The sequence below is a fragment of the Miscanthus floridulus genome, chromosome 7 (genome assembly GCF_019320115.1).
Source record: "Miscanthus floridulus cultivar M001 chromosome 7, ASM1932011v1, whole genome shotgun sequence".
Taxonomy (NCBI): domain Eukaryota; kingdom Viridiplantae; phylum Streptophyta; class Magnoliopsida; order Poales; family Poaceae; genus Miscanthus; species Miscanthus floridulus.
The window spans coordinates 102539499-102683677 of record NC_089586.1 but is presented as its reverse complement, the minus strand read 5'-3'; the positions used below and the strand labels follow the sequence as shown (position 1 = coordinate 102683677).

The 144179-nt window shown below is 46.6% G+C and overlaps 3 protein-coding genes, 1 long non-coding RNA gene and 2 pseudogenes across 4 annotated transcripts; 4 read left to right on the top strand and 2 right to left on the bottom strand.

Moving 5' to 3' along the window:
- Positions 1–19294: 19294 nt before the first annotated feature.
- On the top strand, positions 19295–24597 carry LOC136464037 (peroxisome biogenesis protein 19-1-like). The gene is made up of 4 exons (XM_066463005.1): positions 19295–19615; positions 19710–19992; positions 22939–23255; positions 24315–24597. The coding sequence occupies exons 1-4, from the start codon at positions 19485–19487 to the stop codon at positions 24358–24360; spliced, it is 777 nt and encodes a 258-aa protein (XP_066319102.1). The 5' UTR covers positions 19295–19484; the 3' UTR covers positions 24361–24597.
- Positions 24598–92999: 68402 nt separating this feature from the next.
- LOC136464036 (acyl-acyl carrier protein thioesterase TE3, chloroplastic-like) lies at positions 93000–94315 on the top strand (annotated as a pseudogene).
- A 391-nt stretch (positions 94316–94706) lies between these two features.
- On the bottom strand, positions 94707–115801 carry LOC136465973 (uncharacterized; annotated as a pseudogene).
- Positions 115802–118278: 2477 nt separating this feature from the next.
- LOC136465972 (uncharacterized) lies at positions 118279–119993 on the top strand. The gene is made up of 2 exons (XM_066464501.1): positions 118279–118344; positions 118932–119993. The coding sequence occupies exons 1-2, from the start codon at positions 118279–118281 to the stop codon at positions 119991–119993; spliced, it is 1128 nt and encodes a 375-aa protein (XP_066320598.1).
- A 3612-nt stretch (positions 119994–123605) lies between these two features.
- On the bottom strand, positions 123606–124541 carry LOC136465971 (uncharacterized). Its single transcript, XM_066464500.1, has 2 exons — positions 124428–124541; positions 123606–124382 (listed from the first exon to the last, which is right to left on the bottom strand). The coding sequence occupies exons 1-2, from the start codon at positions 124539–124541 to the stop codon at positions 123606–123608; spliced, it is 891 nt and encodes a 296-aa protein (XP_066320597.1).
- A 6430-nt stretch (positions 124542–130971) lies between these two features.
- Positions 130972–132647, top strand: LOC136464035 (uncharacterized). Its single transcript, XR_010761132.1, has 4 exons — positions 130972–131076; positions 131254–131316; positions 131393–131495; positions 132400–132647. It is a non-coding gene; the product is annotated as an uncharacterized lncRNA (long non-coding RNA).
- Positions 132648–144179: the final 11532 nt, after the last annotated feature.

The following is a 144179-nucleotide window of genomic DNA, read 5'->3' as shown; positions in this document are numbered from 1 at the left end:
ATGTTGCGCTAGTGCTTCCTTTGTCCGGCGTCGTCCGTTGTGCCGCGTCACCGAGCTTCGTCGGCTTGCGGGTTCGGCCGTGCGGATGGCCACTTGGGCACGCCTCGTTGTTCTTGTCGTTATGTGCATAAGTACGTTGCGTTGACGACCACGGCTGTGCCAAGCAATGCCATGCCAGGACCCCCGTCTTCGCTGTCGCCTTGGCCGGCGGGACCCTCCCTTCCTTCAATTCACCGTGACCACAACACTATAATCAAATTCGTCGCATCCTCGGCTCCGCTAGGTAGCTGGCCGCGCAACCGTCCCCACCTCGCTGCGCATATCACCGCATAGAGCCTCAATTTGAAATCACCGCTCCACCGGGTCCATAAGACCGAGGTGGCCTGCGCCGTCGGCAAGCCACGTAACCAAGGCATACCGTTTCAATTCATTGCACTACTAGCCTCTCCTCCAACTGTTTATCACCACGGTCGAGGCTCTACCGCCGTAGAGCATTCCCTGACGTGGCCGTGCCATTGTCGTGCGTCGCCGCACCTCCTGGGCACACGTGGCCAATTTGGTTTGGGCCATCTCCGGACGAACCACCACATCGTAGGGATCCTCGGTGAGTCACTGGAGCTCACTAGCTACCTATTTTGCCCTGGCCTTGCTGACGTTAACCAGAACGGCACCGTCGCAACTGCAGGACCTCCGCCACCGTGGTCGGACCGCGCTACTGCAGCTTGGATCACGTTTTCTTCGCCCGACACTTCATGTTCGCTCCTAGGTATGGGTCAGCTCGGTTGTTGGGGTGGGGAAGGTCTGCTATGGCCGACGTAGGCTGCCGGTGCCAGCGTTGTTGTGCCGGAGCACGCGTGGGGGTGTCAGGGATGTCACTGATGTAAAGATAGATATTCCGAGGGCGTAGCTGTAAAACTATAGACTACAGGAATAGTGCCTTAGAGCTCACAGGGAATACAGAGAAGTCTGGGGGCATTCCTGCATTTTTGCCGACGCACGCGGATCCTTCCCTCCGCGGGCCGTCGTTCGGCTGGGCCATGCCCGCACATGGGCCACGCTGCACTGACGCGCGCATCGCGCCGTTGTGGGCCGAGCCGCGCCTATTGGGCCGCGGGTTAGAAATTGTTTTCTTCAATTTCTAGTAAAGTAGAAATGCTTATTCAATTTAGTTTTCAAGCTGAACTTTGATAATTTATAGTAAATTGTGTAGCGGTCCAAAAATAGTGAGGCTAATTTTATTAGGTTCGCAAAAATACCATCCACTTGTTAGTACAGTTAGACTGTAGTTACTTGTGGCAAGTATTGGGTCATAAATTAAAAAACTAGAGAGCTAATATTATGTAGATTAATAATTGTAGGAATATTTGTGGACAATTAGTGATGGCTATAGACATAAAAATTTTACAGTAGGTTCCCTAGGTCATTATGTACTTGCTGTAAATTTTGCAGCCTTAGAATGAGTTGTTAGATAGAGTAGCTATTACCCTTGCTTTATCGTATATAACGTAAAATTAGCATTCGGGGGGGGGGGGGTAAGAACACCTGTAGTTGCTATAGTAGTAACGAATGTCATATTTCAAACTTAGCGGTAACAATAGATAGCTTAGCACCGTGGTGGTATCACTAGCTTAGTAGTTCAATCGACGTACTTTTATTTTAAGAGTTGCTATTGTCATATCATTAAGCATGGCATTATCATTTCATGTAGATCGCGAGCTGGTAGAATTCATGTCCGTCGACGAATAGGAGTACGACGAGGTGATTGAGGAGTACGAGGAGGAGATCCTCGTGTAGGAGGGAGCCTCGGAGCCTGCTGGTGCTGACCTTGCTGACCTGTCGCCTGCCCAAAGCAAGCCCTGATGCATAACCCCTATTTTAAATGATCACTGAATATATATCTATGATGTTCATTTAAGTTATAGGCATTTTATGGAAACTACATGCATAAATATATCTACCCATGAGTCCTACTAGTATAGGTCGAGTAGCTGCTATGCTCAGGATATCGGTAGCGTGAGTAACCTATCGTTACTTGCAAATAGGTAATAAAATATGATCACTCATGATTCAATGGTAAAGGTAACTGGTGACCGGGCAGAGATATGGTTTGGGAATTGGTGGGTGTAAGGGGTTGTGTCCTGCGGCCAACAGGGCATAGCTTGGTTACACTTTTTCCCTGTCTGTGTTGATTAAGGACCGGTCGTTGCATATGACTCTAGGCAAGTCACAGATTTATTGTCCCGAGCGCATACTTGGGTATGGACGCAGGGAAGACTTGTTGCTCTCTTGTCGCGGATCCAGCTCTTTTCGGACCGACTGATCGGAGGCGGAGATGGTGGAGGTCCTTGCACCGCCCTGAGTCGGGGACTCAGGAGTGGGGGCTAGGAGTCTAAGTTTGGATGGGGACCTGGACACCCGGGACAGGAGAGTGATGGGTTAGTCCTGCTTGTGCCTAGGGTATAAGCGGGGCATGTGTTTTCAAGGCACCTAGCTGGGCACATTAATTCGTGAACCGCTGAGAAATCTGGTACAGCTTGTCTGCGGTTTAGCACCGTAGTAAGAACTAAAAGTTGAAAGGAGAAGAAATGGAACTGATTGCTCAACCCTTGCTTGAAAGTAGAACAGGTGCTTATATAGATTGGCTAGATGACAACTTAATACGGCTAATAATAATACATAAATAAGGACTCACTATTAGTATTGCTTTCTGCCAAAAAGAAACCAGCAAACCATAAAGCTTATCATATTCCTTGGAGTCGGGAAATTCTTCCCCCAAGTCAGATAAGTCTTGCGAGTACATTGTGTACTCAGGGTTTATTTACCCCTATTACAGGTGATGCATGAGAAGTACCTTGTGTGGAGGATTCTTCTGGTGGGCTCAGACGGATCCTCGTCCCTATCGTTATATGTATATTTTTAAATTTCGCTGTTTATCATTCCGCACTCTGATATTTAGTATTGTAATAATATACTTTTTAAGAAACTCTGATGTATGAAATTGACAAGTATTATAACTCGTTCTCATTGTTGGATCCTTGGGAAAAATGTGGATCTTTCGGGGTGCTTAGTGTCTGGTGGAAGATGAACGCCTCTGTAAGTGTGCTATTTTGGGCGGTTCTGCCACAGTTGGTACCAGAGCCAATAATGGTCACGAGTTTCATCACTCTTTTTCAAAACTAAAAATTTGACTAACAAAAGCTTTGCGAAAAGTAGGATGCAATTAAGTTAAGTTAAATAAGTATAAGCCCTAGCAATATGGTCTATCTAGGATAGCGGAACTGGCTTTATCTAATCAATTTTCTGTAGGTACACTAACTTGCGTTGCGTAAGAAAGCGCTTAGTATACGGGAAGTGAGGGTGCGATGTGCTAAAGAGTTTTACGAATGCCGCTATATTCCGGCTTGAGTGAACGCATAGGCCGAAGCATGCATCATGATAATAGCATCTTACTTCAACTAAAATCCCCCTTCACGTATAATTGAATTAGTAAATTGATAGGACTAACTCACGGAATGCTTTAATAAATGTGCTGTCATTTCTCTAATCCCTTGATTCTAATCGGGAGGATGTTTTAACGGATGGTTTATATCTCTTACAGATGAATCTAAGGTCTGGACGTGGGAGCACCAGTGCTGGGGCGGCTCACGGTCTTGGCAAGGGCCACGACGAGAGTGGCCGGGCCCATGAGCCCAATGGGGAGAGCCATGGGGCTCCACTTTTGGCTCCTCCTCCGCCACCGCCGCCTCCGATGACCCACGCTGAGATGATGGCGAAGTTGTTGGCTGCTCGCTGAGAGTCAGCTCGTGCCATGGACATAATGGCACAAGCTGTCGCGGGTCTTGCCCGCAGAGGCCTCGGGGGCAACGGTGGGAACGGGGGTGGTGCCCGCCGTCCTGAGGGACCGTCCTCTTACCAGGACTTCCTCAAGACTCACCCACCCACCTTTACCCCATCTGATGAGCCCCTGGATGTGGAGCACTGGCTTCGCATTATGGAGCAGAAGTTTCTGCTGCTCGATGTGGCCGACGAGCAGAGGGTGCGCTTTGCAGCGTAGCAACTTTTGGGTTCTGCAAGCGCATGGTGGGACACCTTCCATGCCATGGAGCAGCCTGATCATTCAGCAACCTAGCAGGAGTTCACCACCGCTTTTCGAGAGTTCTTTATCCCTGTCGGTGTCATCAACCGGAAGGTGACTGAGTTCCTAGAGCTACGCTAGGGGAGCATGACAGTGATGGGTTATGTGAATAAGTTCAATCACTTGGCTCAGTATGCTGGCATCCATGTGGACTCTGATGACAAGACGAAGGACTGCTTCTTTTGCGGTCTCACTCCCATCCTTCAAGAGAAGCTGTACACGGCGAACTATCAGACTTTTGGGGCATTGATGAACACCGCCATTGCCATGGAGGGTTTTTAGCGGGAGTCTCAGGCCGACTGGAAGAGGAAGTGGGTGGCAGCTGGATCCTCTAGCCACCCTCACACACAGAAGATACAGGTTGTCTAGCGGGGGCCCTATCAATCATCAGGCGGGCCTTTGTAACACCCCGGTGTTATGTCAGCATTTAGGCACTGCAAATCATGCATATCATGCATCATCAAGCATCCTAATCATACATGCCTAATCATGTAAATAATAACTGAAACACTACTTCGAAACATACGAAACATGCTCGTGAAACGTAAATGTTGCATACACTTGTTTGGAGTTGTTTTTGCCCTAATTATGCTTGCTAGGTTAGTAAAACATGTTGGCTATCATTGTAAATCATCTAGAATTATTTAGTACATTTTTTGGAGCAAAGTTTGTATTCAAATTATTGCTAGATTTTGCTTTAAAAATAATTCTACAAAATTTGGGGTTTGAGTTAAAATTGACTTTAATTTTATAATTCAAAATCTATCAAGAATTGGACTTTGGTCATAAAAGCAAAGTTGTAGAGAATTAAATTCTAAGCAACTTTCATTTTTGGGACATTTTCAAAAGATGTCATTTTCTTGCTCAAAAATGATAATTGAAAACTGGTATTTGAAAATTTCTTGAAAATATAATTTGAAAAATGCTTTCTCCTTTCACGGGCCGCCGCCTCGTTTCTCGGCCCACGACCGAAGCTGGCCTGGCCTGCAGCAGCGCCCGCCTCCCGCGCGCCACCGCGTTCGGCCCAGCCCAGCGCCGTGTCCGGCCTGCCCAGTGCCGCGCTGCGCCCGTTCCCGCTCGCCGTTCCGACCAGCGCCAGAGCACGCCCGCCGCGTGGTGGCCATGCGCCGGCGACGCCCACCGCGCGTCGCAGCCAGCTTGACTCTGCTCCCACGCGCCCGCCTTCTTCTGCCGACCGCGCTGCGCTCCTCTCCACTTACTCCCGCCCGCTCTCTCGCTCTCCCGTGCTCGCCCCTCCTCTCGCCGCGGCAGAGCACAGCGCCGCTGAGCACCGCACCCCCTCCGCCACCGCCTCGCACGAGCTCCACCGCACCTCCACCGCCTACTTCTAGTCCACAGCTTCGCCTCGTCAAGCTCCATCATTTGCGCCTGTGTTCGACTGCAGTCGTCGAGGTGAGAGGCGGTTGTGGTCGGTTTTCGTCTCCGCACCGCCGTGGCCGAGCTCGCCGGAGCTCGTGCCCACGCGGACAGCCTGGCTCTGCCTTCCTATCTTCCTCCTTCCACACGCACCATGCCCGCCTTGCCCTTGCGCATCTTGTGCGCCCCCCCCCCCCCCGTGTCTTGCTGTGGCCGGGAGGTGCCTGCACGCGAGCATGCCGCGCCGTCGTGTCGTCCGGAGCGCCGGCGGGGCGTGAACCCTTCGTCTCGGCCGAGCTGGGCCAAGTGGCCATGGGCCAGTTGGTTCCCACGGGCCGGCCCAGTAGGAGTAGGATGATTTCGTTTTCAATTTTCTTTTATTATTTGGAAAGAGAAATGATTTGGAAAATGTTTGTATACTCAAATTTGCTCCAAATCTGTTGAAATAAATTTTGCTAGGTTCCTTGTCACCAGATATACATGAGAAAATTATTGCATGTCATTTTTAAGATACTTTTCTGTAGAGCTTGATTTAATCCTTGATATTGCTGATAACTTGAAAAATGTGTAGAAAAATCTATAGGCTTCAGAAAAATATGATTTCTAAGTTTGTTAATCTTCTTATGTAATGTACTTCCTAGGAAAAATATGTGTCATGCATGTGCTGTAGAAAAATTATGAGGTGTAGTTCAAGTACCTTTAATGGCTGATTTTTGTTATTTTTGCTAGAGAGCAAAATTTGTATAAAACATGCATGTGATAATTTTTGTATAGTGATGATTTGCTGTGTAGAACATAGGAAAAATATTTCCTCTGTTGTTTGACACTTTTCACAGTACAAAGTATTTTCATGTTCATAATCATGCCATAGCTTGTTATTTTTGTGTAGGCTAATCCACTCATTCAAATACCATAAAAATCTGATAGTAGACTACTTAGGGTAGTACTGTGCTATGGTAATTTTCTAAGATTTTTCTAAGCAATAAAAATAGATGTTACTATTCAAACCTATTATTAATTAGGGTTTAATCAAGTGTTGCTTTATGTGTGATTAAGAAATTAGTGAAGCTTTGGTGTATCTTTGAAGCATTTAATGAGATGTGTTGACTTAGCATATTAGTAGTAGAAGAGAATGCAGTAGATGACATGTGCTTGTAGTATATGTTCTTGGATGATGTTGACTACCTTGCATTCAAGCATATCCACTGTATTCATCTCATCTAATGCACCGATGGCATAAGCACTTACGCACATTGCATCATACAGGATCGCAAACCGAGAACCCAGTCATCATACTTGAGGAGCCCGAGGAGCAGCTCGAAGTGCAGCCGCAGGAAGTGCTCGAAGCCGACGAGGAGGACGTTGAGGAACTCCCGGAGTGCCTCGATCACCGCCCGAGCTCCTTCGAGAGAGGCAAGCCCCGAAGCATTTTCTCCCGGTTTGCAATTATTAATTAAATGCTTTACTTTAATTAATGCATTACGTTCAGGAGTTGTTTGCAACCGTTGCTGCATTATACCTTGTCTACCTTTGTTATACTATATCCTTGTTACCCTGGTATCCGTAGTCGAGTCAATGCTTAGCTAGCTTAGACCGGTAGAAGTCGGGTGATTTCCTATCACCTGTGAGCTATAGGTGGTTACCTGGATCTGCTTGGATGACTATGAAGTCATGGTATAACTAAGTGTTAAATGAAGTTGAGACCGGACGGAGACTTACAGAGTTTTGAACTATAGTGCTTTCCGTCTGTGTTGATTAAGGACCGATCGTTGTTGGGCCTCGAGTCATGTTGAACGCATGCCTTACATTTAGCTGGCCGGATAAAGTACCTTCCGACCACGAAGCTAGGAGATTATTCGGGCCGAGTAGATTGCCCGCAGCGCACTGTGCCGGAGCAGGTGTGGTAGGACACGGGGGCGAGATGATAAGACCAAAGTGCAGTCGGTTGGCCCCCGGGTACATGTGGTTCCTGGCAAACTCGAGATTCCTGCATAGTTGACTCGGTGATCAATACCTCACTTTAGCGGGTGAGTGAGGTTTGTGTAAGGAATAAATCACCAGCTGGTTAGGAATCGATTCGAATCGCCATCGCTCTTGGATAGTGAGCACTTGACTTGAGTTACTTCATCGTAGTAATGTTGATGGAACACTTGGACAATTATAATGAATATGACAATATGGAAGTTGTTAATGATCATTGGTTATCATTATTGGCCTAATCACATGTTTGCTCTAGTATAGGTGTAAATCTAGTCGACAGGTTAATAACAATTAACTTGACAATAATGCTTTTGGAAAGGTTATTGAATTGCTAAAAATGCTTCTTTTCGCAAATGAGTCAGCTACCCTACTATAAAGCCCTTCATAATCCTTGGTGTCATTTATTTTTGGTTATGTCGGATAAGTCTAGCTGAGTATCTTCTCGTACTCAGGGTTTTATTCCCACTTGTTGCAGATGGGCAGATGTATTACGGCTACTGTATCAACTGCCTTTATCCTGCGATGGGTGATGCTTAGGACCATGGGCATGGTCATTCCATATGTCTCGTCTGATGCTTTTGCTAGAGGTGATCATTAGCTGGCACTGTATTTGAACTCCGTGTGAGTGTGTGTGTGGTTTTGAACAAATGGCTTCCGCTACTTTTATTCGAACTCGTTTTGTAATAACTATGTTTAAACTCTGATGTATCTGTGATGCGAACTTTTATGTAATATGTGATGGTGACCGCTAAACTTATTACGATCTGGGCTAGGATGTAAGTTGGTTTGAAATCCTTCGTGATTTCACGGACTATCGGGTTATACGGGCTTAAGTTTGCTAAATCATCTGCTCTGGCGGATGATTTTCTTACTTAATCTCGTATAATTGGTCGGTTCTGTTACAGCCTTCGTTCCGGCAGCCCCCATAGACTTCGCAAACTTCCTCCACACAATACCATGCACCCCCGTAGCAGGTGCAGCCCTAGCAGTCTCAGGGACAGCAGGTCCCACCTCGTCAAGGGTTTGGGAACAAGCCAGGTGCTTGCTTCAAGTGTGGCAAAGATAACCACTATGCCCGAGCTTGTTCCTAGAACCAGCCAGCTCAGTCCGCTCAACCATCAGCGAACTCTAGGCTAGTCAAGAGGACCATAATCAAGAAGAAAGTGCCCAGCAGATCTAGCCAGGTGCATTTCACAGATGCTGAGCAGATTTTGTAGCAGGAACCGGTGATGGCTGGTATGTTTACCATCGACTCCCATCCAGCTTTGGTGTTGTTCGATTCTGGTGCATCACATTCCTTTATGAGCATGGGGTTTGTAGAGTGGCACAACTTACCACTTATGGCTATACCGTATGCCTATAAGATCCGTACTGTGGGTTCATAATTGTTCATCAATACCCGCACGGATACAGTAAGTTTGGTATTAGCCACCCACACTTACCGCTTACAGTTCATGGTCATGCCTGGGCAAGGCATTGATGTTATTCTTGGAATGAACTGGTTGTGGGTGTATGGGGTAGTATTGGATATGAAGAGGAGAAGTGTGGAGTTATGGCTTCCTTATTCTGAGGATAGGATGTCTTTTATTGTACCCTCAGATCCAGTCTTGCCTGTTGTTGCCCATGCTGAAGCCTCTCCTGATCTTACCTTCATTCTGGTAGTATGTGAGTTCCCGGATGCTTTTCTCGAAGATCTTCCTAGGTTGCCACCAGACCGAGAGGTAGAATTCTCCACTAAGCTTGAGCCTGGTACTGCCCCTATCTCCAGACGCCCGTACCGTATGGCTCCAAGGGAACTAGCTGAAATGAAGAAGCAGCTGGAAGAGTTGATGGACAAGGGTTTCATCCGTCCTAGTTCTTCACCATGGGGTTGCCTGGCTATTTTCATGAAGAAGAAGATGGTACTTTGCGGATGTGTGTGGATTACCGCCCTCTTAATGCAATAACAGTTAAGAACAAGTATCCTTTTCCTCGCATAGACACTTTGTTCGATCAGCTAGCTGGCGCCAAGGTGTTCTTGAAGATTGACCTCCGATCAGGCTATCATCAGATCAAGATCATGCCACATGATATACCAAAGAGAGCTTTATCTACTAGGTATGGGCTGTATGAGTACCTAGTGTGTCTTTTGGTCTTACCAATGCTCCTGTCTTCTTCATGTACCTGATGAATTTAGTTTTCATGCCAGAGCTAGATAAGTTTATGGTAGTTTTCATTGATGACATCTTGATCTATTCCAAGAATGATGAAGAGCATGCCCGACACTTTCGGATAGTACTAACTCGACTAACGGAGCACAAGTTGTATGCTAAATTCAGTAAGTGCGAATTTTGGTTAGATCGAGTGCAGTTTTTAGGGCATGTGTTGACACCTGAAGGCATTTCTGTAGATCCCAGCAAGGTGCAAGATGTATTGGATTGGAAGTCTCCCAAGTCTGTGCATCAGATTCATCAATTCCTTGGTCTGGCTGGATACTATCAGCGTTTCATTCCTGATTTCTCCAAGATAGCCCAGCCAATGACCAAGCTGCTCCAAAAAGAAGCTAAGTTTGACTAGGGCCCAGCCTGTGAAGAAGCTTTCCAAACTCTGAAGACATTCCTGACACTGCTCCTATGTTGGCCCAACCAAATATTGATAGGCCCTTTGATGTATACTGTGATGCCTTGAAGACGGGGTTGGGGTGTGTGCTTATGCAAGATGGGCGTGTGATAGCTTATGCTTCGTGCCAACTAAAAAAGCATGAGGTGAATTATCCCACCCATGACTTAGAGCTAGCTGCTGTGGTCCACGCTCTGAAGATTTGGAGGCACTATCTGTTGGGCAACAAAGTGCATATCTTTACCGATCACAAGAGCCTCAAGTATATTTTCACCTAGTCTGAGCTAAACATGAGGCAACGGAGATGGTTAGAATTGATAAAGGATTATAACCTAGAAGTCCATTATCACCTAGGAAAGGCCAATGTAGTGGCCGATGTGTTGAGCCAAAAGTCACATCAGGTTGAGGAAACAACATTGTCTCTCGACCATGCTAAAGTGTTGGCTCACATTGCATTGACCTTAGAATTGCTGGAGCAGATTATTCGGGAGCAAAAGGAAGACCCCGAAGAGATTCCTCACATCAGGAAGTTGATGACTGAAGAGCGTGGCCCTCACTTTAGTGTTGATGAACATGGAGTGGTGAGATATAAGGATAGACTGGTGGTTCCATCCAATGAAGAGCTGAAAAGAAAGATTTTGAATGAAGCTCACCATTCAAAACTGTCTATTCATCCTGACAGTAACAAGATGTATCATGATCTGCGCCACTTGTACTGGTGGTCTAACATGAAGCAGGACATCACCCGGTGTGTCGCGGAGTGCGACATTGTGGTAGGGTTAAAGCAAATCATATGCGTACCCTATGATATTTGCAGCCCTTGCCCATTCCTGTTTGGAAATGGGACGATATTTCCATGGATTTCATTGTGGGTTTACCCCGCACCTCCACGGGCTTTGATTCTATTTGGGTCATTGTGGACCGTCTCACCAAGTCTGCTCATTTTCCCCCGGTGGACACTAGATATACAACCAAGAAGTATGATGAGATATATTTCGATCGGATTGTGACCCTTCATGGAGTTCCCCTGACTATCGTCTATGATAAAGGGTCAATCTTTGTCTCTCATTTCTAGGAGCAACTGCAGCACTGTTTGGGGACTCATCTTCTTAGAAGCTCAGCATACCACCCACAAACTGATGGTCAAACTGAAAGGGTGAACTAGGTGCTCGAGGATATGTTGAGGGCCTATGCCATCTCTTTTCCTGAGTAGTGGGATAAGTGCTTGAAGTTAGTTGAATTTTCTTACAATAACAGCTACCAAGAGAGCATCCGCATGGCACCATTTGAGGCTCTATACAGGCAGAAGTGTAGCACGCCACTAAACTGGGTTGAAGTGGGGGACCATGGGTACTTTGGGCCTGATTTCATAAAAGAGGCTCGAGATAAAGTAAACATTATTCGAAGCCACTTGAAGGCAGCTCAAAGCCAACAAAAGTCTTACGTAGACAAGCGAAGGAGGCCTTTGGAGTTTGCAGCTGGGGACTATGTGTACCTCAAGGTGTCTCCTATGAGAGGGGTGCATCATTTTGGTGTCCATGGCAAGCTAGCCCCTCGGTATGTGGGCCTGTACCAAGTGTGGCAACAGTGTAACCCCGTTGCTTATCGTCTCCAGCTTCCTGATATTTTATCTGTGGTACATAATGTGTTTCATGTATCACAATTGAAGAAATGTCTGCGTGCTCCTGAAGAAGTTGTGGAAATTGAAGAGCTTCCCCTCTAGCTAGATTTGACTTATGTGGAGCACCCTATAAAAATCCTGGATGAGAAAGAAAAAGTGACCAGGAACAGAGTGGTAAAATTCTACAAGGTGCAGTGACAAAACCATTCAAAGGATGAAGCCACCTGGGAACAAGAGAGTTACCTATTGTAGCATTACCCCCACCATCTCGCTGGCTCTGATAGTTAGTTGCTGCGCCAAAATGTATTCCCTACCTCTTTCTCACACTAGGCACATGAAATCTCGGGTCAAGATTTTGTTTTAGGGGGATAGATTTGTAACACCCTCGGTGTTACATTATACTGTTTTTTGCTAAAACACTGCATGAGCATCATACTTGTCTGTGGATGTGTGTAATATAGTAACATACATAACTTGGAAACATTCGTCGGAAACACGAAACAAATGTTATATTTTATGTCGCGTTACATCATTAGTATTCTAAGCGGATTTTTATCAGATAAAAATGCACTAGAACATTTATGCGAACTTTAATAAAGTTTGTAGTACATGCTTCGTAGTCGACGATGGAATGTGTGTGGTCAAGGATGAGGTTTGCTAGCTAGTATATCAAGTAGGTAGGAATTTGGAGGTGACGTGAAACCGTTCGAAGTTTAAGTCGTTTCGCAAAGTTTGAAAATGGGTCGACGAAGCCATATTTGGCAAGCTTTGTAGAGAGACCGGCTTAAGGAGTGGTGTGACATTGTGCCCTAGGTCGATAGCTCTATGTACCCACTAGAGTATTGAAGAAGTAGTTTGGCGTTTGGACCTTCGGGTAGAGTTTTGCGACCGCTTTAAAAACTGTGCACGTCACCTATTTCGGACAAAGCCCGTGCTGACCGCGGTCACCACTGCTGCTCGGCTTGGTGTCGCTGCTGGCTTGCCCCAGCGCGCGTCGAAGCACCAACCGCGTCCTCACCGCCATCCTGTGCTAGCACGTCGCGCGCTTGATTCAGGCGCTGCTGCCTTGGTTGCCTGCTGCCACGCGCTGGTGCGTGGTTCACATCGCCATGGCTGACACGCTGCGTCCAAGCTCTGGTGGCTCTACCTCGCCATCATGTTGTGTGGTACTTCGGCCGTGCTACATGCCACCCATTGCCACGCCCGGCACTGGTCTCGTTGACTCGCTGCGGCTATGCGTGCATGGGACGACCGCCTGCTCCACCATTGCTTCGGCGTCATGTTGCGCTAGTGCTTCCTTTGTCCGACGTCGTCCGCTATGCCGCATCATCAAGCTTCATCGGCTTACGGGTTCGGTCGTGTGGACGGCCGCCTGGGCACGCCTCGCTGTTCCCGTTGTTATGTGCACAAGTACGTTGCGTTGATGACCACGGCTGTGCCAAGCCATGCCATGCTAGGACCCCCTGTCTTCGCTGTCGCCTTGGCTAGCGGGACCCCCCCTTCCTTCAATTCGCTGTGACCACAACACTATAATCAAATTCGTTGCATCCTTGGCTCCACTGAGTAGCTGGCCACGCAACCGTCCCCACCTCGCTGTGCATACCGCCGCACAGAGGCTTAATTTGAAATCACCGCTCCACCAGGTCCATAAGACCGGGGTGGCCTGTGCCGTCGGCAAGCCATGTACCCAAGGCATACCGTTTCAATTCATTGCACTACTAGCCTCTCCTCCAGCTGTTTATCACCCTGCTCACCATGGTCGAGGCTCTACCGCCATAGAGCATTCCCTGATGTGGCCGTGCCATTACCGTGCGTCGCTGCACCTCCCGGGTGCACGTGGCCAGTTTGGTTCGGGCCATCTCCAGACGAACCACCGCATCATAGGGATCCTTAGCGAATCGCTGGAGCTCACTAGCTACCTATTTTGCCCTAGCCTTGCTGATGTTAACCAGAACGGCACCGCCACAACTGCAGGACCTCCACCACCGTGGTCGGACCGGCACTTCACGTTCGCTACTAGGTAAGGGTTGGCTCGGTTGTTGGGGCGGGGAAGGCCTGTTGTGGCCGGTGTAGCCGTCGGTGCCAGCGCCGCCGCGCCAAAGCGGGCGCGCGGGTGTCGGGGATGTCGTTGATGTAAAGATAAATATTCCGAGGGCGTAGCTGTAAAACCGTAGACTACAGGAATAGTGCCTTAGAGCTCGCAGGGAAAACAGAGAAGTCCGAGGGCGTTCCTACATTTTTGCTGTCGCACGCAGATCCTTCCCTCCAGGGGCCATCGTCTGGCTGGGCCGCGCTGCGCTGACGCGCGCGTCGCGCCGTTGTGGGCCGAGCCGCGCGTGTTGGGCCGCGGGTTAGAAATTGTTTTCTTCAATTTCCAGTAAAGTAGAAATGCTTATTCAATTTAGTTTTCAAGCTGAACTTTGATAATTTATAGTAAATTGTGTAGTGGTCCAAAAATAGTGAGACTAATTTTGTTAGGTTCACAAAAATACTATCCACTTGTTAGTACAGTTAGACTGTAGTTAGCTATGGCAAGTATTGGGTCATAAATTCAAAAACTAGGGAGCTAATATTGTGTAGATTAATAATTGTAGGAATATTTGTGGACAATTGGTGATGGCTATAGACATAAAATTTTTACAGTAGGTTCCCTAGGTCATTATGTACTTGCTGTAAATTTTGCAGCCTTAGAATGAGTTGTTAGATAGAGTAGCTATTACCCTTGCTTTATCGTATATAGCGTAAAATTAGCATTAGGGGTAAGAACACCTGTAGTTGCTATAGTAGTAACGAATGCCATATTTCAAACTTAACGGTAACAATAGATAGCTTAGCACCGTGGTCGGTATCACTAGCTTAGTAGTTCAATCGACGTACTTTTATTTTAATAGTTACTATTGTTATATCATTAAGCATGGCATCATCATTTCATGTAGATCGCGAGTTGGTAGAATTCGTGTCTGTCGACGAACAGGAGTATGATGAGGTGATTGAGGAGTACGAGGAGGAGATCCTCATGCAGGAGGGAGCCCCGGAGCCTGCTGGTGCTGACCTTGCTGACATGTCGCCTGCCCAAGGCAAGCCCCGGTGCATAACCCCTATTTTAAATGATCACTGAATATATATCTATGATGTGCATTTAAGTTACAGCCATTTTATGGAAACTACATGCATAAATATATCTACCCATGAGTCCTACTAGTACATGTCGAGTAGCTGCTATGCTCAGGATATCGGTAGCGTGAGTAACCTATTGTTACTCGCAAATAGGTAATAAAATATGATCACTCATGATTCAATGGTCAAGGTAACTAGTGACCCGACAGGGATATGGTTTGGGAATTGGTGGGTGTAAGGGGTTGTGTCCTACGGCCAATAGGGCATAGCTCGGTTACACGTTTTCCCTGTCTGTGTCGATTAATGACCGGTCGTTGCATATGACTCTAGGCAAGTCACAGATTTATTATCCCGAGCGCATACTTGGGTATGGGCGTAGGGAAGACTTGTTGCTCTCTTATCGTGGATCCAGCTCTTTCTAGACCGACTGATTGGAGGCGGAGATGGTGGAGGTCCTTGCACCACACTGAGTCCGGGACTTAGGAGTGGGGGCTGGGAGTCTAAGTTTGGACGGGGACCTGGACACCCGGGACAGGAGAGTGATGGGTTAGTCCTGCTTGTGCCTAGGGTATAAGCGGGGCATGTGTTTTCGAGGCACCTAGCTGGGCACATTGATTCGTGAACCGCTGAGAAATCTGGTACAGCTTGTCTGCGGTTTAGCACCGTAGTAAGAACTAAAAGTTGAAAGGAGAAGAAATGGAACTGATTGCTCAACCCTTGCTTGAAAGTAGAACAGGTGCTTATATAGATTGGCTAGATGACAACTTAATACGGCTAATAATAATACATAAATAAGGACTCACTATTAGTATTGCTTTCTGCCAAAAAGAAACCAGCAAACCATAAAGCTTATCATATTCCTTGGAGTCGGGAAATTCTTCCCCCAAGTCAGATAAGTCTTGCGAGTACATTGTGTACTTAGGGTTTATTTACCCCTATTATAGGTGATGCATGAGAAGTACCTTGTGTGGAGGATTCTTCTGGTGGGCTCAGACAGATCCTCGTCCCTATCGTTAGATGTATATTTTTAAATTCCGCTATTTATCATTCTGCACTCTGATATTTGGTATTGTAATAATGTACTTTTTAAGAACCCCTGATGTATGAAATGGACAAGTATTGTAACTCGTTCTCATTATTGGATCCTTGGGAAAAATGTGGATCTTTTAGGTTCTCCCTTGCGGTGTGCCCGACGGATACCGCCCGTTGTAGCTTGCTTTCGGGGTGCTTAGTGTCTGCTGGAAGATGAGCGCCTCTGTAAGTGTGCTATTTCGGGCGGTTCTGCCACAGTTCCGATGTCTCACATTGTCACTATAACTTAGTTACCGTTAGGGCAGTATAAGTCATACCGGACGTGTCCGGTATGGCAACGGCTATAAAACGGTTAGTTTTTCCAAGGGGGCTATAAATACCCCCAAGCCTCCACCTTTGGAGGCTGCTGATTCTGCTGATCCTCTAGCACATTTTTGAGTTTTGCCAACTCTCTCAACCCTCTCTTAGTGAGTGTTTGATCAAATTTGCCAAATCAAATTGTGGGCTGAGTGCAATTCAAAAAGAGAGCAATCCAACCATTTGAGCACATGTGCATATTGTCAATCTCGTGATTCGCATTTGTTACTATTGGACTCTTCGGTCCTAGATGGTTAGTCGTCGCTGAAGAGCACCCGAGAGATTGTGGTGTGCCTCGGAAAGTTTGTAACGGTCGATTCCGCCGCCTCAGAATCAACTAGTGGAAGGAGGAAAAGGAGTTAGAAAAGACTTCGGCTAGAGTGACCTTCGTGGTACCCTCTAGGGTTGACCTTCGCTGGGTTGCCCGCAGCCCCCTCAACGGAGAGTAGGACTCGAACGAGTCCGAACTTCGGTAAAACAAATATCGTGTCTCAATTCGCATTTCATTTGATATTTGTGTTGCTCCAGCTCTTGTGCAGGTTCTCTGTGTATATTGTCATCTCTAGTAGGTGCCTGCAGTTTGGTTTGAAGATAGAAATTGAAGGGAACAAGTTCAGGGCTGATCTGCAGAAATCGTGTATACCGAACACGTTCGGTATTCATACCGGACACGTCCGGTATTAGAGCTCTGTGCTGAATACTATTTGATCTCTATCATATCTTTGTGTTGTAGGGTTGTAGCTTCTAGATATATTCTTTATACCTTGTTTACTCTGTGGCTAACTTGTGAGGGGTGGTATTACTCTTAATTTAGAGTTTCCATTTTGGAAACTCCCTTTTCTAATTGTTTCCGCATTTAAAGGTGTTAATTTTTAGAAACGCCTATTCACCCCCCTCTAGGCGGCATCCTAGATCCTTTCACCACTTGCCTCTCCGCAGAGTGAGTGGGTGGCACCGACACGCTGTCATCGGGGACGGAGGCGGCTTGAGGAGGGCTGGCTGGCGGGGTGGAGCCTATAGCCCGAGAGCCTTCTGGGGTACCGGGGCTGTCAGCCCGCCACGCTCAGACAAAGCGACGCGCACCGGCGGCACCGCCGCCATTCCGGCATGCTCTGGAGTCCTTGGTCGCTTGCAATCTCTGGCGAGGTGCCGATATCCTCTGCAGTTGAGACACCGTAGTGGCACCCGGCAGGTGGCTATCTTGTGAGTGTAGGAGAGGCAGTTCAGGCACCTGTCACGCATGAACTCCGGGATTGGACGACGGCGGTGTGGTGGCCTGTGTGCTTGCGCGACCGCGATTACCTCACGCTGCACCTCCCTCCAACCGTCGGCGTCAGGGGCAGAGATGCGATGCCGGCCGCGCCGTGTCGAGGGGTGGCCGAGCCTAAGGTGTGCGGGGATGCGCTCAACCGCACCTTGGCCGTCGGTGACGCGCCTGCCCAGCCTGAGATGTACTAGGACGCGCCCCTCGCCGAGATGCTGGTGACCGCCACCGGGGTTGCGAGCCCTTCTTCTTCGCGGGCGGCGCTTGGGCTTTGGCGGGCGGGTGGCCCCCTCGTCCTGCAAGGCCTCCGCCGGCTGCTCATCGACGACTCGGGTGGTGGGCTAGGTATTGGGCCCCGCTCTGACTGAGAGGACCACCCTTGCCGGAGAGCCCCGGCGAACGGCGTCGAGATAGGAGGACGGAGGCGGTCGGGACGTGGTGGAGTCGCAGTCGGAGTCGGAATAGCCAGAAAGCTCCGCCCACCGCATGGTCTTGGAGTGTCCGGGAGTTCCGCCGGGGAAGAAGGGCTGGGCGTCTAGAGAGAGGGCGGGGCCCTTACCCGCGGCGGCCCGCTGGGGAGTTTGGGTGGCCGACGGTGCCGAGTTGGCGGCCGGCGGGCTGGGTGGGGGAGCGGCGTGGGGTTGGGGAGCGCTTGCGCTTTTGTCCTCGCTTTGCGTAAAACGATTAACCGAAGGTTACTACATGTTCTTGGGCTGGCTATTTAAGCTGGTTCGGCGAACTCAGGACTAGAATTCGGTCCGGCCCAACTTGGCTCAATGGGCAGAGATACATCTTCTCAGGAAATTTGTTCGGTTGTGCTTGTGCATCTCACTCGCATGTTTGAGGCGTTCAAACTCAGAATCTTCTGTTGCCTCTCTCCAGGTACTTCGACAGCGAAACTGTGGCTACGGAATCCTAGTTTCGCAGGTGTCCAAGGACACTACTGAAGCCTTCTACTCGCTGAGAGACCTTCTGAAGTAAATCTCTCGTGATCTTTTTCGGGACTTCTTTCTACCCTGTCGGATTCGTTCAATCTGGCCTTATATGGCTCTAATCTGCACCAGTGTTCGGCTGAGCAACAAGCCGGCTTACTCGGTTTTTTTTTTCTTCAGCCGGAACAGTATTTTTCTCTCACAACGTTCCGGTATAAACAGTGAAAATTTCATACCAGCCGAACTGCTTGTCACACAAGTGATGGGGTTCCTCAATTCCTTGGTGAGGTGGAAGAAGCACTCACCGTGACGAAACTGAAGAAAACACGATGATCGATCCAGAAGTCGTAAAGCAACTGTAGTTCGTGCGGCGGCAATTTTGTAGAGTTGGACGCACCGGGTGGCTCATTCTTTCATGTGTTCTGTTCATGAGAAATGATCAGTGGTTCTCTCATCCTCTTGCAACTGTAATTTGTAAGCAAGAGGCCCCTCTTCCTGTTCAGCCTGTTGAATAAAACCAGGACGCTTTTACCTTGCCCTGAATTTGCATCTTTCGGTGGTGTTGATTCGTTACCAAGGCGTGTCAAAACTTACAAGTAATGCTTCTGTGCCAACTGCCAAGTTAAACTGAAACGACAAGAAGGGAACACAGGGACAGGTCAGTGGTTTTGCACTGCGACGAGTCAGATTCAGAGTTCAGACGCCGCTCAGAAGTCAGAACATTTGTTTCCCGAATTTGATCCAGGCGTACCCAGCCGCCGTTGGATCGGTCGCTATTTGCGACAAGGATCACGATCCGACGGCTGCGGCCTGCGAGCGGTGTCATCCTTTGCTTGCCGACCAGAAAAGGGAATCCGGGTCCGGCTGCCGCCCGTCGGGCCGTGTGCTTTCTACTCTCTTTCTCCCCCCGCGTGTTTATTCACGCCCAAACCCCAAATCGCACGCGTCATCCCAATCCCAATCCCAATCCCAACCCAATTACGACACGCCTGGCCAGCCGCCGCCGCCGCGCCGCCCGAAATCCGGAGGGGAAGCTCCTCGACGCCGTCGCGGCCAGCGGCAGCTCGGACGATGGCCTCCTCCAACTCCAACTCCGCCGCCCCGGCTGCCGCCGACGGGGCCGACGACCTGGACCAGCTCCTCGACAGCGCGCTCGACGACTTCACCAGCCTCGATCTCTCCGCCTCCGCCGCCCCCAAAAGGTAGTACTCCCTCTGGCGTATCCTCGTCGGAGCCAAAAGCTGCTCCCCGCTAGGACTTTGAGCGAATCACTGGCTCTCGTGTCTCACTCTACAGCGCCGGCGAGGCGTCGGGGTCAGGATCGGGAGGCAAGGGGCCGGTGAAGGGGCTGGGGCTGGGGCTGGGGCTCCCGGACCCCAAGGCGCCGAAGCGGCGCGCGGGGAAGCAGCCGCCGCCGCCGAGGGGCGCGTGCGCGAAAGAGGCGCTCGAGGAGCTGACGCGCGAGACGCGGGAGGCTGTGCGCGGCCTCGAGACGGCCACTGGGGGTGTCCCGTCACTGGACGATGACGCCATGATGGAGGAGTTTGTCAAGCAGTTCGAGGAGTTCGCAGGAGCACAGGTACCCTTTCTCTTGCCTGTCTGTTCAAAGAAAATTACAGGCAAGAGTATCCTATTGCTTCTGTTCACTATAGTATCCACAGTTTTTCTTTTTCTTGGAAACAATAGCTATATTTTATTACTTGAAGCTTGTTGGATACTCCCTCTGCCCCAAACTATAGGCCAAACTTATCCTAGTTTTAACTAAGTTTTTTAGAAAAAATAGACCAACATTTAGAAATTGCAACATCAAATTAGTTTCATTAAATTTCCCATGAAATCTGTCTTGATAGTTCATTTATTTGACTGTAGATGTTAATATGTTTCTTTCTCAAAACGTGGTCAAAGTTTGACTTAGGGCAAATGTAGACTGAACTATAATTTGCAATTGGGAGTATGACTGAACCATTGGAAAAAAGGTGTTGTCAGACTGCTTTTGATGTCTGCGCGGTGGGGGTGGGGTGGGGTGGTGGGCATTAGTACTGGTGTGCATTGATGCATTAAGGTTTCTTTTAAGACTCTTTACTTGAGAAACTGCAGCTGACATTAAGGTTTCTCAAGTAAAGAGTCTTAAGGTCAGCTTGTGAGCTTAATGCATTAAGGTCAGCTTGTGAGCAGCTGCAGTAGTGATCTATTGACTAATTTACTATTTACGAATAGGATGTGTTTGAGCATACTTACTAAACTCATAGATTTAGGAAGTTAACAAAAGAAATAGCAACCTTAAATTTTGTCCTTCTCCAACAATCTTCTATAGTAGTTCCTTAAACGATTTTGCATTGGGAACCCCGAACTATTTCTAACCAACTTAAACTTTTTTAATAGTTTCTTTGTCTCTTACCACTTTCTCATCTGGAACCCTTTATTTTCTTAATTTACTCACGCGTCCAATTTACTCCGATCTCCCGAGAAAAACGCCGGACGGGGAGCGGTCCTCTTGACTGCAGAAACTTACGAGTTGGAGAGGATATTTGGCAACTTTTTATTTTTAAGGAGCTCTTTTACCAAACTGTTGGAGGGCACTTTTTTCCCTTTTTGCTAAAAAATCAAAATAGGAAGTTGTTTTACAGAACTCCTGGAGATGCTCTTACAATCACTCAAACAGCCATTTGATAAATTGATATGTCCAATGGGAAAAAGGATCTGTAGCTGCACATTGGCAATTTGGTCTTGGATAATTATTGATGTAAGAACACTTAATATGTAGTTTATCCTGACCCTGTATTCAACCGTGCAATGAAATTGTTACATTTATCATCATGAATGTCACTGATACATTTAAGATAGCACAAATAAGATTATGTGGCTTCCTGTATGCAATAGGTTTTCTGCTTAATGTGCTCAAGTTTTGGGATATAAGAAAGCCTTTGTGGTACAACAAGTTCCTAGCTTATTATGAAATTAGCATAAGAGCATCTCCAGGAGACACTCTAAATTGCACCCTCTATCTCCATCTGGCTATCCATTTCAAAAGATTCCCTCTCCATATTATTCCATACTCCTTGCAGACACTCCAAATCTTACCCTGCATATCCTATTATCCTACACTTAATTGATATTCAAATTAGTTGTAACAGGTCGATTGTACAGGTATAATTTATAAATATATTAATTTTCACAACGGCTCAAACTTCCATTATTTGAATTGCATTGTAATTAACACATTGAACAACATATATATTTGAAATCTTGCACTAGAATTAAACAATATCCTTGACACACAAGTATGGTGATTGCATCACTTAGCTACTGACAAGTTGGCCCAAAGCTGCAGGTCCCATCGTCAGTGCGAATAACTAAAAGCACAGCCGTTCACTCATTCTTATCCTCTCTCTGTCATCCCCTTCCTTCTCGTCTTTTAGGTCTGTTCCTTGTTCTCAGCTACTTCTCTTCGCTCTCTCTCTTGGCACGCCATGGTTTTGATATGGTGAAGGGAAGAAAGAAAATAGTTTGGCATCCATGGACGACCGTATGAAACCCCCCCCCCCCCCCCCCCCCCCCCCCCCCCCCAAACACACACACACACATGGCTGAGTGGTGCAAGAGCCAGGGGCTGAGCAGCGCAGTGGCACGTGGGGATAGAGGCCCAGCAACGGCAGGCAATCAGCAGCGTGTGAACGGGGAGGGAGTGCGGGATGTTGGGCAGTGAGGTGGTAGTGTGCTACTGGCCAACCAAATATGCCGTGGCAAGCTCACTGAATGGTGTGTGAACAACGAAGACAAGTTGTTTGTCGTGAGTCAAGATCAAGACTGCTGGAGCATCATTTTTTGGGTTTGGGTCCAAAAATATCAATCGCGAGTGCTTTGGCATAGCTGCTGGAGATGCTCTAAGTGAATCAGAAGGAACTCCAAGGCTGCTACTTATTGTACTATGGGAAGCGCATTCAATGTGACTGAACATTAGATATTTCACTTCCTTTTATATCTCATCTGAAGGAGGTATCATACTACTGTTTGGTGTTAGAGCATATTTAATTTACAAAGTAAATTTCACAACATATATATTTTATGGTCATGGATTCTGAAAACTACATGCTCTTGATTAGTTGGCAATTGCAACTCATCATAGATTTTAAGGACATAATATATCATTAACTATCACCCCGATAATTGCACTTCAATAGCTCATTAGCCCTTTGATAAGCGCCACTTATTGGTCCACTCTGTTCACCAGGATGCAATTTTGTGAAATCCTTTGACCATAAATATGTGGGTTTAAGTGCCACTAGCAACTTCGTTTTTGTGAAACCTTATCACTATTGAACCTGGCATAATGAAAAAAGGGCGTACCCAGCGCAGAGAGCTCCCGCTCTGTGCGGGGTCTGGGGTGAACCTGGCATAATGACACTAGCTAAAACTAAAAGGCTGGGGTTTTCTTCAATGATTGATTTGGGACGTGTGATCCACTCTACTTTTCACTTTGGACCTGTATATTTATGAGCTAACTCTTTTCTTTTGTCATCCACAGGATATGGACTCCATTGTTGAAACAATGATGCAGCAACTTCTGTCCAAGGAGATTCTTCATGAGCCCATGAAGGACATTGTGGAAAAATATCCAAAATGGCTGGAGGATAATAAAGATAAGATAAGCAAAGAAGAATATGGGCGTTATAATAATCAGCTTGAACTCATGGTGAAGCTTATTGAGGTCTATGAAAATGATCCTGAGAACATGACTAAGATTTTTGACATCATGCAAAACATGCAAGAATGTGGTCAGCCCCCCAGTGATCTTGTCCAAGATATTGTACCTGATCTGGATCTAAGCAAGTTGGGACAACTGTGAGTTTTTCATGTCTTTCCTGTAAACCATTCTGCCATTAATTTTACATACATGTCCATGCCAAAAGAAGTCTAATTGATAGGCTTGTGGGGTTACTCTATCTGTTTCAGACAGCCTAGGATGTGTTTTCTTGATAAATCTTGTTCTTTTGTCCAACAATGTTCTAAATACATATTGGCTTAGTCCTGCTAGAATATTATTCCTAGACTTTTCTCTAAGAGTCTAGATATGCTTCTAAGGATTATGGTTTTGTTATTATGTGAATAGGTAGAGATTGTGAAAAAAATCAAATAGTTTGAAATATAAGGACGACCTGTGGTTAAAAAAATTTCCTTATGAACTGTTCCACGTCACCCTGATAATCCATGATGATATAATTTGAATGCATTTTAACCTTTAGTCTCCTGCCTTTCAAATGTGAATTATCTTTTTGCTAGTGAATTTTTATTTGTACAACTTTTGGCACTGCCCTCTAGTGACAATAATTGGGTCACAGCCTCACAGGAGCAAACCCTGTAGAACCTACAAAGGTGGGTTATGCAAAGAAAATGGCATGTACATCATATTCTTGCAGTTGAACATGATTTCGCTTTAATGTGTTCGAAAGAAAAATAAATGTCTTCTCCACTTCCCTGTTTGAAAATGAAAGTAGCTGTCTTGTAGATCGAAGTTTTCACTTTTCCATCAGTAGGTGGGATGATTTTTTTTGTCTGATTCTTTTAAAGAATATGAACTGCCATTTTTTTGCTATTTGGTGATTGTACTTATGGCAAATTAGTCAGTCATTGATGTTGACTAGCAATATGAACAGTTATGTAGCACATGGCAAGATGAATATTGGTGGTTCGGATGGTTATAGTTGAGTATCAATTTTAGCTTAGCTCGAATTCCATCTGTGGCAATGTATTATAATATAACTAGAGTTCGCGCCATTGCACTATATTCACAAAGTAATGTTTTGCCTTATGTTATCTTAATATATTCATCACAGCATATGATATGGTACACGTCGGAATGACATCCCATGTCTAACTATTTATGATTCCGTTATATTACAGGTCTCCTGAGATGCTTGAATCAGCACCAAATTGTTGCGTAATGTGAAGACCAAAAGCATTCGATTTGGGATTCAAATTCCATGAAGTTTTCTTTACCTGTACGAAACCCCCCTTCTGGCTTTAGTAGATTCAAGATAATTTCCATCTGGATAATCTGTAAAGCCTTGCAAATATATAATGAGTTCAATGTTCTTTCTGGTTCTTGAAAGGAAGCTATATTCTTTCCGTTGATGTACTGCAACACTCTCGTCGTTCCTATACAATGAGTACATACCTTTCAAAGCCCCTCCGATTTTGTGACTCATTTCTGTTACGACTATCATCTGTTAACACTCAATTGTTCGGAAAAAAAATTGCAATCTACCCGTTCCATTCTAATCCTAACCAACCCGTAAAAAGAAATTGTCGACACATAATTTCGTCCCGTGCCGAGGACACACGCAACAAGTTGGAAGGGTCCGCTCGATGGAGCAGATTCGTCTAGCTTTAGCGCAGGGGTGATCGATCATGCGCAATCCTCTCGAGGCGTGCCAGTCAATTTGACCCTGCAATTGACAAGGAGAGAAAGTTCATCAGTAGTTAAGGGCGGAACTTGCCGGTGTTGCCAGACAGTCCCGAATGTACGGCTGTGAGAGCCGATATGAAAGGAGCCGATTTCAGTATATTCTTGAGAATAAGTCAGTTAGAGCTCATGGGATCGTGTGAAGAGAATCGGTTATTATTCAGGATAAACATCATTTAAACGAATATTAATCAATGGCAATAAGATATCAATGATGATCGGTCCATACTGAGTCAATGATTACGAGTGACCGAACTCCTTTTCATGTAAAGAAACAATTCAACACCACTTAATCATTTAATAAAAATAAATCTAATGAACATGTTAGATCTCACCTATCGCCATGACCAGTGGGGCATGAGGCAGAATCATGCAGGCCGTATAAACAACAATAGACTCGACGACCCTAACTCATTACTAATATCAGTGGGACATGAGGCAGAATCATGTAGGCCGTAATACAATAACAAGATCATGGGGCTAACACATCTTTCAACTTATCTCTACTTCAATGGTCTCGTGATGTGAACTGTTCGTGAAAGCATTTGATATCGGCTAAACAGCCGATTCAGGCATAGCGCACAGTTAAGGTCATATCTTCTCAGGAACGGGTCTATCAACCAACGATTCCCGCTCCACGGTGCCAACAGTGGGGTGAGAGGCAGAATCCCACAGGCCGTGATGACGGGCCATGAAACGGTTCTCGCTAACCGATAGATCTACTCAAGATCGAACATGCCTTAACCGCACGCTATGCACGATTAAGATTGATGCAAAACAGCCGATAAAAACATAACTCATCTCTTAAGATGTAGATTAGATCAATTTTAGATTAGCAAACGATAATTTAAACAAGATATAAGGCCGATCTAGATCAATCTCAATCGGACAGAGTGATATTGCTGTAAGTAGATAAGCAATGAAAGCAATAAGTAATATCGGTAACCTAATGAATCTACCAAAGACTGCCATTCTAAGATAGAGCCGATAACTTGACCTTGATCCAATTTAAGCAGTGGGGTGAGAGGCAGAATCACACAGGCCATACTTGAATTAGACAAGAGTCGATAACTAGCTTATACCAGAGCCACAGTGGGGGTCGACCGGATCGATGCAGCCATACGAACAGAGGTATAAACCATGACGGTACTTACAACAAGCAGTGGAGGTCGACCGGATCGATGCAGCCGTACTTGCCGAAGAACTCACCAAGATCTACTCTACTCCTACTCCTAAGGGTGGCCGAAGCCGAAAAAAGTAATTGACTTGTATTTGATTGATTGGTTGTTCTTTTACAATAGCCGGAGTTTGGTATTTATACCCGGGGCCTAAAACGAACCCTACTCGAGTACGACTTAATACAATCTTTGGCATAATGAAAACATTCCTAATTTAAGATAACTTAGACTCTAATTTTTCCCTTTTTTGTAGAGTCCAGCATGTCTCATCTCAGCGCCGATCATATCCTCCGTCGTTATCTGCTGGCACTATCTAAAGAAAGCTGATTCTAGCGTTGCATCCGAATCAGCTGATTTCGATCTGCACGCAACTGATCCCCTGCTGTTATGATCCTGGGAGCTCCCGAGCTTCTGAGATCCTTCTACCAAATTTCGGTGTAAACACATGCCCCTCAATTTTAGGACAAAAGAAATTTTGTTCTAAAATTACCATGTCCGTGCTCCCGATAGGCCAGTAGTCACGGGTAAGGAATCTTGATCTGGGGTCTGCTATTCGTCGCCGTCCATATCAACCCATGAGCCCATGTTTCAAAACTTTTTCAGAGCATTATTGCTTCACGGACGTTTTGGATTCATCTTCCAAGCCGGCTATAAAAATGGTTATCCAATCCTAGTGAGAGCAAACTCAACAATTCAGCCATGCTTCGCTTTCATCTGCCTCCTCAGGTGTTCCCGACCCCGCTGGATTCTCCGTGGTCTATCCTTTTGTCATGATAATCTTGAGCGGTTAGAAGAATTCTTGTGCATGGGGTGATTGTGTCACTTACTCTAGCGCTTCGTTGAGCAAGAAGACCAGCCATCGCGGTCAGAAGAATTCTTGTGATATCACCTGTCTTCTCTCCATGCTCACAAAACCTTTTCAGTGTTTTGTGAAGGCTAGAATATGTGGACACCTTCTCCTTGTTTGTTCCATCAAATGCCTATCGGGAAAGCCACAAGCTTCTTTCCAGTGGTCTCCCAGTTACCGAGGAATTAGCTGGGTATCTGTTAGGCAGGCAGCTTTTTCCTTTCTCTTGCACAATCTTATCAATGGGCCAACGTGACTTGGTTCATGATGACCCTCGGCCTTATGGGGATCCGGACTCTCTTCAATCCAAAGAAGCCTTGGTGGGTAGATTTCTAGTCGATGTAGATTTTTTGTATCTCACGATGCTTCGTAATTTGGGGAAACGATAAGTTCGAATTTGTTACCCTTCCATTATCCGTCCCCTAAATTCCTAGAGTGACGTTCCGCTTCTGTTTCTGATTCAACCTCACACCCCTGGTGAAATCTATCTTCTCACCTTCCTGGGCTATATAAATGGGCCTCGGCAGTTGATCTAAGGATAACTCACTTTGCCTCAAACCCTCTGCACCCTTAGCATAGTTCCTGCTTTTCCGTAGGTCGGAGATCATGGAGAACAGCAAGAGGTTTTCTGAGAAGGTCTTCATCGGGTCTGCATCATCGCGTCAGCGCCTTCGTCGTTAGGAGGGTATATCCCGTGATGCCTCTGCTGCCTCAGGGAACTGGGGCGACTCCGTTCGGCCTTCTAGGCCTTCCTCATCGATGGCTTGCCGCCAGCCCCCTTGCCATCAGATGAGGCGGATTGATAATGACGATCTGCTTGCCTCCATTGATCAACATGGCCAGAGTCTCACTGAGTGTTTATCCCTCGCAGAGTCGGCCCTGACCATGGTTCGATGCCGATCACCTCCTGCGGTTGATTCGGTGGAGGATAGGTTGGCCAAGGCCGAGGCTAGAATTGTGGGTGAGATACTTGTCGTAACCTTTGCTTCTTTCCAATTTTGTCTCCGAGACTCTGATCACCTCCCCTTTGAATCTTTTAGATCTATCTACCCAACTGGAGAGCCCTCGATCAGCTGCGGATCATGCGGCGGGATTTATCAATGCTAGGGGCGTCGTTCCGGTGGTTCGTTTGCATGACATCCTGAATCGTGTCAGGGAGGTTGCCCTCCATGGCGTTCGTCATGGCACTGCCACGGTGTTGGCTGCCGCCCAAACCCGTTCGGGCCAAAATCTTCAGCTTCTTCCCCATGGTTTTCTAGACGCAACATACCCTGGGGAGCAGGAGCGCTTGGTTGAGGATTTCATGAGTGCCGCCAATTCTGTAGCTTTTAATACCTTGGCCGATGACATAGTAGGCAAGATTTTCCTTGGCTCGTAGTTTGTAATAGGCGACATTTAGCAGATAATTTTCCTATCTTGGCACCATGCGAATTAGTCTTGTTTATGCTTGCTTTTCCCCCATGGATGATACGCATTGTACCAGCTTTTACTCTTCTGAGTCTATTTTTGCACCAGCAGCGATACCTTTCTGGTATCGGTCATTAGAGCTGTCAGTCGAGCGGATTGGTCGTTGAGTATTAATCCAAACGTTAGGGTAATATTCCTTCAAATATTCCCTATTGATCTACTGAATCATTCTCCTCCTCCCAGCATCTCCAAAATGTACCAGGCGCGCAATGCCTGAGCCGATAAGGTTTCCCCTGATTAGGCGACCATACTGGCTGTCTCACTTTTTGGTCGTCATAAGTGTGTCTTTGAGAGCATTTCTAGATCGGCTGAAGAAGTCAATAGCCTGCAGGAGCTGATGTCATTTGACTAGAAATACCGAGAGCGACCCCATGGTGCCCCAGGCTCGAGATCTGCATGTCATCGCGGATCTTGTGTAGAACCGATCATATTCTCCATTGTTTACTCATGCTTCCCTCTTCGGCTAAAGAGCCAATTTAATATAGCCGATTCAGGCCCTTGGTTTAACCAAGTCTGAAAACACAGCTTTTACTAAGAGACCCCTTCAATTTTCTACCTTTCAGTTGCTCAGTGCTGTATTTTCATTAGCATTAGTGAAGTGGCGCTTCACCTTCCATTAATTGCTGTTGCCTTTTACACGTCCTGAGGCACCCGTCCCTTCGCTTCAGGTCTTCAAATACCGGTTGGTGGTTTCGGCCTTGAATACATCTTTACTCGCAACTATTTCTCCGCTCTTCTCCGCCTGTCGAAACCCTGTAGCGGTTCTCTTTCTCCCTTTTATAGATCCAATCACTTTTTCATGGCCGGCGAAGACCGCCGAGGCAAACGTGCGGCGGAGGAAATCCTAGAAGAGAATATGCCGATGAATCAGCGCCTCTAGCGCATGAGGTGAGATTGACATTTCTCATTCATGATGATGAACAGGTCTGATCTGCCTACAGGTTTGTTGTGAATGACAGTCTCCGTCCTCTTCCTAGGGCCGGTAGGCCCTCTAACGCCGCATCATCTGTGCCGGCCTCGTCGTTGGATTCTTCCGATTCCTATAACGGCGACGACGCCCGGTGCCATCTTCACGAGTGGAGGATGGCTCAAAACCGTTACTCCGAGGCGACTTGGGAGAATGGCCAACTGGAGGTTCGCCTCGGGGTTTCCTAGGTCGCTCTTCACGCAGCTGAGGAGGAGGTCGGCGCCGTCCGAGCGCGGCTGGCCGAATCCGACGCCATGGTGGCGGTTAAGATGAATCCCATGAAGGCTTTTTACTCTGACTTCCATTATCTTTGTCGACGAAATATGGTCGGCAGTCCACCGAGGGGGGTGTCTGTGGTGGTAGATTATCGATAAACGATGCGTGTAATCAGGAACCAGATGGTGACACAAGGCGTAGAGACAGCGATTTAGACATGTTCGGGCTGTCTGATCGATGTAATACCCTACGTTCTATGTCTTTGGTGTATTGTATTGAGATGTATATGGATTGTCCCCCCTGAGGGGGACCCCTGCCTCTCCTTATACAGTCTGGAGGAGAAGGGTTATAAGTAAAGTATCCTATTTGGTACTATTACAATATCTGGTACAACTTATAATCTAGCCATGTACATCTTGATCTTACGGGCCGGGCCACCTCGGATGGTGCGGCCCATGTACCATCTTGTGGTACCTGGGGGTATATCCCCCACAGCTAGTCCCCGAGCGCCATGTATTCTGATGCGACACGCCATTTTAACCTTCTCCGAACAATGAGGATTGAGTTCTTGACATCTTTGACCACCGTTGTCGCCGGAGAAATAGGTTGTCCAAAGAATGTATGGTGCTCTTAAGAAGAAAGAAAAAGATTTCCGTCCTGGGAAGTGTGCCCACTTATATTTCTGAAAAGAAATGTAAGTGCATCTTAAAGCATAGCGTCTTTGATCATCAGAGGCGTAGTGGTCGAAAAACAAGCACATTCACCGCAAGGTGAAGTGTGCCCACTTAGTCCCCGAGCATGGTAGTAGGTGACGTAGGCACATGGTGCCAGGGTCTAAAAAGAATTCACAGTTAAGTTGAGAATCCAATCATCGTACAGGCGACACAAGATACACCGGCAGGTGCATCGTACCGATGTAGTCCCCGAGCTTGCTGGAAGGCGAGGTACGAGCCTTGTAGCAAGGTCTAAACGAGAAAGAATATCCCAACTATATGCGAGTTGCCAATTGCATGTAGTCGAGACGCAAAGTCCTCGAGCCGTGGTCGGAGAGTGATCGAGGCAGTCCCCGAGCATAGGTCGAGGAGCGAGCGACGGAGTCCCCGAGCCATGGTCGGAGAGTGATCGAGGCAGTCCCCGAGCGTAGGTCGAGGAGCGAGCGACGAAGTCCCCGAGCCGTGGTCGGAGAGTGATCGAGGCAGTCCCCGAGCGTAGGTCGAGGAGCGTGCGATGAAGTCCCCGAGCCATGGTCGGAGAGTGATCGAGGCAGTCCCTGAGCGTAGGTCGAGAAGCGAGCGATGAAGTCCTCGAGCATAGCTCGAAATTTCCGCAATATAAATATGTAGAATGGTAGCTTACCATGATGTATAAAATAAGAAATTATGGAGAAAAATCAGCGGTGAAGAAATAGCGTATGACGCTCAGCAGTCATTTGCAAATGAGCATGATGTGATAAAGCAGTTGGTGCTTTGTAAACATCAGTGTTAATGTGAAGTTTGTGTTTATACTTAATATAAACTGCCCAACCAGTTAGTATGTAGCTGAGTCTCCAGCCCTAGCTAGCCCGTTAACCATAACGCGGGACATGAAGCCCGTGCACGTGTAGGAATAACAAAGCGTCGCTAAGGAGCCGCTGCCAACCACCCATAACGCAGAGGGCAGATGCTCATGCACGTGTAGGGAGGAGCCAGAGACAGGGCCGTCTCTGGAGACATCGAGCGTCAACATGACTGGTCGAGGATTTGCATTAAGTATAGTTGTATGTTATATTTAAGATGGTATACATGGACAAATGTTATTTGAAGAATAATCATGATAAGGACGTTGTGGAGAAACATCGTAATGAAAATTATATTAAATATAAATATTAAAAGTGTACTTATCTTTGGATAGAAATCTGGTCGGTGGCGATGAAGTTGTCCGGTCCTCGAGCTTTTCGGCCTATTGTGACGGTGGTCACGGTTGTCATAGTGCCGTTCTTCGTGGCGATCATCATTGCAACGTGGTCTGGTGGTTGGAGCTCGGTGGAGCCGCTCGAGACGTGGTCTGGTGGTCTAGTGGTCGGAGCTCGGCAGAGCCGCTCGGGACGTGGTCTGGTGGTCGGAGCTCGACGGAGCCGCTCAGGACGTGGTCTGGTGGTCGGGTGGTCGGAGCTCGGCAGAGCCACTCGAGACATGGTCGACGTGGTCTGTGGTAGATGTGGTCGGGGATTGGCGGTGTCGGTCCACGTATGAAGACGTGCAGTCGATCTGCTTCATTAACACACAGCCTTCCTTCCCCATACATGGATGCATGTGTACAGGCAAGTCTTGGTAGCTTGCATGGCAGTGTAGATGCAAGTACATAAAGCCTGCACGTGATGTATGTATATGCAAGTTGATCTGTTGTATCTTGGTTTGGCTTGCATGTCTTCTCGTATGTACGTGAGGCATGTACAGATTGATTGACTTGGCTTGCATGATGATCTAGCTTGCTGGCTTGTTGTCGTTCGGCTGACGCAAAGGCACATATTCATGTACGTACTCATCCATACCGAATCTGTCAGGTCTCACGGACTCGGCAATAGGCTCTTCGGCAATGGGGAAGTAACGGACTCCATGGAAAACAGAACGGCAGCGACAAAAAGAGGCTCTAGGCTGTGCGACATGTAGCAGATGCGGTGCATGGACCCACTTAGATCTGGCGCCTTCTTGTACTGGTCCGATGCCTTCACCAAGTTAATGGAAACCTACCGGCCCCACCTTAATCGGAGTAGACGTCGGGTTCGATTGTTGCACGACCACGTGAGTCTTCGATCTAGGTTGTTGGTCTTGGCGCGACTTGAGTTCGGTAGCAAATCTCCATGTTGACGTCGTAGGCAAGATGAAAGTCGATCTCACCAGGAAGTAAGTCTTGAGATCCCATTTGGTTCACCATGGATCAGCACGCACACCCCCTACCTGGTGCGCCACTGTCGACGAAATATGGTCGGCAATCCACCGAGGGGGGTGTCCGTGATGGTAGATTATCGGTAGACGGTGTGTGTAATCAGGAACCAGATGGTGACACAAGGCGTAGAGACAGCGATTTAGATAGGTTCGGGCCGTCTGATCGATATAATACCCTACGTCCTATGTCTTTGGTATATTGTATTGAGATGTATATGGATTGTCCCCCCGGAGGGGGACCCCTGCCTCTCCTTATATAGTCTGGAGGAGGAGGGTTACAAGTAAAGTATCCTATTTGGTACTATTACAATATCTGGTACAACTTGTAATCTAGCCGTGTACATCTTGATCTTACGGGCCAGGCCACCTCGGATGGTGCGGCCCATGTACCATCTTGTGGTACCCGAGGGTATATCCCCCACAATCTTCATCTTGACCGTCTTCTTGTTCTCGTGATTGTCAGCCCTGATAGCACAGTTGGAATCTTTCCAACTGGTGGCGAACGCGGCCATAAATGCTGTCAATGCCCGGGGTTCCTCCATCGACATTCGTCTCCAAGACGTCCCGGTCCACGTTCAGAAGATCGCCCTCCATGGCGTTTGTCATGGTGTGGCGGTGGCGCTGACCACGGCACAAGTCTGAACTGGGTACGAGCTTCACGCCATGGAAACAGGCTTCCTAATGGGCGATGGCCCTAAGGAGCACAAGGACCTACTTGAAGAATTCACCATGGCAGCGGAGGCCGTAGTAGACATCACATTCACTCAGGATGTGGTGAACAAGGTCTTCGATTAGTTTGTATTTAGGATAAATCAATGAATGGAGAGTCCTGTTCTTTTATGATTGTGTTTCAATGCAATGCCTTTGTGTACGACTGTGAATGTTTCTTGCTCTTTTGTTTTTTGCTCTATAGGCAATACATATCGTATTGGCTATTACTGTCTTTGAAGATGTTTACTTTTTGCACTAGAGGCGATACCCTCCTGGTATCGGCTATTTGAGCCGAGAATGAATCGGCTATCGAATGTTGCCTGGGTGTCAGGATAACGTACCATAGAAACTTTCACATCAAAAGTCGAACGAGCAATCAACCCAGGTCGAACATCCTGTTAAGTGAAACATAACTTCTTCAAATCCATTAACTCTGAATTCGCCACCTTATCTAGCATTCATACATCGGCCTAAACCTTATAACTAATACTTGTTTTTCTTTATTTCAATGGTCGATATGAAGCCGTAACCCTTTTTTACTAAAATAAACTCTTAGAGCCGATCGCTTGCATCGGTTGTTGGCTTTCATTGCTGATCTTAATGAAGCCTCCTTCCCATGACTTGCTAGAAAAACACTCAAAATCTCCTAGTTCCCAAAAGACTGGATCGGCTATTGCGATGCTTACGGACTCATCAGCACGAACCAGTTCGACATCATCTCTATGCTATTGAATCAAACACTGATGCATGGTCGACGGTATGCAGCAATTCGCATGAATCCAATCACGATCGAGGAGTAAACTGTATGATCCTTTCCCATCAATGACAAAGAACGCGGTGAGCAGAGTTTTACTCCCGATTGTCAGTTCGACGTTTATTGCCCCCGGGTCTTAGATGTATTTCCTCTGAAGTCTCTAAGCATCATGTCGGTCTTAAGCAAATCTCCTGGTCCCTTGCCAAGCTTACGGAAAGTGGTGTATGGCATAAGATTGATAGAAGCACCTCCGTCCACCAACATCTTGTTCATCGGCTTCCCATCACCAAAACCTTTCATATATAAAGCCTTTAAGTGTCGATGCTTGACTGGCTTATCAAATATTGCTTGCTGCACAACTGTTAACTTGGCAACCATCTCTTCATACTCTGACTCATCGAAGTCTGAATAAACTTCCTGATCTGTCGGAGCTCTAAATTCTGATGGTAACAGAAAAGCCATTTGGATATAAGCTGATGGTTGCCTCTTATCAGCTATCTGCTTGGTACGCCATACTTGAGTTTTACCGGGTGCCTGAGCCTGTTCCATCTCTTTGTTCCTTAGGCGTTGCACCCTCCTTTTTTGGCTTCTCGTCAAATCTCCTAGGCACCACTGGCCTTCCTGCCATGTGTATCTTCTTTCAGTGCCTTCCTCTTCATGATCAGCCCAGTCATGTCCAATGACTCTTTTTCCCAACCGATCATGAACACTTTCATTTTTAAGCGCCAATCCATGTTGTTATGATGATATGCATCTTGAGCATGGATAGACCGGCGGTTGGTTCGAGATTACCTATACTCCCGATATTGATTGCTATACTCTGGACAGTCATGTCTGGTAGGCAACTTTAAACCTTCATTCCAGCAATGCCTAAAGAATGGACAATTCCAATGTAATTCAGCTTGTTCCCTTTCATACATCTCTTCTTCTAATTGATGCTGGTATGCTTGATCTTTTAACCAATGTTGATAATCCTTTTTCTTCTGCCACTGCCATTTATTCAATAGAATCCGAGATGTGACCCGTGGCTTTGACATCTCTGCTTTCAACGTCTTCCTCTGCTCGTATCGGCTCTTTTGTTCGGCACGACGTCTTCTAATCTCTCTGTACTCATCAGCCGATATTTGCATTTCAGGATCGACTGTCCTAGCTTCTCTCAATTTGGTCGATGTTAGGACCTTAGTTTTTCCTTTGAACAGCCTAGCATCAACCATGTTCTGATCTCCTAGGAAAGGATTATCATCGACTTTCATCTTCCGAGGTGTATCGAATTTGAGCCTCCCTTGCTGAATAGCTCTTTGTATATGTTGCCTGAAGATTCTGCATTCATTAGTGGAATGAGAAGCAGCGTTATGAAATTTGTAGAACTTCTTGTTCTTCAACTGATCAAGGGGCGACATGACATGACCATCGGGCAACTTAATCTGCCCCTTCTCAAGCAAGAAATTGAAGAGCTTGTCCAATTTGGTAACATCGAAGTCATAACTCTCCTCAACTCCTCTTCCCCAAGGATTTGGCACCATCACTGTCTTCTTGCCCCAATTCCATTCAGCTGCAACAACCTCTTCTTCATCATCTTCATAGCCATCATCGACTGAATATGGATCGTAAGCTTCAATGACTGAGGTACTCTTCTAGAATCAGGTATCTCTGCGTATGCTCTGGAATTGGCTATTAAGTGCTGCCACTCGTTGAGCTAATTGACCCAAGTTGTCAAATTCCTGTCCCAGCAATTTCTCTTTCCACATCGGCACCATTCCATGGACGGCTAAAGCAGCTAGTTGATCATCGGCCAAGCTCAACGAGAAACACAGATTCTTAGTCTCTTGGAATCTCTGAAGAAATTCAGTGCCCGATTCATTAGCCCTCTGTCTCATGGTTGCCAAATTGGTTATTTTCTTCTCTCTAGTCCTAGTGTAAAAATATGTATGAAACTTCTTCTCCAGATCAGCCTAATTGGCAATGGAGTTGACTGGTAGTGACGAGAACCAAGTGAAGGCTGGCCCTGACAGGGACAAGGAGAAGAAACGAACTCGATGTGCATCCTCAACTGACGCTTTGCCCAATTGTATAAGATACCGACTAACATGTTCTATTGTGCTTGTACCATCTTGACTAGTGAACTTGGTGAATTCTGAGAGCCTGTAATTTGTAGGAAGGGTGACCAAATCATACCATTCTGGATATGGATGTTTATACGAAAAAGTTATTCCTTTTGGCTTCAGACCGAACTGATTCTTCATCATTTTAGTCACCTTGAACAACAACTCGTTAGCTTGTAGATTTGGATTTCTCGGTACTTGCTGACCCATCTGTAGATTGAAATCCTACGTGCCTTGATATCCTAGATTTGGTATCATGTGGAGGGTGTTATAATCCGTGCCATAATGATAGCCTTGTAGAATCTCAATCTGTTGGGTCCTTTGCTGGCTTGTTGTTTGAAGTCTCTGATTATAGACATAAGGATCTATATCTCTACGGATCCTCTAAACGGATGGTGCTATCTTCTGAGCCGACGACGGTATGTGGCCTGATATGCCAAAATTGATCATCTGGTTTTGACTTTGCCCCGTCGACTGCTGCACATGCTGTAATGACGGTCCAGGATTGTACTATATCTGATTTGTAGCAGTACCCGGAGTTTGTTTAGATGAACCTTGAAGTGTCTGAACGCCACCATTACCAGTTGGTGCTGCTTCTTGATGACTGGTACCGACTTGATTAGTCCCTTGGGTCAACGGATCTAGAATATTATAACAAGTCAATCCAATCTGACCAACTGGAATTCTATGAATCGCCTCTTTCATGGCGTTGTGAAATGCGTCAACGAAAGCTTCATTGCGGCTTGATATGGCATCACGAACAGACTTGTCTATGGCTTCCGTAAAGAAACGCCTGTCTTCAGCTTTGACCGTATCTGTCTGCCCATGTAGTAGAACTCTTGGTAGTGGAAATTTCTGAATAATTGTGCTGTCACGTGTTTTGGTGTAGGACAACAAACATTTCTTCTGAAATTCTTCCATAGCTTTATCGATGGTATCATTATCTTCATCAGGCAGGTCTTCATAATGTACCATAAGGATGCTGTCATTGTTCTGAACCGCCATGACGACTGTGGTGTCCCACCGAGCGTGCCAGAAACGTGTGTCGATACAGAATTTCGTCCCGTGCCGAGGACACACGCAGCAAGCTGTAAAGGTCCGCTCGATGGAGCAGATCCGCCTAGCTTCAGCGCAGGGGTGGTCGATCCTGCGCAATCCTCCCGAGGCGTGCCAGTCAATTTGACCCTGCAATTGACAAGGAGAGAAAGTTCATCAGTAGTTAAGGGCGAAACTTGCCGGTGTTGCCAGACAGTCCCGAATGTATGGCTGTGAGAGCCGATATGAAAGGAAATCGGCTAAATAGCCGATTCCAGTATATTCTCGAGAATAAGTCAGTTAGAGCTCATGGGGTTGCGTGAAGAGAATTGGTTATCATTCAGGATAAACATCATTTAAACGAATATTAATCAATGGCAATAAGATATCAATGATGATCGGTCCATACTGAGCCAATGATTATAAGTGACCGGACTCCTTTTCATATAAAGAAATAATTCAACACCACTTAATCATTTAATAAAGATAAATCTAATGAACATGTTAGATCTCACCTATCGCCATGACTAGTGGGGCATGAGGCAGAATCATGCAGGCCGTAGAAACAATAATAGACTCGACGACCCTAACTCATTACTAATATCAGTGGGGCACGAGGCAGAATCATGCAGGCCGTAATACAATAACAAGATCATGGGGCTAACACATCTTTCAACTTATCTCTACTTTAATGGTCTCGTGATGTGAACTATTCGTGAAAGCATTCGATATCGGCTAAACAACCGATTCAGGCATAGCGCACAGTTAAGGTCCCGTAAACCATTCTGCCATTAATTTTACATACATGTCCATGCCAAAAGAAGTCTAATTGATAGGCTTGTGGGGTTACTCTATCTGTTTCAGACAGCCTAGGATGTGTTTTCTTGATAAATCTTGTTCTTTTGTCCAACAATGTTCTAAATACATATTGGCTTAGTCCTGCTAGAATATTATTCCTAGACTTTTCTCTAAGAGTCTAGATATGCTTCTAAGGATTATGGTTTTGTTATTATGTGAATAGGTAGAGATTGTGAAAAAAATCAAATAGTTTGAAATATAAGGACGACCTGTGGTTAAAAAAAAATTCCTTATGAACTGTTCCACGTCACCCTGATAATCCATGATGATATAATTTGAATGCATTTTAACCTTTAGTCTCCTGCCTTTCAAATGTGAATTATCTTTTCGCTAGTGAATTTTTATTTGTACAACTTTTTGGCACTGCCCTCTAGTGACAATAATTGGGTCACAGCCTCACAGGAGCAAACCCTGTAGAACCTACAAAGGTGGGTTATGCAAAGAAAATGGCATGTACATCATATTCTTGCAGTTGAACATGATTTCGCTTTAATGTGTTCGAAAGAAAAATAAACGTCTTCTCCACTTCCCTGTTTGAAAATGAAAGTAGCTGTCTTGTAGATCGAAGTTTTCACTTTTCCATCAGTAGGTGGGATGATTTTTTTTGTCTGATTCTTTTAAAGAATATGAACTGCCATTTTTTTGCTATTTTGTGATTGTACTTATGGCAAATTAGTCAGTCATTGATGTTGACTAGCAATATGAACAGTTATGTAGCACATGGCAAGATGAATATTGGTGGTTCGGATGGTTATAGTTGAGTATCAATTTTAGCTTAGCTCGAATTCCATCTGTGGCAATGTATTATAATATAACTAGAGTTCGCGCCATTGCACTATATTCACAAAGTAGATGTTTTGCCTTATGTTATCTTAATATATTCATCACAGCATATGATATGGTACACGTCGGAATGACATCCCATGTCTAACTATTTATGGTTCCGTTATATTACAGGTCTCCTGAGATGCTTGAATCAGCACCAAATTGTTGCGTAATGTGAAGACCAAAAGCATTCGATTTGGGATTCAAATTCCATGAAGTTTTCTTTACCTATACGAAACCCCCCTTCTGGCTTTAGTAGATTCAAGATAATTTCCATCTGGATAATCTGTAAAGCCTTGCAAATATATAATGAGTTCAATGTTCTTTCTGGTTCTTGAAAGGAAGCTATATTCTTTCCGTTGATGTACTGCAACACTCTCGTCGCTCCTATACAATGAGTACATACCTTTCAAAGCCCCTCCGATTTTGTGACTCATTTCTGTTACGACTATCATCTGTTAACACTCAATTGTTCGGAAAAAAAATTGCTACCAATCCGGGGTGTGCATGGATTTTGCAATCTACCCGTTCTATTCTAATCCTAACCAACCCGTAAAAAGAAATTATCGACACATAATTTCATCCCATGCCGAGGACACACGCAACAAGTCGGAAGGGTCCACTCGATGGAGTACATTCGTCTAGCTTCAGCGCAGGGGTGATCGATCATGCGCAATCCTCTCGAGGCATGCCAGTCAATTTGACCCTGCAATTGACAAGGAGAGAAAGTTCATCAGTAGTTAAGGGCGGAACTTGCCGGTGTTGCCAGACAGTCCCGAATGTACGGCTGTGAGAGCCGATACGAAAGGAGCCGATTTTAGTATATTCTCGAGAATAAATCAGTTAGAGCTCATGGGATCGTGTGAAGAGAATCGGTTATTATTCAGGATAAACATTATTTAAACGAATATTAATCAATGGCAATAAGATATCAATGATGATCGGTCCACACTGAGCCAATGATTACGAGTGACCGAACTCCTTTTCATGTAAAGAAACAATTCAACACCACTTAATCATTTAATAAAAATAAATCTAATGAACATGTTAGATCTCACCTATCGCCATGACCAGTGGGGCATGAGGCAGAATCATGCAGGCCGTATAAACAACAATAGACTCGACGACTCTAACTCATTACTAATATCAGTGGGGCATGAGGTAGAATCATGCAGGCCGTAATATAATAACAAGATCATGGGGCTAACACATCTTTCAACTTATCTCTACTTCAATGGTCTCGTGATGTGAACTGTTCGTGAAAGCATTCGATATCGGCTAAACAGCCGATTTAGGCATAGCGCACAATTAAGGTCATATCTTCTAGGAACGGGTCTATCAACCAACGATCCCCGCTCCACAGTGCCAACAGTGGGGTGAGAGGTAGAATCCCACATGCCGTGATGACGGGCCATGAAACGGTTCTCGCTAACCGATAGATCTACTCAAGATCGAACATGCATTAACCGCACGCTATGCACGATTAAGATTGATGCAAAACAGCCGATAAAAACATAACTCATCGCTTAAGATGTAGATTAGATCAGTTTTAGATTAGCAAACGATAAGTTAAACAAGATATAAGGCCGATCCAAATCAATCTCAATCGGGCAGAGTGATATTGCTGTAATTAGATAAGCAATAAAAGCAATAAGCAATATCGGTAACTTATTGAATCTACCAAAGACTGTCATTCTAAGATAGAGCCGATAACTTGACCTTGATCCAATTCAAGCAGTGGGGTGAGAGGCAGAATCACAAAGGCCATACTTGAATTAGGCAAGAGTCGATAACTAGCTTATACCAGAGCCATAGTGGGGGTCGACCGGATCGATGCAGCCATACGAACAGAGGTATAAACCATGACGGTACTTACAACAAGCAGTGGAGGTCGACCGGATCGATGCAGCCGTACTTGCCGAAGAACTCGCCGAGATCTACTCTACTCCTACTCCTAAGAGGTGGCGGGAGCCGAAAAAAGTAATTGACTTGTATTTGATTGATTGGTTGTTCTTTTACAATAGGCGGGGTTTGGTATTTATACCCGGAGCCTGAAACGAACCCTACTCGAGTACGACTTAATACAATCTTTGGTATAATGAAAACATTCCTAATTTAAGATAACTTGGACTCTAATCTTTCCCTTTTTTGTAGAGTCCAGCATGTCTCGTCTCAGCGCCGATCATATCCTCCGTCGTTATCTGATGGCGCTATCTGAAGAAAGCCGATTCTAGCGTTGCATCCGAATCAGCTGGTTTCGATCTGCGCGCAACTGATCCCCTGCTGTCATGATCCTGAGAGCTCCCGAGCTTCTGAGATCCTTCTACCAAATTCCGGTGTAAACAGAAATGAATGTTTGTTTAGCTTTTTCTAATATTAGTATGTTCATTACAATATGAATAAAAGGAAACGAAGGATCAAAGTTGTATTATGCAAAACTGTTACTACTATGTGATCTTGACCTCAAAGTTTTTAAAAAAAATATCTGACTTAGTACAAATCTAAATGTATATTTATGATCCATTGAAGCAGTTGGCTTGGCGTGGGATGCATTCCTCCTTTTTAAATTATAATCGATTTCAGCTCAAATTTCTCCAACTTTAACTGAAATTGTTGAAATATTTATCAATATATATCTACAATATCAAATTAGTTTCATAAAATTCACTTTGAAATGTTTCTTGACAGTACATTTATTGAACTTGTGGATGTTATATTTTCCTAAGAACTTAGTCAAAATAAAAAATTAACTTGGGACGACAAAAGTAAACTTAACTGTAACTTATCTTAGGAAAAAACTAAACTGAACTGTAACATAGCCAAAGGAAGGATGTACGCGAGATGTCTGCGTGTGCCCAAATTAACAGAGCGCACATGATCCACGTGCCAGCAAAGGCCACCTCTCGGTTGTTTGCCTTAGCCTAATCTAAACTGGCATTATTTTAGTGTCAGAAGGTAGCAAGAGGTTACGCGCGCTCTCCGCTCTCCCTAATAAAGAGGCGGCACCACAGGGTACAAACTACAAAGCCATTTCTGCAAACATGGAGCACGGCATGCGGCTCTAAAGGTTCGCAACGACGATGCGCATTGCACGCAGGTGGAGAGATGCATGCGTCGTCAGCTCACACATTTTGTCCTTTTATATATTAACCCGATCTGTTTTGATCACCAACTAATATTTAGCTAGCTAATTGATAGAGCTAAATTTTAGATAGCTAGCTAAACTTTAGCTAAGGGTGTTAGGATCCTCTAGCTAATTGAAGATCTTGGACCATGCTACCCCTCGTTAATGTCATTGATTTTATTGCTCATCTGGCCTTCCCACTCCCCAATTTCACCGCTAGCCAGCTTCGCGCCGCCGCCAGCCCGCTTGAGCCGGCGAGTCCACGGCCGCGCGGTCGTCGCGGCGCCGCCGCAGCCCAGCGCCCCACCGTCCTGCCACCTGCGGAGTACATACCTGCCCACTCGCTAATGGGCGCGGCGCTACCCCGCGCGCTCGTCGCTCGGCCGCCACGGCGCCGCCGCTGGGCGTGACAGGCCACCGGCGACCGCGTGCGCTCGGACGCTCGGCCGCGACCCGCTGGTGCCTAGTGCTCGAGTGCTCCGCTCTGCACGAGCGTAATTTGATCCAAGGGTAACTACAGGGTCGGACCTCATTTGTGAAAGCTCAAGTGATTTGGGTAATTTTCGCAATAGTTTCCCACATTTGCCAGTCTTCAGTCGCCTGAAATCTCAGGCGATTAGTTCACACACTGCCGGCTGCATTTTTGCTGCTAAGCTGACGTAAGCAACGAGATGAGCATAACCCATGGCCAGCAACGTCGCCTGATGGTTTGCAAAAAGACAGGCGCCCTATAATAGCAACCCCATAGTTTCCATTAATCAATCACGGATACATATAGGGAGTACATGCGCCCGTTACAAGAAAATGATATGCATGTTTAACAAGGCCCTGATTACAGGAAATGATATGCATCCACCTCCCCACCACCACACACACAGTCTCAATGTCGTCCTCGCCACGAACATTGACACTGGAACAAATTAGGGAAGTGGAGAACTCAAACAGCTCTAGCAGCAATCTTGACCCGAACAAAGTGAAGATCAATCTTAATATGTTTGATGCGCAGACGTTGAACTGGGTTCATCGACACAACCGACACATGGTGTATAGGACAGTGAAGCTCAAGAAAAAGTTGGTGCAACCAGGTCATCTCGCCAACAACATTAGCAACCACCCTGTATTCCGCCTTGGCACTAGAACGAGAGACCGTCGACTGGCGCTTGGAAGACCAAGAAATCAAATTACCACCCAAGAAAACAATATATACTCGGACGTGGAGCGTCGTGTGCCAGGGCAGCCTATGCAGTCAGCATCAGAATAAGCAGACAAGGAGGACACAGTGGAGGAGTGTAGCTGCAAGCCAAAGTCCAGAGTACCGTGGACATAACAGGATCCGCTTCCCCAAAATGAGATGAGGCTCGCGGGGGGGTCATGCATATAGACACATACTTGTTGAACGTCATATGCAATATATGTTGGGTCGGGGGAAAGTGAGATAATACAGAGCGCGGCAAGGGTGAGATAATCAGCTGCATCAGGCACGAGGACTCCATCACTGGAACCTTGGTAGAACAGGTTGCAATCGGATATACCAGCTCGCTACAAAATATCTAGCATATACTTTCATTGAGAGAGAAACAGCTACACCAAGGAAGTAGTGAAGAGGGCTGAGGTCCTTCACCGAGAACTCCTTAGTCAGGGCTGCAATGATGCGTTGGAGAAGAGCATAGGACAAGACAGTGAGGACAATGTCATCAATATATAGAATAGTATGCCAAGTCGGAGCCACGACGGTAAATGAAGAGCAATATGTCAAACCGAGCACCAATTGTAACACCCTGAATTTTTGCCATGTTTTGAAAATCACTAAAAATTTGAACTTTTAGAAATTTGCCATAACTAAAATCACTAAAAAATTGTCTAACAATTTGATCCAATGCCCAAACCTTTTAGGAATATGTATTAGAGTGTCAATGTTTTTGTTTATGAACATGGCGTTAGCATGTTTTTCATCAAGAGGAAACAGAACGTTACAACTGTACCCGTGCAGGTCACACAATTCAGATATCGAGCGGCAGCCCGGACGTTGACACTGCACGGGATAGCTAGTGTCAATGTTGTTTTCACATGTTAAAGATAGAACTAGATGATATATTTATATGGCTACAAGATGATAACAAAGTATTTGCCCTTAGAAAAGCATTAGTTCAATGATATGCTATCAGCATTGATTTTTGTCTAATTTTTTTTTGTTATGTCTCAAGTTGAATGCCCATTGTTCTATCCTAGGCCCGCCCATTACCTAACGAGCACGGATACTTGCATCTGCATTCGTCTTCTACAGCCTCTCATCTGCCGTGTACTCCTATACCCGTGTGTACGAAAGCCTGAAAGCCATTGTCCGTCTCGGATTCACACGCAGATTATCTGTGTCACAGATCATCTGCGCTGCCTGTTTGTGGATCTGTCGGTTGCTCCCCTGTATCCATCAGCATCAGCAGTTTTCCTTTGCAGGTGGCAGCATGGAGCCAGCGACTCTAAAGACAAGACGTGACTCCCACGATGAAATGCGTGTGCCGAATGTGACCGAATTGGCAGGCGGCCGCGTTCCATCGGTCCGGACAGACTCACTATTGGGGCTCGATCGAAGCATGATGGTCAAGGTCAAGTCCCATTTTCTCTGGCTCTTGAGCTCAGAATGGCCTGCTCGATAATCTCCACCGGTCCTTTCCCCTAACGTCGGTCTCGGTGAAAGTTTATTTCGTTTGTATATAATAAATTATCATATAAATATTTTTTTTTATGATGTGACAACATTTTTAAGAAGAGAGAAGTGAGTTTTATGGGATGAAACTCTCTTCACACGATTACTACTATATATGAGTCATGAAATTAAATATCTCTCAAACCATAGAATCAAACTTTTCATTGTTAGTTTGTGTTTCATTTTTATTCTATATGAAATGACAATCTTGGAAACAACACTATAAAATAGATTAAAAAAACAACACTATGAAACTCTTCACTGAGACTGGGTTTCCCAGTTTCCAAGACTGCCACGTCAGCTTTACAGACTTAGATTGAGAAATAAAATTGTCTCTCAGTGGGAGATTTCATTTTACTATTTCCAAGACCAGCTGCAGCTGTTAATTGTGGTCCTATATGCCATGTAAACTATGTAGCCATTTGAAAATATATCTAAACTAAATATAGTCACTTTGGAAACTACAATATATCTTATGCCGAAAATAATCATATAAAATAAAATATATTAATTAGTCCAATATTCATGAATGCGCACGCATATATTAAAATGATTACATATAACTTAAAGGGATTACATTTGTATATCACGGACTCAAGCTATACTTCAAGGACGTCTGAACTTGTTCCAAATATGCTCCACCAAATCATTCTTTAGCCGATAATGCGCCGGACGATCTTGAATGTCACTGTCTTTTTCTAAAACTCTTTCAAACGTAACGTATTGGTCGGGAGAGAATTCTGGTTCTTCAATAATCGATGTACCTGGAGCCTTATTCAAATCAAGAACGATCATCTTTCTTTTCATCTTCAACTATCATGCTGTGAAGTACGATGCAAGCTAGCACAACATTCTGGAGTTGATTCCGGTCATATAGACGAGCTGGTTGTTTTTAGGCAAGAAGTAGAAGCATCCATAGGGTCCATTTTCCATACAATTGGCATCCCTAGAAATAAGTCTACTTGCTATTTTACCTAATCTTAGAGTGATCACTTTAGAAAAGATCTTAAAACTGAGTTGATAAAACTCTTTGAAAGAAACTTTTTGGTTGGAGTTAGATCACCAAGTTTCTTCGCTAAGAATTCTTGAGCCAATTTAGGGCTTGTTTGGCTGCACACAAATTCACCTCAATCCACGTGCTTTGGGAGGGATTGAGGTGTAATTTAGTTTAAACAAAGCCTTAACGGGGTTCTTTCAGGATTAGAGCCAGTTTTTTCAACTGGGTGGGGTGCTCTTGCGCTGGTTGGGTGTGGAAGTTAGCACCAAAGAGTCATCAGTAATGTTTGTACTTTGTTTTAAGTTACCATGTTTTTGTTTGGCGGGGTTGTAACAGGTGTTCAGGAGGTTTAGGTGCTGGATTAACAAGTGTCTGCTGCATCATAGGTTGAAATTCACAGAAAAGGCTCCCGTCTAATATCACTGCTACACAAACTTTAACCGCAGCGGTCGTTTTAGATTAACCGAGGCGGGCATCACTACTGCCTCGGTCCAAAGGTCATGGTAAATCGATCTTTTCCGAGGAGGTTCAAATGCCCGCCTCGGTAAATCAAATAAAAAAAGAAAAAAGCCCGAAGCCCGAATCAGGCCTAGGCCTGGACCTAGGCCGTCGCCGACGCCGCAGGGGAAGCTCGATCCACCACCAGGGAGCTCGATCCGCGCGAGGGAGGTCGATCCGCGCGGGGGAGCTAGATCCGCGCCGGTGGAGCTCGATCTGTAGCCGGGGAGGTCGATCCGCGCGGAGGGAGGCCGATTCGCGCCTGGGGGAGGTCGATCTGCGCTAGGAGAGCTAGACCCGCCGCCACCGGATAGCTCGGAGCTCTATCCGCCACCGCCGGGTGGCGCCGAGAGGGAGGAGCTCGAGCCACCGCCGCCAAGTAGCACCGAGAGGAGGAGCTAGCCGCTGTCGCCGGGCGCGCAGCGCCGCTGCATCTTGCCGCTGTTGTCGCTGGGAGAGAGAGAGAGAGAGAGAGAGAGAGAGAGAGAGAGAGAGAGAGAGAGAGAGAGAGAGAGAGAGAGAGAGAGAGAGAGAGAGAGTGCCCGCTGCGTTGCCGAGGGAGAGAGAAGAGGGGGAGAGAGAGTGAACAAAGGGAGAGAGAGAGAGAGAGAGAGAAATAACACCCACTGTTCTACGTCGAGAGAGAGAGAGAGAGAGAGAGCGCTACGTTGCGCGGACGAGAGGGAGGGGTGAGAACGAGTGAAACCCTAAGTCACCGTATATATACTTAGAGCATGATATCGGGCTGGTTTGGGCTTTCCTCATTGCTAGTGGGCTCGCCCACGATTAAGAGGCGGTTGTATCCTAACCGCCTTAGTAAATTGACCCGCTTCTAGGTTTTCTCCTCCGCCGACAGTCTCTTCCTCCGCTTCAGAACTGGGAACGACGAAGGGGTCTGGCTTATCAGAGTAACTTCAAATGTCACTCTCTGCTCCTCCTAGTATAACTAGAGGTGGTATTGGATTTGAATAATCCAAAATCTAATTGGACTCTAGTTGCTTTGAATGCATTTGGATGGGATATATTTGGATTTGGATGTCCATAATTATTTGATCCAAAAAATACACAATTCATTGGACATTAACTCCAAAAGGCCAGTGTTTTATATGGGCTTGACTACTTAACAGGTAAACCAATCCTTAATTTTTAGTTTTAAGTTTATGGTGTGGGACCCATGTATGTATCTAGTCACACCAATCTGCACAACGAGCAATTGTTAACCTCTTAGTAGTGATCTCTCTCAGGCTCTAGGGAATGAAATGTGAAATGAATTGGAATGAACTAAGTCATCTACAATAAATTTCAGTTAGTTTAGCAAAAATTTTAAGGCACGGACACGAGGTTTTTTATTTTAGGCTTTGACTTTGATGTGGGGCTAAAATTTAGCTAAATTTTAGTTAACTTAGCTAAAAATTTCAACCAGTGTGTTGCTTGGTTGCTTCGGGAGCACATGCCGTTCTCAATGGTCTCGTTGGCTCTCGTTGGTGAAATTCTGGTACAATTCAAGCACTCATTAAACTTTGGGCCATTCCTCGTTCGAGGTGCTTTATGGATTTCCTCCTCGTCATCGTCCCTACTTCAGTGTCCAACAACACTTGTGCCTGAACTACAGGAATGGGTGGAGAACACGCCTTGAAGCACGCCCTTGTGGCCTTGTCCAACAACACTTGCTTCGTGCTCAGCAGCTCATGAAGCGTCATGCCGATACGCGATAAGGACCAGATCGATCGCTCCCACTAGTAGAGAAACGATTTTTGATCAACTTCAAAATTTGGCTTTAGTCCCGGTTGGTAGCTTCAACCGGGACTAAAGGTCCCTGCCCAACGGCTACTGTGGCAGGCTTTTGCTGCAGGGGACCTTTAGTCTCTGTTGGAGCTACCAACCGGGACTAAAGGTTAACTTTTACTCCCGGTTGGTCCCTCCAACCGAAAGTAAAAGTCTACTCCCGACTGGAGGCTCCGTCCGGGACTAGAAAAGGGACCTTTAGTCTCGGTTGCTGTCTCCAACCGGGACTAAAGATCTCCTCCTATATACCCCTTCTTCCTCCCCGAGCCCGAGCCACTTCGTGCTCAGTGTTCTTGCTTCATCGCCGGCCTCTCTTCTTCCTCATCGCCGGTAATCACAAGATTTCTTTGATTCCTCCATCGATTCTTCGGTTCTAAAGATTACCAACTTTATACTCTCATATTTCATCAGTAGCATCTCATTTTGTGGACTAGATATATGTGGTTTTTTATGGTGGATTTTTTTTATTTGTAAGCCATTTAAGCTCAAAATCACTTTAAAGTTTGCATATTTGGATGAAGGAAGGTTAAAGTAGTTATTCAAAACTAGTATTCAACTTTCATTTCTAGCATGCATAGCACACTTCATGGTTTAGATATATAGAGAATTTTAGAGTTTATTAATTTTATTTGTTTATAAAATGAGAAATTTATATTATATTAAAAATGAGTATAGAGAGTAGATGGCAACTGCTTCTGGGTCTTCGGCCTCTCATCGGGTTCCAAAGCGACTGAGGCCGGACCTCCCTCTCATTGCATGCGGCAAGTATGAGGAGAAGATTATGATGGAGTACCGGATAAGGAATGAGTGTCTAAATAAGGACCGTATCTTCTACAAGTGTCCGGATCGCAATGTGAGTTATTTTGTCGCATTTGATGATTATGGTTAATTTATACTTATTTTTATGATGATTGTGATTACAGTTCTAATTTTTTGTTTTAATTTTAGTGGGATGGCACTGGATGTTCAGGCTGGTACTGGGAGGAAGAGTATGTTGAACACGTGCAAAACTCTCTTGCACAGGCGGCTATGGCGGCTAATGAGGCAGTGATCCCGCGGAAGAAGCCCATAGATGTTGAACAAACGCATGATCTGTCTGTTTTAGTTGGGATTGATCGTGAAATCCTTATGCTGCTGAAGTATATTTTAGCTTTAGTTTTTTTAGTGGTAGTTGGGATTGTCTACATTATAGCAAGACTTTCATAAATTAATTCCTTGTGTAGTGGTATGCATGTCGTATAATTAACTGATTATGTTCTAGGTTTTAATATGGTATGTATGTCATGTAATGCAGATGAGCCGGCATTGGATGTACAATGCTGATCGCCGCTCCTAAGAGTTCATTAAGGGCGTGCATTCTTTCTTACGTGTGGCCGAGGCAAATAAACACGATGGTTTTATGTGCTGCCCATGTGCCATATGTAAGAATTCGAAGGAATATGCTAGCTCAAGGAGTATTCATTCACACTTGTTGAAGTCGGGTTTTATGCCAAACTATATTTGTTGGACGAAGCACGTAGAAACCGGGGTTGTAATGGAAGAAGGTGAAGAAGAACAATAGGATGATGATGACATTATTACTGAATATGGTGCCTTCAATGATCTGCAATGGAGGAAGCTGAAGAAGAGGTAGGGGCAGAAGATGAGCCCGCTGATGATCTTGGTCAGGCCATTCGTGATGCACAAAGAGAATGTGAAAGTGAAAAGGAGAAGATCAAGTTCGAGTGCATGCTAGAGGATCACAAGAAATTGCTATACCCAACTTGTGATACGGGGTAGAAAAAGTTGGGTACCACACTAGAATTGCTGCAATGGAAGGCAAAGAATGGTGTATCTGACAAGGGATTTGTGGTGTTACTAAAAATCCAAAAGAAGATGCTTTCGAAGGATAACGAATTGCCCACCACTACGTACGAAGCAAAACAGATAGTCTGCCCTTTGGGATTAGAAATCCAAAACATACATGCATGTCCTAATGACTGCATCCTCTACCGTGGCGAGTACGAGAAGTTAGATGCATGCCCGGTATGTCATGCATCGTGGTATAAAATCAGGCGAGATGACCCTGGTGATGTTGAGGGCGAACGTCCCACGAAGAAAATCCCTACCAAGATTATATGGTATGCTCCTATAATACCACGCTTAAAATGTCTGTTTAGAAATAAAGACCATGCAAAGTTATTGCGATGGCACAAAGAAGACCATAAGGTAGACAATATATTGAGACACCCTGCTGATGGGTCCCAGTGGAGAGCAATCGATAGAGAATTCCTGGAGTTTGCAAATGATGTAAGAAACTTAAAGTTTGCTTTAAGTACGGATGGTATGGATCCTTTTAGAGAGCAGAGTAGTAGTCATAGCACTTGGCCTGTTACTCTATGTATCTACAACCTTCCTCCCTAGTTATGCATGAAGCATAAGTTTATTATGATGCCAGTGCTCATCCAAGGTCTAAGGCAACCTGGCAACGACATCGATGTGTACCTGAGGCCACTAGTTGAAGAACTTCTACTTTTGTAGAATAGACCAGGTGTACATGTGTGGGATGAGCACAAATAGGAGCACTTTGACCTACGAGCATTATTGTTCGTAACAATCAATGATTGGCATGCTCTAAGTAATCTTTTAGGACAATCAAACAAGAGATATAATGTATGCACGCACTGTTTCAATGACATTAAAGGTATATTCTTAAAAAAATATTGAAAGGTCGTGTACCTTGGCCATCGTTGATTTCTTTCTATGAATCACCCCCCTAAGAAAGAAAGGCAAGCATTTTAAAGGTAAGGCAGACCACCAGACCAAGCCGGGCAACCGAACTAGTGAGGATGTACTCAATATGGTCAAGGATGTGAAAGAAGTATTTGAAAAGGCACATGGCAGCGAACCTGTTCCGAACGACGCCGACAGTCACGCACCCATGTGGAAGAAGTCTATATTTTGGGAGCTACCCTATTGGCAAGTCCTAGAGGTCCGTAGCACGATCGACGTGATGCACCTGACAAAGAATCTTTGTGTGAACCTGCTAAGCTTCATGGGTGTGTATGGGAAGCCTAAGCACACACTTGAAGCACGACAGGACCTGTGGTGTTTGAAAGAACGAGACAACCTACATCCAGAGAAGACAGATAATGGACGCCATTACTTAAGTCCTACCAGCTACACTCTTAGCAAAGAAGAGAAGGAAAGCATGTTTGAATGTCTAGCAAGCATCAAGGTACCATCTGAATTCTTCTTGAATATAAAGGGTATAATAAATGTGCCAGAGAAAAATTCACTAAACTTAAAGTCCCACGACTGCCACGTGCTCATGACGTAATTGGTTCTAGTTGCATTAAGAGGAATTCTACCTCCAAATATACGTCTAGCCACCGTGAAGCTATGTACATTCCTCAATACAATTTCTCAGAAGGCAATCGATCCAATGGATCTAGCTAAACTACAGAATGATGTGGTTCAATGTCTTGTCAGCTTTGAGTTGGTGTTCCCTCCTTCCTTCTTTAATATCATGACACACCTCCTAGTTCACCTGGTCAAGGAGATTAGCATTCTCGGTCATGTGTTCCTACACAACATGTTCCCATTTGAGAGGTTCATGGGAGTCCTAAAGAAATATGTTCACAACTGTGCTCGGCCAGAAGGAAGCATCGCCAAGGGCTATAGAACAGAGGAGGTCATTGAGTTTTGTGTTAACTTTATTCCCGACCTTGACCCGATTGGTGTTCCTGAATCGCGACACGAGGGGAGATTAAGTGGAAAGGGGACACTAGGGAAGAAACCATATATTGGTACGCAGGACAATTATTTTAATAAAGCACACTACATAGTTCTACAAAAACTCCTCCTTGGTGGATCCGTATATCGAGACACATAAAGAGTTGCTCCGATCCGAGTTTTCAGGGAAGTCTGAAGCTTGAATTACGCATCAGCACATGGAAACTTTCAGCGACTGGTTGTGAAAAGAATGTCGGGGTGATAAGAGTATTGATGAGCAACTGTATTTGTTGGCTAGGCAGCCATCGTGGCATATCCTCATATACAATGGGTACGCGATAAATGGGAATACATTTTACATAGTAGCCCAAGATAAAAGGAGCACCAACCAAAACAGTGATGTCCGCATAGATGCCACCGACCCTAATAGAAATAAGCAAACATATTATGGCCACATAGAGGAGATATGTGAACTAAACTATGCATCTACTTTTAAGGTACCTTTGTTCAAGTGCCAATGGGTAAAGGCGACTGGAGGCAGGGTAGCAGTCGACAACCAGTACGAAATGACAACCGTGGACCTCAATAATATTGGGTACAAAGACGAACTGTTCGTCCTTGCCAAGGATGTGAATCAGGTGTTCTATGTCAAGGACATGTCTACAAAACCAAAGAGAGGGAAAAACAACAACGATCCAATCAATGAGCCAAAACGCCACATAGTTCTTTCAGGGAAAAGAAACATCATCAAAATTGAAGACAAGTCAGACATATCAGAAGATTATAAAAAGGATGACCGAATTCCACCCTTCACAGTGAACAAAGACCCAAACATCCAGCTAAATGATGAGGACACTCCATGGTTACGGCGCGATCATAACCAAGGGATATACGTTAAGAAGAAGTTCACTACTGTGCCCGCTTAATATATATAGTGATGTTTAATAGTATGCATTAGAGGTATTATGTAATAATTGTGAATTCAGAGATGTTTATTAGGTGTTTCCTTTTTTTCTATGCTCAGATTAAATTTATGTTTGATGGTGGGATTTCCATGTCGCTTTTGGACAATGAGTGATGAAAAAATGAAAAGATTTACGTTAAAATGATGTGAAAACAAATTTCCAATCGAAAACAAAAGTTTAATGATTTAAATTAAACACTATATTTTTGCATTAACAAAATAGTAATTATTAATGACATTATGTTTCAATATTTATAAGAAAAAACAAAAAAACTTTAGGTCACACAATTTTCCTATGTGCAATAAAGCAAAAGTAAATCAATATTCTTTTAAAACAATTTTATGCCTTGTATTTAATTTACTGTGCAATTAACAAGACTTTAACATTTTATAGAAAGAAATATATAAAAAAACAAATGGAGCTTGAAACGGGCGGGAAGTGAAACTGCAGCCCAACTTTAGTCCCGGGTAGATCTACCACCCGGGACTAAAGGTGGGTTGTATTTTTTGCGGCCTGCCAAAATACACCTTTAGTCCCGGCAGGTATTACCGGCCGGGATTAAAGGTCTTTTCATCTCAGGCATTTATAGGAGTCGGGACTAAAGGTCCCTCCCCTATATAAGACGATCGTTTCTTCTTTCTCCTCACTCTTCGTCTTCGTCGCCCATCGTCACTGTCGCTGCCGCCGCCCTCGTCACCGTCGCCCGTGGCCACATCTTTGACGCCATGCAGCTCCCGCCACCGTAGAACCCCATGCGCCTCCTCCACGACGGCCAGTCGGCCGCCCCAATGCTGGCCGCCTCAACACCGGCCGCCCCGCATGCCACCAATGCCGCCGTAGAACAATGTGCGCCTCCTCCGCGACGCTCGGCCACCGCCCCAACGCTGGCCGTCGCGCGCACCACCAACGTCGCTGACCCCAATGTACTGTGTATTGATATATATAAATTTGTTATATATATATTAGAGAGTTATAAATTTGTATTGTTGTATATATAAATTTGTTATATGTATATATTAGAGAGTTATAAATTTGTATTTTTATATATATTAACTCTAATATACATCTATATTAGAGAGTTATAAATTTATATTGTTATATAGCTAAATTTGTTATACATATATATTAGAGTTATAAATTTATATTGTTATATATATAAATTTGTTATACATACATATTAGAGAGTTATAAATTTGTATTGTTATATATATATATTTGTTATACATATTAGAGAGTTTTAAATTTATATTGTTATATATATAAATTTGTTATATATATCACTTGCCAATAAATATTTCTAGAAAATAAGAAATCAAAGTTATGCTTTGGAGACTTGAATTTTGAGTGTAGTTATTTAATTAATTTTAAGCACATGACTCGATCCATTTTATACATATATGGTTTTTATTTTTTATAGATATATCTAGTGGTGTAAAAGCTAGATGGCTGCCCTGAGAGACAACATGGATGAAGAAATGATGGATATTATCAACACCGGCACTCAATTTGTCGATGGTGACCAGCAAGATACAGATGACAGGAGTCAATACTTGTCTCTTAAAAATAAGCAAGAAAATATTGTGCAAGAAAATACTGACGAGGTATATATATTTATGCCTGGTTTCCCTAATGACAGAGATACCTACAGAAGCCGACAGAGAAGGAAGGATGAGGAAGCAGCGTGGATCAACAAGTTAGAGGAATATGTTCGTGAGTCACGGGAGGTGTTGCTTCAAGCACAGGAGTGCAAAAAAGACATACAAGCTAGAATGCAGGAGGAAATCATAAAGCAAGTGCAAATAGTAATGAGTGCCCAAAGGCAGGCATCAGATCTAGGAATCAACATTAATATTAGCCCCACTGATCAGTTAAAAAGCAGCTACGCTTCCACGGAGTTGGCAAATCAAGATGACGCAATGCTATGTTTCCCCGTGGATGACATCACTGCACCGTTTACATCATGTGAGCTACATATTCCAAAAGAGAATGCCACAATCATAGTGGCTCTCGGTGTTTTTTCTCCTCCAGATCCTACTAAGAAACCAAGAATCCATGGGGCAATAATACCACCTCGATATGTTAGTGTCTTAGTGGATAGAGTTAACAAAGATTTTAGTGATCTGGCTCTTGACATTCCAGAAAGTGATGGGGAGAAGACTCTAGGAGAAGCAGAGAAGACATTCATACTATGGCGTAAGCGCTACATCATTATTCCCGGGGTCTCTAGTCCACCGCCGCTTCCTCAACTGCCAGACAATAGGTGCGGACAAAAGTGAACGAAACAATTTTTTCACTAATTTTCTATTGACATGCATGATTAATAATAACAATTTCTTATACCTAATTATTCTTTTTTATACTCACACAGTAGGGTCTCCACCAACCTAAGTCCAATTATTCAATCTCCAGATCATCATAGTGCTCCGGGCAATGATTATGCAACGCCGCCATTGCCGCCACCTCTAAGGAGGTCTCCAACGCCTCCAAGAAGGTCTCCAGCGGCTGCCCCGCCTCCCTTGATGACCAAAAAGCAGCCAGCTCCTAAGAGGTCCGCCCCGTAAATGAAGCCGTTGGCCCACCAGCCGACAAAGGAGAAAGCCTCCTCTAATCCAGTTATTCCCCAAAAATTATCTTACGAGAAAAGTGAAAAAATTAAATGCTGCAGTACAAAAAAGATGTGAACAGTTCTTTCGAAAAAGTAACAAAGCAACGAGAAGTGAGGGAGAACCCGGAGAAACCGTACTTCTACCTACCTCCAGATCTTCTAAGAAAGAAGGTGGACCAGAAAAAGCGGGAATCTCAAAAGACCCTGCCAAAATCGGACTACGACCGCTCTCTCACCAAGTCATTTGAGGCGGCGCAGAAAAAGACTAGAACAGAGAAAGGTGTTGCACAACTCGGACAACAATCGCAACAATCAGTCCCCCCTCTTGTCATTCGTAATGAATATGGTTCAAACTTAGACTTACTAGACGTTGATTTTGAGGACCTGGTTCGGTTTTATGAGGATACTGGTTTGGACCTTGCCCAAGTGCTCGCTGAAGGATCATCTGCTCCGAAAGTGGATCCTTGGAAGAAATTTGAACATGGAAAGAGTCTATACAACCCTGAGGCCTTAGGTGAACTGGGTACGCAAATGTACCTGCTAAATAAGTGGTATATGGCGGCGTGTGAACGGGGAGAGACGACATTTGTTTCTGTCAGAGTTAGAAACCAACATTACTTCCGTGGCGATGACGTTATATATGTCGAGTTTTTAGAATTACACCAACTATACCACCTGAACTCGCTCGACAAAAGTCTCATTAGCAGGATCTCGATGTGACCAACTGAAAGCAATTCAAGAGATCATAGCAGGATTTTTTAATGACCAGGTCTTAAACCCCACCGGCGAGTTCTACAATGACATGAACGAAACATGGAAGCCAAACCAGATGGAGTTAATTTGTTATCCCAAAGATATGATAGAATATACAATGCAAGCTTTATTTGTAATATATATATATATACATATTATATGTACATAAAATAATATGCAATATATGTATATGCATATAATATATACGTTAGTTTCATACTTTAGTTTTTACAAAATGTTCGAACATTATAAGCGTGTAGAATACATATATTATTAGTAGCGTAGAATGCATATTCAAAAACCTATTCGAAAACCAAAACGAATCATCAATTGAAAATAGAAACAAAAAAAAAGAAAAAAAAGAAAAAACTTTAGTCCCGGTTGATAATACCAACCGGGACTAAAGGGCTAGCCCACCTAACCAGACCAGGAGACCTCTTTAGCCCCGGTTGGTATTACCAACCAGGACTAAAGGTGGCGAGAAACCAGAACTAAATAAGAGACCCTTAGTCTCGGATTCGTACTTCCGATTGAAAAACCGAGACTGAAGGAGTTTTCCAACCGACACCGAAAGACTCTCCGCTCTCCCTAATAAAAGGCGGTACCACAGGGTACAAACAACAAAGCCATCTCTGCAAACATGGAGCACAGCATGCGGCTCTAAAGGTTCGCATCGACGATGCGCATTGCACGCAGGTGGAGAGATGCATGCGTCGTCAGCTCACACATTTTGTCCTTTTATATATTAACCCGATCTGTTTTGATCCATCAACTAATATTTAGCTAGCTAATTGATAAAGCTAACTTTTAGATAGCCAGCTAAACTTTAGCTAAGGGTGTTAGGATCCTCTGGCTAATTGAAGATTTTGGACCATGCTGCCCCTTGTTAATGTCATTGATTTTATTGCTCATCTGGCCTTCCCACTCCCCAATTTCACCGCTAGCCAGTTTCGCGCCGCCGCCAGCCCGCTTGAGCCGACGAGTCCAAATCATACCATTCTGGATATGAACGTTTGTACGAAAAAGTTATTCCTTTTGGCTTCAGATCGAACTGATTCTTCATCATTTCGGTCACCTTGAACAACAACTCGTTAGCTTATAGATTTGGATTTCTCGGTACTTGCTGACCTATCTGTGGATTGAAATCCTACATGCCTTGATATCTTAGATTTGGTATCATGTGGAGGGTGTTCTAATCCATGCCATAATGATAGCCTTGTAGAATCTTAATCTGTTGGGTCCTTTGCTGGCTTGTTGTTTGAAGTCTCTGATTATAGATATAAGGATCTATATCTCTATGGATCCTCTAAATGGATGGTGCTATCTTCTGAGCCGACGATGGTATGTGGCCTGATGTGCCAAAATTGATCATCTGGTTTTGACTTTGCCCCGTCGACTGCTGCACATGCTGTACTGACGGTCCAGGATTGTACTATATCTGATTTGTAGCAGTACCCGGAGTTTGTTCAGATGAACCTTGAAGTGTCTGAACGCCACCATTACCAGTTGGTGCTGCTTCTTGATGACTGGTACCGACTTGATTAGTCCCTTGGGTCAACGGATCTGAAATATTATAACAAGTCAATCCAACCTGACCAACTGGAATTCCATGAATTGCCTCTTTCATGGCGTTGTGAAATGCGTCAACGAAAGCTTCATTGCGGCTTGATATGGCATCATGGACAGACTTGTCTATGGCTTCCGTAAAGAAACGCCTATCTTCAGCTTTGACCGTATCTGTCTGCCCATATAGTAGAACTCTTGGTAGTGGAAATTTCTGAATAATTGTGCTGTCACGTGTTTTGGTGTAGGACAACAAACACTTCTTCTGAAATTCTTCCATAGCTTTATTGATGGTATCATTATCTTCATCAGGCAGGTCTTCATAATGTACCATAAGGATGCTGTCATTGTTCTAAACCGCCATGACGACTGTGGTGTCCCACCGAGCGTGCCAGAAACGTGTGTCAATACAGAATTTCGTCTCGTGCCGAGGACACACGCAGCAAGCTGTAAGGGTCCGCTCGATGGAGCAGATCCGCCTAGCTTCAGCGCAGGGGTGGTCGATCCTACGCAATCCTCCCGAGGCGTGCCAGTCAATTTGACCCTGCAATTGACAAGGAGAGAAAGTTCATCAGTAGTTAAGGGCGAAACTTGCCGGTGTTGCCAGACAGTCCCGAATGTACGGCTGTGAGAGCCGATATGAAAGGAAATCGGCTAAATAGCCGATTCCAGTATATTCTCGAGAATAAGTCAGTTAGAGCTCATGGGGTTGCGTGAAGAGAATTGGTTATTATTTAGGATAAACATCATTTAAACGAATATTAATCAATGTCAATAAGATATCAATGATGATCGGTCCATACTGAGCCAATGATTACAAGTGACCGGACTCCTTTTCATGTAAAGAAACAATTCAACACCACTTAATCATTTAATAAAGATAAATCTAATGAACATGTTAGATCTCACCTATCGCCATGACCAGTGGGGCATGAGGCAGAATCATGCAGGCCGTAGAAACAACAATAGACTCGACGACCCTAACTCATTACTAATATCAGTGGGGCACGAGGCAGAATCATGCAGGCCGTAATACAATAACAAGATCATGGACACATCTTTTAACTTATCTCTACTTTAATGGTCTCGTGATGTGAACTATTCGTGAAAGCATTCGATATCGGCTAAACAGCCGATTCAGGCATAACGCACAGTTAAGGTCCTGTAAACCATTCTGCCATTAATTTTACATACATGTCCATGCCAAAAGAAGTCTAATTGATAGGCTTGTGGGGTTACTCTATCTGTTTCAGACAGCCTAGGATGTGTTTTCTTGATAAATCTTGTTCTTTTGTCCAACAATGTTCTAAATACATATTGGCTTAGTCCTGCTAGAATATTATTCCTAGACTTTTCTCTAAGAGTCTAGATATGCTTCTAAGGATTATGGTTTTGTTATTATGTGAATAGGTAGAGATTGTGAAAAAAATCAAATAGTTTGAAATATAAGGACGACCTGTGGTTAAAAAAAAATTCCTTATGAACTGTTCCACGTCACCCTGATAATCCATGATGATATAATTTGAATGCATTTTAACCTTTAGTCTCCTGCCTTTCAAATGTGAATTATCTTTTCGCTAGTGAATTTTTATTTGTACAACTTTTGGCACTGCCCTCTAGTGACAATAATTGGGTCACAGCCTCACAGGAGCAAACCCTGTAGAACCTACAAAGGTGGGTTATGCAAAGAAAATGGCATGTACATCATATTCTTGCAGTTGAACATGATTTCGCTTTAATGTGTTCGAAAGAAAAATAAACGTCTTCTCCACTTCCCTGTTTGAAAATGAAAGTAGCTGTCTTGTAGATCGAAGTTTTCACTTTTCCATCAGTAGGTGGGATGATTTTTTTTTTGTCTGATTCTTTTAAAGAATATGAACTGCCATTTTTTTGCTATTTGGTGATTGTACTTATGGCAAATTAGTCAGTCATTGATGTTGACTAGCAATATGAACAGTTATGTAGCACATGGCAAGATGAATATTGGTGGTTCGGATGGTTATAGTTGAGTATCAATTTTAGCTTAGCTCGAATTCCATCTGTGGCAATGTATTATAATATAACTAGAGTTCGCGCCATTGCACTATATTCACAAAGTAGATGTTTTGCCTTATGTTATCTTAATATATTCATCACAGCATATGATATGGTACACGTCGGAATGACATCCCATGTCTAACTATTTATGGTTCCGTTATATTACAGGTCTCCTGAGATGCTTGAATCAGCACCAAATTGTTGCGTAATGTGAAGACCAAAAGCATTCGATTTGGGATTCAAATTCCATGAAGTTTTCTTTACCTATACGAAACCCCCCTTCTGGCTTTAGTAGATTCAAGATAATTTCCATCTGGATAATCTGTAAAGCCTTGCAAATATATAATGAGTTCAATGTTCTTTCTGGTTCTTGAAAGGAAGCTATATTCTTTCCGTTGATGTACTGCAACACTCTCGTCGTTCCTATACAATGAGTGTTAGATATTATGGGCTTGGCCCATTTATTTAATATCTCTATTAAACTCTATGGTCCGTACATGTACATTAATGGTTTTATACCATATGGGAATTTAATCGAGAGACGACTCTACTTAAATACTTGATCATTGATCGATCTATTTGAGAAGTAAAAGTGGGTCACCTGGATGCCACACGCGCGCGCGCGCGCCGCCCGGCCCGGCCCGAGCCCGTGCCCGTGCGCGTGGGCGTGGCGAGGCGAATTGATTGGAGGAGTTTCTGGTAACTCCCGTGACTCCTGGCTCTCCGTCTCCGTCTCTTCCACCGCAGAAGGGAGGTGTGACCCCTCGGTGCCGTCGGCTTCTCGAGGCCTTTATTTTTGAAACTGACGAATTGATTGGAATTGATTGGAGGAGTTTCTGGTAACTCCCGTGACTCCTGGCTCTCCGTCTCCGTCTCTTCCACCGCAGAAGGGAGGTGTGACCCCTCGGTGCCGTCGGCTTCTCGTCTTCTGGCCTCTGTCTATAAATCAAATCCTCTCTTCTCGGTTAAGCTCTCTTGGCGAAATACACCACTTTCCAGCAGCGCAAGTTCTTCCCGTTCCACCTCCGGCGAGCACCAGAGATGGAAGAGTAGGCCTCCGGAACGCGTCTCCGTCGTGGGCTTCACCTGCTCGGGTGAAGACGGGCGATTACGTTTTTGGGGAGTGTCGGTGGTGGCACGACTACTCGCTGGTGAACCTGTAGCGGTGCCCTCTTCACGGCGTCCTTTTCTGCACTGCATCGAGCGGGACGACTACAACAGCAAAGCACCACCATGGCTTTTCCTGGTGCGAGCGGCTCCGCCGCAGGGTATAATGTCCTTCATCCTCTTCTGAGTTTCATTATCAATATCATGATGTTTCTAGGCAATACTGCTTTCATATTCAACATGCTCTGTTTGGTTGATTTGGATGATTATGCTAGTACTGGTTTTCTGGTTCCTTTTAATTTTGTGATCATCATGATCTTAATATTTGAGAACACATCTTTTATATTTGTGATCATGTCTGTGATGCTTCAGCTATATAAAACGATCATGTCTGTGATGCGTCAGCTATGTAAAACAATGTTTCACATATGTTTCGGCTCTGTAATTTGTCTTATCATCATGTTAACATTTGTCATGAACTGTTTCTGTCTTTTCATTCATGACTTCACTCTCCTTTTTATTGCGTTATTTTTATGGATTAAAATAAATATGAAAATGCCTTATGTTTCAACAATCCAAAAACGTAATTTCAGGCCATTTTCATCTGTTGGCTTTGCGGGCATGCTAAAGCCTACGCCGTTTGAGGGCACTCACTACAAGAGGTGGCGTGAGAAAGCCCTTCTGTGGTTGTCGGCCATGCGCTGTGGTCATGTGCTCAATGAGCAGCCTGCTACTGTGAGATCCGATGAGGATGAGCAGGCTTGGGGACATGCTGAGACCATGTGCAAGGCTGCACTGTTGAGCATCATCAATGATTCTCTGGTTGATGCCTACATACCACTCCCGACTGGCAGAGCTGTGTGGGAAGCCCTTGAGGCCCGGTACGGTCTTTCCGACGCCGGTTCTGAGCTGTACATCATGGAGCAGTTCCATGACTACAAGATGGTTGATAACCGTCCTGTAGTCGAACAGGCTCATGAGATACAGGGACTGGTGAAGGAATTGGAGCTGTACGGCTGTCCTCTCCCTGACAGGTTCGTGGCAGGTTGCATTATTGCTAAGCTGCCACCTTCCTGGACTGATTTTGCTACTACATTGAAACACAAGAGGCAGCAGTTTAGCATTGCTGAACTTGTTGGCACTCTTGATGTTGAGGACAAGGCAAGAGCAAAGGATGTTAAGGGAAAGAGCAAGGGCGGGAATGGTGAGGCGACTACTAGTGCACATGTGGTGCAAAAGTTTCGTCCTAAGCCACAAAAGAAGAAGCTCCAGCAGGAGCTTAAGCAGAAATCCACTACCTTCTTCAAGAAAGGTAATAATAAGAAGATGGGATTAGACAAGGCAAAGATGAACTGCTTCACTTGTGGGAACACTGGGCACTTTTCTAGAGAGTGTCCTGAGGCTAAGTGGAAGCCCCCATCAAAGGCGAAGACAGTCAACACCATTGAGACTGATGCAGACGCTGCTGGGTATGGTAATTTATCTGCATTTACAGTTTGTTCCTCACCTGATTGGTGGGTTGATACAGGTGCAAATATACATGTGTGTGCTGATAAGTCCTTGTTTTCTTTTTACCAGGTCGGGAGGAGTGGAGCCTTGCTGATGGGGAATGGCGCGCGTGCTGGTGTTCATGGTGTTGGTACGGTGGATCTGAAGCTTACTTCGGGGAAGACCGTGCAACTCAAGAACGTGCATCATGTCCCCTCAATAAGGAAAAATCTTATTAGTGGCTCTCTGCTATGTCGAGACGGTTTTAAACTTGTGTTTGAGTCGAATAAATGTGTTATGTCAAAGTATGGAACCTTTGTTGGAAAAGGCTATGAGAGCGGAGGCTTGTTCCGCTTGTCTTTGGTTGATACTTTACCTCTTGCAGTGAATAATGTCGTTAATAACGTTAATGTTGAGATGAATGTTTGGCATTCTCGATTATGTCATGTTAATCTTGGTTGCATGTCCCGCTTAGCTGGTTTGAATTTAATTCCTAAATTTGACGTTGCCAAAAGCTCCAAATGTCATACATGCGTTGAGGCAAAACAACCTCGCAAGCCTCACAAGGCAGCTGTGGCGAGAGAGTTGGCACCACTTGATCTCATCCATTCCGATATTTGTGAAATGAACGGAATTTTGACAAAAGGTGGTAAGAGATACTTCATAACGTTCATAGATGATTGCACTCGATATTGCTATGTGTACCTAATTAAAACAAAAGATGAGGCATTACATTATTTTAAAACCTTTAAAGCCGAGGCTGAGAATCAACTTGAAAAGCATATCAAACGGTTGCGGTCCGATCGCGGGGGAGAATATTTCTCTAATGAATTTTCTGAGTTTTGCGCGGTGCACGGTATAATTCATGAGAGGACACCTCCATACTCACCACAATCCAATGGGATTGCTGAAAGAAAGAACCGCACTCTAACTGACTTGGTGAATGCCATGTTGGAGACAGCTGGTTTATCTAAGGAATGGTGGGGTGAGGCAATTTTAACTGCGAATCATGTCCTAAATAGAGTGCCCACAAAGAACAAAGAAATCACTCCATTTGAGGATTGGGAGAAAAAGAGATTAAATATTTCTTATCTTCGCGTTTGGGGTTGTTTGGCCAAAGTGAACGTGCCAATAAACAAAAAGCGAAAGCTTGGACCAAAAACTGTAGATTGTGTTTTCTTAGGCTATGCCATTCATAGTGTGGGCTATCGGTTTTTAATAATAAATTCTAGTGCTCCTGATATGGCTGTTGGAACGGTCATGGAGTCTAGAGATGCCACGTTCTTTGAGAATGAATTTCCAATGAAAATAGGTGCATCTAGCATGTCTAGTCATGATCCTGTTCCTGAATTTCATGAATCGAATATACACGCTGATGATAACACCCATGAGCTTGAGCAAAATCATGAGGAGGATGATAATACTGTCACTCGAAGGAGTAAGAGGCAAAGAGTTGCAAAATCCTTTGGAGAAGACTTTATTATATATCTCGTGGATGACACTCCCACAACAGTTTCTGAGGCATACTCCTCTCCTGATTCTGACATGTGGAAGGAGGCAGTGCAAAGTGAGATGGACTCCATTATGTCCAATGGGACGTGGGAAGTGGTTGACCGTCCATTTGGTTGCAAACCTGTGGGCTGCAAATGGGTGTTTAAAAAGAAGCTGAGGCCTGATGGTACAATTGAGAAGTACAAAGCTAGGCTTGTTGCTAAGGGTTATACACAGAAGGAAGGTGAAGATTACTTTGATACTTACTCACCTGTTGCTCGATTGACGACCATTCGTGTGTTGCTATCCCTGGCTGCCTCACATGGTCTTTTCATTCATCAGATGGATGTCAAGACAGCCTTCCTAAATGGAGAGCTTGAGGAAGAGATCTACATGGATCAGCCTGATGGGTTTATTGCAAATGGTCAAGAGGGTAAAGTTTGTAAGTTATTGAAGTCCCTGTACGGCCTAAAGCAAGCCCCCAAGCAGTGGCATGAGAAGTTTGATAAAACTTTAACATCAGCCGGCTTTGTTGTGAATGAAGCTGATAAATGTGTATATTATCGGTTTGGTGGTGGTGATGGTGTGATACTATGCTTATATGTGGATGATATATTAATATTTGGCAACAATCTAAATGTGATTAAAGAAGTAAAAGATTTTTTGTCGAGTAACTTTGAGATGAAAGACTTGGGAGAGGCTGATGTTATTCTCAACATTAAGCTTTCAAGGGAGGAAGGAAATGGTGGGGTAACTCTTATGCAGTCTCACTATGTGGAAAAGGTCTTGAACCGATTTGGGTACAATGAGTGTACGCCTGCTCCTACTCCGTACGATCCAAGTATTCATTTGAGGAAGAATCACAGAATTGCAAGAGACCAATTGAGATATTCACAGATAATTGGTTCTCTTATGTACCTAGCTAGCGCAACCAGGCCTGATATCTCGTTCGCTGTAAGCAAACTGAGCCGGTTTGTGTCAAATCCGGGAGATACTCACTGGAATGCTCTTGAGAGAGTGCTGCGCTATTTGAAAGGGACAATGAGTTACAGCATTCACTTTTCCGGGTATCCGAGGGTACTAGAGGGTTATTGTGATGCTAATTGGATTTCTGATGCGGATCAGCTATATGCCACGAGTGGATACGTGTTTCTACTTGGAGGTGGTGCTGTTTCTTGGAAGTCTTGCAAGCAGACTATCTTAACGAAGTCTACAATGGAAGCAGAACTGACCGCATTGGATACCGCTAGTGCTGAGGCAGAGTGGCTCCGTGATCTCCTGATGGATTTGCCGATTGTTGAGAAACCAATCCCAGCAATTTCCATGAACTGTGATAATCAAACTGTGATCACTAAGGTAAACAGTTCTAAGGATAACATGAAGTCCACAAAGCATGTGAAGAGACGTTTGAAGACTGTCAGAAAACTGAGAAACTCCGGAGTAATTGCATTGGACTATGTCCATACATCAAATAATCTGGCAGATCAATTCACTAAGGGTCTATCACGCAATGTGATAGAAGGTGCGTCGAGGGAACTGGGTTTGAGACCCACATAGAGCCATCAACAGTGGTAACCTATCCTATGTGATCGGAGATCCCGTGAATTAGGATGGCGAAACAAGCTGTTGATTGACTGAGGGAGAGACCCCTTAGATTATAGCTCAGTTCGTTGGAGATGCACCGTCTCTCTAATACTGTTAGGCAGGATGATTAAGTTCTTAATGTGATCCGAGCGGCTTGGTATAGCGGGGATGTTGTCCTACAGAACATCCTATAAGGAACACACCTATATGAGCTCGATTGCTAGTCACAATCTATGAGATGTGGGTAATCTCTAGATGCTCATGAAAAGGCCTCGAAGTGTGACTTATATGCTTCAAAACAGAGGGAAGGCACTTGGCAGCCTAGTATCAGTTAAGAGGTTATGTGAAACTCATCTCGCACAAAACTGTCAATTCAAGGTTCTGTCCATTGTTCAGTTGTGGATGAGTGTAGCTAGCTTTCTAGATGGATGTTCAACTTAACAGTCTCCATCGAAACACTGGTATATAAAAGGAATGTGGTTCTGAGAATTTCAAACTGCGTACCCTAGAGTTTGGTGGGGATTGTTAGATATTATGGGCTTGGCCCATTTATTTAATATCTCTATTAAACTCTATGGTCCGTACATGTACATTAATGGTTTTATACCATATGGGAATTTAATCGAGAGACGACTCTACTTAAATACTTGATCATTGATCGATCTATTTGAGAAGTAAAAGTGGGTCACCTGGATGCCACACGCGCGCGCCGCCGCCGCCGCCGCCGCCCGGCCCGGCCCGAGCCCGTGCCCGTGCGCGTGGGCGTGGGCGTGGGCGTGGCGTGGCGTGGCGTGGCGAGGCGAGGCGAGGCAGGCAGGCAGGCGGGCGGCGGCGAGCGAGCGGACGGGCGGGCGAGGCCTTTATTTTTGAAACTGACGAATTGATTGGAATTGATTGGAGGAGTTTCTGGTAACTCCCGTGACTCCTGGCTCTCCGTCTCCGTCTCTTCCACCGCAGAAGGGAGGTGTGACCCCTCGGTGCCGTCGGCTTCTCGTCTTCTGGCCTCTGTCTATAAATCAAATCCTCTCTTCTCGGTTAAGCTCTCTTGGCGAAATACACCACTTTCCAGCAGCGCAAGTTCTTCCCGTTCCACCTCCGGCGAGCACCAGAGATGGAAGAGTAGGCCTCCGGAACGCGTCTCCGTCGTGGGCTTCACCTGCTCGGGTGAAGACGGGCGATTACGTTTTTGGGGAGTGTCGGTGGTGGCACGACTACTCGCTGGTGAACCTGTAGCGGTGCCCTCTTCACGGCGTCCTTTTCTGCACTGCATCGAGCGGGACGACTACAACAGCAAAGCACCACCATGGCTTTTCCTGGTGCGAGCGGCTCCGCCGCAGGGTATAATGTCCTTCATCCTCTTCTGAGTTTCATTATCAATATCATGATGTTTCTAGGCAATACTGCTTTCATATTCAACATGCTCTGTTTGGTTGATTTGGATGATTATGCTAGTACTGGTTTTCTGGTTCCTTTTAATTTTGTGATCATCATGATCTTAATATTTGAGAACACATCTTTTATATTTGTGATCATGTCTGTGATGCTTCAGCTATATAAAACGATCATGTCTGTGATGCGTCAGCTATGTAAAACAATGTTTCACATATGTTTCGGCTCTGTAATTTGTCTTATCATCATGTTAACATTTGTCATGAACTGTTTCTGTCTTTTCATTCATGACTTCACTCTCCTTTTTATTGCGTTATTTTTATGGATTAAAATAAATATGAAAATGCCTTATGTTTCAACAATGAGTACATACCTTTCAAAGCCCCTCCGATTTTGTGACTCATTTCTGTTACGACTATCATCTGTTAACACTCAATTGTTCGGAAAAAAAATTGCTACCAATCCGGGGTGTGCATGGATTTTGCAATCTACCCGTTCCATTCTAATCCTAACCAACCCGTAAAAAGAAATTGTCGACACATAATTTCGTCCCGTGCCGAGGACACACGCAACAAGCCGGAAGGGTTCCGCTCGATGGAGCAGATTCGTCTAGCTTCAGCGCAGGGGTGATCGATCATGCGCAATCCTCTCGAGGCGTGCCAGTCAATTTGACCCTACAATTGACAAGGAGAGAAAGTTCATCAGTAGTTAAGGGCGGAACTTGCCGGTGTTGCCAGACAGTCCCGAATGTACGGCTGTGAGAGCCGATATGAAAGGAGCCGATTTCAGTATATTCTCGAGAATAAATCAGTTAGAGCTCATGGGATCGTGTGAAGAGAATCGGTTATTATTCAGGATAAACATTATTTAAACGAATATTAATCAATGGCAATAAGATATCAATGATGATCGGTCCACACTGAGCCAATGATTACGAGTGACCAAACTCCTTTTCATGTAAAGAAACAATTCAACACCACTTAATCATTTAATAAAAATAAATCTAATGAAACATGTTAGATCTCACCTATCGCCATGACCAGTGGGGCATGAGGCAGAATCATGCAGGCCGTATAAACAACAATAGACTCGACGACCCTAACTCATTACTAATATCAGTGGGGCATGAGGTAGAATCATGCAGGCCGTAATATAATAACAAGATCATGGGGCTAACACATCTTTCAACTTATCTCTACTTCAATGGTCTCGTGATGTGAACTGTTCGTGAAAGCATTCGATATCGGCTAAACAGCCGATTTAGGCATAGCGCATAGTTAAGGTCATATCTTCTCAGGAACGGGTCTATCAACCAACGATCCCCGCTCCACGGTGCCAACAGTGGGGTGAGAGGCAGAATCCCACAGGCCGTGATGACGGGCCATGAAACGGTTCTCGCTAACCGATAGATCTACTCAAGATCGAACATGCCTTAACCGCACGCTATGCACGATTAAGATTGATGCAAAACAGCCGATAAAAACATAACTCATCGCTTAAGATATAGATTAGATCAGTTTTAGATTAGCAAACGATAAGTTAAACAAGATATAAGGCCGATCCAAATCAATCTCAATCGGGCAGAGTGATATTGCTGTAATTAGATAAGCAATGAAAGCTAATAAGCAATATCGGTAACTTATTGAATCTACCAAAGACTGTCATTCTAAGATAGAGCCGATAACTTGACCTTGATCCAATTCAAGCAGTGGGGTGAGAGGCAGAATCACAAAGGCCATACTTGAATTAGGCAAGAGTCGATAACTAGCTTATACCAGAGCCATAGTAGGGGTCGACCGGATCGATGCAGCCATACGAACAGAGGTATAAACCATGATGGTACTTACAACAAGCAGTGGAGGTCGACCGGATCGATGCAGCCGTACTTGCCGAAGAACTCGCCGAGATCTACTCTACTCCTACTCCTAAGGGGTGGCGGGAGCCGAAAAAAGTAATTGACTTGTATTTGATTGATTGGTTGTTCTTTTACAATAGGCGGGGTTTGGTATTTATACCCGGAGCCTGAAACGAACCCTACTCGAGTACGACTTAATACAATCTTTGGCATAATGAAAACATTCCTAATTTAAGATAACTTGGACTCTAATCTTTCCCTTTTTTGTAGAGTCCAGCATGTCTCGTCTCAGCGCCGATCATATCCTCCGTCGTTATCTGATGGCGCTATCTGAAGAAAGCCGATTCTAGCGTTGCATCCGAATCAGCTGGTTTCGATCTGCACGCAACTGATCCCCTGCTGTCATGATCCTGAGAGCTCCCGAGCTTCTGAGATCCTTCTACCAAATTCCGGTGTAAACAGAAATGAATGTTTGTTTAGCTTTTTCTAATATTAGTATGTTCATTACAATATGAATAAAAGGAAATGAAGGATCAAAGTTGTATTATGCAAAACTGTTACTACTATGTGATCTTGACCTCAAAGTTTTTAAAAAAATATCTGACTTAGTACAAATCTAAATGTATATTTATGATCCATTGAAGCAGTTGGCTTGGCGTGGGATGCATTCCTCCTTTTTAAATTATAATCGATTTTAGCTCAAATTTCTCCAACTTTAACTGAAATTGTTGAAATATTTATCAATATATATCTACAATATCAAATTAGTTTCATAAAATTCACTTTGAAATGTTTCTTGACAGTACATTTATTGAACTTGTGGATGTTATATTTTCCTAAGAACTTAGTCAAAATAAAAAATTAACTTGGGACGACAAAAGTAAACTTAACTGTAACTTATCTTAGGAAAAAACTAAACTGAACTGTAACATAGCCAAAGGAAGGATGTACGCGAGATGTCTGCGTGTGCCCAAATTAACAGAGCGCACATGATCCACGTGCCAGCAAAGGCCACCTCTCGGTTGTTTGCCTTAGCCTAATCTAAACTGGCATTATTTTAGTGTCAGAAGGTAGCAAGAGGTTACGCGCGCTCTCCGCTCTCCCTAATAAAGAGGCGGCACCACAGGGTACAAACTACAAAGCCATTTCTGCAAACATGGAGCACGGCATGCGGCTCTAAAGGTTCGCAACGACGATGCGCATTGCACGCAGGTGGAGAGATGCATGCGTCGTCAGCTCACACATTTTGTCCTTTTATATATTAACCCGATCTGTTTTGATCACCAACTAATATTTAGCTAGCTAATTGATAGAGCTAAATTTTAGATAGCTAGCTAAACTTTAGCTAAGGGTGTTAGGATCCTCTAGCTAATTGAAGATCTTGGACCATGCTACCCCTCGTTAATGTCATTGATTTTATTGCTCATCTGGCCTTCCCACTCCCCAATTTCACCGCTAGCCAGCTTCGCGCCGCCGCCAGCCCGCTTGAGCCGGCGAGTCCACGGCCGCGCGGTCGTCGCGGCGCCGCCGCAGCCCAGCGCCCCACCGTCCTGCCACCTGCGGAGTACATACCTGCCCACTCGCTAATGGGCGCGGCGCTACCCCGCGCGCTCGTCGCTCGGCCGCCACGGCGCCGCCGCTGGGCGTGACAGGCCACCGGCGACCGCGTGCGCTCGGACGCTCGGCCGCGACCCGCTGGTGCCTAGTGCTCGAGTGCTCCGCTCTGCACGAGCGTAATTTGATCCAAGGGTAACTACAGGGTCGGACCTCATTTGTGAAAGCTCAAGTGATTTGGGTAATTTTCGCAATAGTTTCCCACATTTGCCAGTCTTCAGTCGCCTGAAATCTCAGGCGATTAGTTCACACACTGCCGGCTGCATTTTTGCTGCTAAGCTGACGTAAGCAACGAGATGAGCATAACCCATGGCCAGCAACGTCGCCTGATGGTTTGCAAAAAGACAGGCGCCCTATAATAGCAACCCCATAGTTTCCATTAATCAATCACGGATACATATAGGGAGTACATGCGCCCGTTACAAGAAAATGATATGCATGTCTAACAAGGCCGTGATTACAGGAAATGATATGCATCCACCCCCCACCCACCACACACACAGTCTCAATGTCATCCTCGGCCACGAACATTGAGACTGGAACGAAATTTGATGAAGACAGATGTCGGCAACCCCTTGGTGAAGATATTCCGCGTACTGCGACGAATGAAGTAGGGAAGTGGAGAATTCAAACAGCTCCAGCAGCAATCTTGACCCGAACAAAGTGAAGATCAATCTTAATATGTTTGGTGCACTGACGCTGAACTGGGTTCATCGACACAACGGACGCCTGGTGTATAGGACAGTGAAGCTCAAGAAAAAGTTGGCGCAACCAGGTCATCTCGCCAACAACACTAGCAACCACCCTGTATTCCGCCTTGGCACCGGAAGGAGAGACCGTCGGCTGGCGCTTGGAAGACCAAGAAATCAAATTACCGCCCAAGAAAACAACATATACTCGGACGTGGAGCGTCGTGTGCCAGAGCAGCCTATCCAGTCAGCATCAGAATAAGCCGCCAAGGAGGACACGGTGGAGGAGTGTAGCTGCAAGCCAAAGTCCAGAGTACCGTGGACATAACAGGATCCGCTTCACCAAAATGAGATGAGGCTCGCGGGGGGTCATGCATATAGACGCATACTTGTTGAACGTCATATGCAATATATGTTGGGTCGGGTGAAAGTGAGATAATACAAAGCGCGACAAGGGTGAGATAATCAGCCGCATCAGGCACGAGGACTCCATCACTGGAACCTTGGTAGAAGTGTCAATAGGGGTAGAACAGGTTGCAATCGGATATACCAGCTCGCTACAAAATATCTAGCATATACTGTTGTTGAGAGAGAAACAGCCCACCATCACGCCTGGTGACTAAAACACCAAGGAAGTAGTGAAGAGGGCTGAGGTCCTTCACCGAGAACTCGTGAGTCAGGGCTGCAATGATGCGTTGGAGAAGAGCATAGGACGAGACAGTGAAGACAATGTCATCAATATATAGAAAAGTATGCCAAGTCGGAGCCACTGACGGTAAATGAAGAGCAATATGTCAAACCGAGCACCAATTGTAACACCCTGAATTTTTGCCATGTTTTGAAAATCACTAAAAATTTGAACTTTTAGAAATTTGCCATAACTAAAATCACTAAAAATTGTCTAACAATTTGATCCAATGCCCAAACCTTTTAGGAATATGTATTAGAGTGTCAATGTTTTTGTTTATGAACATGGCGTTAGCATGTTTTTCATCAAGAGGAAATAGAACGTTACAACTGTACCCGTGCAGGTCACACAATTCAGATATCGAGCGGCAGCCCGGACGTTGACACTGCACGGGATAGCTAGTGTCAATGTTGTATTCACATGTTAAAGATAGAACTAGATGATATATTTATATGGCTACAAGATGATAACAAAGTATTTGCCCTTAGAAAAGCATTAGTTCAATGATATGCTATCAGCATTGATTTTTGTCTAATTTTTTTTTGTTATGTCTCAAGTTGAATGCCCATTGTTCTATCCTAGGCCCGCCCATTACCTAACGAGCACGGATACTTGCATCTGCATTCGTCTTCTACAGCCTCTCATCTGCCGTGTACTCCTGTACCCGTGTGTACGAAAGCCTGAAAGCCATTGTCCGTCTCGGATTCACACGCAGATTATCTGTGTCACAGATCATCTGCGCTGCCTGTTTGTGGATCTGTCGGTTGCTCCCCTGTATCCATCAGCATCAGCAGTTTTCCTTTGCAGGTGGCAGCATGGAGCCAGCGACTCTAAAGACAAGACGTGACTCCCACGATGAAATGCGTGTGCCGAATGTGACCGAATTGGCAGGCGGCCGCGTTCCATCGGTCCGGACAGACTCACTATTGGGGCTCGATCGAAGCATGATGGTCAAGGTCAAGTCCCATTTTCTCTGGCTCTTGAGCTCAGAATGGCCTGCTCGATAATCTCCACCGGTCCTTTCCCCTAACGTCGGTCTCGGTGAAAGTTTATTTCGTTTGTATATAATAAATTATCATATAAATATTTTTTTTATGATGTGACAACATTTTTAAGAAGAGAGAAGTGAGTTTTATGGGATGAAACTCTCTTCACACGATTACTACTATATATGAGTCATGAAATTAAATATCTCTCAAACCATAGAATCAAACTTTTCATTGTTAGTTTGTGTTTCATTTTTATTCTATATGAAATGACAGTCTTGGAAACAACACTATGAAATAGATTAAAAAAACAACACTATGAAACTCTTCACTGAGTTTCCAAGACTACCATGTCAGCTTTACAGACTTAGACTGAGAAATAAAATTGTCTCTCAGTGGGAGATTTCATTTTACTATTTCCAAGACCAGCTGCAGCTGTTAATTGTGGTCCTATATGCCATGTAAACTATGTAGCCATTTGAAAATATATCTAAACTAAATATAGTCACTTTGGTAACTACAATATATCTTATGCCGAAAATAATCATATAAAATAAAATATATTAATTAGTCCGATATTCATGAATGCGCACGCATATATTAAAATGATTACATATAACTTAAAGGGATTACATTTGTATATCACGGACTCAAGCTATACTTCAAGGACGTCTGAACTTGTTCCAAATATGCTCCACCAAATCTTTCTTTAGCCGATAATGCGCCGGACGATCTTGAATGTCACTGTCTTTTTCTAAAACTCTTTCAAACGTAACGTATTGGTCGGGAGAGAATTCTGGTTCTTCAATAATCAATGTACCTGGAGCCTTATTCAAATCAAGAACGATCATCTTTCTTTTCATCTTCAACTATCATGCTGTGAAGTACGATGCAAGCTAGCACAACATTCTGGAGTTGATTCCGGTCATATAGACGAGCTGGTTGTTTTTAGGCAAGAAGTAGAAGCATCCATAGGGTCCATTTTCCATACAATTGGCATCCCTAGAAATAAGTCTACTTGCTATTTTACCTAATCTTAGAGTGATCACTTTAGAAAAGATCTTAAAACTGAGTTGATAAAACTCTTTGAAGGAAACTTTTTGGTTGGAGTTAGATCACCAAGTTTCTTCGCTAAGAATTCTTGAGCCAATTTAGGGCTTGTTTGGCTGCACACAAATTCACCTCAATCCACGTGCTTTGGGAGGGATTGAGGTGTAATTTAGTTTAAACAAAGCCTTAACGGGGTTCTTTCAGGATTAGAGCCAGTTTTTTCAACTGGGTGGGGTGCTCTTGCGCTGGTTGGGTGTGGAAGTTAGCACCAAAGAGTCATCAGTAATGTTTGTACTTTGTTTTAAGTTACCATGTTTTTGTTTGGCGGGGTTGTAACAGGTGTTCAGGAGGTTTAGGTGCTGGATTAACAAGTGTCTGCTGCATCATAGGTTGAAATTCACAGAAAAGGCTCCCGTCTAATATCACTGCTACACAAACTTTAACCGCAGCAGGTCGTTTTAGATTAACCGAGGCGGGCATCACTACTGACTCGGTCCAAAGGTCATGGTAAATCGATCTTTTCCGAGGCGGTTCAAATGCCCGCCTCGGTAAATCAAATAAAAAAAAGAAAAAAAAGCCGAAGCCTGAATCGGGCCTAGGCCTGGACCTGGGCCGCCCGTCGCCGACGCCGCAGGGGTAGCTCAATCCACCACCAGGGAGCTCGATCCGCGCGAGGGAGGTCGATCCGTGCGGGGGAGCTAGATCCACGCCGGTGGAGCTCGATCTGTAGACGGGGAGGTCGATCCGCGCGGAGGGAGGCCGATTCGCGCCTGGGGGAGGTCGATCTGGGCTAGGAGAGCTAGACCCGCCGCCACCGGATAGCTTGGAGCTCTATCCGCCACCGCCGGGTGGCGCCGAGAGGGAGGAGCTCGAGCCACCGCCGCCAAGTAGCGCCAAGAGGAGGAGCTAGCCGCTGTCGCCGGGCGCGCAGCGCCGCTGCATCTTGCCGCTGTTGCCGCCGGGAGAGAGAGAGAGAGAGAGAAGAGGGGGAGAGAGAGAGTGAACAAGAGAGGAGAGAGAGAGAGAGAGAGAGAGAGAGAGAGAGAGAGAGACGAGAGGAGACGGAGAGAGAGAGAGAGAGAGAGAGAGAGAGAGAGCACCCACTGTTCTACGTCGAGAGAGAGAGAGAGAGAGCGCTGCGCTGCTCGGCCGAGAGAGAGGGGTGAGAACGAGTGAAACCCTAAGTCACCGTATATATACTTAGAGCGTGATATCGGGCTGGTTTGGGCTTTCCTCATTGCTAGTGGGCTCGGCCACGATTAAGAGGCGGGTTTATCCTAACCGCCTTAGTAAATTGATCCGCTTCTAGGTTTTCTCCTCCGCCGACAGTCTCTTCCCTTCGCTTCAGAACTGGGAACGACGAAGGGGTCTGGCTTATCAGAGTAACTTCAAATGTCACTCTCTGCTCCTCCTAGTATAACTAGAGGTGGTATTGGATTTGAATAATCCAAAATCTAATTGGACTCTAGTTGCTTTGAATGCATTTGGATGGGATATATTTGGATTTGGATGTCCATAATTATTTGATCCAAAAAATACACAATTCATTGGACATTAACTCCAAAAGTCCAGTGTTTTATATGGACTTGACTACTTAACAGGTAAACCAATCCTTAATTTTTAGTTTTAAGTTTATGGTGTGGGACCCATGTATGTATCTAGTCACACCAATCTGCACAACGAGCAATTCCTCTTAGTAGTGATCTCTCTCAGGCTCTAGGGAATGAAATGTGAAATGAATTGGAATGAACTAAGTCATCTACAATAAATTTCAGTTAGTTTAGCGAAAATTTTAAGGCGTGGACACGAGGTTTTTTATTTTAGGCTCTGACTTTGATGTGGGGCTAAAATTTAGCTAAATTTTAGTTAACTTAGCTAAAAATTTCAACCAGTGTGTTGCTTGGTTGCTTCGGGAGCACATGCCGTTCTCAATGGTCTCGTTGGCTCTCGTCGGCGAAATTCTGGTACAATTCAAGCACTCATTCAACTTTGGGCCATTCCTCGTTCGAGGTGCTTTATGGATTCCCTCGTCATCGTCCCTACTTCAGTGTCCAACAACACTTGTGCCTGAGCTACAGGAATGGGTGGAGAACGCGCCTTGAAGCACGCCCTTGTGGCCTTGTCCAACAACACTTAGCGTCGTGCTCAGCAGCTCATGAAGCGTCATGCCGATACGCGATAAGGACCAGATCGATCGCTCCTTCACTGTAGGTGACATGTTCTTCTTGAAGCTTCAACCATATGTGCAATCCTTAGTGGTTCGTGACTCTAACAACAAGCTCTCTTTCAAATTCTTTGGTCCTTACAAGATTCTCTAAAAGCTGGATGCCGCCGCTTATCAGCTCGACTTGCCATCATCTGCTTCGGTGCATCCGGTGTTTCATGTATGTCCCAGCTGAAGTGCTCGCAGGGCAGCCAGCAGGTATCCGCGACCCTTCCCTCTGACTTAACTCCGTTTCATGTCCCGGTTCATATTCTTGATTCTTCAATGCCGATGGACTTCTGACGACCGTTCTCTGGAGCTAAGGGCTGGTTCAGTGGTCGCATTTGCTTACTTCCCTCTCTACATTAGAGCCAATCGCTCAGCTACGCCAACAATTCACACATGCGTCGGCCTGGGGCATGCTGACACTGAATAGCAGGGGAGTGTCAATGTTGCTGCATCCACTGCTACTATTCCTTTTGCATAATGTGTATCCAAGTCTTGTAACTGACGATTGGCTATCGCAGTGTCAGTGTTTTGGACTGGCGAGCCCTCAAGCAACTAGTAAATTTGTACTGCGTGTTCCCAATCCTGGATGGTGATGCAAAGAGACACAAGGTTTATACTGGTTTAGGCAATAGGTGTCATACGTCCAGTCTGAGAGATCGATCTTGTATTCCTTGCACCGAGGTGCTCGTAGTAGGGGTTACAAGCTGGGCGAGAGAGGGAGCTAGTCCCAGGTCTCTACGTGGTGTGGTGTGGATTGCTTGAGATGTTGATCTCAGGCAGCGAGGAAGCGTGCGCGTTATAGAGTGTCGAGTGTGTGTTCGTCTATCTCGTGAGCCCTTGAGCCCGTCGTGTAGGCCTAATCGTAAGCGTCCGATTCTATCTGTCCCCCCCAGAAACGGTCCCGGTCTCTCCCTTTTATAGTTGAAGGGGGACAGGGGTGATACATGAGGTTGCTACATAGCGTCGTGCGAACAGAGGCGGCATGCCCGAGCCCTGTAGCTTGTTGCTGTGGCGGCATGGTCGACAGGGTGGTTCTGTCCTTGATGCACTGGGGCGACGCGCCGGTCACATCCGATCCTATGCGACGTGGGAGCTCCAGTGATAGCTTGAAGCAGGGCGTGGCGGTCGACGTGCCGATCACTGTGTGTTGACCGCGTGAAGAGCCGAGGCTCAGTTGGTGCCAAGGCTGAGCCGTCGTGGGGGCTCGGCGGGCGCGAATCCCGAGGTTGCCGAGACACTGAAGTGGATTGCCGAGGCTTAGAGGGAGCAGTTGGTCCTGTACACTGATTCCGAGGCTATTGTGACCCGGACTTGACTCCCCACGCCGCGTTGTTCCTGGGGCAAGGGTTAGGTAGCACAGTGTAGTGCGGGCGCCGATCGTGGGCACAGCACCAGAGCACAGTGGCCGGTAACCCCTGCCCCGTCCTGTCCTGGACGGTATGGCGTTGATGCGACTTCCTGTCTCGTCAGCCGCTCTGCAGTGTCGAGCCGTCGTCCAGCTGATATCGCGGGAGTGGTTGGTCGCATTAATTGGATGCGACGCTCTGTCGGGGATATCGGTCGAGGCAGAGGCGACAGGTTATTGCCGAGCTGGCCTCGAGCGAGACGGAGAATCGACATCTCGTCCGAGGCTTTACGCGCGGGGCCTCAGGCGAGACAGAGAATCGGTTCCCCGTTCAAGGCCTTTCGTGCAAGGTCTCGGGCGAGGCGGCGATTCGGTAGGCCTTCCGAGGCCTTTCGTGTGAGGCCTCGGGCGAGGCGGAGAGCCGGTGGCCTCGGACAAGGCCGGGGTTTAGCCAATGGTTCGTCTTTTGGCTTTGATTTTGATGGGGTCTAAGCGATTTTTTTGATATACACTTAGGGGACCCCGTTTTATGATACCCGACAGTAGCCTCCGAGCCTCAGGGAGAGCATGGGCGCTCTCCTTGAGGTTTTGATGAGACTTGGCTCGTGGCAGCTCCTGGCGGGATGGTATTTTGTACTTCGAGGCCTTGGTGGGTGCGCGCGAGCGCACTCGCCGGGTGTAGCCCCCGAGGCCCTAGGGGAGTGGATTTATTCCTCCAAGGGCTTTTTCTCATGTTGAGCGAGGAGTTTTATCGTATTCGCCGAGCCCACGAGTGCGAGTTCGGGTCGCTGGGTCTCGACGCGGTTGTGGGAAGAGTCCTCGAGCCTCCGCACGGAGCGAGAGGGCGGTCAGGAGTTCCCCTGGCTTTTTGTGTGACCCTCACGCATCCTTTTCGTTCGGAAGGAGGGGTTGTTTACCGAGCCCCCTCGGGTGCGAGCCTAGGTCGCTGGGTCTCGGCAATGTTGCAGGAAGAGCCCCCTAGCCTCTGCACGGAGCGAGAGGGCAGTCAGGAGTTCCCCTGGCTTTTTGTGCGACCCTCACGCTTCCTTTTCGCTTGAAAGGAGGGGTTGTTTGCCGAGCCCCCTCGAGTGTGAGCCTGGGTCGCTGGGTCTCGGCAATGTTGCAGGAAGAGCCCCTGAGCCTCTACACGGAGCGAGAGGGCGGTCAAGAGTTCCCTTGGCTTTTTGTGTGACCCTCGCGCTTTCTTTTCGCTCAGAAGGAGGGGTTGTTTGCCGAGCCCCCTTGAGTGCGAGCCTAGGTCGCTGGGTCTCAGCAATGTTGCAGGAAGAGCCCCTAAGCCTCTGCACGGAGCGAGAGGGCAATCAGGAGTTCCCATGGCTTTTTGTGTGACCCTCGCGCTTCCTTTTCGCTCGGAAGGAGGGGTGGAATATGCCAGGCTACCCTCGGTGGGCATGAGCGGTGACACTTCTGGTGAGCTGTTATCGGGTAAGTCCGAGTGGAGGCCCGTGCCCCATTCGATAGGGGTCGGCTAGCGGTCCAGAGACGAACTCCAAAGGTACCAGAGGGCTTCTCTAGTGGGTCCCAGGGCCGTTCGATAGGCCTCGAGGGCTCGATGCCTCCCTACGGTGGGATCCCATTCGGAGACCTCCCTATCGGTCTTGGACATGACTTAGGGCGCCCAAGCATTTCGCTTGCTTGGGCCTTGGCCCCGTACGGGCTCGCCCATAGTTGTCCCTGACTCTGTTGCCCTAGGGCGGCTGTCGAAACCTCTGGGGCCCAGCCTTCGAACCCCTAGACCGTAACGGGCTCGGTGCCCCTTATCGTGCTTTTCCGATCCTCCGAGTGTGAGCTTGGGTTGCTTGTCTTTGTCCTAGGTGCAGGAGGAGCCCCCAAGCCTCCGCACAGAGCAAGAGGGTGGTCAGGAGTTCCCCTAGCTTTTTGTGCGACCCTTGCGCATCCTTTTCGTTCAGACAGAGGGGTTGTTTGCCGAGCCCCCTCGAGTGCGAGCCTGGGTCGCTGGGTCTTGGCAAGGTTGTAGGAAGAGCCCCTAAGCCTCTGCACAGAGCAAGAGGGCGATCAGGAGTTCCCCTGGCTTTTTGTGTGCCCCTCGCACATGAGGGTTTGTTTTCCAAGCCCCCCTCGGGCACGAGCCTAGGTCGTGGGGTCTCGGCATGTTTGTAGGAAGACCCCCTAGCCTTTGCACAGAGCAAGAGGGTAGTTAGGAGTTCCCTTAGCTTTTTGTGCGACCCTCGCGCTTCCTTTTTGCTCGAAAGGAGGGGTTGTTTGCCGAGCCCCCTCGAGTGCGAGTCTGGGTCGCTCCGTCTCGGCAATGTTGCAGGAAGAGCCCCTGAGCCTCTGCATGGAGCGAGAGGGTGATCAGGAGTTCTCCTAGCTTTTTATGCGACCCTCGCGCTTCCTTTTTGCTCGGAAGGAGGGGTGGAATATGCCAGGCTACCCTCGGTGGGCGCGAGCGGTGACACTTCCGGTGAGCTGTTATCGGGTGAGTCCGAGTGGAGGCCCGTGCCTCGTTCGATAGGGGTCGGCTAGCGGTCCAAAGACGTGCTCCAAAGGTACCAGAGGACTTCTCTAGTGGGTTCCAGGGCCGTTCGATAGGCCCCGGGGGCTCGATGCCTCCCTACGGTGGGATCCCATTCAGAGACCTCCCTGCCGGTCTCAGACACGACTTAGGGTGTCCCAAGCGTTTTGCTTGCTTGGGCCTCGGCCCCGTACGGGCTCACCCGTAGTCGTCCCTAACTCTATTGCCCTGAGGCGGCTATCGAAACCCTTGGGGCCCAGCCTTCAAACCCCTGGACCATAATGGGCTCGGTGCCCAGTTCCTTCGTCTGAAAGGAATCGGGTGGGGGATATTCCCCCCCATCGGTTTGACAATGGCAGGCGCACCTTTTGATGTGGTTTTCTCGGGGAGGCGGAACGGCACCTGCCGCTGTAGCGGTCGGACGTGATGATGTGTCAGTGGATGGGACATAACTGTTCACGTGATTAATAAGAAAAAGGTGGGCGCGTGGGCGGTTAAATCGGATCTGGATTAACTATACCAGATCTGAGGGAAACTTCCCCGATTTCGTCGCCTGCCCATTTCTCCTCCTTCCTGCATAAATACGCAACGAGCCTTGCCCCTCCCCTCCTTACCATGTCTACCTTTGCTTTAACTGCCCTCGAGCCACTGCTAGGAACAGAGAGCGCCGGGGAGAAGAAGGGAGAAGGGAGAGGAAGAGAGGGAGAGAGGCGAGGCTTACCGCCATAGTCAAATTCTCCACCGCACTCATGGCCGGCAATGTTGTTGTCATTGAGGCAGATCCTTGGGGTTGGTCTGATGTATTCGTGGAGACGCTGCAGTCGCTCATCGACGATGGCCTTCTCTGTCTGGTTACCGACCCCAATAGGCCGGAGTGGATTGCTCCGTCGGGCGAGCCGGAGCCGAGGCCACGCGATGGCTACATTGTGAGCTTCGTGTCCTTCCACGAGCGCGGTCTCGGCCTACCGACGGACCGGTTCATGTGGGCGCTCCCACACTACTATGGCGTGGAGCTCCACAACTTCAACCCTAACTCTATCGTGCAGGCGGCCATCTTTGTCGCTGTCTGCGAGGGGTACCTGGGGATTGCCCCCCACTAGGAGCTGTGGCTCCACCTCTTTCAGGCAGGGCACACCACCAAGCCGACGGGCATGATGGGCATGAGGAAGGTGATGAGGGCCGGTGGCTGCACTCTCCAAGTGCGCCAAGACCGGCAGCACCTCTACATCCCAGCGTAGCTCGTGTCGTCCAACCGTTGCTGGTATAACAGCTGGTTCTACCTCCGCAACGATGATGGCGGACTTCCCCCCTACACTGGGCGGGTCGTGGAGAGCCAGCCAGAGAAGTGGAGGTATGGCATCCCAAAGGAGGATCAGCCCAAGCTGCAGCCGCTCCTAGAGGGACTAGAGAGGCTACAGAGCCGCTGCCTTATGGCGGCTGCGGTCGTGGCGGCCTTCCACCGTCGGAGGGTGCTGCCGCTGATGGCTCGGCGATGGTAGCTGTTTGACATAAGACCGGATGAGCCGATCGAGGGCATCCGGATGTCCGCCGACGCCCTCTCTGACGAGGAGATTCTACGTCGGGTGAGGGATACGATGGATGGGAAGCTGATGAGCGGTGGTCTAACCCCTATCGCGATGCGTCCGTCATGGGGGTACCTCTCCCTGGTAAGTCACGCGCCACTGCAGCCCTTGAGGCCTCCCCGTTCCTCATCGTTTCTTGTTCCCTTATTTGTGTTTGCCATTCCTGTAGGGGATGAGGGACGTGCGAGCCTCCCCGCCACCCATTCCCGAGGACGCAAAGCGGCGAGCGGTGAATTGGGCACACGTCGAGGCGCAGAAGAAGAAGGATGCCGAGGAGGCAAAGCGCACGAGGAAGATCCTTGAGCGCGAGGTGCTAGAGAAGCGCCACCGGCAGCAGAGGCAGGACGGTCTCCCAGTGGAGGCATCTCCATCACTGTCACAGTCGACGGATGCTTCGGACGGAGATGACGAGAGCGAGATACGGCGAGGTCCCTTGGACCATCTCCCTAACATCGGGGAGATGGCGCCTAGAGCGTCGGCGAGCAGCCCGGCGCCTCTAGGAGGAGGAGGAGAGGACACCTTGGGGCCGGCGATCGCCCGCCCCGAGGCCGTGGCCGACATGCCCGAGGCACGGGCGTTAGGGAAGTGAGCTGTCAGCCCGGTGGGCTCGACGGCTGAGGTAGAGCAAGCGGCGGTGGGGGCGACGCAACTGCCCCCGCAGAGGGTCGAGGGGGCACCAGAGTTCGGCGAGGGTCGGCCGGCACTAGCGAACACAGAGGCCGTGCCACCACCGCCGCCACCGCCATTGCAAAGGAGGGTCGTAGTGCCGAAGCGGTTGCTGCACCGCTCGAGGTAAGCGTTTTTTCGGTAGAGCTGCAGCATCTCCCGTTCGTTCTTCGGTCGTATGCTGATCTCATAAGTATCTTGTCCTCAGCCAGAAGTGACCTACGGAGGTGCCTACCTTGGCGCCCCTTAAGGCGCTCAAGGTGAGCCCCAGCTCCACCGCCCACTAGGTGGTGGAGGCGCAAGCCGCCATACAATGTGGCGCAGCATCGGCGAGGGCTGACCTGAAGGAGCCAGTCGCCCAAGGAGAGGCTGCCGAGGCGGCCCCGACACAGGCGGGGGAGGGAGCGCCTACACCCTATGAGGCCAAGGCCCATGGGTCAGATGGGCCTAGGCACCCTTGGTCGCTGAGGCCACCGAGGCTGAGGCCCCCAGGACCTCCGAGGTTGAGGCGACGGAGGCCAGGGTGCCCGGGACCACCAAGGCTGTGGTGGCGGAGGCCAGAGCCCCCAGGACCACCGAGGCTAGGGTGGCGGAGGCCGGCATGAGCATGGCAAAGCCGACGGCCAAGGAAGTGGAGATGAAGGCAGTGGAAGCCTCAGTACTGCCCCCAGTCCAAGGCCCGCCGCCGTTGCGGGAGAGCGTCCGGGAAGTGGAGGTCCATTCGATCTCCTCCGACGATACTTCCCGAGGGAAGGAGGGGGTGGATGCCGAGGTGGCCAGCACCGTGGAGCTACTAGCTCTGACCTCTAGCGAGGGCAGCTCGGCCCTCGTATGGGTACAACCCGAGCCCTGTGGGTGGGATCACCCGCGTGTCTTATGGTGAAGCCGAGACGACCCTGAGGGGGAGCCTTTGTTTGCCCTTGAGGACGCGGCTGAGGGGGGGCGCTGGGACACCTTCGAGCAATACCGCCAGCTGGCAGAGCGGTCGCTGTGGATAGCGCTGTCCGTCGTGGCTGACGATCTGCCCGGCGTCGCCCAGGTACGCGCCTTCTTTTCTCATGCAGTGTCATCTTTTTTCCAAGTTTTCTTGTAGTGCATGACCCCTATTCTGCTTACCCAGGAGCTCAAGACCCGGTCCCTCAAGAAGTCGATCTTCCTCCGGCGAGAGAGGGACATCTGGGACCAGCTCCAGCGGTAGAAGGACCTGCTTGCCGGTGCCAACGAGCTTCTGTCAGCGCGGAGCATGGAGGTGGAGGACCTTCGCCTTCGCTGTGCCGATGCAAAGGCCGAGGCGACCACAGTTTGGGAGTAGGCCACCCCTTTGGCGGCACGGGTCAAGGAGCTGGAGGAGGAGCTGACCCTGGTGACCGGCGATCGGGACACCTTTAGGTCTTGGGCTAAAGAAGCGATGGCCTCTGCCAAGGTCCTCGCTAGGCAGTTGGGTGTGAAGCAGGGTGCACACCTGCTGACGAAAGGTGCCCTAGCAGAGGCCCTCAAGGCAGCCGAGGCCTCCTAGACCAAGGCTGTGGTCTGGAAGGGAAAGGTCGAGGGTGAGTCCTGTTCCCCTTGTTTTATTTGTTTTTCCTGTGTTTGACCCCTAACTCCCTGGTGTGATGCAGAGCTAGAGAAAGAGGTCTCCAGGGCGGTCGAGGCCTCTCGGATCGAGGTCCAGCGCCTCAAGGAGAAAGCCGAGGCCTCTCGGGTCGAGGCCCAGCGCTGGGAAGAGAAAGCCGAGGGTGAGTCCCATAGGCCCTAGCCCCTATTTGGCTTGTTTCCCTTTCCGCTTAACCCCATCCTGCCTGTCTTGGCGCAGGGTTGGAGAAGGAGGTTTCTCGGGTCACTGAGGCTTCCGTCGTGGTGTAGGCAGTGCTCGATGCCGAGATCAGGGAGCACAACATGCTGTAGAGCGCCGCCCGTATCGCCTGCGAGACCCTGGAGGTCGAGGGGGTCAAGCCGGGCAGCTCCCTTGGGAGCCGCTTGTTCGCGTTGAACAGCCAAGTGCGCGAGCGCCTCTGAGGGGAATTGCACATGGGCGTCAAGCGCGCCCTGGCTGTCGTCGCCCCGCACTACATCGGTGTCGACCTCGAGGCCATCAGCGATGGCTACGTCCTGCCCGATGAAGACGAGGAGGCCGATGAGGAGGTCGTGAAGCTGATGAAGGTGGCTGAGGGCCCTGGCATGGCGTTGGCCAAGCTATTCAAAGAGGAGGTGGTCCCTCCCACGCCGTCCACTGATGCTGGAGGCCCTGAGCCTTGACCTGGGCCCAAGAGGCCATATAAATAGAATAGGGATTATTTTTGTATCGTAACGCTTGTGGCCGTCGAGGCCTTTTTAAAGTACTCGTGCTTCTTAATCGTTTTTATTATATTTCCGAGCCTCTGCCCTCTGTCTTGTCTCTGAACAGATCTCTTGCAAAAAACTTCCTCGGAGCCTAAGTTGCCCCTTGGGAAAAAGGTGGTGAGGGAGTGCCATAGCCCGGAGGTGTAGGCCGTCTCGTGACTCGACCGGCCTTCTGGCCTTGAGACAGACTTTCGGTCCTTAGGTTTTTTACAACTGATTTGTCGGAGCGCACTAGAGAGTTTGGCGTAGATTTTTTTCGAAAAACGACTAAAAATGGTGCGTGGGACTTAGGGGGGGAGTCCCCCTTCTAGCCCCTGAGGGAGGCTTGATTCTGCAGAGGCAGAGCCGTGTCCTGTTTGAGCCCCGCAGTGGGCACCTCTGCAGAGGCAGAGCTGAGTCTCCCTTATGGTGCTATCGTAATGTCGAGGCCCACAATGGGCTCGAGGGGGTTTCTCGAAAAATTGGAACAACTAAAGAACGCTTCTTAATTGTATTTTGAGAAACATTGTATACAATGCTTGGAAATTTAAGGGTAAAAGCGACGTAGCTGTTCTATGTTCCAAGCGTTGGTGAGGATTTCGCCCTTCTTGTTGGCTAGCTTGTAGGTCCTGGGCTTCAGCATTTGGGCGACGATGTACGGTCCTTCCTATGGTGGGGTTAGCTTATGGCGGCCCTTGTTGCTTTGCCTCAGCCTCAGCCTCAGCACCAGGTCGCCCACCTTTAGGTCTTGGCTTTGAATACACCGAGCTTGATAGCGTCGTAGGGCTTGCTGATACTTGGCCGAATGTAGTAGCGCAACGTCTCGGGCTTCCTCTAGTTGGTGAAGGGCATCCTCACGGGCGGTGCGGTTGCTCTGCTCATTGTAGGCCTGAAGCCTCGGGGAACCGTATTCCAAGTCAGTGGGGAGGATAGCCTCGGCTCCATAGACCAGGAAGAATGGTGTGAACCCCGTGGCTTGGCTCAGAGTGTTCCTCAGGCTCTAGATGACCGACGTGAGTTCGGCGAGCCATTTCTTGCCAAACTTCTTCAACTGGTTGTAAATTCTTAGCTTGAGGCCCTGTAGGATCATGCCGTTGGCACGTTCTACTTGGTCGTTCGTCCTAGGGTGTCCTACGGCCGACCAGGCCACATGGATGTGGTGGTCGTCGCAGAATGTCAGGAATTTTTGGCCGGTGAATTGTGTGCCATTGTCGGTGATGATGGTGTTCGAAACCCCAAACCTGTGGATGATGTCAGTGAATAACAGCACCGCTTGCTCAGATTTGATTCGATTGATCGGGCGAGCCTCGATCCACTTGGAGAACTTATCGATTGCTACCAGCAGATGGGTGTAGCCTCCGGGGGCCTTCTACAGAGGCCCAACCATGTCGAGCCCCCACACGGCAAACGGCCATGTAATGAGGATGGTTTGGAGGGCTTGGGCCGGGAGGTGCATCTGCCACGCATAGTACTGGCATCCCTCGCAGGAGCGTACTAGCTTGGTGGCGTCAGCAACCACCATCGGCTAGTAGAACCCTTGGTGGAAGGCGTTTCCGATGAGCATCCGAGGTGCCGCATGGTGCCCGTAGGCTCCTGCGTGCAAGTCCCAAAGTAGGCCTCAGCCTGCCTCGGTGGTGATACATCGTTGGAGGACGCCAGATGGGCTTTGCCTGTACAACTCGCCGTTGCAGAGGACGTAAGTTTTTGCTCGTCGCGCTAGCCATCGGGCTTTAGTCCTGTCTGTAGGAAGCTCTCGTCGAATGAGGCAATCAAGGAACGGGACCCGCCAGTCTGTGCCCTGGTTGGCCTTGGGAGGCTCCGTGTTGACTTCCATGACCTTGGGCTCAGCCGTAGGAGTCTCGGCGGTAGAGGGGGCCTCGAGCCCTGCAGTGGGTTCAGCCGGTGGGCCCTCCTCCGCTGCCGAGGCGTAGTCGATGGAAGGTTTGTGGAGGTCTCTGGTGAAGACGTTCGGGGGGACCGGGGCCCGTGTCGATGCCATCTTTGCCAGTTCGTTCGCGTCCTCATTGCATTTTTGCGTGATGTGGTTGAGTTCGAGACCGTCGAACTTATCTTCTAGGCGACGTACCAACTTGCAGTACGCCTCCATTTTGGGGTCGAGGCAGTTCGACTCCTTCATTACTTGATCGATGACGAGCTGCGAATTGCCCCATACGTCGAGACGCCGCACTCCAAGTTTGATGGCGATCTGCAAGCCGTTGACGAGGGCTTCGTACTCGGCTGTGTTGTTGGAGGCGGCAAAGTGGAGCCAAACCATGTAGCGCATGTGCACTCTGAGGGGTGAGATGAAGAGTAGACCCGTGCCTGGCCTGGTCTTCATCAGGGACCCGTTGAAGTACAAGGTCTAGCACTCCGCCTGGACTTGAGCAGGTGGCATTTGGGTGTCGGTCCACTCAGCCACGAAATCGACCAAGACTTGAGACTTGATTGCTTTTCGAGGTGCAAAAGCCAGGGCTTCCCCCATGAGTTCGATGGCCCACTTGGCTATCCTACCCGAGGCCTCCCGGTTATGGATTATCTCTCCCAGGGGGAAAGACGACACCATGATCATCGGGTGGGACTCGAAGTAGTGTCGCAACTTGCGTTGAGTCAAGACTATGGCATAGATCAGCTTCTGAATGTGGGGGTAGCGTGTTTTGGTCTCGGAGAGCACTTCGCTGATGAAGTAAATAGGTTGCTGGACGGGTAGAGCGTGCCCTTCTTCCTGCCTCTCGACTACTACGGCCATGCTGACCACTTGGGTCATTGCGGCGACGTAGAGTAAGAGGGCCTCATCCTTGGTCAGCGGTACTAGGATGGGAGGATTGGTGAGCAGTGCCTTGAGCTTGGCGAGGGCTTCTTTAGCCTCGGGGGTCCAAGAAAAGCGTTCGGATTTCCTCAAGAGGCAGTACAGAGGCAAACCTTTTTTGCCAAGGCGCGAGATGAAGCGGCTCAGGGCCGCAAGACATCCCATAACCCTCTGTACTCCCTTGAGGTCTCGGATCAGTCCCATGTTGGTTACGGCCGAGACCTTCTCTAGGTTGGCCTCGATGCCGTGTTCTGAGACTATGAATCCTAAGAGCATGCCTCGGGGAACCCCAAAGACACACTTCTCGGGGTTGAGATTCATGCCCTTCTCTCTGAGGCATTTGAAGGCTATCGCCAGGTCATCGACGAGATCACCGGCCTTTCTAGACATGACAACAATGTCGTCCACGTAGGCCTCGATGGTTCACCCGATGCACTCACCAAAGACCTAGGTCATGCACCGCTGGTATGTGGCCCCTATGTTTCTGAGGTCGAAAGGCATAGTCACATAGCAGTACATGCCGAATGGCGTGATAAAAGAAGTCATGAGCTGGTCGGACTCTTTCATCTTGATTTGATGGTAACCAGAATATGCATCAAGGAAAGACAGGGTCTCGCATCCTACAGTGGAGTCAACGATTTGGTCGATTCGAGGTAATGGGAAAGGGACTTTCGGACAGGCTTTATTCAAACCGGTGTAATCTACACACATCCTCCACTTTCCATTTTTCTTTTTGACTAACATAGGGTTAGCTAACCACTCTGGATGGGATACTTCCTTGATGAATCCAGCCGCCAAAAGCTTCTGCACCTCCTCATCGATGAACCTGCGCTTTTCCTCGTCGAATCGACGCAAGCGTTGCTTCATCGGTCTAGAGCCAGCCCGGATGTCCAAGGCATGCTCAGCGACCTCCCTCGGTATGCCCAGCATGTCCGAGGGACTCCACGCGAATATGTCGGCATTCGCGTGAAGAAAGTCAACGAGCATGGCTTCCTATTTGATGTCAAGGGTGGCGCTGATCCTCAGCGCCCGGTCGTCGGGGCAGGTGGGGTCGATCAGGATGAGCTTGATGGCCTCCGCGGGCTTGAAAGTCCTGGTACGACGCTTGGGCTCAGGCAGCTCGCTGCCAAGTCGGTCAAGGTTGGCAATGAGGGTCTCAGCCTCAATGAGAGCCTCGACGTACTCGATGCATTCGACATCGCAGTCGTATGCATGCTTGTACGTGGACTCGATCGTGATGACGTTGTTGGGACCCGGCATTTTGAGCTTGAGGTAGGTGTAGTTGGGGACTACCATGAACTTGGCGTAGCATGGCCGCCCTAGGATGGCATGGTAGGTTCCCTTGAATCCAACCACCTCAAAGGTGAGGACCTCCTTGCGGTAGTTGGAGGGAGTGCCGAAGCAAATGGGCAAGTCAATGCGCCCGAGGGGCCACGTGCGTTTCCCCGGCACGATCTCGTGGAATGGCGTGGCATCACCCCAGAGCTGCGACCGGTCGAGCTCTAGGAGCTCCAGGGTGTTGGCGTAGAGGATGTTGAGGCCGCTGCCTCCGTCCATCAACACCTTGGTAAGTCGGAAGTTGCCAATGATCGGGTCGACAACAGGTGAGTATTGCTCGGGATTTGGGACATGATCGGGGTGGTCATCCTGATCAAAGGTGATCGCTTCCCAAGACCAGTCGAGGTATCGGGGAGTGGCCACCTTAATCGAGAAAACCTCCCGGCATTCCCTCTTTCGCTGGTGCGCCATGAGGCACGCCGAGGGCCCGCCGAAGATCATGAAGGCGTTGTGCACCTCGGGGAACCCGTCGTCCTGGTCGCCGACGCCCCTCTTCTTGGCATCGTCGTCGGGGAGCCCGAGCTTGGCATAGTAACGCCAAAGCATGGTGCACTCCTTGAGGGCGTGCTTCACCAGGCCCTGGTGGTAGGGGCAGGGCTTCTTCAGCATGTCGTCGAAGAGCCCAGGGCCTCTAGGGCCTCAGAGATTCTTGCGCTCTATGGCCGGGACTAGACCGGCCTCGAGGACCTCCTGTTTCCCCTAGCGACCCTTTTTCTTTTTGTTGGGGAGGTGGGGAGCCGAGGACTTGAGGGCCTCGTCCCTCCGCTTCCCCTTGGCGTCGCTGTTGGGGAAGATGGCGTTGATGGCCTCTTCACCCAAGGCGAAGTTGGTGGCGATGTCGAGGAGCACGGTGGCCGAGGTTGGCACGTTCCGGCCTAACTCTTGGACCAAGTCTCGGCAGGTGGTGCTAGAGAGGAAAGCCTGGATGATTTTCGAGTCATCGACGCTGGGCAACTCGGTGCACTGCTTGGAGAAACACTGGATGAAGTCTCAGAGAGACTCGTCCGGCTTCTGGCGACAACTCTTGTGGTCCCAGGAGTTCCCGGGGCGCACGTATGTGCCCTAGAAATTCCCGACGAAGACCCTGACTAAGTCGCGCCTGTCGTGGATCTGTGAGGGAGGGAGATGTTAAAGCCAGGCTCACGCCGAGTCTGACAGGAACAACGGGAGGTTGCGGATGATGAGTAAGTCATCGTCTGCGCCGCCTAGTTGACAAGAAAGGCGGTAATCAGCCAGCCAAAGCTCGGGGTTGGTCTTGCCGCTGTACTTCATGAGGTTGGCTAGTTGGTGAAACCGGGCCGGGAATTGAGCGCCGCGGATGGCCCTGCTAAAGACTCAAGGACTAGGTGGCCTAGGGGAAGGACTGTGGTCCTCCTCGCTATTGTAGCGACCGCCTTGGTGCGGTTGGTACCCTCGGGCGGGCCCCTCATTGTCGTGGCGCCATCGCCTGCCGACCACATTGTGGTCGCCTTGTCCCTCGCGTCGGCCGCCAAGGCGTTCGTGCATCGAGAGGGTTCTGTTAACCATTGGTGCTCGAGCAGGCTCGAGATGAACCGAGGCCTCTCTATCCTGCCGAAGCGATGCCGTGGGTAGTTCCAAGGCGCCCCCGCGTCGTTGAGAGGCAGAGCTCTCGGCCTGCTGCACCGTGGCGGTCTCGAGGAGACCTCGGAGCTCGCCGCGGACCCGTCGCCCCTCCGTGGTAGAGGGCTCGGGCATCGTTAGGACTAGCATCGCCGCTGCCGTGATGTTCTGGCTAGCACGATTGAAGATTAGGGGTTGCTCACCCCCTTCGTCGTCGTTGATGAGGTGGTGGACGTTGCGGGCCCTCCGCCGGGCTGCTCCACGATCACCATGACCCTGCTGCTCCTGCTCAAGAGTGTTTTGGAGCTGCTACAGAAGGAGTCGGTCAGGGTGCTTGTTCCGTGGAGGTGCGGCGTCGCTTGCCCCTACGGGGGGCAGGGAGCGAAAACCTGTCCCTTCGTCCTCATCGCCCGTGCTTGGCATCCTGAGCCCGACGTGGAAGCACTCACGAGTGGGGTCGTAAGTGCCTTCGTCATCAGAGTCGGAAAAGCCAAAGCAGTAGTCGCTTGCGGCCAAGAAGCGGCGCATGGCTTCAGGGTTGCGGAGCCCGGAGAAGTCCGCTCCGGTCCACGCCTCGTCCTCCTTTGAGGAGTCAGCGTGGGTGTGGATCGAAGTTGTGGCGTCGAGGTTGAGGGCGAAGCGTTGGTGGCGTCCTGAGGGCTCCGCGTGAGCGGAAGCGTAGGCGGAAGCATAGGTGGCGGCGGCATTACGCAACCCGAAGGGGTACGGGGACGGTGCCATCACCGGGTTCGGCTCCGCCGAAGTCGACACCTCAGGACGTGATGGGGCAGAGCTTAATGATGGGGCGTCGTTGTATGCCACCGGCGTCTTTCCCTTGTCCAGGCTCAGGCTAGACAGGTCCCCAACTAGGGACCTGGTGCCAACAGCTGGGCATGGGATTCCGGCGGGGCGCGGTGCGTGGCCCTATGCTTGCGCGGTGTCGGGGTGATCCCGCCCGCGTCGCGCTTGGCGGGCGTGACTAGGGTGGGGGCCCTGGCGCCACCTGCACCTAGGCTACTGGTGTGTGACGTTGTCGTCGGTCGGTGGGGCTCGGGGTGTGAGGAGTACCATGTCGTACTCAGATCCTAGAGACATGAACTCTAGGCTCCCGAACCAGATCACCGTGCCGAGACGTAGCGGTCGTACGGGGTCTGCCATCTGGAACTTATTGGGATGACGAAGCTGACACGCAGTAGAGCCCCTACCTGGCGCACCAACTGTCGGTGTTTTAGACTGGCGAGCCCTCAACCAACTAGTAAATTTGTACTGTATGTTCCTAATCCCGGATAGTGATGCAAAGAGACACAAGGTTTATACTAGTTCAGGCAATAGATGCCCTACGTCCAGTCTGAGAGATCGATCTTGTATTCCTTGCACTGAGGTGCTCGTAGTAGGGGGTTACAAGCTGGGCGAGAGAGGGAGCTAGTCCTAGGTCTCTACGTGGGGTGGTGTGGATTGCTTGAGATGTTGATCTCAGGCAGCGTGGAAGCGTGCGCGTTACAGAGTGTCGAGTGTGTGTTCGTCTATCTCGTGAGCCCATGAGCCCGTCGCGTAGGCCTAATCGTAAGCGTTCGATTCTATCCGTCCCCCCTAGAAACGGTCCCGATCTCTCCCTTTTATAGTTGAAGGGGGGACAAGGGTAATACATGGGGTTGCTACGTAGTGTCGTGTGAATAGAGGCGGCATGCCCGAGCCCTGTAGCTTGTTGCTGTGGCGGCATGGTCGACGGGGTGGTTCTGTCCTTGATGCACTGGGGCGACGCGCCGGTCACATCCGATCCTGTGCGACGTGGGAGCTCCAGTGATAGCTTGAAGCAGGGCGTGGCGGTCGACGTGCCGATCACTGTGTGTTGACCACGTGAAGTGCCGAGGCTCAGTTGGTGCCGAGGCCGAGCCATCGTGGGGCTCGGCGGGCACGAATCCCGAGGTTGCCGAGACCCTAAAGTGGATTGCCAAGGCTTGGAGGGAGCAGTTGGTCCTGTACACTGATTCCGAGGCTATTGTGACCCAGACTTGACTCCCCACGCCGTGTTGTTCCTAGGGCAAGGGTTAGGTATCACAGTGTAGTGCGGGCGCCGGTCGTGGGCACAGCACCAGAGCACAGTGGCCGGTAACCCCTGCCCCGTCCTGTTCTGGACGGTATGGCATTGATGCGACTTCCCGTCTCGTCGGCCGCTCTGCAGTGTCGAGCCGTCGTCCAGCTGATATCGCGGGAGTGGTTGGTCGCATTAATTGGACGCGACGCTCTGTCGAGGATATCGGTCGAGGCAGAGGCGACAGGTTATTGCTGAGCCGGCCTCGAGCAAGATGGAGAATCGACATCTCGTCCGAGGCTTTATGCACGGGGCCTCGGGCGAGACGGAGAATCGGTTCCCCATTCGAGGCATTTTGTGCGAGGCCTCGGGCGAGGCGGAGATTCGGTAGGCCTTCCGAGGCCTTTCGTGCGAGGCCTCGGGCGAGGCGGAGAGCCGGTGGCTTCGGACAAGGCCGGGGTTTAGCCAATGGTTCGTCTTTTGGCTTTGATTTTGATGGGGTCTAAGCGATTTTTTCGATATACGCTTAGGGGACCCCGTTTTATGATACCCGACACGCAGGTTCGCAGCTGAAAGAGAGTGCGCATGCATGTATGCATGTTAGACTGTGCTCTTGCTACCGGCTGCCTTGGATATATAGATTTAGAGCCCGTTTGGCCGGACTCCGAGCGGCTTCGGCTCCTTTGACTCATCCCCTGTTTATCTTCTGTAGCGACACTGTTCACCAAAGTCGTTTTTCTCTCTCCTCCTTTCCTCTCTCACTGACAGCGCCGGAACCAGAGAAGCACGTTTTATTTTTTGCTCCTCCGGCTCTAGCTCCTGCGCGCTACAGTGTGGGAGCGAGAGCCGGCGGGAGCCCGGCCAAACGCGCCCTTGTGCGTGCCATGGATGCAAAGGGCACATACGGCGGCCTGTCCTCTATAAAAAAAAAAGAAGAAGAAGAAGAAGAAAATTAATAACACTGTCGACACGCCTCGACCTTGTGCAGAATCTATGCAGTTCCTGCTCCTACTAGGTACAGCTGTGGAAGTACTCCTGCACGACATTTTCGTGATCCACAGTGGCGCCGAATTGAACGTACTTGGCGTTGTAGCGGCAGCTTTCACGTGCGGCGAGCGAGACGATTCTACTATAAACTAGTCAGGGACGATAACGAGTCCACAAGCCCAAGCCCCAGGATACATAGGAGAGGCAGCGTCCGCGCACGAGGAGATGGAATTCTGCGCGCGGCAGCAGCAGCTCTTCAATCTGCCGCCGCCTCCGACCACCAAACGATGCCCACGGCCGGCGGCACCGTCGACGGCGAGAGCAGCTTGGCCGCGCTCCCGACACCCCGCTGTTGGTCTCCTTCGCTGGTCGTCACGTCGTCCTAGCCTGGCGGCGGCACTGCATGTCACCGCCTCCACGACCACGAACGCCGCTCGTTCCTCTGAGGTCATCTGCTTCAAGAACATCGTCCGGGACACGAAATTGCCAAGGTGCGGGTATCGTACCTTATCGCGCTCCGGCCGGGTACAGTCTGCAGAGTGCAGGCAGGGTTTTCACTTCTTTTTGGATCCTGTCTGATCCTATTTCTTCGATGATCGATCTTTGCATGGTACGGTGCGAAATGTAGGACGGGCAAGTTTTTCGAGCTGGAGATGACGGTCCGTGACTGCGACCTCGACATGTACGGGGTCGTGAACAATGCGTATATGCTAGCTACATCGAAACAGGTCTGCTACACCATCCAACCAACCCCAGAATTAAGCACGTACTGTCTCTCGTTATTCATTTCCAAACCTCTGGTCCGTACGGGTACGGTAACCATGTACATATGCAATACCCAGCTCGTCAAGAGATGATCGCAAACCTGGGCGTCTGCACGGGCTCGATCGTGCGCTCAGGCCGTGCCATGGCGCTCTCCGAGTTGAACGTCAAGTACCTCGCGCCACTCAAGGTACACGCATCGCGCATCGGCGCATGTGAGTACATACAGCAGTAGCAGATCCTTTTTATGATTTTATCGAAGAATTTTACACGCTTTTTTTGTGCGATCCAAATTTCTTGCACGCTTTGCGTTCAAACTTGCATGAATGCCTGAATATTCTACAGCGCGGTGCCAAGTTCGTTGTCATGGTGAGGGTTGTCCAAATCAAGGGTGTGCGGATGCTCATGGAGCACTTGATCGCGACGCTGCCGGACCGCAAGGTACGTCGTCGTCTCTCGGCATATGTATACTTTGGTGAAATGGTGACCAGTGACCACAGGCCACAACGAGTGGCCATACATGTACACGTCTCTCCTACTCTCGTGTGAGCTGATGATGACCATGATTATATGCATATGGCAGCTCGTGCTACAAGCGATGGCTACTGTCGTCTGCCTCAACCAAGACTACCGTCCAACTCGCATGTTCCCGGAGATGGCGAACCTGCTGCACTTTTTCTCTCATTCTAATTAGCTAGGATCAATCCTAGCAAGCTGCTTCATCTGCTGGTATAGTTTTGAGTCTTTCGTCTGTTGTTGGTAGAATAGAATTAATTTCTGAAGGACCGAAATTACGATCAGAGTGGAGTGAGTGAATGGGAGCCGATTGAAATTCTGTGGCGAGAAGAACTTGGCCTATATCTCGATTATAACCTAACACGTCACTATTCTAATTGTCAAGATCACATATGTCAATTAATGATATGTCGACCCAAGGAACAGTTAGAAACTTCTTAAAGTTGTGCGGAAGCAAAAATGGCAAAGCCCGTATTAAATTAGTCACTAAAAAACTGGCTAACAAAATCTCTATTGAGCAAGCAAATATTAAACAAAGAGCTAATTGGGAAGAACAACACAAGCTGCAGGTGAACTGAACTGAATATATAAGACCAAGATTATTTCTCTCACAGAATTAAAGCTCCTGGCAAAACACAAGATAGCAGACTGTTTGTTCAGAGCACAGCTAACACAATGCAACGCTGAAACAAGCCACCAGAGCTCAACGCCAACAGCTAGTGATTGGACAAACTGTCATGCAATACTGTAGAGGAATCCCAAAACTCAATTTTCTGGAGTTGCACTCGTTTGCAAAAAACAAAAATATTTCTATGGAAAGGGTGCTCAGCACTCAAGACATAACTAGCCTTTTCTCTCTCCCCCTTCCTGAAGAGGCTTTCTCTCAGTTGGGGTCACTTTCAGCAATATTGGATGATATGGAACATTCAGAAGAACTTGACAGATGGAGCTACATTTGGGGATCACCTCAATTTAGTGCTTCAAGAGCTTACAGAAGCCTTTCGGGACACTCAGAAATTCACCCATCTTTTTATTGGCTATGGAACACATCATGCCAACCAACTTTTGTTTTTTTTTTTGAAATAAAGGTTTTCTTTTGGTTGCTTCTCAAGTACAGGCTGAGCACAAGAAATATATTGAGAAGGCGAAATATGCACTTAGAATCTTACAATTGCATTCTCTGCCTTGCAAATATAGAGGAAACACTGGAGCACCTCTTCCTATCCTGCCCTTCTCCTTGGCATGCTGGAACATTCTACACTTTCAGCCTTCTCAAGAGAGTAGTATCTTCCTCACAATTGAGGAGTTCAAGTTGCAGTTGAACTTGTCTTTTTTCATGGACCTTTTTGTTCTTGTCAGCTGGTGCATTTGGTCAGAAAGAAATGACTCAAACCCAGTCCAGAAAAGTTCAGAAGTAATATAAGAACTGAGTTGATCAACTTAAAGCTCAGGATCAAAAAGAAAGTTGAGATACCCTTCCTTTCATGGCTGCAAAACACTTTGCTCTAATAGTTTTGTTGTTTATCTTTTTCTTCTCTTTTTTGTTTCTTGAGCTCGTGATCTGCTTCCTGTAACCTGTACTTTACTTTGCTTTACTTAATTTAATCTCCAGTAGGGACTTTGCTTTACTTAATTTAATCTCCAGCAGGGGCTTGCCCCTCCTGTTTCTTAAAAAAAAAAAAAAACTGTAGAGGAAGTGGCCCGGACAACGAATTATTATATGATAAGTAAAGCGCTCAGCCCCCGCGTCGCTCTCCCTTCGAAGGCGACTCGGGCGGCACCTTCTCCCACCGCCGTCGGGGCTCCTCCCTCGTGCCTCCTCGGCCCTTCCACCGCCGGAGCTCGTCGCCGGTGGTCCGGCGGAGGGCAAGGACGGCGGCGACGGGGTTCTTCTTCCTCCCTCCCTCTCTCCTATGGGGCTCTGCGAGCGATCCCGGCATCGATCTGTGCGGGAGTGCCGGCCGGCGGCGCATGCGGCGTCGGGGAGGGCGGATCCGGACTCCCTCTGCCCGGATCCGTCGTCTAAGCGCGCGTGCAGGACCTCGATGGATGTGGCCACGGAGGATGTTGCTCGCATTCAGTCTCCGGGAGCGACTTCAGCTGAGGCTCGGGGCGACGGTTTTGGGCCTCTGGTGGCCGAATCCGGACCTCTCAGGCCTGGTACTGCGCGGTTGCCTTAGGTGGCAGTGGCCCAACGAAGTGGGTTTGGGGTGGAGTTTCTCCAGTCTTCACCGGTGTCTTTGTCTGGTCGGAGCTGGGACCGGACGCGGCGGTGGCGGTCAGCCTTGGCTTCCTTGGTCGAGGCAGGTTCGGTGGAAGTTCGTAGCGGGGGCTGCAGAAGGCTCTGCGCGGCGGGGATAGATGCTGCTGGGGCTACTTGGTAGGGGTTGGGACAGCCCCTGCGCTGGGCGTCTGGGGCTTCTTCGGATTCAGACCCTCTTCTTATCGTCACCTGCTTTACCCCTGCTCGGGATGGTTTCCTCTAGTCAGGCTGCCTCTGTGGGTCTTCGGCGGCGGCGGTGTGGAGGTTGCAGAGACGGGGGGTGAAAGCTTGGACGACGACGTCTACGGATATCGTGTCCTTGGAGGCATCATTTCCTACCTCTCCTCTTATCGTGCTGGTAAAAACCTTCCCTATGCTCTTAGCATTGTTTTCTTCTTGAAGGCTTTCACTAGTGCATCAGTCCCGATTGAGAAATCTCCTTTAGTCCTGATTTCTCAACCAGGATTGCAAATCCAGGACTAATGGCTCCCCTTTAGTCCCGGTTCTGACAACCGGGACTGAAAGTGGACCTTTAGTCCCGGTTGCAATTATCAATCGGGGCTAAATGGTCCCCAGATATTGCACCGGGGCTGGCACCTGTAGTCCCGATTGGTGTTTCCAACCGGTACTAAAGGTTTCTTTTTTTCTATTTCATTCCTTTTCATTTTATGGTTTCTTTTCAATTCAATTCTTTTTTTATTTCGATTAGCTTTTCGTATATGAATTCTACGCTGCTAATATGCATCCACGTATAAGGTTTTGTTCGAGCATTATACATAAATAACACATTAAAATGTACTCCCCCCTTTTCTTAATATAAGCCATATGGTTTTTAGCACCAATATTAACGTACGGCTTGGGGAAGGATGTGAGACCGAGGAAAAAAGGAAAATCAGGCCATCTTCTCTCTCCCAATCATATTGCTTTCTAAATCTAAGGGATTGGTTGTGGCATGTGCTATGTACGGTGAGAAGATTTCCAAACTAATCGGCGTGGGAGCTGATACATACCTATATTTTGGAATTTTCTTTAGAAATCTATATGGCTTATATTAAGGAACGTAGGGAGTATGAAACTACATATATACAAATATTTTAAGAGGTTGTACATGTATGGAATATGTACATAATAAAGTCACAAAAACCTTGTACTCATGTCCTTGGATTTCATTCAACCCTAATCTTCAGTCATATGCCTACTAGGTATAAATTCTTTAGGGTCATAGTGGTACACGCCTTTGGGATCTATGACCTCATCTATAAAAAATCATGTGTGCCTCTTGGATTGCTTTGATCGGGTCACATCGCATAACATTTTGCTTCCTCCATTCATTCTTCAATTCGAATGAAAGGAAAAGTATGAATATATATATATATATATATGATTATATATATAACACAATGGTAATAAATAAATTGTGTATATTTTTTGCGTACTTCGAGGATCTCTTCACTTGTTCTCCTTGAGTACTCCGTGAGGAACTCGCAGACGTAGTATCCACATAAGTTGTTCCCTGATCTCTGCTGCAGACACCACTTTACGAGAAAAAGATTCATCATCAACCAATGAAGCATGGTAATAATGTATTGAACTAAATATAGATGCGGTGACCTAGCTAGTACTTATTGTGTATTGGACTACATTCAGAGACACTTTCCATTGACCATGATGGCGTTTCTTGGTGAACCTTTTCCAAGCACTGTCCAACAAAATAAATAAATGGAGTTATATCAATAAAATGACATAATAGAGTATACAATGTGCGAGACCGAAATTAACACCGGAGAATATCTATTATTTCTTGGTAATTTTTTGGGGTTTGGTCGCTGAGTCAATGATCTTTACAGTACTCCTGGGCATATCGATGACCAGCAGTATCCAATGATAGCTACATGTTTATACGCAGGCATAACTCATTAACTAAAGTCAACATGGAGTAAGCAAAATAAAATGGGCACAAAACATTAACACTCACTTGAAGTTGTAAGGGAAGAATATCAGTGTCTTGTTATGTTGGTTATCTAAGAACTTAAATAGATTATTCTCCACTTGAGGTCACCATCTATTATATGGAGTAACCGTGTCCTTGAATGTGCGATTCGGATCTATGAAACCAACATCGGTTAACCCTTTTCTCTTTAGTTTCAACATCTAATATCTGCATTTATATAGTACAAAAGAATATATATATATATAGTGTGAGGATAACTATATATAGACAATAAACTAACATGCAAGTTACTTCAATTGTAGAAAGAATCACTTACAGACACCAGTAGCTGAGGAGAGATTTGTCGAGAGTGTCCTAATTTAATAGTTGGTGTAATTCAATGAACTCAATATGTAAAACGTCATAGCCACTAGAGTAATGCCCTGGTCTAATTCTGACAACAAGCCATGACACTTCGTTGTCACACGCTCATAAGTACCACTTGTTTAACAAAAACATTTGCGTACCCAGTGATGAGAAGGACTAAAGGTTAACAAGACTCTTGCCATACTGATATGTCTGGTAAATATCAAAGTTGGCTGTTGGTATGGATCCTCCCCCAATGAGTTGTTGACGTGTGAGACCTATTGTGGCCATAAAGTCTTGGAGTGCCCCCTATCCATTGGACCGCCTTGTGCATTTGTACAATCATCCTCAACAACTAATGGGTCGATAGATTGCTTAGATTGCTGCTCGGCTATGCAATATCTTTTCCTGCTCTCTTCGCTTTCAGCGACGCCGTATATGACTTGTCGAGAGAGCGTTCATATTCCGATAATGGCGAGGGCTTATGTGCATCACGCTACTTTTTCTCGCGCTCATTGATTTTTTTCCTTAGTTCTTGTTGAACTATGTAGTGCAACTTTGGTGGATTTTTTCTAAAGTTCCAACCTCCTTGCTCTTGATTCTGCTAAACTTTGCTTTTAGTTATCCAAATCTTTTTGTGCTGTCGCTTTTGATTCCTCTTCAGACTTCTCATAAGGCAGCTTCTCTGGAGGGGCTTTGTTTTACGGCGGCTGACATTTTTCTTCATCGGGGACTTCACCGGGGGTGGGGGCCTCTTTTGGCTCTATGGCGCGGGAGGCGGAGGAGGGGGAGACCGCCTTGGAGGAGATAGAGATGGAGATGCAGTCGTGCCATGGAACACATCATCATCGTCCAAAGCATCATCATCGTGCATAGAACTCTAATGATCATCATGGGATGGAAGAACTGGACTCAAGTTGGGAGACCTGTGAGTACAAAAATGATTATTACGCGAGAAGCCAATAATTGAGAATGATTATTGAAAAACTGTTTCGTTCACTTTCATCCATACCTATCATGAGGTGGTTGAGGAGGAGGCGATGGTACCCTATCCACCGCATAGGGAATAATGATGTAGCGCTTGCGCCATAAAACGAATGAATGCTCTGCTTGTCCTAGGGTCTTCTCCCCATCACCTCTAGGAAAGTCAAGAGGCACTTCCCTAGTCTTTGATAACTTTATCCACCGAGACGCTATAATAGCCAGGTGGAATTGGATTCCCATGGCTTGTTGGTGTCTTTCTAGGGACCACAGGAGAAACAATACCGTGTGCTACCAAGACTGTGGCACCGGTATTCCCCAAGGGAATATGCAACTCACATGGCGTTAAAGGCACAATAATGTCATCCACGGGAAAGTGATGCAATGCATCATCTTGATTTGGGAGCTCAGTGAAAGCGCAACTTCTTCTTAGTTGAGGGGGCTAACGTTGATTGCATGCTCTGATGTTGATGACTGCCTCTGGCTACTCAACTATAGTGCCACTTGTCATTTGATTTTCTCTTGCATTCTCGCGTCCATGTTTAGTTCTCGCTATCATGATTGAAGCACAATTTTCTCTAAACTACGGACCCGCTCTGCCTCCTCAACCTTCCTTCGCTGGCGGCTTCTATTGGTAGCGGCATCCTCAGGGAAGCCATGTTGCCACGAAATCAACCCTTTGCCTCGCGTTCGCCCAGGTTGTTCAGGAGTCTAGAGGGCGTACATTAGCTCATCCTTCTCTCGGTTTAGCACAAAGGCATCACTGGCAGAAGCATCTACAATATCGATAAGTGTTTGTGCTGTTCCGATTTCCCCACCAATAATTGGCTCCCCGGTCTGTGGGTCCAGTGATCCCCTATGCACAAAAAACCAATTCTTGGAGCATTCGAGACATTCAAAGTGAAAATGGATGGATCCTTTTGGCAAGTAGGTTTGCTTTCATTCTTTGTCACTTTGGAATGGCACTCCTGTAGCCACTTGATCCCATTTTATGATGGTATATCATTTGTCGTGCATTCTGTTGGTTTCTTCTCACCTGTTCCTCACCCTCTTTCGAGGTCTTGTACCTCACAAATTTAGGCCAGTCGCCCCCAACTTTTTGTACGGGCTATTTTGACTGAAATCTGGAGTCAAACTCTTCTTGACTAATTTATTGTACCACTTCTTCTTTTAGGTCTAGAATTGTGTGGCCATCTTCTTGAGAGCCTAACTTTTAACTAGTTTTCTTAAATCTTCACCTACTGGTAGATTGAAATGTGCAGTGACTGAATCCCAAAGAAGGTCCTTCACTCGCTTAGAGACAAAACTGATCAGAGGATCATCCTTCTTCTTTTTTTCATTAACGGACGGTGATCGGGATCCGGTCCCTAACAAGAACCCCACAGTGGTTTACGAACTTCTTTGCATTGTTTTTTGGCTAGAGCGGTTCACCGATATTAGGATCGACTTCTATGATTATGTAGTGGCCCTCCAACAGTTTTGTTGGGCCTCGTACACTTTTACTACTTTTCATCGACGTCGTGGATCCAGAGGGCTACATACGTAGAAACACAAAGATTCAGCTATACATATACATATATATATACGAATTATTGGAAATATGTTTAATTTCATATATATATATATAAGAGATGCAAAATTATTAACAAATATACCTCGCCAGCATTTTCTTGCACATGATTTTTTTGCACAAGAAGTTCTTGATCATCTTCAAAATTCAGTAAGTATTGAGAGCCGTCATCGAACTCCGGGTCGACCTTGTTCTGGTTGGGGCCATATTGAGTGCCGGCATTGATAATGTTCATCATGGCCTCATTCTGATCGTAGTCATCTTGTGGCTCGGCCATCTTAATTACCACAACTATATATAAATGAAAACCATACACTAGTCATGCATATGCAAATGTAGCAAGTCAATGACTTAAACTTAAATAACTATATATAGACTTCAGGGGTTATTATTTACGCCAAGCTCAATCTAGTTAGGGTTTCAAGCGGATTCATGTCACACTAATTATGAAGGATCAAATTCAAATATATATAACTATATAGAATTCAGAGTTATTATTTATGCCTTCGTTAGGGTTTGGAGCGGAGCTCGACCGGGTTAGGGTTGAGCGGAGCTCAGGATATTAGGATATATATCAACATTAGTGTATATAAATATATGAAAATTCATGTCACATTAATAATGTCAATATATCAAAATTCAGATATATATACCAAAAAATCATAGCACTAATAAAAACAATCTTTTCAATTGTGATGAAGATTCAAATATATTTCTACAACTATATATTGTAGTACACTACTATATTTTTTCTACAATTCATAGCACTCAACATTATTTCTATATATATATTAAAGTAAACTACTACATTTTTTCTATTTTGTCTATAAATAAAATCTATCTATTTTTTCTATGCTGAAAAAATAATATGCACACACACACTCATACACACACCACATATGCACACAATGTTGCTCACATGTGTGCAAACAGAGTTCCTCTAGCGAGCACGGTGAGTGACAAGGACGGCGAGCACGATCGAGCACAGCGGGGCCGAGGCGCGCGTGACGTGCCGCCGGTCGACCGGAGACGAGGACAACGAGCACGTGCGCGTAGAGCTAGCCGGGGATAAAGTTCGTGTGTGGACGACACGCTCTGGCGGCGAGGATGAGCGAGGGACAAGCGAGGGCGCCGGAGGGGTGACGAGGCGAGGGCGCTAGTAGGGTGATGAGGCTGGTGCTAGATCGGAGATGTTACAGACAAGGACGACGTGCTCCGACGGAGAGGACGAGTGAGGGATGAGCGAGGGTGCCGACGGGGCGACGAGGACGATGCGCGTGGAGCCAAGGACGAAGCGTGCGTGTGATGAGAGGCAGTGCTAGAGGCAGACACGTGGAGCTAGTGATGATGATGATAAGGATCAACGACGGCGCATGGCGAATCCAAATCAGATCTGGGCGAGAGCGAGGACGGCGGCGGTGGATCCGGATCTAGGTGCCGCGCCCGGACGGGAGAGGCACGAGCTAGGCCACCGGCGGAGATGACAAGAGAGGTGCGTGTGCGTGGAGGCAGTGCTGGAGGTGGTGATGATCGAGTGGCGGTGGCGTGGCTCTCGGACGAAGAAGATGAGATGATGGAGTGGGAGAAGAGAGGAGGCGATATATAGAAGGGACCATTAGTCCCAGGTGAAGCCACGGCTCGGGACTAAAGGTCCTTTAGTCCTAGGTGATAGTTAGAACTGGGACTAAAGGTCTGACCTTTAGTCTCGGGTGTAGCCACGGCCCGGGAGTAAAGACAATTTTTGGCTAGCCGCAAAAATGCAGCCCATCTGCAGTCCCGGAGGGTTGATCCACTCGGGAGTAAAGGTGGGCTGTAGTTTGGCTTCCCGCTAGTTTCCAAAAGTTTTTCCTTTTTTATATATTCCTTTTATATAAATATCTAGAGAGTTGTTAATTGCCTAGTAAATAAAATATTAGTCATAAAAATACAAAAAAAATCCTGGACATGGTTTTGCGTTATTGTACACACAAAAAATCTATAACCTAAACTATTTTGTTTTACCATATAAATATTTAACATAGTGTAAATAATAATCATAATTTTCTCCATGCAAAAATGTACTTCTGAATTAAAATCATTGAAATTATTACTTTTCGATAGGAAATTAGTTTTCACATCTTATTAACGTTGATCATTTGTTTTTTCATCGTACATTCTCCACAGAAAATCCACCGTCAAGCGGAAAATTCATTTAAACCGTAGAAAATATGAAAAAACACGATAGAAAAATCTCCAGTCACAATTATTATATTAATACATCACCATATCAAGTAGGAACAGCAACAAACTTCTTCTTCATGTATGTCCCTTGGTTATGGTCAAACTCTTCTTGACTAATTTATTGTACCACTTCTTCTTCTAGGTCTAGAATTGTGTGGCCATCTTCTTGAGAGCCTAACTTTTAAGTAGTTTTCTTAAATCTTCATCTGCTGGTAGATTGAAATGTGCAGTGACTGAATCCCAAAGAAGGTCCTTCACTCGCTCAGAGACAAAACTGATCAGAGGATCATCCTTCTTCTTTTTTTCATTAACGGATGGTGATCGGGATCCTGTCCCTAACAAGAACCCCACAGTGGTTTACGAACTTCTTTGCATTATTTTTTGGCTAGAGCGGTTCACCGATATTAGGATCGACTTCTATGATTATGTAGTGACCCTCCAACAGTTTTGTTGGGCCTCGTACACTTTTACTACTTTTCATCGACGTCGTGGATCCAGAGGGCTACATACGTAGAAACACAAAGATTCAGCTATACATATACATATATATATATATGAATTATTGGAAATATGTTTAATTTCATATATATATAAGAGATGCAAAATTATTAACAAATATACCTCGCCAACATTTTCTTGCACATGATTTTTTTGCACAAGAAGTTCTTGATCATCTTCAAAATTCAGTAAGTATTGAGAGCCGTCATCGAACTCTGGGTCGACCTCGTTCTGGTTGGGGCCATATTGAGTGCCGACATTGATAATGTTCATCATGGCCTCATTCTGATCGTAGTCATCTTGTGGCTCGGCCATCTTAATTACCACAACTATATATAAATGAAAACCATACACTAGTCATGCATATGCAAATGTAGCAAGTCAATGACTTAAACTTAAAAAACTATATATAGACTTCAGGGGTTATTATTTATGCCAAGCTCGATCTAGTTAGGGTTTCAAGCGGATTCATGTCACACTAATTACGAAGGATCAAATTCAAATATATATAACTATATAGAATTCAGAGTTATTATTTACGCCTTCGTTAGGGTTTGGAGCGGAGCTCGACCGGGTTAGGGTTGAGCGGAGCTCAGGATATTAGGATATATATCAACATTAGTGTATATAAATATATGAAAATTCATGTCACATTAATAATGTCAATATATCAAAATTCAGATATATATACCAAAAAATCATAGCACTAATAAAAACAATCTTTTCAATTGTGATGAAGATTCAAATATATTTCTACAACTATATATTGTAGTACACTACTACATTTTTTCTACAATTCATAGCACTCAACATTATTTCTATATATATATATTAAAGTAAACTACTACATTTTTTCTATTTTGTCTATAAATAAAATCTATCTATTTTTTCTATGCTGAAAAAATAATATGCACACACACACACACACTCATACACACACCACATATGCACACAATGTTGCTCACATGTGTGCAAACAGAGTTCCTCTAGCGAGCACGGTGAGCGACAAGGACGGCGAGCACGATCGAGCACAGCGGGGCCGAGGCGCGCGTGACGTGCCGTCGGTCGACCGGAGACGAGGACAACGAGCACGTGCGCGTAGAGCTAGCCAGGGATAAAGTTCGTGTGTGGACGACACGCTCTGGCGGCGAGGATGAGCGAGGGACAAGCGAGGGCGCTGGAGGGGTGACGAGGCGAGGGCGCTAGTAGGGTGATGAGGCTGGTGCTAGATCGGAGATGTTGCAGACAAGGACGACGTGCTCCGGCGGCGAGGACGAGTGAGGGACGAGCGAGGGTGCCGGCGGGGCGACGAGGACGACGTGCGTGGAGCCAGGGACGAAGCGTGCGTGTGATGAGAGGCAGTGCTAGAGGCAGACACGTGGAGCTAGCGATGATGATGATAAGGATCAACGACGGCGCACGGCGAATCCAAATCAGATCTAGGCGAGAGCGAGGATGACGGTGGTGGATCCGGATCTAGGTGCCGTGCCCGGACGGGAGAGGCATGAGCCAGGCCACCGGCGGAGATGGCAAGAGAGGTGCGTGTGCATGGAGGTAGTGTTGGAGGTGGTGATGATCGAGTGGCGGTGGCGTGGCTCTCGAACGAAGAAGATGAGATGATGGATTGGGAGAAGAGAGGAGGCGATATATAGAAGGGACCTTTAGTCTTAGGTGAAGCCACGACCCGGGACTAAAGGTCTTTTAGTCCCAGGTGATAGTTAGAACTGGGACTAAAGGTCTGACCTTTAGTCTCGGGTGTAGCCACGGCCCGGGAGTAAAGACAATTTTTGGCTAACCGCAAAAACGCAGCCCATCTGTAGTCCCGGAGGGTTGATTCACACGGGAGTAAAGGTGGGCTGTAGTTTGGCTTCCCGCTAGTTTCCAGAAGTTTTTCCTTTTTTATATATTCCTTTTATATAAATATCTAGAGAGTTGTTAATTGCCTAGTAAATAAAATATTAGTCATAAAAATACAAAAAAAATCCTGGACATGGTTTTGCGTTATTGTACACACAAAAAATCTATAACCTAAACTATTTTGTTTTACCATATAAATATTTAACATAGTGTAAATAATAATCATAATTTCCCCCATGCAAAAATGTACTTCTGAATTAAAATCATTGAAATTATTACTTTTCGATAGGAAATTAGTTTTCACATCTTATTAACGTTGATCATTTGTTTTTTCATCGTACATTCTCCACAGAAAATCCACCGTCAAGCGGAAAATTCATTTAAACCGTAGAAAATATGAAAAAACACGATAGAAAAATCTCCAGTCACAATTATTATATTAATACATCACCATATCAAGTAGGAACAGCAACAAACTTCTTCTTCATGTATGTCCCTTGGTTATGGTCAAACTCTTCTTGACTAATTTATTGTACCACTTCTTCTTCTAGGTCTAGAATTGTGTGGCCATCTTCTTGAGAGCCTAACTTTTAAGTAGTTTTCTTAAATCTTCATCTGCTGGTAGATTGAAATGTGCTGTGACTGAATCCCAAAGAAGGTCCTTCACTCGCTCAGAGACAAAACTGATCAGAGGATCATCCTTCTTCTTTTTTTCATTAACGAATGGTGATCGGGATCCTGTCCCTAACAAGAACCCCACAGTGGTTTACGAACTTCTTTGCATTATTTTTTGGCTAGAGCGGTTCACCGATATTAGGATCGACTTCTATGATTATGTAGTGGCCCTCCAACAGTTTTGTTGGGCCTCGTACACTTTTACTACTTTTCATCGACGTCGTGGATCCAGAGGGCTACATACGTAGAAACACAAAGATTCAGCTATACATATACATATATATATATATGAATTATTGGAAATATGTTTAATTTCATATATATATAAGAGATGCAAAATTATTAACAAATATACCTCGCCAACATTTTCTTGCACATGATTTTTTTGCACAAGAAGTTCTTGATCATCTTCAAAATTCAGTAAGTATTGAGAGCCGTCATCGAACTCTGGGTCGACCTCGTTCTAGTTGGGGCCATATTGAGTGCCGGCATTGATAATGTTCATCATGGCCTCATTCTGATCGTAGTCATCTTGTGGCTCGGCTATCTTAATTACCACAACTATATATAAATGAAAAGCATACACTAGTCATGCATATGCAAATGTAGCAAGTCAATGACTTAAACTTAAAAAACTATATATAGACTTCAGGGGTTATTATTTATGCCAAGCTCGATCTAGTTAGGGTTTCAAGCGGATTCATGTCACACTAATTACGAAGGATCAAATTCAAATATATATAACTATATAGAATTCAGAGTTATTATTTACGCCTTCGTTAGGGTTTGGAGCGGAGCTCGACCGGGTTAGGGTTGAGCGGAGCTCAGGATATTAGGATATATATCAACATTAGTGTATATAAATATATGAAAATTCATGTCACATTAATAATGTCAATATATCAAAATTCAGATATATATACCAAAAAATCATAGCACTAATAAAAACAATCTTTTCAATTGTGATGAAGATTCAAATATATTTCTACAACTATATATTGTAGTACACTACTACATTTTTTCTACAATTCATAGCACTCAACATTATTTCTATATATATATTAAAGTAAACTACTACATTTTTTCTATTTTGTCTATAAATAAAATCTATCTATTTTTTCTATGCTGAAAAAATAATATGCACACACACACACACACTCATACACACACCACATATGCACACAATGTTGCTCACATGTGTGCAAACAGAGTTCCTCTAGCGAGCACGGTGAGCGACAAGGACGGCGAGCACGATCGAGCACAGCGGGGCCGAGGCGCGCGTGACGTGCCGTCGGTCGACCGGAGACGAGGACAACGAGCACGTGCGCGTAGAGCTAGCCAGGGATAAAGTTCGTGTGTGGACGACACGCTCTGGCGGCGAGGATGAGCGAGGGACAAGCGAGGGCGCTGGAGGGGTGACGAGGCGAGGGCGCTAGTAGGGTGATGAGGCTGGTGCTAGATCGGAGATGTTGCAGACAAGGACGACGTGCTCCGGCGGCGAGGACGAGTGAGGGACGAGCGAGGGTGCCGGCGGGGCGACGAGGACGACGTGCGTGGAGCCAGGGACGAAGCGTGCGTGTGATGAGAGGCAGTGCTAGAGGCAGACACGTGGAGCTAGCGATGATGATGATAAGGATCAACGACGGCGCACGGCGAATCCAAATCAGATCTAGGCGAGAGCGAGGATGACGGTGGTGGATCCGGATCTAGGTGCCGTGCCCGGACGGGAGAGGCATGAGCCAGGCCACCGGCGGAGATGGCAAGAGAGGTGCGTGTGCATGGAGGTAGTGTTGGAGGTGGTGATGATCGAGTGGCGGTGGCGTGGCTCTCGAACGAAGAAGATGAGATGATGGATTGGGAGAAGAGAGGAGGCGATATATAGAAGGGACCTTTAGTCTTAGGTGAAGCCACGACCCGGGACTAAAGGTCTTTTAGTCCCAGGTGATAGTTAGAACTGGGACTAAAGGTCTGACCTTTAGTCTCGGGTGTAGCCACGGCCCGGGAGTAAAGACAATTTTTGGCTAACCGCAAAAACGCAGCCCATCTGTAGTCCCGGAGGGTTGATTCACACGGGAGTAAAGGTGGGCTGTAGTTTGGCTTCCCGCTAGTTTCCAGAAGTTTTTCCTTTTTTATATATTCCTTTTATATAAATATCTAGAGAGTTGTTAATTGCCTAGTAAATAAAATATTAGTCATAAAAATACAAAAAAAATCCTGGACATGGTTTTGCGTTATTGTACACACAAAAAATCTATAACCTAAACTATTTTGTTTTACCATATAAATATTTAACATAGTGTAAATAATAATCATAATTTCCCCCATGCAAAAATGTACTTCTGAATTAAAATCATTGAAATTATTACTTTTCGATAGGAAATTAGTTTTCACATCTTATTAACGTTGATCATTTGTTTTTTCATCGTACATTCTCCACAGAAAATCCACCGTCAAGCGGAAAATTCATTTAAACCGTAGAAAATATGAAAAAACACGATAGAAAAATCTCCAGTCACAATTATTATATTAATACATCACCATATCAAGTAGGAACAGCAACAAACTTCTTCTTCATGTATGTCCCTTGGTTATGGTCAAACTCTTCTTGACTAATTTATTGTACCACTTCTTCTTCTAGGTCTAGAATTGTGTGGCCATCTTCTTGAGAGCCTAACTTTTAAGTAGTTTTCTTAAATCTTCATCTGCTGGTAGATTGAAATGTGCTGTGACTGAATCCCAAAGAAGGTCCTTCACTCGCTCAGAGACAAAACTGATCAGAGGATCATCCTTCTTCTTTTTTTCATTAACGAATGGTGATCGGGATCCTGTCCCTAACAAGAACCCCACAGTGGTTTACGAACTTCTTTGCATTATTTTTTGGCTAGAGCGGTTCACCGATATTAGGATCGACTTCTATGATTATGTAGTGGCCCTCCAACAGTTTTGTTGGGCCTCGTACACTTTTACTACTTTTCATCGACGTCGTGGATCCAGAGGGCTACATACGTAGAAACACAAAGATTCAGCTATACATATACATATATATATATATGAATTATTGGAAATATGTTTAATTTCATATATATATAAGAGATGCAAAATTATTAACAAATATACCTCGCCAACATTTTCTTGCACATGATTTTTTTGCACAAGAAGTTCTTGATCATCTTCAAAATTCAGTAAGTATTGAGAGCCGTCATCGAACTCTGGGTCGACCTCGTTCTAGTTGGGGCCATATTGAGTGCCGGCATTGATAATGTTCATCATGGCCTCATTCTGATCGTAGTCATCTTGTGGCTCGGCTATCTTAATTACCACAACTATATATAAATGAAAAGCATACACTAGTCATGCATATGCAAATGTAGCAAGTCAATGACTTAAACTTAAAAAACTATATATAGACTTCAGGGGTTATTATTTATGCCAAGCTCGATCTAGTTAGGGTTTCAAGCGGATTCATGTCACACTAATTATGAAGGATCAAATTCAAATATATATAACTATATAGAATTCAGAGTTATTATTTACGCCTTCGTTAGGGTTTGGAGCGGAGCTCGACCGGGTTAGGGTTGAGCGGAGCTCAGGATATTAGGATATATATCAACATTAGTGTATATAAATATATGAAAATTCATGTCACATTAATAATGTCAATATATCAAAATTCAGATATATATACCAAAAAATCATAGCACTAATAAAAACAATCTTTTCAATTGTGATGAAGATTCAAATATATTTCTACAACTATATATTGTAGTACACTACTACATTTTTTCTACAATTCATAGCACTCAACATTATTTCTATATATATATTAAAGTAAACTACTACATTTTTTCTATTTTGTCTATAAATAAAATCTATCTATTTTTTCTATGCTGAAAAAATAATATGCACACACACACACACACTCATACACACACCACATATGCACACAATGTTGCTCACATGTGTGCAAACAGAGTTCCTCTAGCGAGCACGGTGAGCGACAAGGACGGCGAGCACGATCGAGCACAGCGGGGCCGAGGCGCGCGTGACGTGCCGTCGGTCGACCGGAGACGAGGACAACGAGCACGTGCGCGTAGAGCTAGCCAGGGATAAAGTTCGTGTGTGGACGACACGCTCTGGCGGCGAGGATGAGCGAGGGACAAGCGAGGGCGCCGGAGGGGTGACGAGGCGAGGGCGCTAGTAGGGTGATGAGGCTGGTGCTAGATCGGAGATGTTGCAGACAAGGACGACGTGCTCCGGCGGCGAGGACGAGTGAGGGACGAGCGAGGGTGCCGGCGGGGCGATGAGGACGACGCGCGTGGAGCCAGGGGTGAAGCGTGCGTGTGATGAGAGGCAGTGCTAGAGGCAGACACGTGGAGCTAGCGATGATGATGATAAGGATCAACGACGGCGCATGGCGAATCCAAATCAGATCTAGGCGAGAGCGAGGATGACGGTGGTGGATCCGGATCTAGGTGCCGTGCCCGGACGGGAGAGGCACGAGCCAGGCCACCGGCGGAGATGGCAAGAGAGGTGCGTGTGCGTGGAGGTAGTGTTGGAGGTGGTGATGATCGAGTGGCGGTGGCGTGGCTCTCGAACGAAGAAGATGAGATGATGGATTGGGAGAAGAGAGGAGGCGATATATAGAAGGGACCTTTAGTCTTAGGTGAAGCCACGACCCGGGACTAAAGGTCCTTTAGTCCCAGGTGATAGTTAGAACTGGGACTAAAGGTCTGACCTTTAGTCTCGGGTGTAGCCACGGCCCGGGAGTAAAGACAATTTTTGGCTAGCCGCAAAAACGCAGCCCATCTGTAGTCCCGGAGGGTTGATTCACACGGGAGTAAAGGTGGGCTATAGTTTGGCTTCCCGCTAGTTTCCAGAAGTTTTTCCTTTTTTATATATTCCTTTTATATAAATATCTAGAGAGTTGTTAATTGCCTAGTAAATAAAATATTAGTCATAAAAATACAAAAAAAATCCTGGACATGGTTTTGCGTTATTGTACACACAAAAAATCTATAACCTAAACTATTTTGTTTTACCATATAAATATTTAACATAGTGTAAATAATAATCATAATTTCCCCCATGCAAAAATGTACTTCTGAATTAAAATCATTGAAATTATTACTTTTCGATAGGAAATTAGTTTTCACATCTTATTAACGTTGATCATTTGTTTTTTCATCGTACATTCTCCACAGAAAATCCACCGTCAAGCGGAAAATTCATTTAAACCGTAGAAAATATGAAAAAACACGATAGAAAAATCTCCAGTCACAATTATTACATTAATACATCACCATATCAAGCAGGAACAGCAACAAACTTCTTCTTCACGTATGTCCCTTGGTTATGGTCACACCGTAACCATGGAGTGTCCTCATTATTTAGCAGGATGCTTGGGTTGTTGTTCACTATGAAGGGTGGAATTCCATCATTCTTTTCATAATCTTCTAACATGTCAGATCTGCCCTCGATTCCCATGATGTTTCTTTTCCCTAAAAGAACTATGTGGCGCTTTGGCTCATTGTCTGAGACATTGTTGTTTTCCCCTTTCTTCGGTTTGATGGACATGTCCTTCACATAGAACACCTGATTCACATCCTTGGCTAAGGCGAATGGTTTATTTTTGTACCCAAGATTGTTGAGGTCCGCTGTTGTCATTCCGTACCGATGGTCAACTGTTACCCCAGCTCCGGTCACCCTCACCCACTGGCATCGAAACAAAGGGACCTTAAAATAAGGTCCATAGTCTAGTTCCCATATCTCCTCTATGTGGCCATGATATGTTTCCTTATTCCTATTTGGATCCATGGCATCTATGCGTACAACACTATTTTGGTTGGTGCTCCTTTTATCTTGTGCTATCGTGTAAAATGTATGTCATTTATCTTGTACCCCTTGAATGTCAAGATATGCTAAGATGGTTCCCTAGACAACAAGTACAGTTGCTCATCCAGACTCTCGTCACCCTAACATCATTTTCGCAACCAATCGCCGAAAGTTTTCATGTACTGACGCGTAATCTAGGCTTCAGTCCTCCCCAAGGATTCGCCACGTACAATGTCCTTGTGTACCTCGATATATCGATCCACCAAGGAGGAGTTTTGTAGAACTGTGTAGTGCGCTTTACAAAAATAGTTGTCCTCCTTGCTAATATATGTTTTTTTCTCGAGTGTTCCCTTTCCACTTGGTCTCCCCTCATGTCGTGATTCAGGAACACCAATCAGGTCGAGGACAGGAATAAAATCAACGCAGAACTCAATGACCTCCTCTATTAGCCCTTGGTAATACTTCCTTCTAGCCAAGCATAGTTGTGAACATATTTCTTTAGGACTCCCATGAACCTCTCAAAGGGAAACATGTTGTGTAGGAACACAGGACCGAGAATACTAATCTCTTTGATCAAGTGAACTAGGAGATGCGTCATAATATTAAAAAAGGATGGCGTGAACACCAACTCAAAGCTGACAAGATATTGGACCATGTCATTCTATAGCTTTGCTAGATGTGCTGGATTGATTGCCTTATGAGAAATTACGTTGAGGAATGCACATAGTTTCACGGTGGCTAATCGTAAATTTGGAGGTAGAATCCCCCTCAATGCAATAGAAAGCAATTATGTCATAAGCGCGTGGCAATCATGAGACTTTAAGCTTAGAAATTTCTTCTCTATCACATTTATTGTCCCCTTTACATTTGAGGAGAAGCCAGATGGGACCTTGATGTTGTTTAGGCATTCAAACATGCTTTCCTTCTCTTCTTTGCTAAGAGTGTAGCTGGTAGGACTTAAGTACTGGCGTCCATCATCTACCTTCTCTGGATGCAGGTTCTCTCATTCTTTCATACACTATAGGTCCTGTCTTGCTTCTAGTGTGTCCTTAGACTTCCCATTCACACTCATGAAGCCTAGCAGGTTCACACAAAGATTCTTCGTCAAGTGCATCACGTCGATCACGCAGCGAACCTCTAGGACTTGCCAATAGGGTAGGTCCCAAAATATGGACTTCATTCTTCTACCACATGGGCGCGTGTTCATTAGCATCATTCGGAATAGATTGGCTGCCAGGTCCCTTCCCAAAGACTACTTGTACATCCTTAATCATATTGAATACATCCTTACCACTACGACTGTCAAGCTTTGTTTAGCGCTCTGCCTTACCTTTAAATTGCTTGCCTCTCTTAGGGCGTGATTCAATGGAAGAAATCGATGATGACCCATGTACACGACCTTTCGACATTTTTTTCAAAAATATACCTTCCATGTTATGAAAATAGTGTGTGCATGCATTATATCCCTTGTTTGACTGTCCTAAAAGATTACTAAGAGCAAACTAATCATTGGTTGTTATGAACAACAATGCTTGTAGGTCAAAGTGTTCCTGATTGTACTGATCTCACACATGTACACCTGTGTTGCTCCATAAAAGTAGAAGTTCCTCAACTAATGGCCTTAGGTACATATCAATGTCGTTCTAGGTTGCTTTGGGCCTTGGATGAACACTGACATCATAATGAACTTCTGCTTCATGCACAACCATGGAGGAAGGTTGTAAATACATAGAGTAACATGCCAAATGCTATGACTGCTGCTCTGCTCCCTGAAAGGGTTCATGCCATCCGTACTTAAAGCAAACCTTAAGTTTCTTACGTCATCTACAAACTTCAGAAATTCTCTGTCGATTTCTCTCCACTAGGACCCATCAGCGGGGAGTCTTAACATATCGTCTACCTTATGTTCTTGTTTGTGCCATCGCAACAACTTTGCATGCTCTTTGTTTCTGAACAAACGTTTCAAGCATAGTATTATAGGAGCATACCACATCACCTTGGCATGGATTCTCTTCCTAGGACGTTCACCGTCGCCCTGAACGTCACCAGGGTCATCTCGCTTGATCTTATACCGCGATGCATGGCATACTGGGCATGCATCCAAATTCTTATACTCGCCGCGGTAGAGGATGCAATCATTAGAACATGCATGTATCTTTTGGATTTCTATTCCTAGAGGGCAGACGACCTATTTTGTTGCGTATGTAGTGGCGGGCAATTCGTTTGCCTTTGAAAGCATCTTCTTTGTGATAGTCAGTAACTCCCTAAATCCCTTGTCGGATACATCATTTTTTGCCTTCCATTGCAGCAATTCAAGTGTGGTACCTAACTTTTTTTTGCCCCTCTTCGTAAGTCAGGTATAGCAATTTCTTGTGATCCTCTAGCATGCGCTCGGACTTGATCTTCTCCTTGTCACTTTCATATTATCTTTGTGCATCACGGATGGCCTAACCAAGATCATCAGCTGGCTCATCTTCTGCCGCTATCTCTTCTTTAGCTTCCCCCATTGCAGTATCATCAAAGACACCGTATTCAGCAAAACCACAAATAATAATGTTATCATCATCCCCTTCTTCTTCTTCTTCATCTTCTTCCATTATAACACCTCTTTTTCTATGCTTAGTCCAACAAATATAGTTTGACATGAAACCCGACGTAAATAGATGTTCGTGTAGGATCCTTGAGCAAGAATAATCCTTCTCATTCTTACATACAACACATGGGCATCGCATGAAACTATTCCGCGTGTTTGCCTTGGCCACATTTATGAATTCATGCACGCCCCTAATGAACTCTAGGGAGCGACGGTTCGCATTGTACATCCATTGCCGGTTCATTTGCATTACATGACATACACCACATCAAAAACTATAATAACCCATATTATACAACATGCATGATTAGTAGTTAATTAAAAGATCCAACATATCCATCAATCAACATGATTAATTAATATCCTATACCACACAGCTGTTTCACGTACTCTCGAACATTAATTTATTAAAGCCTTGATACAATGTAGATAATCCCAAATAGCACTAAACAAACTAAACCTACAATGCACTTCAGCAGAATAAGGATTTCACGATCAATTCCAACTAAAACAGACAGATCATTCTTCTGCTGATTCACTGCCTCATCATACAAAGGTGCACTCTCATCAGTTGCCTCAATCGCCTTTGCAAGAGATTTTTGGACATGCTCAACATACTCTTCCTCTCGGTACCAACCGTCACATGATCAAGTGACATCCTACTAAAATTACAACAACAAATCAAGAACTTTAATCAAAATCACCACGAAAAATGGCTACAAAGCATAACAAAACATGACAAAAAAATTACTCACTTCGCGATCTGGACACGTGTAGAAGATGCGCCCTTGGTTGGGACCCTTCTTCTTCACCCTATACTCATTCACAGTCTTTTGCCCATACTTGCCGCATGCAATGAGAGGGAGGTCCAGACTTAGTCGCTTAGGGACCCCATGCGAGGCCGAGGACCCAGAAGCAGTCGTCATCTACGACTCTCTATACTCATTTTCATCAACTACTATAAATTTCTCATTTTATGAACCATGAAATTAAATGAGCTATATACTAAAAAAACTTTTATTTCTCTATTTCTAAACCATAAAATGAGGCAATGAATGGTGCATACTAGTTTTGATGAGCTACTATAACATTCCTTCATCTACATATGCAAACTATTAAGTGATTTTGAGCTCAAATGGCATATAAATAAAAAATATACACCATTATTCTCAATCTAGAAAATAAAAAAAAAATTCTCTATTTCTAGACCATGAAATGAGGCAATGAAAGGTGCATACTAGTTTTGATGAACTACTATAAGCTTCCTTCATCTTCATGCAAACTATCAAGTGAGTTCGAGTTCAAATGGTATATAAATAAAAAAAAATCCACCATCATTCCTAATCTAAAAAAATTATAAATTTCTCTATTTCTAGACCAAGAAATGAGCCATGCCAGTGATGAAACATGTGAGGATGAAGTTGGTAACCTTTAGAACCGAAGAATGGATGGAGGAATGAAGTCTTCACCAATCCCGCAAACATGAACTCCTTCTACGAGCAAGAACAGAGAGCAGGCAGAGAGCTTGAAATGGCTCGGGCTGAGAGAGGAAGAAGGAGAAAGTATATAGCCTGGGACATGCAGTCTCGGTTTGTTGTATAAACCCAGACTACAGGTACAATTCTAGTCCCGGTTAGAGCCACCATCCGGGATTAAAGGTTTAGTCATGGCTAGTAGCTCCAACCGGGACTGGAGGGTGACCTTTAGTTCCGATTTGAGCCACCAACCGGGACTAAAGGTCCCCTCCTGCAAAAGCTACGCCTCTAACAGTTGAGCAGGGGACTTTAGTCCCGGTTGGTAGCTCAAACCGAGACTAATCTTTTCTTTAGTCCCGGGCCCAAAAATGACCGGGACTAAAGCCTTGAACCGAAAGTCTGTTCTCTACTAGTGTTTGCTAGGCGATCCAGTTTCCACTGTAGACCTCTTGCCGTCTGTCATGGCGCTACCCCAAGGGTGATGGTGATCGGTTCTCCAAGTTGTCCATTCTAGTTGAGGTGTCTTAGTTGTTTCATTTTTCTTCAGCCACGTTGTTATAAGTTGGATAGTTGTTAGTTGAATCGATTTGACCAAGTTGCAAGTAGTGGTGTCAGTGGTGACAGTTGTATCAAAGTTGTGCAGGATGAGTGGGGCACTCTCCTCAATTGTATGATTTTTCTGGCCCAGTTTTTATTAAAAAACTAAGCTGGCACTTGTCTTTTTTCTTTTTTCGTCTAATAGAAATCGCGGCAAAGTTTTTATTGTCATTTCTTAAAAAAAACTTCTACTGTACAAAGACGGTTCACATGCTAGCAAATTCAATCCAACTTTTAGCTTGAGAGCTGCTGCTGAAACACGCACTTGAGACGTAGTCCGTTCACCAATAGCAGGGAGCACGAGAAACTGATCGAACTCCAGATCAGAGCTGACAAAACCGGGAGAAGAGGCACCGGAAGGAAAGAGAAGCTGCAGACCAGCTGAAAGTACAAAAATGAGGCAGCTAAAACTCTGGTTACTGATCCTAAACTGAAAAAGAAAGATGGATTCCCTGAACTGAACTGAACTGATGAAGCTACACAGGGGCATTGCTGAATGCCTGCTGCTCTTCGCATTGCTTGGTGCTTCTCTTCGTATTGCTGGGCCTCCTTTCAGTCCGTAAGTAGGCTCATCCCCAGATGAACCTGGCCATCGGGCCATTGACCTTGCCATTGGTAGCCCGGTCCATGACAAATAGGTGGACCGTAGTCGATGGGCGATGGCACTTTGCTCGTGCTGTGACAGATACGGTAAGTGGTGGTAGTAGTAGTAGTATACAGTATACGATAATAGTAGTAGTGTATACCTTGCATGAGTGTCATCCGGGCAGCGTTTTGTCATTGCCTTAGAGGCTAGAGCAACTTCGTGGGAGTGAATTTTAGTTTGAGGTTAAAAAAATTCCCTTATCTGTCTCCATAACCAAAGCACTGGGGCACCAGCCCAATTCTTACTTGGACGACGGAAAGCCACCGTGTAAGGATGGAAGCGGGGGTTCGGGGGTTTTCTCGGTCGGATGAGAAGGTCCTTCTTATTTGTAATGCTGTGGGGTAGTCTTAACCCCCGGTCGAGTTTTTTTTAACCTATTCGCCCTGTTCGTTTTAATTTATCAACTAGCTTATCAGTATTTTTCTCTCATGACAAAATAGTTTTAGCCTGCTTATCAGCTCTTATGTATAGTAGTGTACCCAACTGCCTACTCCGTCTTCGCAGTCTCGATCTTTCTTTCATATCCAGTGACGACAGCGCCTGGCACTTGTGAGTAGGCCTACTTGTGAGTGGTGACTCGACCACGACGTTCAGAGACGAAATCATTCCCCTTCTCTGAGCTGCTCTGTAACGCCCACAGACGACTACTGTAGGTACTCCGTACAGTAGAGGAGAACAAACTACGATGCGTTCTCTCAGTCTGTACAGCCTGCTCTGTACTACTACGAAGGATACTGTCACGACTGGGCCTGTATGCTGTGCGTTTGATCTTGAGCTACAGTAGCAAATTTCGTTTTGTAAACTCTGTTAAAAGACTCGCTGTGAAGGTGGATGGGCGGTCAGCGAACAACCAAACTAAAACCTAAACCTTAAGGAATTTCGCCAACCCAAAGCTGATTTTCCCAAATTTGATGGCTCACGTCCTAGGGTTTGGAAAGGAAACACAGAAAAATACTTTGATATGTTTCATGTTCCTGTTCACCATTGGGCCCCTTTTGCTACTCTGCATAAAGGCATCGATTCATTATGGTTGCAAACATATGAGGCGCAGCATAGAGTTGATAGTTGGGTAGAGTTATGCATTGCTGTAGAAACTAAGTTTGGCAAGGATCTCTATCAAAATTCTATGCAAGAGTTGTTGAATATCAAACAAACTGCTAATATACAAGAGTACTATGATCGCTTTACCTTAGCTATGCATAGAGTGTTGTTCCATAACAATGACCTAGATGACGTATTCTTTGTTAGCAAATTCTTGCAAGGCCTACAACCTGAGATTAGAGCTGCCCTTGTGTTACATAAACTGTTGATGTGGCGTTGTCTCTGGCATTATTGCAGGCTGACGTACTCGAAGCTCAACAAAAGACTTTCAGCCGTCGTTCACACAAAGATTTCAGCAAGTATTCTGGGAAGTATACACCTAATCCTCAGCCTGGTGTGCTCGGGGCAATTCCTCCAGAAGCAACCAAACCCAAGTGGGAAGATGAAATGGCAACTCTACGTGCTCAACGTCGCCCTCAAGGGCTCTGTATGAAATGTTGTGAAAAGTGGGGGCGGAACCATAAATGTCCAGACAAGATTTCCTTGCATGTGTTGGAGGAACTTCTGGAAATCATGCCTACTGAAGCTCCTGAATGTGATGATCCATCCTCCTCTGACAGTTCAAGTGATGAAGAAGTCTTTTCATTGTCGCATTGCGCAGCTGTTGGCATCCAGGGCACAAAAACCATCAGGCTTCATGTGATTCTCATTGATTCCAGGAGTTCTGGTACATTCATCAGTGATAGCACTGCTTCTCAGTTGAACTGCCCAGTCAGTACAGTAGCTCCAATTCAGGTTACTGTGGCCTATGGTGCCAAGATGCAGAGTAATCGGATGGTGTCTAATTTCACTTGGTGGTCTCAGGGCAATACCTTCTCAACTCATGCCAGAATACCGCCTCTATCCTACTATGATTTGGTGTTAGACATGGATTGGTTAGCAAAATACAGTCCCATGTGGATCCATTGGAAGAGAAGGCTTTTGAGATTCACACACGATGGCAAGAGAATCAGCCTCAAGGGTGTCAAAGATGAACTAAGCAGTTGTCCTAAGGTCAAGGTGCGCAAGCTAAAAGGGTTGATGAGGAAAGGAGGCATTGCTCAAATGATCCATTTCTGTCAAGCTGGGTCTACTACAGCTTCAGAAACTATTCCAGAGCCGATTCAAAGATTGGTAGACCAGCACAGTCATCTCTTTCAAGAGACAGATTCGTTGCCACCTACCAAAGAATTTGACCATCAAATACCTCTTCTCCCTGGGGTTAAACCTGTCAACGTCAAGCCTTATAGGTATTCCCCTGCACAGAAAGATGAGATTGAGCGCCAAATCAAAGAAATGTTGACAAATGGGAAAATTTGACCAAGTCAAAGCCTAGTTGCATCCCCGGTGTAAGAGTGTAGAGAATGGGAGAGAACACACCACACAGTTTCCATTACATTCAGGAGGGGTTAAATACATGAACCGGTGAATCACACACTACCAGCCGATCCTATAATTCAGGCATGGTGGGTGATGGAGCCGGTGCTCAGCCGTTACAACGAGAGGACTAAGTCCTGACCACTTAATCCTAACTAACACGCTAACAACCCCCCCCCCCCCCCCAGTCTGTGCATTAGAATGACGAATGTAGAGACTATTTCTGAACTCTTGGAACAAAGGCGTAGGCAATCCTTTAGTCATGATGTCTGCAATTTGATGTTGTGTGGGAATATGCAGAACTCTGAACTGACCAAGCTGCACTTTTTCTCTCACAAAGTGGATATCAAGCTCGACGTGTTTTGTCCGGCGATGATGTACTGGGTTCTCTGAAAGATATACTGCAGAAACATTATCACAGTAGATGATAGTGGCCTTGTCAACGACGACATGAAGCTCTTGGAGCAGAGTGCGCAACCAACAACACTCAGCTGCTGCATTTGCCACTCCTCTGTACTCGGCTTCTGCACTTGAGCGTGATACTATCGGTTGACGCTTGGATGACCATGAAATCAGTGACTCACCGAGGAAAACACAATAGCCTGAGGTGGACCTTCTAGTGTCAGGGCAGCCTCCCCAGTCGACGTCCGAGTAGGTTGTCAGGTCAGTCGATGACGACACCGAGATCCTGAGGCCAGTGTTGATGGTGCCACGGAGATACCGTAGAATCCGTTTGACAATGTTCTAGTGAGCTTCTCTTGGTGATTGCATGTACAGGCAGGCTTGATTGACAGCATATGCAATGTCTGGGCGTGTAAGTGTCAAGTATTGCAACGCACCAGTGATGCTTCGGTAGAACGTTGCATCCATCGCTGGGTCACCTTCGCTGGCCGATACTTTCTGCTTGGCATCAACTAGAGTGGTCGCATGCTTGCAATTCGCCATGCCTGCCCGCTCAAGAATGTCTTCGGTGTATTGAGCTTGCGTGAGAAAGAAGCCCTTGTCATCGCGTCGCACTTGAACTCCAAGAAAGAATCCCAGAGCACCAAGATCTTTGATCGCGAACTCCCGACTGAGTCCTTGAACCACCTGCTGCAGCAATGATGTCGATGATGCCGTCAAGATGATGTCATCGACATAAACGAGAAGATATGCCATGGCATCGCCTCGCTTGTAGACGAACAGGGAAGAGTCGGAGCCGGTCGGGGTGAAGCCGATGAAGCGTAGGTGAGCATCGAGGCGTTGGAACCAAGCCCGCGGTGCTTGTTTGAGGCCGTACAGCGACTTCACCAAGAGGCAGACATGATCAGGGTGGTGCTCGTTGACGAATCCGGCCGGCTGATGACAATAGACGCGTTCCGCCAGGTCACCGTGGAGGAACGCGTTTTTGACGTCAAGTTGGTGCACGGGCCAGCGTCGGGATGCAGCTAGATGAAGAACAGTCCGGATAGTCGACGGCTTGACGACGGGGGAGAAGGTCTGATGAAAATCAACCCCCGGTCGTTGAGAGAAGCCTGGACCACCCATCGTGCTTTGCGCCGTTCAAGAGAGCCATCAGGGTGGAGCTTGTTCTTGAAGATCCATTTGCCTGTGATGACATTGGCGTGAGTTGGTCGGGGAACGAGCGTCTAGGTGCCGTTGGCTTGAAGGGCGTCAAACTCCGTTTGCATGGCTGCCCGCCACTCCGGGTCATGGAGAGCAGCGCGAACAGACGTAGGTGGTGGTGTCAGTGACACAGCAGCAGCGACATTGACGTACTTTAGGTTAGGCAGGTGGATGCCATCCCGCGCACGCGTGACCATGTGGTGACGTGGCGGGTCATCGCGCGTTGGTGACGGGGCCGCCGCCGTGGGCGCGGTCAACGCAGGATCGATAGTTGTGGGCGTTGTTGGCGACAGAGTCATTGGCGACGTTGGCGTGCCTTGTGCTGAGGAAGCCAGGCCCGTTTGTTGAGGAACGGGCGGAGACGTAGCTGGGGACGAAGTCGTGCGTGATCGTGAGGCACAAGTGGCCACCGGATCCGCACGACGCGCCCGATGGGTACGCGGCCGCTGAACTGTACTCAGCGAGATGATCTCCTGAAGGCACGGCATGCGTTGAGCATCCACCGTAGGACCGGGATCAGAAAGCTGGGCAAACGGAAAGCATGATTCATCAAAATACACATGCCGTGAGACAATGACACGCTTGGTATCTAGATTGTAACACTTGTATCCCCGTTGATCCATAGGATACCCCAGAAAAATGCAGCGAGCAGATCTTGGCGCTAATTTGTGTTGGGCAATGTATGCAGTGTTCGGGTAACACAGACAACCAAAGACTCTCAGGTGTGCATAGTTAGGTGGAGCACCGAACAACAGCTCATAAGGGGTGGCGTGCTGACGAGGTCGGCATGGGCATCTATTGAGAAGATAGGTGGAAGTGGCAAGAGCATCGGGCCAAAAAGATGGGGGCAGTGACGCTTGGAACATGAGTGCACGAAGACCATCATTGAGTGTGCATAGCACGCGCTTAGCATGGCCGTTTTGCTGGGATGTGTACAGGCATGTCAAGTGCAGCACAATGCCGTGTTTGGCATAGAATGCCTAGGATGCAGAGTTGTCAAACTCCTTTCCATTGTCGGTTTGAAGACACTGAATTGGACGCTGAAATTGAGTGGCAACAAACGCATGAAAGGAGATGATTGTTGGCAGAACATCGGATTTGTGTCGCAAGGGGAAAGTCCACACATAATGTGGGAAATCATCAAGAAGAACAAGATAAAATTTATAACCAGAGTTGCTTATTATTGGCGAGGTCCATACATCACAATGCAGTAATTGAAAAGGGAAAGATGAAATACTACTAGACTCTTGAAACGGAAGCCTTACATGCTTGCCAAGGTGACAGGCGTGGCATGTATGGCGACTGGATTGCGAACAAGTAAAACCGATGGTGCGAGAAAGGTGAAGAAGAGCGTCCCGGCCTGGGTGACCAAGTCGAGCGTGCCACAGATTCGCATTAGTCGAAGACATGAGCGCCTGTGGGGATGAAGATGAAACAATGTCATGAGCAGGATGCAAGGGGTAGAGCTCGCCCGAAGAATCACATCGGAGGAGTGCCATCTTGGTGCAAAGGTCCTTAATGGAGAAACCCCATGGATCAAATTCAACAGACACAGAATTATCACGGGTTAGTGCTCGAACAGATATGAGATTCTTCACTAATTGTGGAGCAATGAGAACATTGTTCAAATGAAGAGGCGAGGAAGAAGTAAGAATAGATGTGCATCCAGTGGACGTTGAAGACAGAAGTCCACCGTTGCCGACAATAATTTGACGATGAACAGTGGAGGGCGAATGAGAGGAAAGGATACCGGGATGCGATGCCATGTGTGACGAGGCGCCAGTATCCATGAACCAGTTGCTGCCACTACCATTGGTGTTGTGGATGGTCATCCCGTTGAGCACGGAGTAGAGGCCAAGCGGGAGGGACGTAGTGTCGTGCTGTGGCGGCGGCGCGGCGAGAGTCGCCATGGCGGCAGGAGGTTGAACTCCAGGATGCGGTGCAAGAACACTAGGGCGCCAGATGTTGAGTGGCCACGCCTGGACGACGCCTTGCCAGGGGTTGTAGGAGGACGCCCACTGTGGCATCGGCGCAGAGTTGCCACTGGGCGCAGGTGGCGCGCGGACGGTTGTCCGACTTGCGCTTCTTGCGATGGTCGCCGCGATCACCACCGTTGGAGGCAGGGACCGCAGGTGTGGGCACGGGTGGGGAAGGAGCCGGTGCAGACTTGGTGGAGTTATCACACGCCGCAAGAAGGGCCATCTGTGCCTCCATCTGCAGGGAATGCTTGATGCGGTGTTCCTCCTGCAGAAGATAAGACTTGGTGTAGAGGAACGTCAGCGGCGGCTTCATGGTGGTGAGAACGGCGATCGCCTGACTGAACTTGTTGTTCAGTCCGTGAAGGGTGTTGATGACGAGAGCCGTGTCGGAGACCGTAGCACCGCAATCGTAGAGGGTGTCGGCGAGGCGCTTGAGGCGGCCGTAGTACTCACCAACCGTCATGTCGCCTTGGTAGAGGCTGTGGAACTCCTGTTGAGTGTACATGGCACATTGAAGACTGTTGTCGAGGAACTGGCTGGTGATGGCACTCCAGGCGATGTAGGCGGAGTTCTGTGGCCGATAGACGTTGCTCCAGATGTCCTTGGACACGGTGGAGTAGAGCCACTGGACAATGCAGGAATCCACCTGCAACCATTCTGAATCATCAATCATGGCGGCCGCGTCGACGGTGCCATCAACATGGCTAATGAGACCGAATTTTTGGAAGGTGAGGGTGAAGAAGGATCGCTATTGGCGAAAGTTGCCATCATCCATGTTGAGAGTGATAGGAACATGGTTATGAATATTGAGGAGGGTGAGGGTGGAGGCCTTGGGAGGGGTGGCTTCAGAAGCGCTGCCAAAGGGATTGGAGCCGTGAGAAGCACCGGAGCCGGTTGGGCTGGCCATGGCCAGGGAAGCAACGGAAGAAGAAGATCAAAGGAAGGCTGATACCATGTAAGAGTGTAGAGAATGGGAGAGAACACACCGCACAGTTTCCATTACATTTAGGAGGGGTTAAATACATGAACCGGTGAATCACACACTACCAGCCGATCCTATAATTCAGGCATGGTGGGTGATGGAGCCGGTGCTCAGCCGTTACAACGAGAGGACTAAGTCCTGACCACTCAATCCTAACTAACATGCTAACACCCGATGATCCTGGTCAAGAAGAAGGATGGTACTTGGCGTTTCTGTGTGGATTACAGACAGCTCAACAATATCACGGTAAAAAACAAATACCCTCTGCCGGTTGTAGATGAACTTCATGGAGCGGCCTGGTTCACTAAATTGGATGAACTTCATGGAGCAGCCTAGTTCACTAAATTGGATATGCGCTCTGGGTATCATCAAATTTGACTGGCACCAGAAGATGAAGCAATGACAGTGTTCAGAACTCATAGTGGGCACTGGGAATTTCAGGTCATGCCCTTTGGACTCACAAACGCACCAGCCACATTTCAATCTCTCATGAACACCATATTTCAGTCACTTCTCAGGAAATGTGTGCTTGTCTTTGTGGATGATATCCTAATATATAGCCCAACCTTGGAGGATCACTTATCTCACCTATAACAAGTATTTTCCATCCTGGATCAACACAAGTTACTGTTGAAGAAATCTAAGTGTTCTATTGCTCAACAGCAATTGGAATACCTTGGTCATATTATCAGTGTGTATGGGGTGGCTACTGATCCTAAGAAAATTGAAGCTGTTGCCAACTGGCCGACACCAACAAATACCAAGCAGTTGCGTGGTTTCCTGGGGCTTTTGGGATATTACCGGAAGTTTATAAAGAACTATGGTCTTCTCAGCCGTCCTTTGACTGATCTGTTAAAGAAGGATACATTATTTCACTGGACACCTCAACTGCAACTTTGCTTTGACAATCTCAATCAATCGCTGATCTTAGCCCCGTATTGGTCCTTCCTGATTTTAACAAGTCATTTATAGTGGAGACCAATGCGTCAGCTAGTGGCATAGGGGTTGTGCTCTCTCAAGACAACCACCCGATCGCATATATCAGCAAAGCACTGGGACCCAAGGCTCAAGCTCTTTCAACATACGAGAAGGAGTGCTTAGCGCTCATTCTGGCTGTCACTAAGTGGAAGCCATACCTCCAACATAAGGAGTTCACAATATCAACAGATCAAAAAAGCCTCGTTCATCTTGGCGAGAAGAAATTACATGAACGACTGCAACAAAAGGCCTTCATCAAACTCCTAGGTCTTCAGTACAAAATCTCTTACAAGAAAGGCAATGAAAACAAGGCTGCTGACGCCTTGTCCCGACAGACCGAGCCTCTCACTGTGGCTGCAATTTCTAGCAGTACTCCCAGGTGGTTGGAAATCATATTGGAGGGGTATAATCAAGACGATCAAACTAAGCAATTGCTCACTGAACTCAGTCTGACGGGTTGTAATGACAAGGGTTTCACTTTAACTGATGGAATTATAAAGTTCAAAGGCCGGATTTAGATGGGTAGTCATACCGAGGCTCATAAAGCAGTTTTGCTGGCCCTGCATTCCAGTGGGCTAGGTGGCCACAGTGGTATCACGGCAACTTATCACAAAGTCCGGGCACTTTTTGCATGGCCAAACATGAAACAGTATGTGAAGGACTACATCAACGCTTGTGAGGTATGTGCCCAAGCCAAACCTGAACATTGTCGCTTACCTAGCTTACTCCAACCCCTTCTTGTTCCAACACATGCTTGGCACACAATTAGCCTTGATTTCATTGAAGGGTTGCCCAAATCCAAAACCTTTGATACCATTCTAGTTGTTATTGATAAGCTCACAAAGTATGCTCATTTTATCTGTTTGGCCCATTCCTATACTGCTCTGTCTGTTGCTCAAGCCTTCATTAACCACATTTATAAACTGCATGGCCTACCTTCCATCATTATCTCAGATATAGATAGGGTATTCACTAGCGCTTTATGGCAAGAGCTTTTCAAACTCACCGACACCACTCTTAATATGAGCTTTGCCTATCGTCCTCAAATTGATGGCCAAACCGAGCGCTTGAATCAGTGCCTTAAGACATACTTGTGCTGCATCGTACACTCTTGTCCTAACAAATGGGCTCAATGGATTCCATTAGCCGAATTCTAGTATAATATCACTTATCACTCTGCTCATGGTCTTACCCCCTTCGAAGCACTATATGGTAACCCTCCCAAGCATTTTGGTCTCACTCCTGATGATGCTTGCTCCGTACCAGATCTAGATGACTGGATGAAATCTCGCAATACTATGCTTCAGCACATTAAGCATAATTTGAGTCGGGCTCAACAACGGATGAAAAGTCAGGCAGATAAAAATCGCCAGGAAAGAACATTTGCTGTCGGTGATTGGGTCTATGTCAAACTGCAACCACATATTCAACAGTCTGTCAATCGCCGATCCAACCATAAGCTCAGCTTCAAGTACTTTGGGCCATATTTGATTCTTCAAACTATTGGCAAGGTGGCTTATAAGCTTCAGCTCCCAGCTTCGAGTCAGATACATCCAGTCCTTCATGTTTCCCAATTGAAGAAAGCTTTGCCTCCTAATGCTACACTATCTGTTGATGATGATCTTCAATTGTTGCATATGCTGGACACACTGCCTCCAACTCAGGTATTGGCTCAACGTTTAAATTTGATTGGTTACCGTGTGGTTCCTTCAGTTTTGGTGCAGAGGGAGTCTTGCCCCACTCATTGGGCGGTCTGGGAGCCTGCTGCTACGGTATCTGATCTGATAGGCATCCGTCTGCAACCTCGACAGCACCGTGAGGACATGGTGCACCTTAAGGGGGAGGGAATGTCACGACTGGGCCTGTATGCTGTGCGTCTGATTTTGAGCTACACTAGCTAGAATCGGCCCATAAGTTTACCGCAGGGATGTATCCTCTGGGCCTTAGCCCATTTCGTTTGTAAACTCTGTTAAAAGACTCGTTGTGAGGGTGGATGGGCGGTCAGCGAACAAACAAACTAAAACCTAAACCTTCTTCTCCCGTGTTCCTCTTCTTCAGAGATGGCGCCGCCGAGCTCCTTGCCGCGCGTGTTCGCCGGTAGTTATCTGGTTACCCGCTGGTCTCGTGACAGATACGATGCATCCAAGCAGCAGTGCAGCACCGAAGCACGCACATGCATCGCTTTGTCGTCTCATACGAGACTCCGCGCCTCCTCAAGCCTCATGACGCTATCTATAGATAGCCAGATACTGTAATCGCAGATGCATTGGCACACACGCGTACTCCACTCACAGGAATTTCAATTTCGCCTGAATCAGTTCAATTTCAAAAGAGAAACATAGGAACAAAAAGAAAATCACGCGTTCCAAACTAACCCTAAATTAGTTATCATTCTTATTTATCAACGCATCTTTTTTTTTCTAATACACCCCTATCAAATTAAATTTTCCCTTCTTGTTTCTTGTATACTATGGCCCCGTTCGGCCGGAGAAATTTTGGCAGATTTGGGCTGAAGTTGCTAGGCCTATACAGCAGCAAGTGGCGCTCTTCTCACTCTCCCTCTCCCATTAGCTCGCGCGCTCCTAGGGTTTGTTGGGGCATTTACATATTTACTATTATTATGGATGACATCTTACATTGTATCATTGACATATGAGTCACTGACATAATACTTTTTATACCACTCACATCATAATGATGATAAATATGTAAATAATCCGGGTTTGCTCGCTCGCATCCGGTGCTCGCGCCTTTGCCGCCATCCGCCCTCTGTCCATCTCCCGTCACCACCCTCCGCCATCCGTGAGCTCCGCCCTCCACCCCGCGCGTCTCGTCGATGTCGTTCCGTCCAGGCTGCACCGGTAGACGCCTTGCCCCCGTCCTCACTCCACGCCGTCGTTGCCTGCAATGGCGGTCCCCCTTTAGATCCGACTAGCACCGAGCTCGTCGAGGCCAGTGGAGGCTGTTCGGCATGACTGAAAAATAAGCCAAAATACTGTTCTGGCTGATTGTTGGGAGGGAAAAATACTGTTGCCTGAAAACACTGTTTACATGAACAGTGTCACTGTGAGTGCGCTGGCCAGCCCAGCCCCAGCCGGCCAGCCAGCCGAATGCGCTCACTGGCCTGTTGCCACATCCGCCCCGTGGTCGCCGCCGTCGAAGCCGCCGGATCCGGTCCCCTTTGTTCGCCTGCCCGTGTACTTCACCGCCGAATACGGTACGTAAACGAGTTTTTCGTCCCTTTTTGTTTGAGACGATGGACATGGCATCATCTCTCATAATCTCATTTATTATGAGACGAATGGAGTAGCTGAGTGCTGAGTAGTACTCTGCTCTCTCCGTCGCTAAATATCTATCGTTTTCATTTTTCGATAAACAACTTTAGTTAAATATATATTAAAATTTATTAATATTTATGGTAAATAATTAGTATCATTGGAAAAATCTTTGAATCTAATTTTTTTTTAATAAATTTATTTAAAGATACAAATATTGCATATATTTTCTATAAATCAAGTTAAACTTGCGGCTAGTACATTGACAACGACAGTTATTTAGGGGTCTGAGTGAGGACAGAGTAGTAGCTCAGTAGCTGAGCTGAGAGCCTGAGAGCGGTGTGCGAGCGCGGTCAGGTACTCAGATTCGTCAGAGCAGACTTGACGAGTCTGCTTATTTCCGCTGAGAGCATTGGTGTCCAATTCAAGACGGAATCCTTCCAAGTTCTGCTGCTGCACTCCTTCCCCTTCCCAAGCCTGATCAGAGATGCTTCCTGCTTTTGCTATGCTTTGCCGATTCCAGCGTCGCTAACCCGTCGCTGTCCCAGTTTTGACGTACAGTAGGTTTCTGTTTATAGTTGTACTCACCAGAAGAGCAAACACGCGTGTCGCTTGCCGTATCCAGTGTTCCGATATATAGCTGCTAGCAGAGTTATTACAGAACTCGGAACGTGCATATGAATGTGCATATATCCAGTGTTCTCCTGGAGTAGGCTGTAGCATGAGCGTGGTAGTAATTGGGAGGTAAAATACACATGCAAATGCATCAATGCATGCATGGTTCCAAGTCTGTTTCCTTTCATCCGCCAAAAAGAACGAAAATGCTTCGATATATGGAATGTCCTTTGCGGGGGCACTCAGTGTTGGTCGTCCCGTCATAAGCATACGAGAATAACACTTATTTTGAAACCGAGAAAGTATTCTCTTTCATATAATATCAAAACCTTCTCTTCTCTCATTGGACACAAGAAAATATTCTTCTTTAATTGCTAGGCAAGCGAGAGAAATTGGCATCTTTCATCTAACGTCAAAACCTACTCCTCTCTCACCTAATACAAGAAAATATTCTTTGTTAATTGCTAGGCACCCGAGAGAAATTGGCATCGATTGCTGCAATGTATGAAGTGATGTCTGAAGCAAAAAAAAAAAAAAAGAAAAAAAAAAGGTATGGGCATTCTGACAAGCCAAATAATTTTTAACTCTCACCAAATATATATATAAAACTAATATTTACAATACCAGATAAGCAACATCAGTTCGTTCACGTTATATATTTTGATAGCGAACCTATCCCGAGATACAAATGTTGAAAACTATTTTTTATAAATATAGTCAAAATTAAGATTGTTATTAGTTGACTCCTCGTGAGCACGATCTTACTATGCACGATGGCCTGCCGTGATATGCCTGGTTGACATAAGCAATTCCGCGGGTGAGTGGGGGCCTGATTTCATAAATAGATTTTTCATCAGCTACATTCAACATGGTATAGACGGCCATAAGAACATCCAACGGTTGGAAGGGATAACCGCGAGAATATCCGATGGTAGGAGGGATCGGTCTGATACGGTACCTGGCCATAACTGAGACGCTGGATGTGCGACCTAGATACAACCTTATGCATCGGACCGAGCATGCTAGTATCGTGTTTTTTAGACTATGCCTAGGGTCGCTAATAAATGGACCCGATCCATTTGGTCTAGCAAGTGCGTGTCCCTGTGGACCTACGGGCGTAGTGCGTGCCTGCGTGGTGCCTGGCGTCCCAAGTCCCAACGGCGAGAGGGAGACGGCAAAAGCGTGACAACGTACTGAAGCGATTCACTGATACAGTGCTCCTGCGCGTCCGGCTCCGGCCCCGCAGCCTTCACGGCTTCCCTTCGTGCAGAGGCCGCCAAGCCTGTATTTTTTTATTTTTTTTGCCCTTTTTTTAAAAAAGTTTTTCACTCTGGATTTATGTTTTTAAAATCTAGACCCTTAGCTCGGCGCTATCGTCAGTGATGTCGAGCTTACACGTCTCGACGTCAAAAGTTTGACATCTAAATCAGAGGGCTACGTCGGCATCAAAGTTTTTCTCGCTGGCCCTTTTTTTTTTTTTGTGATGGACTGATGGTGCTGTGTTTCTTTGCAGAGAAACAAGAAGTGAATAACGAGAAGAATCGAAGGCTGATTGAGACCCCGAATCTCTTCTTCTCTACATCGAGAACATGGTGATTCATTTTTTTTTTCATGTGTTGTACCATGATACTGTCTACTGTCTACAAATAAAGGTTACATATTGGAAATTGGTCAAGAAATTCTATTGCTACTTGAATTATCAACCTGCCAAGAAATAAAGATTGTTCTGTTTTTTTTCTTTTATTGAATCTTCTGTTGTCTTTCTACAGGCTGTAAGGATGGCTGGTTGGCTCCCAGATCCAAGTGAAGAGAGGTTTCCGAAAACATGCCAGGTTGGATTTGGTCTTGTTCTTGGTTCAGATGGCAAGCAGTTCCGAACCTGCAGTACTAAGGTTGTTTTATTGGTAGATCTATTTGATGAGGCTAAATCTCGAAGCAAATCAGAACTACTACAATCGCTCACTGAAAATGTTAAATTGGACTATTTTGGAACCTTGTCTTTATCCTTCAGGTGAATATGATCATTATTTTTGTTCAGGCAAAATTGTATTAGTTGCTCTGATTTGTGTTAGTGCTTCTGTTAGTAAATTAGCACATGTGAAATAAGGCAGGATAGTGTTTGTGTTAGTGTTGTCAGTGGTTATCTTGTTTAACCATGCATCTCACTAGCTTGGTGGTTGTTGACATGATCATGTGCCGTAGGACTGCCTGTATTTGATCTGCACCTTGTGTTTGGTTTTAGCTGTTGTTCTTATTTGCTTCCTTTTACTGTCAGCACTTGACATAATTAGATAGGCCTACTACCACCAGTGGAACTATAACAGAGATATTTTTTATTAAATAGATCGATCGGCAGTTTTCTCTGTTCAGTCTCCAACAGTACCTCATGATTTCTCTGTTTTGTTTTTCAGTATGTCAGTCTAGCCGCACCTGTCTCTTTTCATTTCCAGACCAATGGTAACCTGGTAACATGTTAATGAGTTTGAAAGTGCTATCAGATTTTTTTTCTTTCATCATTTTGCTTCCCCAATGAATTGAGAAATGCCTAATCTTTACATCACTAGCTAATATGTCTGTAATCTTGGCGATTAGAAGAGAGGCGCATTGGGTTGTAACTACGATATATTTATGTCTTCTTTCGGAAAGATGGGAATTTTCAGGATTGGGGTTTCTAAAGATGAGTAAGAAAATGCCACTGTTACCTCTAGATGTGTTAGTCTAGAGAAACTGCAGTGCAGTGCTGAAATAAGCTTATTTTGCTTTCCATTTTACCTCCCCACCATGTTACAATCAACTTGTATAACTGCTTGTAATGTGTTGCCTTAATACAAACAAATATTCCACTTCTCATGGAACACTTTTAGCTTTGATACTTCACTTGCTTTGCAATATTCTTAAGCTGACTGCCATTTCAGGACTCAGGTGTTGAGCAAATGGGAATTGTATCACACGTCCTCAATGAAGGCCTATAGCATGAAGCAGGCAAGACAAAGCGCGGTTGTAAGAAAGTTATGGTGCTTTATATGACCACTACGATGTGCTTTATAAGAAAAATAACAGGGATTAAGTTAAACTAGCAAATAGGACTATGTACTACTAACTTGTTCAAATCAGAGAAAGAAGTGTTATTTTACTCAAAGTGGCTATATGTAATATCACAATGCAGTAGCTTTTTTATATTTTCCTTTTTATATATGATCATACATTTATATAATTCTGTGTTTGATTGCCAAGAACATTTGTTGAGTAAACTGTCCAGAGAAGAAATTCTAGATTGCAGCATTATAAACTGCTGATTTGCGCTGGGTTTAGTGTGGCCGTGGTAGATGCGTACCTCCACATCCATATCAGGTTCCGGGACAGAAGGGTCGAAGTGTGCCGGGTGATCCATTGGTGGAGAAAACCCATGAGGGATAGGATCAACTAACACCCGACGATCAAGTGTTTCTACGGGAGTGCAATTTAAACCCGTGAACAGCAAATAGTGGTGTATGGTTTATCCTTTTCTTTTCAATTAAATTTCTTAGACCAATTCTTTGTGCTCTAGGTAATTTAAATTGCCTAGAGTGCTTATTCTTTGTAACTGATGTCCTTCCTGATGTAAAGGTGCCAGCGGGTTGGTGGTAGGCTTAGATCATACAAGCAGGTTGGTGGAGCGTCACACCTTATATCAATGACCCAAGAGAAGCAGTGAAGGAGAAAATTAACAGCAGTACCAAACCAGCTCCTTTCATGAATTTGTTTCTTCATTTATACGTTTATCAGTGAATGCATACATCAATGACACATTTGTTATTTTACAGTAACTGAAAAAATAGCCAACGCAAACAACACCTCACGCACACGCAGCTCTCACTTCTCCCAAACCGCTCATTGAACACATTCGTAACTAATCTTTCCTTTGCAAACTACAAATCCTCGAATACCACAAGCCCTTCTTCCAAGATCGCACAGCACATCGCATCGCCACAAGCCCACAGCAGGCGTATACCACCCCAGGCACCCAGCACGTATCCGACGGCCTCGAAACTACAATGGCCAACGCTAATCACTGCTTCCTTTCACTGTGCGTTCTCCTCGTCCTCAGCGCCACGACAGCGACGGCCGCGGCAGCGGCACCGCACCGGCGGCTCCAGACGTTGCCTAGGTTGGACGACGACGATCCCAGGGGACCACCGATTGTGCCGCCGACGGCGGCGTCCTGCTGGAAATCCACCCTGGCGTCGGAGAGCTGCGTGGAAATCCACCCTGGCGTCGGAGAGCTGCGTGGAAATCCACCCTGGCATCGCATTCATATATGCGGTCTTGTTTGGAAAAAGTCTACTTAACCCTCACCTTTTATACTTAGTCTACTTCACCCCTAACTATAAAACCGTCTGTTTTACTCCCTGAACTTTCTAAAACCGTCTATTTTACCCCTGGGCGGCTTTTGACAGCGGTGTTGCTACAGTAACAGCAGGTTTGCTACAGCAACGGCAGGTTGGCTACAGTGCCGGTGGTTTTGATTTTTTTAATTTTCGGTGAATTTTTGAAAAATTATAATAAATCATAGAAAAATCATAAAATAAAAAATCTAATTTTGTTGGACTCCACATTAGTAGATCTACACAATGAATATATAATACGGTATGCTTTAGTACAAATTTTTTTTCGTAGCTTTAGATTAATTGAAAAATCCAATTTTGTCTGTAATTAATTAGAATTTATCTATAACTAAGTTATACATAGTCCAATGAGTACGAAATTTTTACTATAATTCAAGCATACAATAATTAGCGTACCATAAAAATTTCACCACAATTGGACCATAAAAGCTGCAGCTATGAATTATTCCAATTAATTACGGACAAAATTCGATTTCCAATTAATCTAAGGCTACAGTAAAAAAATTTTGTACTTAAGCATACCGTTTCATAGTTTGGGGGGTAAAGTAGACCGCCCAGGGGGTAAAATAGACGGTTTTAGAAAGTTCAGGTAAAACAGATGGTTTCATAGTTTGGGAGTGAGGGTTAAGTAGACTTTTTCCGTCTTGTTTTGTTTTCACGTGGTGTCCTGCTACGTTGGTCTTTACTTGAAATGGTTCAGACTTTCAGCCATGTTCGTAATTTTCGGAATCCTTCTTCCAGTAAGTCTCAAAATCTCTAGGCATAGAAGGCTGAAGAGGCATAGATGGCACTCGGCAGTTGCTCGCGACTTAGAGCTGCCGCCGGCCAGGTCACGAGCTAAACGGCCGAAGTGTGTCGGGGTCTCGGGGGAGGGGAGGGGATTCCACTCCATCCATCCCACCCACGGGCCACGGTCCAGGGCTCCAAGCGCGGTCTTGGAACGGCAGACGACGCCCCACAAACCCGGGCTCAACAAACGAATTCGTTTGCTCACGAACCAGTCAGCCACAACCAGAGAGCCAGGGCACTCGGCTATCTGTAACGCTGCCCGCCTACCGCTGCCGCATCCACATCCATCTGATCTGATCTGCTACACCGCACCGCACGCCTGTGCTTGCGCCCACCAAGATGGGGGTCATGGCCATCATCATTCATCACCACGAATCTATTGTGGCCCGGTGGACGTCGATTTGCGCTGCTCCTGCTCGTGCGCAACCTTTTGACCACAGACGCTGTAGACTGCGGTGCAGGGAGAGGCCCTTCCGGCAGTGACATTTCTTACCACAAGTGGAAGTGAGTGGTTTTGTCATCCACCGAGGGAGGCACGCTGGCATAGGCATTGCATCTTGCCATGCCATCCTCCTTGACCTTGCGCGGATAGATGCGGCAGCACACAACACAGCCATCCGTCCTGCTACAGCACAGCCATCCTCCTTGACCTTGCGCGGATAGATGCGGCATGAGCACGGTGGCGTTTCCTGTCGGCTTTCCACAGGCCGACTGGTCCCACGTCAAGAACCGCCGCACCGAGCTCGTGCCCCGTCCGACACGTAGAAAATGACCTTAGACCTCGGCGCCAATTGCTTTGGCGTCGAGACTTGTAAGGTCGACGTCAATTGTCACGGCGTTGAGATCAAGATCTATTTTTTTTCAAGAATACTGGTTTGTGAAAATCTTTAAAAAAAAAGGACCAAAAAACAAAACAAAAAAAAATCGGCCGCCAAGCCGACCTTGTGAGCAGAGCGCGCGGGACACTGAGCTCGTGCTGTGCTCCACCACGGCACCACCTCCACTCCACTGCTCCCCCCTGGTCGCTCGATCCATCACACGGAGGAAGCCCATTAATGGCCAGGCTACATCCATCGGATCAGTCCATCACATCCTAGCCTAGCTCACCAATGAGTACTAGCTCTCTTGAATCGTTGTACGACTGCGTGCTAGTATTGCATGGCTCTCTTTTCTAGCAGAAAAATACACCCTGTATTGTATCTATAGACAAAATCGCAATTCATCTAAAATGATGCTCGCCCAATTTGCTGGTCTTATAAGTCGTATTTTTCAGCCAACGAATAATATTTTTCTCATAACAAATTAATCAACTTTCAGCCATAACTTATCAGCCAAGTGAACAGGGCAGCTGTCATGAGTATGTCTGTCGCATTATCATATGGCTAAGCTAGAATTGGAAGAACGATCAGACTCCACTAGTCACTATGGCATGCGACCTGTGTGAGCAACTTTACAAAAACAAACAGGTCGAGTCACGCATGCATGTATGGAACCTGCCCAGTACCTACACAGTACTACTCTACACACTGCATTTGCTTGACTAGCGAAAACTACAGAGGTTGGTGACAGGTTGCTAGGCGTTAGCTCTACCAGGCCAGCCCGTACGTGCACTCCAGCGCAAGAATTCTCCGGTCCGGCTCTCCACGGGGATTTCCACCGACCAGTCGACCACCGGGATGCAGAAATTGCACTGGACAGGACACGCAGAAGCCGTAGCAATGCACCACGGTCCGAGCACTCGCTAGACGGTAGACACGGCCGAGCAAAAGTAACCGTTGATCGGAGTACTCGTTCAATCCTGCCACAGACCATGACCTGTCCACGTTACTTTCGAGCACGGCTGCAGGGACCATCGTCGAGAAACAAAACTGCCAGAATTTTGCTGAATTCTACTATCTTTGTCCATGGAAACATGCAAACCTATATCTTAAGTTTGACTCATCTAACTGAAAATATTATGGATGTTTATGGCTTCAAACAGTTATATTCTAGCCAACCTACTGATAATTATTTAATATGATAAATATCGATATAATTTTATATGTTAACTTAAATTTGAAGTCTTGTTTAAATTATAAGAATTATATCCTTTCTAGATATGGGGTTTCTTCGTCCAGAAAAGAATATGATCCGAGCATAGTACAGAGTAAAACCATTTTGAGCTTGGTCAATAAAATTATCCATATTAATAATCTACATCTATATCTAATAATATAATAATATAATATTAAAGAGCAATATTTCAAAAAGAAAAATATGGTCCGTCGCACTCTCTCTTTTGTGTCCCTTCACTCTCCGGAGCATGAGTCCTAGCTGGTTTCACTAAGAGTAATAGATGTAATGGATTAGAGGTTAGGGTCCTAATTACTTTATGAGTTTTGCTATTTTTCTGTCGCCTGTTTTTGTTGCCTTGAATCTGTCAGATTTTAGGCCGTTGGATGTGTTTCAAGATTCGTGTTGAGGTTCGGACGTGTGCTCCCATGGTGGGTTGTAGAACCAACGCATTCCAAACCCGAAAAACCCGTTTGAAATCCGCGCACATCCTTCCTTGATTCCACCGATTGTTCTACTTCCTTTCCCCAATCCCCTCCGCATCTCTTCTCCTTCGCCGCGGAAGCACGGGCGGCGCATGTGGCGCGACGGCCGCTCTCCTCTCGCCGCCGTCTCGTCGCCGCTTCGCTTGCGCCGCGCCAGGAGGTGGGTGCAGCGAAGCCTTCGGCGTCGCGCACGCGCTCCCCCGTGTGCCGCGACGGGCGGTGGTTGGAGCGGATTCTCGGGTCGTCGCTTCCCCTGTGCCACGGTGGGCTGTGGGTGTGGTTGTGCCGCGCGGCGGGCTGAGCTGCGTCGAGTTGTCTCTGTGGGTGGGGGGGAGTGCTGTTGTTCTTCCGTAAGTGTTGCCTCTGTGCGTGCTGCCTTTGCTTGGGCGCCGATGTCGTTGCCAGGACCCCGGAAGGGAAGGGGATTAGGGGTTAGGGGGTGGGCGTGGGGGTGTGGTGTGGGGGGCGGGAGGTGGCGAAGGCTGAGGCGAGTCGAAGTTGACAATGTCCTGCGCTGCCCAGGAACCCAGCCATATGTTTGGCCTGCTGCCACCTCGTGCTCTTCCCGCACCTGATGTGGCGCGACGTGGTGTCGGTCCATGCAGGGGACGTGCCATTGCTTTTGTTTAACAATTGATTAATTGATGATAGGTTACTAGTTCCAGTGCAATTAGGGGTGGTAGGGTTTAGCGCATCGCTTCTTAAATTCGATATTGGTCATTTGATGACAGACTGCTAACTACAGTGATTTTTATTTAGACTGGAATCTTGAGCTTATTGCTTGTAGCGAAGCTATTACTTCAGATTTAGGCGGTTCATTCTGCTTGAGAGTTGTGTGCTTGTAAGTGAGGTTGGAATGGGGAATATCCTACAGCTTGGAGCTATGGCAATCACTGCTAATAAGGGCTTTAGCCAACCCATTTCTAGTTGGATGATGATTGTTTGATGATAGGTTACTGGTTCCGGTGCTTTCTTCTGTCCGGGCTTGAAATGCTTCTTCTATTACTACAGATTAACAGGTGATGTTACTTGCATAGTAGTGTGTTTGTAGTGAAGCTGGAATGGGGAATCTCTTGCAACTTGGAGCTTTGACAATCAGCCGGACACTGCTACTAGAGCTTTAGCCCCTGATTTCTAATTGGATGGTCAATTGTTCACTATTAGATGGTGGGTTAGTTTCGAGTCCTTTATTTTGTTCTGACTTCTAATGCTTCAGCGACTACAAGGGATTCAAGGGGTTAACATTACTTAGTAGTAGTCTGTACGTGTAGAGAAGCTAGAATGGAAAATGTTCTGCAGCTTCGAGCTGTTGATTTGCTGGTAATAGGGGTCTGTCCTACTCATTTCCATTTTGATGTCGATTATTAGATGATATGTGCTTAGTGAATCTAGTCATATCTTGGTCCGTTGGTTTGGTTTTTAGTTTCATTTTTACTGTGGTTAGTGTTGAGCTGAATCATGCAAGAAATGAAAGACTGACGCGACAGAATAGGGTGCTGTGTAACACCTTAAAATTTGCATCATTTTGAAATAGGTGAATTTGATTTAATTATGCATTTTGTGAGCATGTAAACGTAGAAAAATAATAACGTTGTTAAAATTGAAATCAAATATAAGCTCTACATACATGTTTGTGCATTCATGCTGATGCATATTTATTTTGTGATGCTTTGGTTTGATTGAAATTTGCAAAAGAATTTGAATTTGGATTTGAAAATGTGCTTAAGAAAAAGAAAAGAAAATATTTTCCCTTTCTCTCTTTTCCCCTGATTTTTGGCCCACTCCCTCACCTCCATTATGTGGCCCAGTTTCTTCTCCCCACTTGGCCCAGTCCGGCACCGAAGCCCAGCTTCGCATCGGCCCAAGCCGCGCACCGGCCCAGCGCAGCGTCGGCCGCGTCTATCCATTTTCTTCCCCGCAGCCCAACAAGCAGGCCGGCCCAGCAACACGTAGACGCCGCTCTCTCCTCCCTCCTGTCGCTGACGATTCGGGTCCGCGTGTCAGCCGCGCCATCGTCTTCCTCCTCCCGTTTCCGCGCCGGACTCCACTCCGGAGTCTGTCGCCGCCCCACTTCCGAGCGACGTGGCGTGCGCCCCACGCCACTGTCCTCATAAATAGCAGACCCTGCACCACGCCACCTCCCTATCCCGCCCTAGCGTCAGCCGCCGCCTCCAATCGAGCTCGCATTTGCCGCAACCCTAAGCGCCGCCATCTTTGCCGAGCACGTTTCGCTGTCCCGAGACGCGCGCCGCCTCGATCCGCTCCATGTTGTTGTTTTTCTCCATGGTAAGTTCGCCTTGGCCTTCTCTTGCTCTCTATATCTTTCCCGAGTCGAACCATGTCATGTAGGTTGTTTTCCACGTGCACCGCTCGCCGCCGGCCATGGCGCCGCCGCCAAAGCTCGCCGCCGGTAGCCTCTCTTCCTCGTTCTCTCTCTCTGTTGTAATCTAGACCGTCCGTATCAGATCTAACGGTCGAGATCGGTCGATACCCTTTCGTCGAGGCCTTTTTCAAAAGAGTCCTTTAGTTTCTCAGAATTCGAACCCGCTGTCCCTGCATTTTTTCTAAAGAACCCCTGCACTTCTTCTTTATCATGCCCGTCGTTCCTGGCTTAGTTTAAAATCCGATTTTATTAATTTAAATTCTAAAGCTATTTACAGAAGTGCCACTGATCTTGTTTTAGCCATAAAATCTCTGTTTTAGCTTCTATTTAATCCGTTCAAGTTGCGTTAGATTCATAATGGCATAATCTACATGTTCATCCTACTGTTAGACATGTTTTTAACTTTTAAAATTTGAGGTTAGATTTAATCTATTATTTTATTGAAGAAAATCTTGTTTAATTCATAACTTCTTCGTTATTGCTCCGATTTTCGTGATCTTCATGTCTGTGTGTTCGTAGCAAGACGTAGATTTGTTTTATAAACTTTTCATCTTAATTTTTTGCTGGTTGGTGTACTGTTCTAATCTATAGCTTTTATTTGCTATTCATGATTACTTCTGGATGCTTGTATGTTGCTGTGATTATCGAGTATAGACGATGACAATTCATGGGTAATCAAGAGTACTACTTTGACGAGCAGATTCAGCAGGAATACTTTGTTCAAGGCAAGTATAGCATGGGATCATCCTTGTTTCCTATCAACTTTAATACATTTAATCAATTTTTTTATTTTTAGCCCTTTTTTGATTTTTTTTCACAAATATGCCCCTGGATGTATGATTTCAAAATCTAGACCCTTAGCTCGGCGCCAGTGTTGCTAGCACTAAGCTTATACTGCTCGGCGCCATTGTTGCTAGCGCCGAGGTCGGGGCCACGTTGGCGGCGCGGAGGCTGACATGGTCGCCAGCTCGGTGCCGTGGATCTTGGTGACAAACTCGGTGCCATGGATCTTGGCACCATGATTATTGGCGTTGTGCTCGGTCTTATACGGACCCTCCCTTCCTTTCCCTCTTTCTCTCTTCCTCTATCTCTCTTGAGCTAGGGCGTCGCATCCGCCGCCGTCGCTCGTTGCCCTGGCCACAGCGCTCGCGCCCGCGCCCGCACCAGCCCCTGCGGTTGCGCCCTCGCCCGCGCCCACCACCGCCAACACGCCCATGGCCTACGGCCGCCTGACACCGCGCCCGTGGCCCTCGCCAGCGTCCGCGGCCACCGCGTCTGCGTCCGTGCCTGCCGTGCCACTCGGTGCCGCGGCCCTACCATGCCCCACCCATCCATGGCCCGTGCGCCCTCGCTGGCCGCCATGCCCGCCACGTCGAACGCTATCCCGTCTAGCCCGGCCGCGGCTCGCTGCGCGCTGCGCTGCCGTGCCACTTGGTGTCGCGGCTCGCCCCGCCCCACCTGTCCATAGCCCACGTGCCCTCGTCGGCCATCCGTGGCCTACCCTGCCCTACACGGTCTGCCGTGCCGTGCCCGCCCCTACTCGCCATGCCAAGGCTTGCGGGAGCTCCGGCCTAGGCACGCCAAGACGCTCCGACGGGTTGCTGTTGCACTCCACCAACGCTCCACCGACTGCACAGTAAAGTAAGTTACTTTATTCGTTTGAATTGGTAATTTAGTATTTAGTTAACGATAGTTAGGGTGTAATAAGTAGATAGATATATAGATACTTATGTTGGTATAACTAGTTTTCGTATATAGTTATTACATAGTTAGATACATACATAGGTATATATTTAGTACTTAATATATATATGTAGTACTTAGTACATAGTATACATTTATTTATCTAAATACTAGAGACCTTCACGTTAGTAGTTAGCGTGTATTTTTTACTAAAGGACATGTGTTTCGTTATGTGTTTGAAATAGATGGACAACCTAGTGACCATATATCATGGAGACACCGTTGAAAGCGATCGCTATGGATATGTTGAGTTTGTTGACATGCAAAGCGTGTCTGTGCTATTTAATGATAGGCCTTCATTTAGTGAGATGGTTGCAAGGGCTCGGGAGGAGCTGCATTGCCTTGGAGATGATGATGATGGCATTGCAGTTGAGGGTGTACTGCACCTAGGTTCTCCTCCCAACATCCTCAGGCGAATGATCCTAATTGGATATGCGGATCAGTGGGAGAACTATGTGAGATCGGCTATAAAAAAGTTAGCTGCAATGTTTGGACGTGGTTGTGCGTCGGGTGTTAGTTGATCCCATCCCTCATGGGTTTTCCCCACCAATGGGACAGTAGGCACACTTCGACCCTCCCGTCCCAAAACCTGATATGGATGTGGATGTTGCACCTACGGTTCCAAATGCTCAATCTGCCCCCAATGAGATAGTTGGAGATGCTTGTTAGACTCATATTGTTGTGGCAGATCCTCCTTATGAGATTCCTTTAACACAGAATCATCCAAGTAAGTGTCTTATCCACATGGTTATTGGGAGCTTACCCCCCTTCCTTACATCCATTTCTTTCATTCTTTCCTCATTTCTCTACTTATGTTGCAAGAGACAATCCTGACAATGTGGATGTGGCCCTGTTGCTGCACAAGTGTACTGTGGAGATGAATTCTGTGGCTCCAGTAGTGTTGAAATTATGAATGATTCAGAGCCATATGAGATGGCAATGGCTCTTGATTATGATGATGATCACCCTGTTGGAGAGCTGAGAGAGAGTGATGTTGAGATACTGAGGCGTATCTTTCCCGGCCATCGTGATCCAAGAGTTTATGAGTTTAGCAATCTTTCTCATTCTGATCAAGCATGTGTAGAAGGACGTGATGATGAGCTTCTAGAAGCTCCTGAGACTGGTCCTAACATGGTAATTGAGAATGGGAGGGTATTCAAGGACCTCCATACATTGAAGAGGTGATTGCAGGCATTTATAGTGATACGAAAGAGACCTTACAAGGTCTTGCATTCATATGCGGAGTGCCATTACACAGTTGTGTGTGACAAGGAACAATGCCCATAGAGGGTTTGTGCAAGGAAGCAAAAGGTCATCGGAAAGTGGAAGATCACAAAAGTTGTCAGGCCACACAATTGTGCTGACCATGAGCTGACACTGAAGCATTGGTAGTTGACATCTACCCTCATTGCCAAGCGGTTGATGGGAATATTGCAGGGAGCATGAAGGTTAAGACAATTATTAGGACTGTAGAGGCGTTGTATGGAGGTTATGTGGTAACTTATGATAAAGCTTAGAGGGCTAAGCAGCGAGCATGGAAGATGATATATGGGGACTAGGAGGATGGGTATGAGCAGCTGCTAGTACTTTTCAATGCAATCAAAGCGGTGAATCCAGACATGCATTATGAGTACATCCCAAAACCAAATGCATGGAAGGATGGGAAGTGGATATTCTTCCATGCTTTCTAGTGCTTCCCTTAGTGTGTCGAGGCCTTTAGGCACTATCGTTCTGTCTTCTTCATTGATGGTACGTTCTTGATTGGCAAATATTAGGGCACACTTCTTATAGCTATATCCTATGACGCAAACAACAAATTGGTTCCTTTGGCATTTGCTTTGGTTGAGAAGGAGAACAATGATAGTTAGGGATGGTTCTTGAGGCTAGTCTGGATACATGTGGTTGGGTCTGGCAGGGAGGTTGGCGTCATATCTGATAGGCACCAGGGCATACTTAATGCCGTGTGAGAGCAAATAGAGGGGTATGCACCTTTGACCATCGTTGGTGTACTCGGCACCTTACCAAGAATCTACTCCGGAAGGATGGTGTGAAGGATAACTTTGATCTGTTCGAGGAGGCTGCTCGATAGCTTGAGGACAAGTATTTTTAGAAAAAGTTAGAGTAGGTTAGAACCACATCAAATGCAGAAGGTAGACAGTGGCTCACAGGTTTGATGAGGAATTTAGAGAAATGGATAAGAGCTCACAACGCCAGTGGATGGAGGTACGAGTTTCAGTGTAGCAACATGGCAGAGTCATTCAATAAGTTGCTATTAGAGATACGTGGTATGCCAGTGAATGCAATCGTTCAATTCACCTTCTACAAGCTTGTTGCCTGGTTCAATGATAGACACACCCATGCATTGAAGTTGCGTAGTGATGGAGAGATATGGGCTCCAAAACCAAAGGCACACCTAAAGAAGGCAAATGAAAGAGCTGGCAAACATGAGGTTACATGCTTTGACCACGCCACATGGACTTATCAGGTCGAGCATAGGGGCGGTATAATGTCGAACGGCTAGGTCCGAGAGTCAAGGATGCATGTGGTTATCCTCCAAGATTTCAAATGCACTTGTGGTAAACCAAGGTAGTACCACCTTCTATGTTCCCATTTGGTGACAGCAGCTAGACATCACAACTATAATATCGAGAGCAGGATACCTCACGAGTTCAGTGTCGACACACTTGTGCACATATGGATCCCCCGCTTCGTGCCTTTTTGGGACCCTAGAGAGTGGCCTCCATATGATGGCCCAAAGTATATTGCGGATACAGCTTACCGTTGGAACAAGCGTGGATCAAGGAAGAGGACAAGGCACAGGATGGTTATGGATTAGATACTCGGAAGAATGAGGTGTG

What these genes read in the sequence shown, in the direction of transcription:
- LOC136464037 (XM_066463005.1), top strand. Translation starts at nt 19,485, where the DNA reads ATGGCCTCCTCCAACTCCAACTCCGCCGCCCCGGCTGCCGCCGACGGG. An exon ending in GCCTCCGCCGCCCCCAAAAG is followed by an intron (nt 19,616 to 19,709) that starts GTAGTACTCCCT and finishes CTCACTCTACAG; the next exon opens with CGCCGGCGAGGCGTCGGGGT. An exon ending in CTAAGCAAGTTGGGACAACT is followed by an intron (nt 23,256 to 24,314) that starts GTGAGTTTTTCA and finishes GTTATATTACAG; the next exon opens with GTCTCCTGAGATGCTTGAAT.
- LOC136465972 (XM_066464501.1), top strand. Translation starts at nt 118,279, where the DNA reads ATGCGTTCTCTCAGTCTGTACAGCCTGCTCTGTACTACTACGAAGGAT. An exon ending in ATACTGTCACGACTGGGCCT is followed by an intron (nt 118,345 to 118,931) that starts GTATGCTGTGCG and finishes GCATTATTGCAG; the next exon opens with GCTGACGTACTCGAAGCTCA.
- LOC136465971 (XM_066464500.1), bottom strand. Translation starts at nt 124,541, where the DNA reads ATGGCCAGCCCAACCGGCTCCGGTGCTTCTCACGGCTCCAATCCCTTT. An exon ending in TCCTCAATATTCATAACCAT is followed by an intron (nt 124,383 to 124,427) that starts GTTCCTATCACT and finishes TTTCGCCAATAG; the next exon opens with CGATCCTTCTTCACCCTCAC.